Here is a 138725-nt window from a genome sequence, read left to right on the forward strand (position 1 = left end):
GGCTGGACCCACTGCAGGCCCCCCGCGGGAGGGAGGCAGGGAGGGCAGCCCGAGGGCCCTCCCTCCAGGCGAGGCGGGGACTCAACTTCTCTTTCGTGCCCTCACTTTCGACCTGATAGCAAATCCTGTCAGCTCTGCCCTTACCGCAATCCCTAAATGCAAGCTTGCACCCCTTGCCAGCTGCTTCCCTCTCGGCCACCGTCACCTGGTGCCAGGCTTATCACAACTGCTCCAGCCAGTCCTCTCCGCACAGCTTCACCTCCTGTTTTTTCCCAACAGTCACGTCTTCTTGTCAACAGCAGACCAGGCCCGTTCTGCACAAGGCTCTGAAGGGCCCCTCACATGGAGTGGCACCCTTCCCACTCCGTACCCCACCCGACCCCCTTACTCTACCCTGCTGTTTCCCACAGAACCCATCTCAGCAGACTACCTGGATCCTACTGGGAGGGGAGTTCCATGGGGGCGGGCGGCCTCTGCTGTGGCTCTCCCGTGTCTGGAACAGTAGGGCCCTTGGAAGACACAGCTATAGCGCATGTTGAGGAAGGGACGAAAGATGAGTTGGAGGACTGATGTGTGAACAGACTCACTGGGCACTTGCACCTCAGGAATCTGTGTCATAGCTGGATCAAAGGACATAAAATGAAGGGGTTAAGCACCGCACTGTGAAGCAATCCACAGCCTCTGCAGCCCAAGTTTGATCCCCACCCGGCCACAGAGGAACCCACATGGCACAGCAGACCTCTCCTGCCTCCCCGCTGCTCCCCTCAGCAGTGTTTGTCAGTCTGCCTGTTCTGCTTCCCACTGTCTCTGGTGGGTCCTCTCACCCACCCCCATCTCTGGCCTGTACCCTAGCTCTTGTGTGCATAAATAAATCTTAAAAAAATAATGTTAAGGGAAACTTCTTCAGCTAAAAACCATGCCTGGCACAATTAGGCTGGCCCCGTTAGGCTGCCCGCACTGGTTCCCTGGCATTCATAGCCTATTTGAGAGCTACCAGGACAGCCACAGTTGTTTTAATTTGGACTTGCAGATTGAGTTCTACTGAGTTTGTGAGCACCCAGGACTTCACAACGTGGCCTTATTTGAAAAGACGGTCTTTGCAGAGAGTCGACCAAGAGGCCATACTGGGTCAAGGTGGGTCCTGCATCCAGCGACTGGGGTCCTTGGAGGAGAGATGGCAGCAGAGGGAAGGGTGCCATGTGAAGGCGTGGGCCGAGACCCGAGCCAAGGAAGCAGGGTCGCTGGCAAACTCCGGAAGCTCAGAGAGAGGTCTGCAAGATTCTTAATCTCAGAAGGAACCGGGCCTGCCCTCATCTACAAATTTCCAATTTCTAGCCTCTGGAACTTGACAGAACACATTTGTTATCTTAAGTTACCGCATTTGTGGTAACTTGTTACAACAGTCCCTAAAACAAATACACTAGTTGGGAATTTCTTGCTTTCACTGACCTTTCGTGAAGTTGGGATGTCAGTCCATGTTCCCGAGGACAGCTCTGGTGATCTCTGCCCACCTCCCTCCCTTCCGGAGGCCCCACCTGTGACAGGACATAGGCTACCTCAAACCTGCTGGTCCTCAACTTCACCCGGGCAGGATGTGCATTCAAGAGGCCCCAGTTCTGAAGCCTCACCATCCAACCTTCTGTCTGGTCTTCCTGCCTCTCCCTGATCCAAGCCTCTGCCACCTCTCCAAACCCCTGCAGCTCCAACTCCACAGACTGTTTCTGCCCTCGCCTCCCCAAGTCACCCTTTCTCAGCACACAAGGGGCCTTTGCAAGCTACAGAGCTGTTCCTCCACTGCTTAAGGGCCTCTGCAGACTCCAGCATCTGAGTCCAGTCCAAACACGTCTGTCTGCCAGGGCAGACCACCCAGCAGGGTCACTGCTGCATACACAGCAAACCCTCTCCACTCTCCCCCTTTTCTCCCGTCTCCCCTCTTCCCCTGACAGTGAGCAGGGAGGCGCAAGGGAGCATCACGACAAAGGCCTTGCGGGAAGCATGTCTGCTCATGTTCTGGAAGGTGGCTGAGGTAAAAAAAAAATAAAAGAAAAGACAAAAGTCCTCCGTAAGAGGTCAGGGGACACAACGGGAGAAACCGAGAGCCAAGACTTGCTGAGTCAAATCTCAGCGGCCAGGCCCCACTGCTGGCTGCAGGGTAGGAGCTGGGGGGGTCTAAACACAGAACAGCACACGGTCACTGAAAAAGAGACAACTTTAATCATAACTGACCAAACTGTCCAGAAATATCTCCAAACAACCAGAACAAAAGAAACACGATAAAATTCTCCTATTGAAGAAACCAAGTTTTTACCAACCACAGTGCTGCTGAGTCAGGCCCCGAGGGGCCCACTCCCAAGGCGGGTTCTGTGCCCCACTCAAGTTTCTCATCATCCCAAGAGGAAGGCTGGGGACGGGGACTGGCCCCCTCCCCCATCACGCTGGGAATGCGTCATAAGTCACTGCTGGGGTGAGCTGCCTCTCCCATCTCATTCTCATCCTAAGGTGTGTGGAGAGCCCCTGGACATCACCCCAAAAGCCAGGGCACCAGGGGGGACAGCCCCGTGCCCTCCTGGACTTGCAGCCAAAGCTCCCTCCAGTCCGCTCAGCTGGTGCTCCCAGTGCGCAGCGTGGGGATTAAATAAAATGTGCACCAGGGAGAAGATGCAAATGCCCAGGCTCTCCACAACGTAAGTCACGTCGCAGAAGAAAAAAAATAAAACAGCCCTAATGGAAAGCGCGACAGTGGCCGGCCCTCAGAAGACGCGCTCGAACTCCGTCTGGTTGGTGGTGGCGGGGTTGCGACTCTGGTTGGTGGACTGCTGGGTGATCTGACTGCCCTTCCGGCGCGGCGGTGCCAGGTACTCGAACATGGATGTCAGGTGGGTGGAGAGCATGCCCTTGAGGTCCGAGGGCATGGGGTCGGACCAGAAGAAGTCGTGGTTGAGGGCATCGTCACTGTCGATGCGCTGCGAGGGGTCCAGCACCAGCAGCTTGTCGATGAGGTCCAGCGCATAGGGGTCACGCACATAGGCCTTCAGCCTGTCCTTCACCTTCCGCTTCTGGCCCTTGACCAGGTCCAGTTTCTCAAATAGCTCATACTTGTCCACATTGGGCCACACCTTGAGGGGGGCATGGAGAGGGGATGGCGTTAGCTCAGGGCACAAGGCTTGTCTGTTGGTCAAGCACCTTGATGCTTCCCGACCACCTTGTGGGATGAACTCGACCCCAGATGACAGCAGCAGAGGCCACATACTGGGCACGCCCAGAGCCAGGCCCACAACCTGGAAAAGGTGCACTGAGCCTGATACAAGAACACCTATCTCACAGACAAGGAACTCAGCGCTGAGGCGAGGGCTTCAAATGCTCTGCCAAGGCCCCAGAACCAAATGGCAAGGGAGCCAAGATCTGAACACAGCCTGTGCGGGTCTCAAGAGAGGCCCTCTGCCAGCCACCTCTGCAGAGAGGAGCTCTGCTTGCACTCAACTCCCCACTCTTCCCCTGCCACGAAGACTTCTAGATCTCTGCAGCCTGTGGGAACCAGGGGCCCAGAGTTTGGCCACGCACCTCGGGGGTGATGGAGCCACAGAGCTGGCTGATGAGGGCAAGCTGGTGCTGCTCCGTGTTGCCCTGCATGATAGGGCTGCGGGTCCACATCTCCGCCATGATGCACCCAGCACCCCACAGGTCAATGGGGGGGCCGTAGTCCCGCTCCCCTGGGAAGAAGAGCGCACCAGGAGGGCCCTTTGAGCCCGAGGGCCTTTTTAGAGACAATGCCCGGGGGCCGGCGGCTCAAGAAGCCCTGGCAGTGGGGGGCTGAGGCCAGGTAAGTGCCCAGCCCCTGCCCCCCTCTGCCCGCTCGGGAGTCCTCACCGAGCAACAGCTCCGGGGGCCGGTACCAAAGCGTCACCACACGGTTGGTATAGCGGTTGGGCTGGCTATTCTTGGCCAGGCTGAAGGCCCGGGCCAGCCCAAAGTCTGCCAGCTTCAGGACCCCATCTCGGGTGATGAGCACATTGGCGGCCTTCATGTCCCTGTGCAAGATCTGCAGGAAGGGCAAGGTAAGAGCTCAGTCAGGGTCCCCAGCATCCTTTGGTCACGTGTCTCCTCCCCCATCCAGCAGTGGCAGCAAAAGCCAGGCCAAGTCTCGCCTGCCCTACCTTGTTCCTGTGGATGTAGTAGAGACCATTGAGCAACATCTGCATGACCTTCTTGATCTCAGACAGTGTGAACTTGACTAAGACATTACTCAGCAACCCAGCCAGGTCGTGCTCGCAGAAGTCAAACACCAGGTAGATACTGCCTTTGCAGCGGTTATAGGGCGAAGCTGAGGCGGGAAGACGGGGGTAAGAAGAGGTCGGTAAACAATCTCACACATTTAATTTTCCCACAGCCGGCTCCTACCCCCTCCAACCCAGACACCCAGCATCCACATGTGTGTTCCTTCATTGGTCAAACAGTTCCTGAATGCCTCCTGTGGGCCCGGGGCTGTGGCAGGCCCGGGGGGGAGCACCAGCTACGATGAGAGGACCAGAGAAAGCAGTCACAGTTGGTGTTAAGGTCAAGGAGAGGCAATTTAATGTCCAGTTCCAGGTCTGCACTCGAAAGTCTTAGACTATAAGCCTTGTTTTATTTTCTCCATCTGAAAATGGAGACAAGATCCAAACAACTTACCTTTGGTTCGACAGATCTCAATCAAGTTGACCACATTTTCATGTTTCAGAAGCTGGAGAATTTTGATTTCCCGCAAGGCTGTAATAGGGAACTGTGTGGAAGAAAGAGAGAAGGGTCAAAGTGAGTGGGACCACTACAGTCCGAGGAGCTGGCCACCGGGTTGTCCTGAAGGGCACGGGCTGGGAGACAGTAAGATCACAGGCTCCGAAGTCCATTTTCTCAGATGAGTGATCTGTCAAGGCGCTGGCTTGAGACAAAAAATTTAAATAGCGACACTCAACAAAATGCTTCTTAGTCTCTAAATGCTCACAGTTTCTCCAACCTTTAAAGTTTAGATCTACCCCTGTGTTTACCACGCTGTATAGGACTAATAAAAGCAAAAGTATAAGCAAATTTCCATGCTAAGAAGTAGATCTTCACGAAGCTGAATTAAAGCTAAGATGTGGTGGAGACCAGATGCCCCCCTTTCAAAACACTCAAACACTATCCCCTTTGAAAAGTATTGCATGCATTCTTCTTTTACATTAAACCAAAGGAAAACTAAGGCGAAAGTGCTAGAAGGTTTCCTAACTTTAGGAATTAAGAGGCTCCCAGGGCAGGCACAGCCCAGCCTCCTGGCCGTGAACTTACTAACCTAAGAACGAAAAGGCAAGTGCTTGCAAACATTTGCATTAAAATTTGAAAGTCAAAGTCCCTGGAAGGCGGAAATTTCCGCACTTCTACCCAAAAATCGCGCCTCCACGCCAGACTCCTAGCAGGAGATGGGTAGACTCAACCCCGGCCAGGGGAACTGGCCAGCCCGGCCCCCCGACCCCACTCACCCCCTCCTTCTCGTTCTCCATCAGCACTTTCTTCAGAGCCACCTTTTTGCCGGTCTTGCGGTGCTTCGCTTTGAACACCTCCCTGCAGGCCGAGAGGGGACCCCAGGGGGCCGGTCAGGCGGTTTCCGCAGGGCTCGCCCCTCCCCCTCGAGGAGGGCGCCGGAGGGGCCCGGGCGGGGCTGAGGCGGGCGCCCCGGGCTGCCCCCGGCGGGTGTCTGCGCCCCCCGGGCCCCGTCCTCGCTCGCGCGCCGCTCGGAGAGATCCCGCTCCCCTGGGGGCGCCTCTCTGCAACCCCGCCCGCTCCCCGCCGCGCCTCAGGCTCCTCCCCGCCCGCGGGCTCCCTCGGGCCGGGCGGCGGCGGCGCGGCCCAGCGAGGCCAGGGGCGGCCCGGGCCCCGGCGGCCTCCCGGGCGCGCCCACGCCGGCCCCGGCGCGCAGGCCCGGGGCTCCCGGCCGCGGGGCCCGCCTTACCCGAAGGTGCCTTGGCCGATCTTGGCGAGCTTCTCGTACTTGGTCACCTCGTCGCAGAAGGGGCACTCCACCGAGTCGTACTGCTTCGCCATGGCCGCCTCCAGCGCGCCGCCGCCGCCCCCAGCCGCCGCCGCCGCCGCTCCCGCCCCGGGCCCCGCCGCCGCGCTCCAGGCCCCGCCGCGGCCGCGCCACTTCCGCCTCCACGGCCACTTCCGGCCGCGAGGCGCCGACCCCGCCTCTTCCGCCCGCCGCCCGCCGCCAGGCCCCCTGGGACTTGTAGTTCCCGGGAGGCCAGGAGGAGCCGGAGCTGCAGAGGCGCCGCCGCCGCCGCCGCTGCCCCCGCCGCCGCCGCCGCCGCCGCCAGCGGAGGCCCCGATCGGGGGCGCGGGGAGCCGGGGCGCCGGGGCTGGGGCTCGGGGCGCCGCGTCCCGCTGCATCAGCCCGGGCCGCCGCCGCCGCCGTAGCCGCTGCCGCTCTGGCGCCCGCTCCGGGGCCAGCCGCAGTGCCCCGCTCCTCCTCCTCCGGCGGCGCCGCCTCCGCGGGCTGCGCGGGCGCCGGGGGGGCGGCCCGAGCCGCGGCGGGGGCTCCCGGGCCGGGCCCGGGCCGGGCGGCCGGGCTGGGGGCGAGGCGGCGGGAGCCGACGAGGAGGCGGCCGGAGAGCCCGGGAGGGGGCGCGTTGCCCAGGGGGAGGCGCCGGCCTCGCCCTCCCCGCCCCCGCCCGCCCCGCCCCGCCCCGCCCCTCCGCGGCCGCACCTGCCGCGCCGCCCGCGCCCGCCCCGCCCCGGCGCCCGCCCCCGCGGCCCGCGGGCCCGGTGCCCCCCGCGCGGCCCCGCTCCCGCGGCCGAGCCGGGCGCCGTCGGCGGAGGCCGCGAGGAGGCGCCTCGCGGCGGAGAGGCCGCCCGGCCGCGCCGCCCGCCGCGTCACAGGCCGCCGCCCGCCGCCAGGGGGCGCGGCGACGCCGAGTCGGCGCGAGCGACGCCCCGGCCCGGCCCGGCCCGGCCCGGCCCGGCCCCCCCGCTCTGGCGCGGCGGCGAGGCCCGCGGAGCCCAGACCCGCCGGCCGGGGCGCCGCCCGCGGTGGCGCCGCGTCCAGCGACCCCGAGGCGGGGCGGCCCGCCGCGGCCCCCACCCCGGCGCGGAGCCCGGGCCCCCCGTGAGGCGCCCCATTTTACAGAAGAGGCCTCGAGGCCCGGGGACGCGAGGCGGTTCGCCCAAGGTCGCCCAGGGACGAGGCCGGGGCCCGAATCTGAAGAGGCGCTGCTGCCGCAGTCGGGGGCGGCGCTCCTGAGGCCCGTGCCCGCGCCCGGGGGCGCACCCGCCGGGGAAAGGGGTCCCCCCCCCCCGCCCCCGCCTCAGCCCTTCCCCAGCGTCTCCCTCATCCCCTCCTGGCCCCAGGAGCCTGCGGCCCTTCCATGGCTCTACGCACCAGCGGCCCCTGCAAAGCGTCCTTTCTGGCCTGCACCTGTTTTGTCCGCCCCGCCCCCGCCTCGTCCTCTGGGAACGGATCCTGAGGCCTGTCCTCCCCTCCCCGGGCTGCCCTTTCCTCTGCCCCCTCACAGCACCTGCCAGATCGTTCTGAAGTGGGGCCTGCATGTATTTCCCTCCCCGGTTGTGACATGGGAGGCTCTTTACAGCTTCTTCCTGTGGTTACACCAGTTTCCATCCTGTTTCCTAACTCCCTGGACCTCACACACACACACACACACACACACACACACACTCACCTGAGGCTGTGCACCTGGCCCACTCTATCGGTGGGAAGCCCCCCACTCTTTCTCATCTTGATCCTGACGTCCCAAGAGGCCCTATTCTGGGGGAGGGCTCTGCCAGGGGGGGCCTGGTGGGCCAGCCTGAGGATTGGGGGAGCCTCCCACCAGGGACAGTGATATTTCAGGGAGTGGTCCGGCCTCACAGGTCCATTCTTAGAAGCAGGGAGGCCACTGGCTACACTGGGGGTAGGGAGGGCCAGGAAGGAGAAAATAATGATGATTGTGGTTAATTACAGCTCATGGAAAGAAAGTACATGGCCCAAGCCCCACGCTTAGGAATGAGCTTGATTCTCACTCAGCCCTGTGAGGGGGGCACCATCATCCCCTCCACCGTCTGCAGCAGGACACCAGCACTCAGGGCCTAGCAACTGGCCAGTGTACACGGTGCTACTTGAGCCAGGTCGTCTGGCACAAACCCCAACTGTTTGCCCATGTCAGGACCTGCCCCTCTGAGCTGAAGGGGGCCTGCTGGCCTGGGGACCCTGGATGCCCATGGAAAGTGTGGGAGGGAATGGAGCACAGAGAGCTCTGCTGTGGCTTGAGGTGGCTTTCGTCATCCTGACGTTTCTCACGAGCCTTGCCCAAGTCATACCCTGTGGGTGGGTAGAGGCCTCGGCAGAAGTTCCGGTGGTGTCATCTCTTTCCCCACCACCTCTGCCCTGAACCACAACATCCGCCTGTCTCTTCCCCTGGGGGGCCTTGGACCTCCTGCTCTCCCTGGGGGAGGAAGGTGAGCAGGAGTGGTCAGGAGCCCTTCAGGACACTGGCTGGGTCTGGGAAGCCAAAGCATCCAAGTCCCAAAGGATTGCTCACTGACTTAGACGTGTGATTCCCTGTTGAGGGAAATGCTTCCTGCTTTCTCCATTTGGCTAAGCTGGCAGGGCCAGGCACGTGGCTGGTACTTGGTAAATGTTCACCGACTGACTGACCAGGCCCTGAGAAAGCCTCTGGTCCTGTAGCCATTTAATAGCAGGGAAACTGAGGCATGGAATGGAAAAGAGAACCACTGGTCAGCTGTTTGAGCCTGGCCTGGACCCTCTGTGTTCCTCCCGGAGCAGGGATCAGGTGAGAGGGGTATAGGGCAGGAAGAAGAAGATAGATTTGTGGGGGGGCTGCTCTTGGCTGCTGCATTGACCAGCAGATGGGGTCACTGGATAGGACGACATATCACAGTGATGCCCACACCAACCAGGACTGGCTCTGTGCCTGGCCCGGTGTTGACATGTCTGTCCCCCTGGAGCTTTACAGCACCCCTCTCCAGAGGTGGCTATTATCAGGCCCAAGTTGCAGAAGGGGAAACTGAGGTGCAGAGTGGTGAAGTAGGCTGCCCAAGGTGACACCATTAGGGAGCTAGAGCTGGATTTCAAAGCCAGGTCTCTGCTCTCAAAGTTCAGAGTCACTGGCCATCATCGTATACTGCCCCCCAAATCAGAGAATGGGGTCAAGCTGAGAAAAGCAGACATCAAGACCCCAGGACAGCAGGCAGGAGGCCACTATGGATGCAGAAGGCCCCCTCCCCCTTTAGGGAGCACAAGTGTGTGTGGAACATGCAAATAAAGGCACAAGCGGACATCATACGGATGAGCCTCTCGGTGTGTTTTATTGCATTGCCATGGGGCCACATGAGGCTTGATGGACTTGTCCTGTTAACTGATGGGAGAAACAAGGCTGAGAGGTGAGGGGATGTCCAAGGTCACGCATGTGGGGTCTGAACTCAGGTGGTTCTCACCGTGACGTGGAAGGCCTCAATCCCTAATGGTGCCTGGCCAAGCTGCAGGCCACTGGTGCACAGATTGGGTCAGAGGGGCAAGCGGGGAGGGGAGGAAATCAGGGCAGGACATGAGGCTCCATCTGGACCTGGGGGCCTCAGTGGAAGCAAGCAACGGAGCGAGAGGAAGGAAAAACGGCACCCGGAGTCTCCAGGTCCTGCAAAGGCCTGGAGCAGGAAAGCCCCCGTGTGTTCAGGGCTGTGGCAGGCGAGCTGGGCTGGCCTCCAGCACAGGCTAGGAGGGCCTGTGGGCCAGCCACCCGCCAGCAGGTCCCCAGCCACGCTCCCAACGGACACTCAAGGCAGCACAAAGGGGCTCTGAGTCCAGCGGAGCCGCCACACTGAGCCCTATTCATTCTCCCGGGGAGGCTGGCAACTGCCCTGGCGCCCCGGCCAACGGCTGCCCGCCAGCCCAGGGCCAACAAGGCGCCTCCACCGTGGCCACACAGCTTCCCCGTGGCCCCGACTCCCTGCTGCTGTTTTCTCTGCCTGTGCCCACCCCCCCTCAGCACCACCCCCCCGCCCCCCCCCCGCCGGATGAACTGCCCCCCCCAGCAGCAACCACCAGGGTCTGCTGAGACCACAGCACTTGGACCCGGGCCAACACTTGGCCTTTCCTTCCCACAGCCCCAGGAGTTAGGGGCTACCGGGACCCTATTTCACAGACAAGGGAAAGGACCAGAGAGGTCAAGTGCCTTAGAGGTGCCACACAGGAAAGCAGCACCCGCAGATGCCACAGTGTCAGCGCTGAGCCTGAGAAGTGGGGACCCGCCCTCTGCCTTCCAGTAGGGAGAGCCCCGGCTGCCTCCAGGCCACAGCCCCTCTCCCTCTTCTGGCAACACCCAGGAGACAGGGCGGGGCACCGGCCTGGGGGCTCTCAAAGGACTGGGGGTCTGTGTAGTCTCTGCTCCTCTTTATCCTCCGTTTCCTCCTCTGTGCCAGGCCCGGGCTCAGGATCCAGGGGCTGATCTGGAGACCCCAGCTCCCTGCCTGACTCACATCACGTGACATGTACCCTCTTCCTCCCGTGTCCGTGGCCCAGAAACCCTGCCTTTCATTGCCCTTTGGACGCCGGCCCATCCAGGCCTGCCCGCGCGCAGGAGCCTGCGGCCTCACGCCCGGTGCCCTCCCAAGCGCGCGCGTTCCCCTCAGCCTCCACCAAGGGGTCTGGTCAGACCCCACCTCCCTCCCCGGCCCACTGTCCACCTGCCAGGGGCCTGCAGGAGCCATGGACATGGATGTTTGGATGTTAGAACCCCAGGCTCCACGGCTGCTTAGGCTCCAATTCCGGGTAACCTGACACTTGGGGGGCCTCAGTTTTCATATCTGTTGAATGGAGATGAGAGAAAGAAGCGTTACCCCTTAGGGCGGAAGGACCCTGGCTGGACCGTACTAAGTGATCACAAGGTGTCTCTCATTATTTTTATAGAGGATGCAGGGAGGACCCCATTCTAATCTTGCGCCCCCTTTCTCGCAGCCCTGGTTGCCAGCCCCAGGGGCCAGGGAAATAATGTCTAGACTCGCTTTTTTGGCCCATCCTCGACATCAGGTGACAGGCTTCAGAAGCGGCAGTAACTTGTCCACCACACTGAGCTGGGATTGGAAGCACCTGGCCGTGCACCCCACCCCCACCCCAATCTCCGCAGGTGTCTACAAAAACCTGTGAGGGGAGGTTTCATTTCCCCATTTCTGTTCTGCTCATGTGCGACACACACACACACACACACACACACACACACAGGTTTTAGGTTGGAGAAGCATCGGGCTGGGGGCCCAGGGGTCTGGGAGGACACGCTGTGACCCAGGCTGTGCCTACCACCACTGCATGACCTCTGCCTGCCTGAGCCTCAGTTTCCCCATCCCTGAACAAGGGGTGTGGTGGACCAAATGACCGCCGTGTCCCTGCTGGCTTGCAGAGGGGTGACTGACCGGTGGTGGACACTGATTCTGTGCCGGGCCTGTCACAGTGCCCCTCCTGACAGAGCAGAAACAGGCCCAGGGAGGCAAGGCCCCGAGCCCACGATCACACGGGACACGGTAGTCATCCCCATCTGGAACTCGTGTCTGGTGGGTCCCAGGGCCCACAGGCCTAAATCACGGCGCTCTCCCGTCCACCCCTGCCTGCACCAGGCCAGCGCGGGCTGATGCCCCCGACTCAGCGATGAGCCGAGTCCCTGGGGCTGCCTCCTGGGGGAGGAGCGCCTTCCGCTGGGAAGATCCCAGCGACCGCCAGGCCACAGGCCCCTCTCCCTGCCGAGGAAGAGATAAACTGTCCTGCACACAGTGCTGACTCCACCGCACCCTCCCAGCCGTCTGGTCAGACCCCCTGACAGCTGCTGGCCAGTCCCCAGTGGCCCCCGGCCCAGTGGGCTCCGTTCCCAGAGCCTGTGGTTTGTTCCCCGGGCCTTCCAGGTCCCATGGGCTTCTGGTCTGCCCCCTGAAACGCTGCTGCTGCCGGGGCTAAGGAGGCCGGGGGAGGGGGGGGCGTGGGGGTGTGTGTGTGAAGATGCGGAGGAGGGCGGGGCTGTGGGAGTGACACTGGTTTAAAAAAAAACAGAGGAACCAAATGAGACAGAAAGGGGAAGGGGAGGCGAGGAAGGCACCTCAAATCTGATGTCCAGAGTCCAGCGGCCCCAGGCTTTGCATGTCACCCCAAGATGACAGAAGCACCCAAGAAGGCCGGCAAAAAGTTCAGTGAGTGCCAGCACCCTTGCGCTGTCCTCGCCGGCGCGGCCCGTCCTCCTCAGCCTCCACATCTGCCTCGTCGCCACCCCGCTCCTTTCTGTTTCTCTTTTTGTCTCTCTCCGGCTCGCCCGCAGGGCCTGCCGCTGGGCTCCCGGGCTGCTCTGCCCTCGGCCGGGGCCGGCTAGCTAGACGTTCCTCCGGTGTCTTCTCACCGCCCACCCCGCCCCTCTCGGCTGCGCTCTCTCCATTCTCTGGGGTGTCCATCGACGCGCTCTCTCCGCTCTCTCTGACCTCAGGGCCAGGCTGGGGAGACCTTCTCACGGCTCCCTGCCGCTGGCTGCTTCCCATGGGAGCTCAGGTGGAGAGGCCCCGGGGCTGGGGCAGAGGGGGCCCATTGGGTGCTGACCAGGACCCCACCGGCAGGGAGGCTGGGAGCCACACCAGGGGGGAGCGTGCACACAGCTGAAGAGGGGGTGACACACACCCACGCTGTTTTCCCGGGCTGGTCCCCACCACGGAGGCCCCCTCCTCTGCGCAGACAGTGCACGGCGGGTGGGGGGTGTGCACAGAGCAGGGTGACGGCTGCGTGCCACAGACAGCAGACCGAGGCCAGCTGGGGCGCAATCCCATGTCCATGGAGCTCCCCTCTCTGCCCCGTTATTGCTTTCGCTGCATCTCTGGTGCCAGGAGACAGACCGTGGTGTGAGAAAGGCGGCCGACCCGCTCTTCCCACAGCTTCTGCCCGAGGCGTGGCCATGGTTGGGGGGCAGAGGCTAACCCCAAGAGGGGGCTGGGCAGGGCTGGGAGGAACACCCCAGAGCTCCCACCCAGCAGGCAGTGCAGAACCCGGGGTCCTCACCCAGGCTCAGCCTCGCTGCATGACTCGGGCATGTTTCTACCCTCTCAGAGCCTCAGTTTCCTCTCAGCCTACATTCCGACCTGAGCGGGAGGGCCTGAGGAGGCAGAGGATGCTGCGGGTGTGGGAAATGGTTTTTTCCTTTCAGCCCATCGGTGACTATAAGGAAGTCACAGTCTTGGCTGCAAGGAGGGACAGCCCCATAAGTGGGGGCAGGGACGAGGGCGCTCACATGAGGCCCCGCGGAAGTGTGGAGATAGCATCACTGAGCACCGAAGCCTGGGTGAGGACTTGGGCTCAGCTGACAGGAAGGAGAGAACCGCAGGGAGCGGGACCCTCAGACTCCCCACAAGCTTCTTCTCTTTTCAGACGTGCGTGCGCGCACACACTCCCCTACCTGCTGTAGGTGCTGGCCACTGCTCTGAACCTCAGTTTCCGCATCCGGAAATTGGGGGCTTACACTAGTGTCATTGGCTGTGCTGAGAATTCGGCGAGGTGACACCCGTTTGCCCGACCAGGGGCTGCATTCTGCGCATCATGGCCGTCGTCACTTCTAATTAAGACCTTTTGGCGTCAGGCACCGGCTAACCCTGCTAGTTACACGCTTTCCAAGCCTCCCATTGTCCACAGGAGGTGGACGTCACCTCTATTTTATTCTATACTATAATCTCTATTTGATTGAGGTAGTGAATGAAGCTCAGCGAGGCCAAGTCACTTGCCTAAGATCACAAAGTGAGGATGTGTAAGACAGGGATTCACGCCCAGGGCTGCCGTGCTATACTTTAACATTTAGAAGGGGTGTCAGAGAAGCCCCCAGCTTTCCTTAGATCAACCTCAATAAGTGGAACTGCACAAACGTTGAGTTATTATTATTGCTGCTGGCACTGGCATTAACCCTTTCTCCCCTTTCTACACCAGAGTTCTTCAAATTCAAGGGCTTTGGAAGTCTCTCCAATCTCTCTCGGTCCTTCACTCTGAAACGGCCCTCAAATGCCATCAATATCCGGACCTATCTGGAGCCTGACAACTTTGACACCACACAGGATGACATGGTGACCGTCCCTAAGAGCCCCTCGGCCTATGCCCGCTCCAGCGACATGTACAGCCACATGGGCACCATGCCTCGCCCCAGCACCAAGAAGATTCGGGACCCACATGCCATTCAGGAAACTCAGAAGGTGGACCCCGGGTCCCACATGATGTCCCAAGGTCAGCCTGACCCCCCAGACTTGGAGGCAGCCAAGGAGGTGGCGGTAGAGGCCGATGCCCCCGTGGAGGACACCCCAGCAGTTGGACCCAACTCCTCAGCAGTAGTGGTGGCTCCAGTGAGAAAGCATGAGGACCCCAAGGCAGACACAGAAGAGGAGCGAGCCCCTGGGAATGTGCCCCCAGGAAGGTAGGTGACAGGGGCTGGGCGCGAGGATAGCAGTGTGAGGGCAGGACCTGCAGGAAGGTGTCTCCAGCCTCCTGCCAACGAAGTCCTGAGGGAACCCCCCAATGCTCACATCAGGGTAAGGAAAAAAAAACAACACATCTGTATATTAGATTCTAAATGCTTAGTTCCTCATTTGTAATGAATTAAAAAAAGACAGCTGGTGAGGAGAGACTGTTATTATTTCCAGTGACAGAAGAGACAGATTCAGAGAGGGAAAGTCATCTGTTCCAATCAGGGTGCACATGGAACAAATGGCAAAGTTGGGGTTTGAGCTGAAACTCACCAGACCCTAAAGTCCCAGGCAGCCTCCAGCTGCTTGCGGGGTCCGCAACCACCTTCACGACCACCTTCAGCGAGCTGGCCAGCGCCGCTGTGCTGACCCACCTGGTCTCACAAACTTTTTGTCAGCTAAGAAGCTGAAATCACGTGAGAACACAAATAGCGTTTATATCAACATGACCATAGCTCCCATTCACAAGCACCCGTTTCACTGAGTGTCAGAATAAATGTTGCTCGTTGAACACGCTGCGAAAGACTATTACTGGCCCCCAAAGGAGACTCAGCCAGGTCATACAGAGCTGGTATCTGAGGGAATTCAGTGTCCGCAACGTTCATCCAGCAAGTATTAAGTCCTGCTTGGAAGCCCCAAAGTAGCCTCTGGCTTGGCCAACCTCAGCACCTCTGTCTAAATTGTGGGGGTCACATGTGCCTACTGAAATAACGAGAACCCCAGGCGAGTAAAAGGAACCTAGCGGGGCTGGTTCTCTCGCGTGCCTGGCCCCGCGTCACCCCGCACGCGGGTGCACGGCTTGCGGGTGCTGAGGTCAGCGAGTCCAGACCCCTCGGGTGGGGAGCAGACCCCGGGAAGCTGCAGAACCCCGCGACCTCGGACATGCCTGTTCCCTTCCCTCCCTGCTTCCTCCCCTGATAAATGAGCACAGCGACAGCCACGCGCCCTCAGTAGCTGGGGGTGCTCACCTTATCACGACCAATAAAACGAGCGGTTTCCACCAGCCCCGGTGGCCCTCGACCGCCTTCTCCTGCCATTCTCCGCTAAAGTCGGCCTCATGCGGACGCCGAGCGGCAAGGACTGCACGCAGGGGAGAGGCCGGCTCGGTCGGGGCGCGGAGAGGCCCCCAGGTCCGAGCCGAGCGCGGGGAGCGGACCGGAGCCCGGCGGGGCGGGGCGGGGCGGGGCGGGGCGGGGGCGGGGCCTCCCGGGATGCGCCGCGCAAGCCCGGGAAGTGGGCGCTGGGGAGGGGCGGGGCGAAGCCGGGGGCGTGTCGGGGGCGTGGCCTTTCCGACGGCGAACACAGGCAGCTGCTGGCGGGCCGCGCAAGACAGGGGGCGGAGGGGCGTGTCCGAGGCGGGGCGTGTCTCTCCCGGTGGGAGGAGTAGGAGGTGGAGCATCACCCAGCGGGGGGGCGGGGCGTGTCGGGGCGTGGTCTTTATTTAGGCCACGCCCCCGAGTCCGGCTCCGAGCGCCGCAGCTCAGTGGCCTGAAAAAGGCAGGAGCGGTCTGGCTGCCCAGGCCCCCGACTTCAGGCGCGGCCGCGGCCGGGGAATGATGACTGCAGTGGGCCGGAGGTGCCCCGCGCTGGGACCCAGGGGGTGAGTAACCGAGCTGGGCCTAGGGAGGGACCGCGGGTTGGAGAGTGAAATCTGTGCACCGGGAAGGACTGACAAACTCCTGCAGGTTTAACCTCAGGACTTTTAAGCTTTCTTTGGTCTGACTGTCCCCGCTCTGTCGCCCAGAGGGTGGGCATGCATCCCTCAGGGCCGCAGGAGAGAGGGGCTATATCGTGACCCCCATTTGAAGATGAGGGAAGAGGTTGACTTGCACCGTTTGGCATGTTGGTGCAGTCAGAACCCAGGATTCCTGCACCTTGCTGACCCGGCTGCCCGTTCCTGCTCAGCATGGCTGGGGCTCTGGGGATGGTCGTGAGACATCTTGGGGCTATGGGGACCCCAAGCTTTCTGGCCCTGTGGACAGAAACCCCCACTGGTCCTGGTAGTGCTTTTGTTATTAGGGCTGGCCTGGAGTTGATGGATGAAACAGAAACTGCCCCATCCCCTAATCATCTGAGCATCAGGGTCCCCAGGGGGTGGGCTTATCAGGACAGACTGAGCCCCCTCCTGGTGCAACAATACCCAGTGCCCCACCTGACCTCCGGGCTGAGTGGGAGGCCAGGGATTATTGAACATGTTTTTAGGAGTCGCTGAATCTCAGCCCGGTGCCCCAGAGTCAGGAGGACGCTTTGCCGGCGTGATCCGAGGCTTGCCTGCCCTGCTCTGGGCCTTGCTCTCCCCGCAGCCCAGACGGGCCTGGGGTGGTCTCTGAGGATCATCCAGCCCGGGAAGGAGGGCCTCTGCGAATTGTCACGGGGCCCTATTCCTAGGGTCACTCCAGTGTCTGCTCAGGGAGCCACCTAAGTGGGGGGAGGCTGTTCCCCCCCCTCCCTCGGGAGGCAGCCTGCACCTGGACAGAAGGAAGGAAGGGGAAGAGGTGAGGCTGCAGGGGTTTCCTGGTGCCCTGTTCCCTGCTGAGATCATGGGGAAGAGGAGGAAGGAGGGAGGCGGGGCCGACAGCACAGGGAATGAGGAGCCTTTAGCTCCCATAGTTTCTCGCTCTGCCTAGCACCCGCGGCCTCCAGAAAGGAAGAGGCGTCTCAGGGCCTTAGCCTCCTGCCCCTCCGTCTATGTGACAGAGAAGGTGGTGGAGACAACCAGCCAGGCACAGCCTGGCACACCCTGTGGGTGCTTGATTTGCTGCCCTGTACCCCGAGGGGACAGGTTCAAAGAGGGAAAGGGGCCTTCCTGGGGTCACAGAGAGGTGAAAGGTCAAGCCTAGACGTGATCCCAGATCTGACCAACTCGAAGCCCCAGCTCTTCCCCACTAGCCAGGCTCCTCACCTCCTGCAGGCGCAAAGCTGCTTCTGCCAGTATTTCAGTGACTTCCTAGAGGGGGTGGTAGGAGCCCACTTTACAGAGGAAAATAAGGCCATTTTGTGAAGACCTTTGTGAGGCTAGTAACTTGTTCAGGACCACACAGTTAGTTGAGTTGGGGTTTTATTCATTTCAGTGTTTACTGTCTCTGCCCGAGACACTGTGCTAGGCCCTGGGAGGTGGCGGGGAGCACAGCACACAAAATCCTGCCTTCGCAGAGTCCCCATCCCAGCGTGGGCGAGACAGGAGGCTAGCAAGGTGCGTGGCTCATGCAGGGAGGAAACTACAGAGGAAATTTTAAATCAAGTGGGAGAAATGGTTTGGGGAAGGGTGGTGGCTGGTGGTGGCACCTTAGGGAGCTTAGCTGGGAAAAAAGAAAGTGATGTCCAAAGGCAGGAGGCGAGGAAGCAAAGCCACTTGCTCTCTGGGCAGAGGGTATCGGGCTGAGGGAATAGCAGGTCCACAGTCCCTGAGGTGGAGCCTCTTGGGCATGTTTGGGGAGCAGCAGGGACTGGAGGGGCCAAAGTGGAGCAAGATGGGGGTTGCAGGAAGGACAAGAGGGAGATGAGACCGGGAAGGAAATGGCCCCCGAGGAGGGAAGGGCTGGAAGGCGCGGCGGGCGAGGGCCTGGCTCTGGCTGTGAGGGGGAAGAGAGTGGCTGGCGAGCCTGTTCAGGGAGGCCCCTCTGGCTTACGTTTGAACGAGGACTTTCCGCTGAGGAGAATTTGAACGTAGTTCTCGTCCAAGGGTCTCATCCAGGAGACAGACCTGGGGCCTTGTCCCCACCGCACGGGGCTCTTGCGGACACTGAGACCCGGCGAGGCGGCCCCTGGAGGGGAGCCGGGGCTGCTCGCGCCCCTGCCAGGGGCCTGGAGCCGGGCACTGAGAACAGACCAAGACACCCGCCCCCCATTTCCTCTCGGAATGTTGATTTTGGTCCAAGAATTCCCAACACTCCCCAGAGTCCCACGACCCCCTCGGCCCTGCGGGGTGACGTCAGCCGCCGGGCATCTGGTAGCGATTACCCACCAGGGAGGGGGCCGCGGTGGGCTCGGCTGTCCAGCCTCTGCAGGCTCAGGGCGGCTGGGCCTTGTCTTCCAAAGGGGCCCAGCTGCTCCTGACGCTCATTTCCTGCGGAGACTTTCTCACAGTCCTCGAGACCCCCGGACGCCGCCGGCTGTGGGAACTTCTCTGGTTTGGGAGGGATGGGCCGCCCCCACCTCCTTGGCGCTGGCGTCAGCTCCCCCCAAACCCTCATGGGACCCCGTTTACAGATTGATGGTCGCATGAGGGGTGAAGTCCGGGGAGGTCCAAAGTGGATACATCACCAGCTCAGAGGTCCGCTGACTTGTGCCACCCTGAGCAACTCCCCTCCCCTCTCTGAGCCTCAGTTTCCCCATCCGTAAGCTGGAGACAACAGCAGCTCCTGTTTCGTTGGACAAGATGCAGCAGGTAGAGGGTTTATCCCGGGCCCGGGAGGGCCCAGCGGTGCGCAGGGGCTGCTCCCGTCACTGGCGCGTCTGTGTTCGGGAAGAAGGCATGCGGGGCACTTGCCCCGGGTCACGCAGCTTTCCCCTCCCAGACGAGAGCCCTCCCCAGAGCCCCGTGAGTCCTCTCTGCCCATCCCCACTCTGTTTCCTGGCCTCTCGCTCCTGCTGAAGAGGTGCTTCTCCCCCTGCTCGCCCAGCTCTCCCCTCCCCATCCCGGAGCAGGCCCCATTTTCCCAGGGAGCGCGGCTCATGTGAGGAGCCAGGAGGGACATCTGCCACCCGCCCCCCTGGATCTCTCCAGCAGCTGTGTTCCCGGGGTCAAGCCGTAGCTCCAGTGTTCGCCCCTGTGAAGCGGGGCTTCCAGATGACAGGCACTCAGCCACACTCCATAAATGCCTCCCGCTTGCGCCTCCCCCCACTGGTGTGGAGTCTCACTGAACAGCGCTCAGGACTCAGAATCCAGCTCTGCCCTGGGAAGAACAGCCCCAGTCTGCCTGTGCCCCACGGTTAGCACCATCCCCGAGCTCCTGGAGGGTGCAGGGTGGTGGAGAAGGAGCAGAACGTCTCCAGGACAGGCGAAGCCAAGAACCTTCCTGGCAGGGCATCCCAAAGGCCCTGTGGCGGGGTCCCGGGAGAGTCGGGGCTTTCCAACTCTCCCTGCCAGAGGCCTTTAAGGAGCGGGAAGCACAAGAGCTATAGATACGTGACCTCTGTGGAGAGGAGAGGCGGTCGGAGGGAAGGAAGGAGTCTTCAGGCCCCAAGAGGGGCAGGATGCACGATCCCAGGGGTGGGCCTGGGGCAGCAAGGAGCTCCTGGGAACCTGGCACCAGGGCCCTGGACAGGCGGTTATAACAGGCCCACTTCCCAGATGGGGACGTCCAAAGCTCAGGGGAAGGGGCGGGAGCTGAGCAGGAGGCAGAGCTGGGAAAGTTCCTGCTCAAGGCCAAATGACCGGCCCCGAGGCCCAAGGGAACAAAGTGGGAGTTGGCACGAGGGGCAGGGGCCAGGCTGCAGTGGGAGAGAGAGCCAGGGCAAACCAGGACAGCTGCTCCCCCCAGCCTGGCCTGCAGGATGCCTGGGGGAGACTCACTCTTTCCTCAGGGCCAGGTTGGAGGCCCTAAAGGTGAAGCTTAGACCTAACCCTGCTTTGGAGAAATAAAGGATAATAGGCTCTAATTACTGCTCATAATCCAATTAAATAAGCTAATGTATGCAACAAGTGGTATCACATTATCAGAACAAATCAGTTAATACAGTCAATTAAAGGGGTTGGTTATTTAAATAATTAATGTGGCTGATTAACGGGACAGATTTCACTCAATTGTCACTATTATTTATTAATTGATTTCATCAATAATATTAGAGGGGAGATGCTTTCCAAGGCCATAAAATAAGGAAGAAGTTAATTAATTAATGAAGTTGAGTGTTTAAAAATGGGAGCTTTAGTTCCTGGATTTGATCATTATAATGGGAGGTCGGGGAGGGACGATCCAGAAATCTCCAAGCAAACTGAGATCTAAAAGCTGAGTAGGAGCGACTCTGGTCCTAAAGTAGAAGGGACAGTCTAGACAAAGGGAATGTCCTGTGCAAAGGCCCTGAGGCTGGAAGGCGCAGAGCTCTTTGGAAGAAGCACGAGAAGGCCAGGGTACAAGGAGGAGCTAAGGCAGAGAGGAGAGACTGGCTCTGCCTGCAGGGCTTAGCCACGAGGGCTAGACTTGGTCCTCAGTTATGTAGAACATTCATATATTCAAAAGAAAAATGACCGCCTGGCACTCTTTAGGCAGATCCCAACCCCCGCCCTTGTGGACAGGATGGTCTAGTGAGAAGAGACAGCCAGTGCCTGGTTCAGCGATCAAGATGATGTGGTTCGCATACCCGGTGGAATACTACTCAGCCGTCAAAACGGCCACTGGCTGTCAGGGCTGGGAGGGATTATGCTAAGTGAAATAAGTCGGAAGGGGAAAGACAAATACATGGACGACAGTGAAACCTAACGAAGGAATAGATAAAGCTAAGCTTAAAAAATAACCCTGGGAAGTTGATTAGAGAACGGAGGCATCCAGAGATGGAGGGAGAGGAGAGGGCAGGGTGAGAACAAGGTGGGGAGGGGCACAATGGACTGGGGTGGCGGATCACAGGTGCTTGGGTGGCAGGTGCTTTGCAGGGGGGGCGTCCTCTATGCCAAAATACAAATAGCAATGTAAGCCAACACTGCCTCAATAAAAACATTTTTAAAAAGATGCAGAGTGAGTGGGGGGAAACTCAGCAGGAAGGAAGGTGGGGGCACTAGAAAGTTCTGCATTTAGATGCACCAATGGGGAATGTCTCACTGAGAAGGGGACCTGAAGGAGGGGAGGAGAGGGTATTCCAGCAGAGAGGACAGGAGGTGCGGAGGTCCTGAGGTAGAGACAAAATCCAGCCAGAAGCCGGGTGTGGCTGGAGCAGTGTGAGGAAGAAGTTGGTTCAGTGTGGTTTACAGAGGTCGTGAAGAGCTATTTAGGAAGGTTGTGATGAGGAAGTAAAACTGGGGCCCCCTGCAGGGGGTTAGAGCAGAGGAAAGAGATGATTTAACTTTCATTTTCATAAAATGACTGTCATTTTAACAGGACTGCTCTTCGGAGGCCTGTGACGAGGCGATGCAATGGTCTGGGCAAGGGATGGCAGGGAGCTGCCGTGGACAAGGGAACTGTCTTGGGAATCCTGGGGTGCTGTAGAAGGGCGGGGGAGCTGAGGGGGAGCCTGGGTCTCTGCCCTGAGCACCCCCCTTGGCTCTGGCCACCCACCCTACCTGGTCCCTGGTTGAGGCACCCCCTCCCCAAGGCTCTGCTCCAGCCCCGGAGCCGAGGGGAAGTGGACAGGAAGCGGGAGGAAATGTGGGGAGCAATCCCAATGTCCTGGCCAACCTGTTCCCAGCAGTGGGAGGATTTCCGGGCCTGAATGACCGGAAAGGCTGGGATGGGACACCTCACCCGGGAAGAGTGGGCAGGCGGAGGTGAGCGGGCTGTGCTCTCTACTCCTCACATCCGCCACCCTGGACGGAGAGCCCAGCGGCCTTAGAAGCCTGCCGTGCCACAGCCTGAGGGACTCTCGTCAGAGCAACAGGGCCTCTAGAGTGTCAGAACCAGGGGGCCGCCAGACAGCTTCTCGGTGAGGAGCTCCAGGCCACAGGGAGCCCAGGGTAGTTCTGCCCTGAAACACACCTCACCTCCCTGTTTACAGAAGGGGATGCTGAGGCCTGTCCTAGTCCAAGAACCAGGGCCAGCCTGACAGAATTAGGAGTGACATAGTGATTAACATTGGTTGGTCCTTCAGTCAATAAATGCATCCCGCTAATCAATAAATATTTCTTGAGCTCCTATTCTGCGCCAGGCTCTGTGCTGGGGCCCTGGGCTCAGTCATACCATGAGCCAAGTCCCCCTCAGGGAGGGGTCAGGTAAGTCACAGGCAACAGGTACATGCTGAGTGACCCTCTCAGGCATCACTTCCTCTTTTCCGGTGCTGTGAGGAAAAGAAGCAGGTTGGGGACAGAGAGTGAAGGACCAGGGAGAGACTCTTTTAGGTGGAGTGGCTTCTCTGAGGAGGTGTGTGTGGGGAGGGGCGAGCTTATGAAGACCTGAGGGAAGAACATTCCAAGCAGAGGGAACAGCCAGTGCAAAGGCCCTATGGCAAGAATGAGCTTGCTAAGGAGACCGGTGTGACTGGAGCAGAATAAGGGACAGAATGAGCGAGGGAGGCATGTTGGGGAGTCGCTAAACTGAGCAGTGTGGCATCAGGCCACATAGGGTCCTGTGGGGAACATAGGACCCAGTTTATCCCTCTTCTCTGGAGCAACATTGCATCTTCTTTATGCTCACAAGGGAAGAAGCATTCAGGTTTGGATGACAAGTTCCCCACCAGCCATTCACAAGCCATGGAGAGGGGTTTAGATTTTGTTTTTCCGAAGATAGGAGTGCCAGAGGGTTGGGGGGTGGTGTGCCCACCGAAATCCACTTAGAGCCCACCTTAGCGCCTCCTGGCGGCCAGCAGAGTGCCCTATGAGAGTGCCCAGGCCTATGAGAGTGCCCAGCACTCTGCACAGGACACAGGCTGGCAGGTTTGACGCATGGGAGAGAAGTGGTCACTTCTAATTTGAGTGTAACTGCAGGATTTCCTGCTTAGTCGGTTATGGGGGGGTGACGGGGTGACCACGGGTTGGGAGCCAAACAAAGCAACATGAAGGATGGAACTAGCATAGGCTGGGATGGGAAGCTGAGTGGGGAGCAGGGGCGGGTGGGAATCCACAGGCCTGCTTTGGATATGTCAAGCTCGAGATGACTTCGGAATCCAAGAGGCGAGGCCACGGGGGCAGCAGCGTTATGAGTCCCGCTTACATTCAAGTAGGGGTGTTGTTTAAGACCAAGACGGGGGAGGTGCCTCGAGGTGGCCTGCATGAGGGAAGATATTCATGGGGCACCCTGGAAAACAGTCACTTCTGGCTGCTGACCTCTCCGGGTTGCATCTGGGCAATGCCTCCTGGAGGCAGAGGGATTCATTCTGCAACTCAGCATCAGAGTCTCCGCGTGCTGGGTGGCCCCTGAGCAGGTCACTGTGTGTGTGTGTTGTGGGGGTATTAAAGGCAGGAGGAGAGGAGGCTGAGCAGGGAGCAGGCAGGGAACTGCTGGGAGAGTGCAGTGTCCTGGCGTGGGGGGCCGTGCTTCAGGAAGCAGCCTGAGCTAAGCCGCAGCAGAGGCTGTCACTGTCCCCAGCTACAGAGAGGAAACACGGCTCAGAGCAGGCAAGGGACGTGCCAGGGTCACACAGCGGAAGGTGCAGTCAGCTCAGCACAGATCCAGCGAGTCCTGACAGCTGCCTTCCTCCTGCCTTGGGGATAAGCCCTGCTGAGGCCCAGCTGCTGGCACTGGGGAGGGGGCCAAGGCTGGCTGCTGGCTGAGGACACTCACCTTTCTTCTGTCCTTCCAGGGCGGCTGGAGAGCCGGAGGCTGGCGGGGACTACGTGAAGGTAAGAGGGTCTGGGCAGGGGACACCAGAGGACTCAGGACTCGGAGTCTGTTCTGGGGAGCACAGAGTCCTTTTCTGGGACTCATTAGGCGCCAGACCTCACTGTCTATTCCCAGGAGGAGGGGGTCAGGGGGTCGGGTGATGCTTGGAGCCTGCTTCCACTCCCAGCACCTGGCGTGCCTGCCAACACTGCGTCCTGGCCCCAGACTCAGAAAGTCCCAGTGTTTGTTACCACCAGACCCCACCCACCTGCCCAGCGCAGAGGGCCCCCAGGGAGTCTCCACACAAAGACAGGGTCGCGCTCATCCTACCCGGTCTCTGAGCCCGCGCTGGTGCCAGGAGGTGGGAGCAGGAAGGGATGACTCAGTTCTTGGTCCCAGATAATGGGCACACTCAGATTTAGCACAAGCAGAATGTGTCCAGGCCCCTGGGAATGTTGAGCCTGCAGCTGTGAAAGATGAGGATAACATGCTACTACCATGACACACAACAACACAGTAACACATAGTAATATGGCAGGATGTGCTGAGCGCCCCCTGAGTGCAGATCCCCAGGCTGCTGCCGGCGCTGGAAGGGAGCAGTTTTGAGTGCTGTACAGGGACAAGGTCGGGAAGCCCTTTCGTGCCCGTGGGCAGATGGCAGCCTGGGGCCCGGGGAAGCGCTGTGACTTGCCTGCAGTCACCGCTGCTCCAGAGCAGAGCTGGGGTTACAGCCCGAGCTGGCTTTCTCTTGGCCTCCCACCTCCAGGAGAACCAGCGAGCTAGGCCCCTGCTGAGTGCAGAGCTTGGGCACAGGGCAGGAGCCCCATGTTCAGAGGACTCCCGGTCCTTTAGAGGACCAGAGCGGAAACACACAATGGTTGGGGCTTGTGTTCTGCCACCCGGCAGGCTCAAATTTTAGTTCCAAATCTACCACTGATGGCTACGTGATTTGGGGCATGTGTGTTATCTCTGAGTCTCAGGGTTCACCTATGTGAAATGGGGCAACAGGGGTGCCTCACAAGCATAGTTGCCCTGGGCTCAATGAGTGAGAAAGAAGCCAGTTGGCCTTGTTCCTCACCCCAGGGACACCCCACCCCCTGAGGTACTGCCTGTAAGATTCTGTGTTAATGTCTAGTAGTGAGGCAGCATGGAAAGTGCTCAGGATGCTGCCCCCCACCATCACTAGCAGGCTCAGATAAGAAGACACGGGACTCTAGAGGTAGGGGGTGAGTTTAACCTTGGGAGGGGGAGATCCTGGACGGCTTTCTGGAGGAGAAGGCATGGAAGCCACGTCATTGGAGATCACCAGGACTGTATCATCCAAATGATATCATCCTCACCCCAAATGAAAAGCTGGAAAGGAGACAAAGATAAGCAGAGATGGGAGGGAGAGCGGTCCAGCAGAGGCCAGAGTGTGGGCGAGACCAGAGTGCAAGCCGTGGGAGCGTGGAAGTACATTCTGGGTTGTGGGCAGTGGAGTGGGAGCTGCTCCTGGGACGTGGGCCCCGGCTGCTCACCCACAGCGCTGACGCTAAAGGAAGACCAAGGCCTCAGGGAGAACCAGCAAAACCACTGGTTGGAGCAGACAGGGGGCATAGTTTAGCACCCCAAAATCCTAGCTTCCTGGAGAGGTAGTAAAAGCCCCATCACTGATAGCAGTGAGGTCTCTGTGAGGATTATTAGCTTTGTATTTTTCCTTTCATTTATGGGGATAAAAAAATGTAATGAAATATGAAATAAATCATACCTGCTTGTGGAACTGATTAGACAATCCCCTGGAGGATGAAGTCAAAGGAATGTTGGGTTTAGCTTCACACCTCAGAGATAGTGAAATCAATAGTCAGCTTCCAAAATCCATTCCTCTCTGAGGTACTCGGCTTCTAGAACTGGACTGTCCTCAGACCAGGATGTGAATCGTTTGCTTCTGAGGCGAGGACTCTAGAGTTCCAGCCCATCGAGCGCTAAGCTCCATGCTCAGAGCCTCAGAGTTATTGACCAAAAACAACCAAACAGCTGAGGCCCAGAGAGGCAGACGCACTCGCCTAAGGCCACACAGCCTGTCTGAAGCCTCTGAGCGCGGGCTTGATGGATGCAGTCAGGGATGATGCACTTGGCACTGAAGGGCCTGCGGTTCTGGAACAGAAACTCCAATGCTAAGACACTAAGCTTGAGAACAACGGCGCGCTGCTGCCGAGCCCTTACTTGATGTTTGTCAACTTAGTCAGCCCAGCCAGTGCTCCGGAAGCTCGTGAGGGCAGCGCGCGTGTCTCCTAGAGGAGTGACCCGGGCTGGGAGAGCCGCTGAGAGCGTGGAGGTGCCGGGCTCAGCGCCTGGAAGCCGGTTGGCGCCCGCCCTGACCCCTGCGCCCTGCGGGCGCTCCCATCCCCCGAGTCAGCCAGCCCAGCACCCCGCAGTTCCCGGCTGAGTCCCCGATTCCACATCAGAGAGGAGACACCCTGGGCGACGGGCGATTGCCCGGGGCCACAAAGGATCGGTCACAGGCGCGCAGGGATTCCTCCGGCTTTGGATAGGATTCAACTCAAAATCCCTGCCGCGCCGCTCAGCCCGCCACCCTCGCGGCCCCGGGGTCCCCACCCCTGCCCGTGGCGCCCCCTTTAGCAGGCCCTCCGTGGGGCATCCCCCATCCAGCCCGACTCGCGGCGGCCGGGGCGCGCGGGGCTCCGGCGCGGCGGGCGGGGCGCGGGGCTGGGGGCGCGGGGCGGGGGCGCGCGGCGGGGGGCGAGGGGCGGGGAGTCGGGGGCGGGCGGAGGGAGGAACAATGGCCCCCTCCCCTCCCCGGGCCGGCGGGAGGGTGGGGTCTCCCCGCCCCGCCTCTCCGCTCCTCCCCCGGCCAGGCGATGAGGTAATCGCGCCGCCGAGAGGCACGCGCAGCCGGTGCCCAGCCCGGCCGGTCATCGCGCGCCCCTGCCCCGCCGGCCGCCGGCCCCCGCGCGGCCCCGGCCCGGCCGCCGGCCCCGCGATGACCGAGCGCTGCAGCCTGTGGAGCGCCCTGTCGGCCGCCGCCTGCTGCTTCTACCGCGGCTCCTTCGTGCAGGTGCAGGTGAGGGGGCGCCTCGGCCCCCGCCGGGCGCGCGGGTCCGGAACCGCCGGCCCCTGTCCCCGGGCTCGGGAGCCGGAGACCCGCCGCGCCCGGGGCCGGGCAGGGGCCGCGGGCTCGGGAGGGGGCGGGTCGCCGGCCTCCCCTCCGGGCGCCGGGCTCGCGGGGCGCGCGGGCGGCTGCGGCTCCGGGACTCGCGGCGGCGGGGCTGCGGCTCGGGCTGCCCTTCGCGCGGGAGCCGCCGGGCCGGGCCGCTCGGGGGGAGGCGGGTCTCCCGGGTCCGGCCGGTGCTCCCGCAGCCCGCGGGCCCCGCCGGCCGACCCGGGCAGCCCGGCTCCCCATTGTACCGCGCGCGCTGAGTTGGGGTGCGGGCGCCGAGTGAGGGGCGGGGAGCGGAGGGGGTGCTGCGGGGCTCGGCGCTGGGACCGGGGCGCCCGGTCCCTCCCGACGGCCAGGTGGACGCGGGCGCCCCGGGGCGCGGGGCTCCCCCCAGCTGGCCGGGCGGCGAGGGACGCCGTGGCGGCGGCGAGAGGGTTAAACGCCGGGGGTGGAGGGGCGGCCCCGGACCCCGCCTCTGCGGAGCCTCCTCGGGGCAAGGGTTTGCTGGGGCGTGCGGGGCTGCGGGGACCGAGGGGTCGCTGCGCGCCGGCTGGCGGGGAAGGGCCAAGACCTTGACCCGGGGTCTCCGCCGCTTTTGCCCCCCGCGCCCCCCGGGACTCCGGCCGCGTCGCCTCCGCGCGCCCCCGGCTCACACGCGCGCAGCCCGGGGGTGACAGCCCCGCCGCAGCCAATCGGGCCGGCGCGGGCCGCGCGGTGAGATCATCCCTGGCCAATGGCAGCGCGCGGAGCGCAGGGGTGCTGCATCTGCGCCTCCAGCCTCCCCCCTCTCGGGAACTGGGGACCCCTGGGTCGGGGTGAGGAGGAGGGCGCCTCGGGCCTGGGGCTCCCCACCTCAGGTGCGCGAGAGAACCAAGTGGTCCCCCTGATGCTCTGATCGGGGATGAGGCTTTGGGAAGTGGAGCCCCGTCTCCAGACCCTCCTTCCGGGCGGAGGAGCCCCGAGAGGGAAGCGACTGGCTCAAGGTCACACAGTGGCAGGCTCTTTGCCACGCAAACACCCCCCTTCTCTGTCCCTCTTGCCGCAGCTGCGGCTGTTTGTCCGCCACGCACGACTGGTCGAAGAGCAGGACCCCGAAGCGGGGGGCACTGGAATCCTCCCCCTGCGACCTCCCCGCTTCCCTCTCCGGGGCGCGATGCGGCATCAGGAGGGGGGCCGTGGCTGAGGGGGAGGCAGGCCGGGCACCCCGAGGCCTAGGAAACCCGTGGAGATGGGCAGGTCGTCTGGGAAGGTCTGAACCTCAGCCCAGCCCTAGACCTCCCCGCCCTTCCCAAGCATCAGTTTATCTGCCCAGAACCACCCCCCGCAGGCCCCACCTTCCCCGAGCACCTGTGCACACCCCCCACCCTCACCTCTGTCCAGCTCTCCACAGCCCAGATGCTCACAGACCGTCTCCAAGCCCATCCTGCGGGAGCCTCGCCCGCCTCAGGGAGCGCCGGGCTCCCACGATCTTAGCCTGGACTCCCCTGACACCTCCGCCTCCTCCCCCAAGCCTGACCTGCTCGAAACACCTTCCCCAGGTCCCATCCCCGTGCCCGCCCTGTCATGCCACTGCCACCAGGTCACCGACCAGTCGGCATCGGGTCCCAGCCTGCCCCCAGCACCTGGCAGCCCTCTGTGGCTCGACTATAGCCTCTGGGTAAAGCCCAACTCCCCAGGGCAGCCCCCCTTGCTGCCCCAACCCCTTCCCCCCCCCCCAGGGCCTTGACTCTGCCAGCAGGGTCTGGCTTTGTGACAAAGCCCACCTCCCCCCTCCTCCCGCCCTTCCATGCCCACCCAGCCCTTCTTCTGGCCTCGATGGAAACGTCAGCTTTTAGGGGCTCCACTCCCTGGCTAGATTAGGGGCTTTCTGTGCACTTTGAACATTCAGAAAACCTGGGGCTTCATGTCAGTGTCTTCGGGGCTCCCCCAGGGCAGAAGTCATCCGTTCTGAAGACCTCGGGGCCGCGGCCTCTGACAGAGCACCTGTCCAGAGTGAGGGCTTGGCGGGCTGCAGTCAGAGAGCTGAGAACTCTCAGAAGCTGGGAATTGGGGTGTCCTGAGTGCAGTGGCTCTGAGTCTGTGCAAAGTGTGAGGAGTTGAGGAGAGGACAGGAGGGACTGGCCTGAGCTGAGCCAGGCCCCGTAGCCCAGTAGTGCCCTTTCATCTGTCCCACCTTCTGGCAAGTTCTGGGATCTCTCTGTCCTAAGGCAGCCATCTTTGGGGCCTGGATTTCGGGGAAGGGAGGGGAAGCAATGTCACATGACCTCGTGGTCACAAGGACATCTGTGCGCTTGTCACGGTCTGGAGTGTTGCCCCCCTTCATGCTTCCAACGCGGAAGGCAGTTCTTACCCGCCACCATGCCCACTGACAGGAGCCCCCCGGGCAGAGGGACTCCCAAGGCACAGCTGGGATCGGGCTGGGCTCCAAGGTGGGACACCCCTGGCAGCAGCGCCCACCCTCCTATTGCCCTTAGGGCCCCTGGGGTTCTGTCAGCCTCGCGCCCCAGGCCACATTAACCAGGAAACCAGGATTCTCCCCTGGGTGGGGTGACCGAACACTCACTCCAGTGAGTGACCCTGGACTCCCCCGCTGGGCCACAGTCCCTAGTTGACAAGGACTGCTTGGGAGGGCGAGGGAGGAAGGGTCTTTGCAACTGAACAGGATGCGGCAGATGTCTTGTGGGGCCTCCGTGTCCCCGTTTATAGCTGCCTCCCCCACCCTTCCACTGTGTAATTCAGCCTCCCAGAACGTATCCTCCGGTCAGCCCCAGGTTCTGTGCACACCTTTGCGTGGATACCTGCAGCCTCACCTCCAGATCCACCTGTCGAATCCTTCCTCTGTCCCCTTCAAGCGCAGCGAAGCTGTTCCCGGGCTCAGTGTGCTGCTGCCGCCACCCCCTCGCTGCCAAAGCCGCCCTCCGCTCTGCCGCTGTCCAGGGCTGTGGTGCTGACCGCGGTCGGCGCAGATGCTTGCGTCCCTTTTGCCTCCCTTCTTGGACTAGGAGCTTCCTTGAGGACAGGCCTGGCTTGTTTATTGCCTCATTTACTGCTGGCTCATAGCACAGGGCCTGGAATGCAGTGGGCACTGTGTGATGGAACCAAGATTCCTATTTTCTTTCTAAAAAATTGTATTTTTTTAAATTGCAGTAACATTGGTTTATAACACTGTGTGATTTAGGGGTATAGGGTTGCACCTGTTCAGATGTATGCTACCTCACCACTCCCACCACCAAAACACCCGCAGCTCCCCAGCAGAGTTGAGGTTTCTTTACTCCTGCTGGGATAGGGACTCATGGGTGAGGACCTTCCCGGCACCTATGCCCAAATGTCCCCAGAGTCTGGGAATGGGGGATCCATCTGGGCTGGTGGAGGCTGGGAGGGAAGGAGGAACGGCTTTCAGACTGGATGCCAACTCTTGCTGTCTCCTTCCCAGTTCTCCAAGGAGAAGTACATCCTAGACTCCTCGCCTGAGAAACTGCACAAGGAGTTGGAGGAAGAACTCAAACTCAGCAGCACAGACCTGCGCAGCCATGCCTGGTACCATGGCCGCATCCCCCGCGAGGTGAGCCAGTCCTGCGCCGGGAACTCACTTCTGCCCACCACCGGGAGGGCTCTGACCTAGTGCTCGGTGCACCCAATCAGAGGCCAGGACTCTCCCCTTGGGTGGGGCTTCCAATCGGCATGGGCTGGGATGAGGTCTCACTCAGTCATTTACTGACTGCAGCCTCAAACAGCCACTTTGCCTACCTGAGCCTCAGTTTCCCCATCTGTAAAATGGGGGAGAAAAATAGTACCTACCTTGAAGTTTTATAGAGAGAATTAAATAATACATGTATAGTGTTTAATATGGTGTCTGGCATGCAGTGAGCTCGGTGATTATTGTCCTTAGTTATTGTTATTATTACTCTGATTGTCTTTTGTTACTGTTATTGGCACTGGTCTACACATCAGGTCCTGTGTGTTTGTCCAGTGAGTAGCAGTCCTTAGACCACTCTATTTTTGCAAAATTGAGTTTCTGGGGGGAGGCACACACTTGGGCTGATGGTCACCTGTTCCCTCTTTTGCTCATGCTGTATATCTTTGCCAAGCACCAACTCTGACAGGCTCTGTGCTAGGCAACAGGGATAAGAGATGGAGGAGTCGATGGTTTCCCTTGAAAGGTACTGGCCCAGGGCGAGGGCTACAGAGCCCAGTGGGGGACGGGCAAGCAAGGGGCACTGGGTAGAGAGGCCTTGGTGAAATGGACAGGAGCTCACTAGGTGGGTGGGGCATGAAGTATGATCCAGGCAGAGCAAGCAGCCTGCAGGTATCAAGGCCCAGGGATGCACTTGAACACTCCATATTTGGAAAAACAAGCACTGGGAATTCACACTGCCCAATGTAAGCCCTGAGAAGGAGGAACTCCGAGACCTGAGCCTCTAGTGGTGCCACCTCCAGGTGCCACATCCAGTGACTTCTACACCAGGGTCTTATATCCAACCACTCCTGAGCTTCTGTGCCCCAGACCCAGGCTCCCTGGCTGAGGTGCCCCCTCTGATGCTGGGCTCTATTTCCCCCCTAAGCTCGAGCTACCTCTGTCCCGTGTCCCCGACCCCGGGCCTGGCCTGCCTCCCTGGTCTGAGCATTGCCTCCTGCAGGTCTCCGAGACCCTGGTGCAGCGCAACGGCGACTTCCTCATCCGAGACTCGCTCACCAGCCTGGGTGACTACGTGCTCACGTGCCGCTGGCGCAACCAGGCCTTGCACTTCAAGATCAACAAGGTGGTGGTGAAGGCAGGCGAGAGCTATACCCACATCCAGTACCTGTTCGAGCAGGAGAGCTTCGACCACGTGCCTGCCCTGGTGCGGTACCATGTGGGCAGCCGCAAGGCCGTGTCGGAGCAGAGCGGCGCCATCATCTACTGCCCGGTCAACCGCACCTTCCCGCTGCGCTACCTGGAGGCCAGCTACGGCCTGAGCCAGGGCAGCGGCAAGGCTGCCAGCCCGGCCAGCCCCTCGGGTTCCAAGGGCAGCCACATGAAGCGGCGCAGCGTCACCATGACCGACGGGCTCACCGCTGACAAGGTCACCCGCAGCGACGGCTGCCCGACCAGGTAGGCGAGGACCCGCGCTTGGCCTCCTCTGGCCCACCTCCGGCAGGTCTCCTCAGAACATCAGTAATGACAGTGCTGGTGAGAAGAGGCCCAGTCACCCCAAACTGGGGCCAAGTGACTGTCAGAGCCTCAGCACACAGGGAGAACAGGAGGAAGGTCCGGTCGGGCGAACACAGTGCAGCCCCTGCTCTGCCAGGACCAGCTGGGCGCCCTTGGCCCTGCCACTTCTGCACATCCATGTTCCGCTGATAAAGGACCCTCATGCAAATGGCTCCCTCCAGCCTAGGGGGGGCCCTGGGTGTTATCCTGTCCCCAGGAGGGGGCCTGGCCCTGTGCCTTTTTATTTTTTTATGATTTATTTATTTATGCATACAGGAGCTGGGGTACAGGCCAGAGGTGTGGGGGGTGAGAGGACTCACCAGAGACAGAGTGGGGAGCAAAATAGGCAGATGGACTGAAACACACCGTTGAGGGGAGCAGCGGGGGAGGGGAGTCAGGGGAGGTCTGCTGCGCCATGTGGGTAGCTCCCTGGCCAATTAGGGGAATCGAACTTGTGCTGCGGAGGCTGCGGACAGCTTCATAGGTTGTGTCTTAACCCCTTGTGCCACCAGGGAGGCCCCCTGTGCCTTTTTAGATGGTGGAATAGGCTCAGAGGGGAAGAGACTTGTCAGAGAATGGTAGGACCAAGATTGAAATCCAGGCCCCTGATTCTGAAGTCTGAGCCCCTAATTCTATGACCTTCCTGTTTGCAAAAAGACCTGCCAGCCCCATCACCAGCACTTGGGTAGGCCCTCATGGTGCCACCTTTCTGTCTGGGCTGGGTGCCGTCAGCCAAGAGTGTGGGGCTGGATACCAGCCACTTGGCCTGTGGTTTGGAACCAGTGATTGGAACAGTGCCAGGATCCACAGGCCAGGGGTGCCCAGGCATCCTGAGCCCCCTGAGGAGGGGCAGGGCTGGTGGGCGTGGCTTCCTCTGACTCTCCATCCTTCCTGCTAGAGCCTCTCCCCACACCATTCCTGAGGCTGGGGCCAGGTTCCAGGAAAGAGAGCAGTTGGGCAGGTTGTGGACTGCACAAGCCCTTCCTCTTCTGGGGCTAGGTCTTCGCACTCGTCCATGGGGAGGTTGGGCTTGTGATCTCCATGCCTTTTCTGCCTCTGACGTTCAGGGCTCTAGAATGGAGGCAGAGGTGGGGGTCCTACGGCTGGCTGAGGACCCTGACCTCTGGGCTCTCTGCTGACGATGGCGTCTGCTCCACAGTGCATCGCTGCCCCACCACCGGGAACCCATTCGCAACTGTGCCCTCAGCATGGACCAGATCCCAGACCTGCACTCGCCCATGTCCCCCATCTCCGAGAGCCCCAGCTCCCCTGCCTACAGTACTGGTATGGGGCGAAGCTGGGGTGGGGACTATGGGGGGATCTGGGGGATGACCTTGTATATACATGTCTGTGCTGTCTGTCTTTGATGATGTCTGTTATGGCGTGTGATGGAGTGTGTTTCTGCCCCATTTCTGGGGGCAGTCCCGCCAAGAGCTGACACTAAAAATCTGCAGCTGAACGACTGATGTTGACATCCAGAGCATTTCCACACTTGTTCGTTCAGCAGCCATTTACTGAGGCCCTGGTAGGCACCAGGTGCTGTGCATGCAGGGGTTCCTAGTGCATTTTCCAGAACACAGGGAATCTGCGGGGGGGGGGGGGCGGGGGGGGGCTCACTGTGGTGGGGGCTGGGCTCAGCGCTGCGGAATGTGTTGATGCAGTGACTCTCAGCCCACCTCCCTCCCGGCCGGGTGCCGAGCTTGAGGAGGGTGCTTCAGCTGGGACTTAATGCACCCCCAATTCCAAATGGCCAGTCATGTCGTGCTTTTCCCCTTTTTTCTTTAGTCTATTTTTTAGAGCAGTTTTAGTTCACAACAAAACTGAGCAGAAAGTACGTAGCTCTCTGCTTCTCTTTTTTTAATACAAAGAAAATTTCTATTGCAGACACATGCCTCTCATTCATTTCTGGAAGAAAAGATGTTTTCAACAGGCCATATTGCACACTTCCACATGGCAGGCCAAGGGTGCTGAGAGAGGGGCTCCCTGGGGCGACCTTTTCTGGGCACCGCCCCTTGCTCTGTTGCTGTCTACACAGACTGTCACAAATCCTGCCCCCCCAACACAGGGCCCCCAACGTGTCATAACCATTAAGTTTGTCTTCAAAAACAATACCCAAGTATGAAAGTCACTCTCGGTTACACCAGAAATGATTTCTTGGTCAATTTTTAAGTCCATGGCGAGTAGAGCAGGTTTTCGTGCCTGATTTTAAATCCCACTTGCACCACTTGCTGGCTGGGTGACCTCGGGGAGGCCAGTTCATGTCTCTGAGCCTCTATTTTTCTCATCTGTAGAATGAGGGTCATAAAAATTCTCACTTCCCAGGATGTTGGGAGGGTTGCACAGACTAAAGCACAGAGAAGGCTCTCAGGCCGAAGAGCTCAATAAACATCAGCTTTGATTGTGGCTGATGGGCTCACTGCTGCTGACCGGTGTATCCCAGCCTGTCCCGGCTCCTGGCACGTGTGTGTGCTCAATAACTGGTTATTACTAATTCATGGCGAGGGAATTCCACGCGGCACAGTGAGCTCCAGCAGGTGCCCAGCTTCCCCGAATTGCTAATGGCTCCTCCTAGCAGCTCAGTGACCTCCCGAGAGGGCAGCGATGTGCAAATTCCAGGGGCCCGGGTGGTTTCAGAGGAGCACAGAGGGCTCGTTGGTTTCCCAGGGTCTGCTGGGCCTGGCCTGGGTGCAGGGAGGTGGGAGGGTGACCCTCTAGGGTGGCTGGAGCCTGGTCTTTGGGAAGAGGCTGGGGGAACCCCTCCAGGCGGGAGATGCAGTAACCTATCTTCTCCCTCTCTCCCTGCAGTGACCCGTGTCCACGCCGCCCCTGCCACCCCCTCTGCCACGGCGTTGCCTGCCTCCCCTGCTACCCGCCGCTCTAGTGAACCTCAGCTGTGTCCTGGTGGTGCCCCAAAGCCTCCTGGGGAGTCGGACAAGGGCCTTTACTCCAGTCCCTCCCACAGCCTCTCCAAGGCTTCCCCTTCACCATCACTCAGCAGCTACAGTGACCCGGACTCTGGCCATTACTGCCAGCTCCAGCCTCCTGTCCGTGGCAGCCATGAGTGGGCAGCATCTGAGGCCTCTAGCCGGCAGACTGGGAGCTACGGGGAGCGGCTAAAGGAACTGTCAGAAAATGGGACCCCCAAGGGGGACTGGGGCAGGTCTTTCACAGTCCCCATTGTGGAAGCCACCTCTTCCTTCAACCTAGCCACCTTCCAGTCCCTACTGATCCCCAAGGATAACCGGCCGCTGGAGGTGGGCCTCCTGCGCAAGGTCAAGGAGCTGCTGGCAGAGGTGGACGCCCGGACCCTGGCCCGGCACGTCACCAAGGTTGACTGCCTGGTAGGTGCTGGGTATACAAGGGGGCGGCAGAAGCACCTCTGTCCTCTGCTTTTGGGACAAGGGTCAGGGTGGTGAGGAGCTGACCCCTGAATTCCCCAAGAAGGGTGAGCTGGACGCTGGCTTCGAGGCGCTCATTCACTTGCTGTGTGACCTAAGCTGATCACTATGCCTCTCTGAGTCTCCATTTTCCCTTTTTAAAAAAGCAAAAATCAAGATAGTCTGGCTTCCATCTGATGTCGGTTTAGCACTAGAACCCAGCAGGACTGAAACCTAGCGGGGTGCCCGGATCACTGGGGCACTTTTGAACCTGGGGAAAGTCGGGGGAGCTGGTCCAGGGAATATAAATGACCCCACTCCTGGCCCACGCTCCCTGGTGGACAAGATCCGCAAAAATCGTAACCTCAGTCCCGGAATTGTCAAAAGTGGAGCCTCTCTTTGAATCTGACCCTCTAAGGACCCCAACTTTCGCTGTGCCTCAGTTTCTCGCTCTAAAGTTTGGTCTCCGAGCTCAGGAGGCAAAAACAAAGACAGTGCAGAGATGTGGCTCTGTGAGGGCACTAGGCGTGAAGGGAGCAGTCTGGGTTCCAGGCTGTGTGTGACCTTGGTCAAGGCCTTTTCCTCCCTGGTTCTTAGACTTGCCTTTTGGAACAAGGGTGTCCTGGTCCTTAACTTTCACAGCATGTTAACATGTCAGGCACCTCTGGGCACTTTCCCATTTATTCCCCATTTCACAGATGGAAGCCATGAGGCGCATCTGCTCCCCGTCAGAGGGCTAGCAGGAGAGCTGGCATTCAACCCGACCTCCGGGCCAGGCTGCCCTCCGAGATAAAGCTCTGACTCCCAGATGGCTTGGGCCGGCCGCGACAGGAAATTAATCAGCCTTCTGGGCGTCCTTGCAGGTTGCTAGGATACTGGGCGTTACCAAGGAGATGCAGACCCTAATGGGAGTCCGCTGGGGCATGGAGTTGCTCACCCTCCCCCATGGCCGGCAGCTACGTCTAGACCTGCTGGAAAGGTGAGGCGAGCCCCGCGCTCGGCGCCTGGCGGGGAACCCCCAGGGCTGCTTCGCGCCTCTTCCGCGGCGGCCGGCTGGCCAATCACGGCCTCTCAGCCGCTTCCCAGGGGTCTGGCCACGCCCCCACCCGCCGACCAATCACGACTTCTCAGCAGCCCACTAGGAACCGCGGCTTCGCCCGGACAGGCCCTTTATTTCCGCTCTTGCCCCGCCTCTTTTCCACATTGACCAATCAGAAGCCAGAGCCTTGCTTTCCCTCGCTGGCCGCGCCCCCTAATCTCCATCCTCTGCCGCCTCTCGCTGTGGCCCCGCCCTCCCGCTCCGCGCCCGCGGGTCCGGCCCCGCCCCTCTGACCTGCGGGCTCCGGCAGGTTCCGCACCATGTCCATCATGCTGGCCGTGGACATCCTGGGCTGCACCGGCTCCGCTGAGGAACGGGCGGCGCTGCTGCACAAGACCATCCAGCTGGCGGCCGAGCTTCGGGGCACCATGGGCAACATGTTCAGCTTCGCGGCGGTCATGGGCGCGTTGGACATGGCCCAGGTACGGCAGGGTCCAGTAGAGCCGGGCATCGGGTAATCGGGTAGCCTCCGGAGCAGCGCTGGGTGCATTCCCTCGGGATGGCTGTATGTAAAATTGGGAATCTGTGACTCTGGGGCGTTGGGGGAAAGGATGACTAGAACTGGGCTCGCTAAAGGCTGACCTGTTCTGAGGCCAAGCCCGACCCCTTCTCTAGGCCTCAGCCCCCCCCCCCCCCCCCCCGTGAATGTCGAGCATTATATGAGTTTAAGGAATAAATATCAAGTGGCTCTCGTTTATAGCCACCTAGCAAGTGCCACCTAGCAAGGGTTCTTTACAAGCCCTGACTCCTCCAAACAACCTTATGAAGTAGGTGCCTTAGTTGTCCCCACTTTACTTACGGAGAAATCGAGGTAGCACAGCTCTGGCCTAAGCTCACACAGCCGGGGCGGAAGGAGGTGGGCATGAAACCAGGTCTGCTCGCAGAGCCCGGGTCTCACCCATGCGCGCTTCCTCTCTGCTGCTTCGTCAGGGGAACCCCAGAATCCCAAAGGCAATGGTTCGACTCCCAGCCCTGCCACTTATTTCTGGAATGACCCTCTCTGAGCCTTAGTTCCCATCTGTAAAATGGGCCGTCGTGAGGGTCTGGGAGCTGGGATGAGTAAAACGCGTTGTCCCTGCTCCGCGAATGGTGGACATCGTGGTTATTAGCTCCTCCCTGGGTGTCCATGCAGCAGGGCGGCCTGGGGCCCTGTAGACCCCTTCCCTGGCTGCTCTCACAGTCTGGTCTCCCCAGATTGCCCGGCTGGAGCAGACGTGGATGACCCTGCGGCAGCGCCACACAGAGGGCGCCATCCTCTATGAGAAGAAGCTCAAGCCGTTCCTCAAGAGCCTCAATGAGGGCAAAGGTACCTCCCCACCTTGTTGTGTGACCAGAGCAGGTTCCAGTCCTCCCGGGGCAGGCAGAGTCGCTCTGTGTGTGGACGACGAGGATAGCTTGACAAGAGCTCGGGCCAGGCCCTTCACCTCCCGCTCACTTCCTGAACTGGGCCTGTGCCACATCCAGGCCCAGCCTCCGCCCTCGGGTTGGGCCAAGGCTGCAGGGGGCTCAGCAGGAGCAATCCCAAGGAAGGTTTTGTCCTGGGAGTCAGGAGCCCTGGGGGACCTCTGGGATCTCAGGCAGGCCCCCTTCCCTACCCACCCACCTTCAGTTTCTGGAGCTGCATGGACGGCAGGGCCTCCAGGATCTCTAAGTACCTGCTGTCTCCCTCCCCCCAGAAGGCCCGCCGCTGAGCAACACCACGTTCCCTCACGTGCTGCCGCTTATCACTCTGCTGGAGTGTGATTCAGCCCCAGCTGAGGGTCCGGAGCCCTGGGGCAGCACAGAACACGGGGTGGAGGTGGTGCTGGCCCACCTGGAGGCTGCCCGCACAGTGGCACACCATGGAGGCCTGTACCACACCAACGCCGAGGTCAAGCTGCAGGGTGAGTCGCCGATGGCATCTGAGCAATGAGCTGGTCTCTGGTCCTGCACGCCTGGGCCTCCTTCCACCTGACTTGCCCTCCCCTCTCTTCCAAGCACCCATTCACATTTCTCCATTCCTCTTCCCTGCCCCATCTCCCTGATTCTTTTTTCTCATCCCTTTGCTTCCTCGCTTATCAGTTCAACAAGCAACCGTGGCAGGCACCAGGTGTGTGTGGGGGGAACAGGCACAGATGATTCAAAGAGGACCATAGCTGAGTACCATAGCTTCTGGGAGCCTCAGTTTTCCCATCTGTAAAATGGGCGTTCTGCCAGGCCTACCTTACAGGGTAGTTTGCAATGCACTTGGCTTGTGGCCCTGGGGCTGAGACACACCTGGCTTGCCTTCAAGGGGCTTGCAGTCTAGTCAAAGGTAGAACTCCATTTTGTGAAAGCAGCAAAAGCAGCCAAGAGAAAATAGCTTCAAACAATCCATCTTTTACTGCTTTAGGCATCATTTGTCATAAAAGTTTGCCGTGGACAAATTGAAAATTACAGCTGAGTAAAACAAGATTAAAAAAAGAAAATCACCCACAAGCCCCAGCACTCAGTGCTGTGAGCATTCTCGTCATGTCTTTCCTGGGTTTCTTTTTCAGAAAGAAAGCAAACAAAATTTTTTGTCTTCTTCTTACAAAATGTATGTTTCTTAGGGGAAAAAAATAGGATAAAAATCACCCAAGATCTACCCCCCCCCAACTTAGCATGAATATTTTTACCTTCTAGTCATTTAAAAATGATATGTTGCAAATAGCAGGAAAGACCAGTTACTAACCTGCACGGTCACGTTTGTCAATAAATCTTGCTGGATCCCTGGCACAACTGGGTGGGGGAGGTCCCCCTCGGAGTGGGACCCTGAACATGTAGGTGCTCTGGGCAGGAGAACTGGCCTACCCCTCTCGAAGGGGGCCCCCTGACCTCTGTACCCCACCCTGCAGGGTTCCAGGCCCGACCAGAGCTCCTGGAGGTGTTCAGCACGGAGTTCCAGATGCGCCTTCTCTGGGGCAGCCAGGGTGCCAGCAGCAGCCAGGCCCGGCGCTACGAGAAGTTTGACAAGGTCCTCACTGCCTTGTCCCACAAATTGGAGCCTGCTGTCCGCTCCAGCGAGCTGTGACCTCCAGGGACCCTTCCCCTCTGTGGCTACCAGCTGCAACGGGGATAGAGGGTCACCGAGCTTTTCCCAGAGCACCCCAGGGACACTGTGATCAGCCCGAGAATGTTCTGGGTTCAACTCCAGGATCCCCCTCACACCTCCAGTGTCCTGCATGGACTCTGGGCTCTGAGCCACATGCTCACCAAGAATCCTTTCAGGAACAAGGGAACGACCATTCCTCTCTTCAGCTTCTGCTGCTCCCCACCCTGCTGAGGTGTCCTGTGTAGGCGCTGCGGGAGGTTCCTCACACCTCCTCACTCTCCTGCAGACGTCAGCTCCTCACCGACACCAAGGCTCCCCTCTGGCTGTAAATAAGTCTGTCCTGTAAATACATGTACAGAAGCCATGTTCTTTCTTTCATATAATAAACTTTTATGACTCTTTCTTCTGCCTCTCGGGGTCCTGAGGTGGATGGAAGCATCCTTGCTTGGTGAAAGCCCTTGGGACATTCCCAGATTGTACCAGGAATGAGCGTTACAGCCCATATTCCCTCAGGCCCTATCCTGGAGGAGCTGACATCTGTCAGTGGGGGAAAGACCGCCTTTCCGTATTCCTCCTCCATTCCTTGTCTCGGGAAGCCAAATCCAAGCTTCCCACAAATGCACATGGGGTAGGAGGGCTTTTAAAATCTAGGAATCCGGGCCTCCCCGGTGGCGCAGCGGTTGAGCGCTGGGTTGCGAAGCTGCCCGCAGCCTCTGCAGCGCCGGTCGGTTCGATCCCCACTGCTCCCCGGCCACCACAGGAGGGTCCCACATGGCGCGCAGACCTCTCCTGCCGCCCGCTGCTCCCCTCAGCAGTGTACTTCGGTCCTTCTGCCTGCTCTGCTCCCCGCTCTGGCTCTGGTGAATTCTCTCACCCTCCTGCGCTTCTGACTGTACCCATTGCTTGTATAAATAAATAAATAAATCTTTAAAAAATAAATAAATAAAATCTAGGAATCCAACTCTGCTGGGGAAAAGCTAAAGGGAGAAGGAGCCTTTCCTGGGTCACAGCAGCAGAAGGAAGAAGGCTATGTGTCCTGCGCATGTGTAGGATTTGAAATGTGACCCCAGAAGTCTGTGTGTGGTGGAGCAGAAAATTTTTGAGAGCCATGAAGACAGTTTTCTAGGTTTCACGGGGGGGGGGGGGGGGGAAGGTAGGCAATGTGATCCGGATTCCAGAACAGGCTGTTCACAGAATTTGAAACGTCTGGGATCCTCTGCCTTTGAACGCCTTTGACCAAGAGGGGTGCTGGGTAATTGTACATTAGATTCCGGGCAGCACAGACTTGGATGTAGTTCTATTATTCACTAACTGGGTGACCTTGGATAAGGGACTTAGCCTCTTGGGTCCCAATAAGCAAGAGAGATCTCTTGGATAGCTGTCAAACACCCAGCACATAGTAACTGCTGGATACGGGGCCCCCGTGCCCCACACATAATGGACGGTCAACGATCATTGATTATCTTCTGAAGCAAAACACTTTGTGTTTGTGCCTCATTGAAATATCACCATTTCCCTGTGTGACAGATGCTGTTACTATAAGATATGTCAGGCACCTAACACATAACTGGCGCTCACCAAAAGCTATTAGCGCTCTTTAGTCATGGAAAAGAAAAAAAAAGCACGGAAAAGGCGCATTGCAAGATGCAAGGTGCCAAACAAGTTTTTGTTTCATTTGTTACGTCACTCTTTGCGGTCATAAGCCTTCAGTATTCTTTCTGAGCTAGTCTACTAGGACGGTCCCCTGGTTACCGTGGCCATAGAAACGCGACCTACCATTCTGGGATGGGCGGCTCGCGGGCTCCCCCTGCAGGCACCTTCCGGTCCTGCGGGGGGACGACGGGCCGGGCCTTGAGCGGGAAGCGAGGGAAGCCGGGAGTTGTAGGCCGAGGGCGGAGGCAGCCGCGGAGCGATGCACTCCGGGAGTTGTAGTTCCCGGGAGAGGCTGTCGGCGGCCCCGGACCCAGCCCGCGCCTCACACGGATGGCGGCTGCGGCGCGCGGCTGCCCGCCCTGGGGCTCGCTCCTCGGGCTGCTCGGGCTGGTCTGCGCCGCAGCCACGGCTGCCTCGTGGGACCTGACTTCGCTGAGCTGCAGCTTCGGAACTTTCTGCGAATGTGACTTCCGGCCCGACTTGAAGGGTGAGGCGAGCCGCGGGTGCCCTCGGGCGCCGGGGTGCGCCGGGGCGGGACCCGGAGGGTAGAGCCGAGGGCCGGGACCCCAGACCTCGGGCCCGCGGGGCCGGCGGTGGCCTGGTGATGAGAGACCCTGAGGGCCTGGGGCGCGGAACTTGGCGCCAGGGTGGAGGCTGTCTGGGGCCAGGCAGAGAGCTGCCAGGGCGGAGGAGGGCCTGTGACAGCGGGGCCCTGGGGCGGGGCTGGGGGCGGCCGGGCCCTCCACAGCGGGCTGGCCGTCGGGGGAGAGGCCTGCCTTGGGAATGGGCGGCAGTCGGGATCCCGCGGACCGGTGACAGCGGGCGCTCACTGTGGGCCGGCGCAATACAAAGGGCTGCCTGGTGGGGGCGCTGCCGAGCTGAGTCACGTCGGAGGGTGGCCCAGGCAACCCAGACCCCGCGCCCTTTCGACGGCCGGCTTCTGAAATCGCCCGAACACAAGAATCCCTAAATCCTGACGTGACCTCCCGTGGACCTCTCCCGCTCTGACTCTGCACTTCTTGTGGTCCTAGGTCTGGAGTGTGACCTGGCCCAGCACCTGGCCGGCCAGCACTTGGCCAGGGCGCTGGTGGTGAAGGCACTGAAGGCCTTCGTGCAGGACCCCGCCCCCACCAAGCCGTTGGTCCTCTCCCTGCACGGCTGGAAAGGCACCGGCAAGTCCTACGTCAGCTCCCTGATGGCGCACTACCTCTTCCGGGGCGGCCTCCACAGCCCCCAGGTGCACCACTTTTCCCCCGTTGTCCACTTCCCCCACCCCGGCCACATGGAGCGCTACAAGGTAGGCTGCTTGTGTCCTGGATCTGGGGTGCGAGACCCTAGGGAGGGAGTCCTGAGCACAGAGAAAGGGAGTCACTTGCCTCAGGCTACACAGCCAGTGGGCACCTCAGCCCTCAGGACCCACCCCGCACAGAGCCATTCCACCTGGCAGAGAGTCTTCGCCTGAATTCCTGAGGGGCAGTAATGGTTTGGGACCTGCCAGGGTTGCTGTGAGGAATGGGCTTGTAGAAGTGTCTGTCGAGCCTGTGTGCATTAGCGACTCTCTGTAAAGAACTTAGTCCCGGTGTGGGACTCCAGAGTAAGCATCAATCGAAGCTCTCACTGGAACTGTTGTTGTTGATTGCAAGGTCTGTTCCAGGCTGGTAGGTTTCAGCTGTCAGCGCTGCTGAGAGCAGGCTCAGGGAGCAGGAAGCAGCCTCCCCCTGTGCAGAAAGCTGCGGGAGTCAGGGCAGGAGGCCTGGGGTTTGAGGCCCTCTTCTCTGACTGCTGTGTGAGCTCAAACAAGTTCTGCTCTTCTCAGGGCCACCACTAAGTGGCGCTCTTTGGGACCCCCATATCTTCCCTGGGAAGAAGTCTGGGCTTGGGGGCAAGCTCCAGGCCTCCTCGAACTCCTGCCTCTCCCCTGCAGAAGGATCTTAAGAGCTGGGTCCAGGGGAACCTCACTGCCTGCGGCCGCTCCCTCTTCCTCTTCGATGAGATGGACGAGCTGGCCCCAGGCCTGATGGAGGTCTTGCGACCTTTCCTGGGCCCCTCCTGGGTTGTGTACGGGACCAACTATCGCAAAGCCATCTTCATCTTCATCAGGTGGGCCCGGCTGTGCAGCGGCCATGGTGTGGGGACACTTGGCAGAGGTGTCAGTTCATGGCCTGGGGTCCTACAGCAGAATGTCATCCCCCCGAGTCCTCCGGTTTTCCCAGAGCCCTCCCGTGCTCACTGGTGACGCTGGCATTCCAAGTGGCTGACTTTCCCCGGGCAGTCTTAAAACTCCATCTTGTTGATCCTGACCATTTGCTTATGAAGGCCCTGCAGGGTCACAGTCTTTCCTCATCCGTGGCCCAGGTCACAGGCCTGGGAGAAGCCAGACCGGAGTGCTCGTCCCAGCTCCGAGTCCCACTTGGGTTTCCTCCAGCAAATCACCTCTGCACATGATTCTCCTCAACAGCAGGGCCCACTGTCCTAGCGGCTGGGCGAGGGAAAGTCAGTGAAGGGACCCAGGAGGGTTTTGTAAACTGTAAAGTGCATGGCACATCTAGGTGAAGATCCAGGGGTCGGGGTGGAGGGCACAGGCTCTGGAGCAGAGAAGTGTTTTCAGGGCATTTGGCCCTTCCACACTGAGCTGGGCCCCACGGCTCAGGTTGTGTCAGGTGGCATATGGGAAGTGAGGGCCAAATCCTGGCCCTGCTGTCTGAGTCTCGGCCCGGGACCCTGTGGTTTTAGCAACACTGGTGGTGAGCAGATCAACCGGGTGGTGCTGGAGGCGTGGCGCAGCCGCCGGGAGCGGGAGGACATCCGCCTGCAGGAGCTGGAGCCGCTCATCTCCCAAGCTGTGCTCGACAACCCGAACCGTGAGTTCGTGCTCAGGAGCACCCTGCACTCCCCAACGCACACACATGCGCGCCACCTTGCCCGGGCCTGGCTCCAGCAGGCTTGGGGCTTTGCTCCCAGGTGCCTTGGGCCAGGCTTCCTAAGGAGCTCCGGGTTCTCTGGCATCTGATGCTCTGCCCACTGACCCTACCTGCCCAGCCCAAGTTTGGGGGCTCCTGGCTGTCATACAGCTTCCCCAAGCCCCACGGCCAGAAGGTGGCTGAGGAGTCTGCCGTTTGGGGACAGGGCCCTGCTTCTCCGGGCTTACGAAGCAGCCTCTCTCCCCCCGCCCTCCCTGCAGATGGCTTTTGGCGCTCAGGTATCATGGAGGAGCAGCTTCTGGATGCGCTGGTGCCCTTCCTACCACTCCAGCGGCACCATGTCCGGCACTGCGTGCTCAATGAGCTGGCCCAGCTGGACCTAGAGCCCAGGGATGAGGTCATCCAGGCTGTGCTGGACAGCACCACCTTCTTCCCTGAGGAGGAGCAGCTCTTTTCCTCCAATGGCTGCAAGATGGTGGCTTCCCGAATCGCCTTCTTCCTCTGATGTCCCAGGTGGCATCCCTGCCCCTGGCCTGGCTGTCCTGAGGCTCTGCTAGAGGGACCCTTGTTCTGAGCCGCCTGAAAAGTGGGGCCCAGGACGCAAACGTGAAGACGAGGAGTATGCTGACCAGCCGCGGACAAAGCGCCAGTGCAGATCTTGGCTTCTTAACTGGCTTGAGGGCACCTCTTTTGGCCTTTGCGTCCTCTAAGGACGCTCCTGGCTCCCCCAGAACCTCTGTGAGCCTTAACCTTGCCCTGTGGCCTGAGCCTTCTTACAATGTGACTTGTAACTCAGGGACTGTGGCTCGTGGCTGCCCATCCCTCCTCAGTCTGTCACCCTTGGCACCTTACTCCTTCACCATCCCCCAGTTCTCCACCCCCCACCCCAAGTCCCAGCAATGCCAAGCCAGGCTGAGACTTCTCGGTCTCTGTGAAGAGAAGACCTGGTTTTTAAAGTTTTTAATTTTGTAAAAGAAGAGAAGAAACACAATAAACTTAGCCACGGGACCAGAAGGATATCGGCTGAGGTTTCTAATTGTTCCAGAGGCAACTGCTTTGCTGAGTGCCAGTGTTTGTGGGGGCAGAATCCCCAGAAAGAAGCAAGGGGGCTCAGTGGCGCCTTCAGACAGACGCTTAACTGCTCAAGCTGGAGTCCTGGTTAGCCTGCACGCTGCTGGGGTTTTGGCTCAGGTCCTGGGTGACTTCGCTATTGCTGGAATCTGGGCTTGAGCTCTGCGTCTGGGTCTGGGCGTCTGTGGTCTTGCTGGGGATCTGGCATTGGCCCTGGGCGAGTTCAGTGTTGCTGGGGCTCTGGCTTGAGTCATAAAAAACCTTGCTAGAACTTCGGATCAGTCCCCAACCTGAACCCCTTGTTCGGGCAACCTTGACCTTTCTGAACCTCTTCCTTGAGCACTGGGTCCCCTTGGTCTTGTGGAGCCTCCGAATTTTGCCCTGAATGGCCTGTGTCTGGCTGGGACTCTGGCCCTGGGCGGCCTCCGTCTGACTGGGACTCTGGCCCTGGGCGGCGTGTGTCTGGCTGGGACTCTGGCCCTGGACTGCCTCCGTCTTGCTGGGACGCTGGCCCTGGGCGGCGTGTGTCTGGCTGGGTCTCCGGCCCTGGGCAACCTGTGTCTTGCTGGGACTCCGGCCCTGGGCGGCCTCCGTCTTGCTGGGACTCCGGCCCTGGGCGGCCTCCGTCTTGCTGGGACTCCGGCCCTGGGCGGCCTCCGTCTTGCTGGGACTCCGGCCCTGGGCGGCCTCCGTCTTGCTGGGACTCCGGCCCTGGGCGGCCTCCGTCTTGCTGGGACTCCGGCCCTGGGCGACCTGTGTCTTGCTGGGACTCCGGCTCTGGGCGGCCTGTGTCTTGCTGGGACTCCGGCTCTGGGCGGCCTGTGTCTTGCTGGGACTCCGGCGGCCCTGGGCGACCTGTGTCTTGCTGGGACTCCGGCCCTGCGTGGCCTGTGTCTTGCTGGGACCCTCGCCCTGGGTGGCCTCCAACTTGCTGGGACTCTGGCCCTGGGTGACCTCTGATTTGCTGGGACTCCGGCTCTGGCCCTGGGAGGTCTCTGTCTTGCTGAGACTCCGGCTCTGGCCCTGGGAGGTCTCTGTCTTGCTGGGACTCCGGCTCTGGCCCTGGGAGGTCTCTATCTTGCTGGGACTCTGGCTCTGGTCCTGGGTGGCCTTGCTTTTTCTGGGGCTATCTATCAGGTATTGGTCTTCCCAGTTCCCCAAGTCTGAGGATCCAGACTTCAGCAGTGAGGAGTCGGAGAATGTCACAATGGTGGCTGAGGAGCTCCTGTATTCCTGGCAGATAGTGGACGTCTCCGTCTCTGAGATGGACACAGCCCTGCCTGGGAAGGATGTCCAAGAACACCCGTCAGGCTGCCTTCCTCGGACAGCTCCAGAGACAGGATGCCTCTAGGCCTCACCCTGGCCAAAGCGGAAGGCCATCCAGCTCCTCCAGCCCAGCCTCCCTAGGCCACCACACACAACAGGTGCGCCAGTGCTGTGAGATAAGGGCCCACTCACCTAGCCTGGTCTCCACTCTGCTGGCTGTCCCCTGCCCTCTGTCCCCTGCAGCTCTCTCCTGCAGCAGTCCCCCGGCTCTGTGTGCCCCCTCCCAAGGTACTGCCTTGGCAAGGTGGTTAACCCCTACTTTTCCTTCAGGTCCTGAAGTCCTCCCTGAGCCCCCAAAGGGGGCTAAATGCTCCTACCCTCCCCTGCTGCCCTGGCTGGCTGCCTGTCCTGGCTGGCTGGCTGTCCTGGCTGTCTGTCTACCTGCGTCTTCTTCTTTCAGGACCAAGCACCCCCCTGCAGACACTGGCGGTACCGCCAGCCCAGCAGTGGCACCCGCACAGACTCCTGGGACATGTTCTTGTGGCGCTGCAGTGACCGGCAGGAAGGAGGCTGGCACTGCTGTTTCTATGCTGTGACTGTTCATGGCCGCCCCTTCGACCTGCAGCCGCAGTCCTGGGTTTTCATTTTTGCCCCCTCCCAGCTAGCGTCCGGTGGATTTGGGGTAGAGGCCTGAGAGACACACTCAAGGTTTATGGGCTGATTTCAGGGAGAAGCCAAGGGGGTAGAGAAAGGAACAGGCCAGTCAGGAGATCAAGGGTGGAGTGGGCATCAACTGTGAATGGCTTGTCGTGAGACCCGGGGACCAGGCATCCCAGGCTCTGCGCTGAGCGTGGGCTCGCGCCACCCCTGCAAGGCTGGGTTTATTACCCCCACTTTAGAGTCACGCTGTCAGCAGCAGAGCCGATTTTGTTCCCAGACAAGGGGTTTCTGACCCCTGACTTTTCTCCACTCTGGTTTTGGCAGGGGCATCTGGGACTTACAGGCCAAGCTGGAGCCTGACGAGGTCTGGTAGCTGTCAGTCAGGGACATCACCTTGCTCGGGCCAGGTGTCGGCTTCTCCTAAGGCAGGAGACAGATGGGGCAGCTGTGGGCTGGGGCAGGCCCTGGGCTGTTGGCTGGGGCTCTGGAAAGCCAGCAGGCTCTGGGCCCCTGCGGTGGCAGTTGTCCCCAGCCTAGCGCTTCTCCAGGCTGCCAGGTTAGACTGGGTGGGGGACCTGGAGAGGCTGACTGTACTGGACGGAGAGTGGCCAGGCTAGACGGACAGTGCTGTGAGAAAGGCAGAGTCAAGAGATGACAAGAGCCTCAGTTTCCCCATCTTCAAAATGCAAATGAGTTCAAGGGCAGACAGGCTTCTGCAAGCTGTAAACCTTCATCTGCTTCATCCTCCCCGCAGGGGAGGGAACTGCTGCTATGACTACTTCTATGGGCCAGGAAACCAAGGCTCTGGGCACCTAAGTGCCCTGCCCAGGGGTTCGAAGTGGGTTTGAATCCAAGCCTATAGGACCCCACAGCCGGGCTCTTTGCTGCTCGCCTCTGGCCTGCTCACATCTCCTCACGCCTGCAGGGATGTGCGGGAGGGACGGTGGGGCGAGGGCCGAGGCAGCCAAGGTGCCAGCTCACTGTCTCCCACAGGGAGGGAGCCCCCATAACTTCCAGGGGTAGGCGATCAAAGTTTTGTCTTCTGTGTTCTAAGTGAGTTGTCATGCTCGCTGTTTTCCATTTACGGCAAGGGGCGCGGGATTCCTTTTGCTGCAGCTGCAGAGATTTGTCTGAAGACAATGACTCGATGCGTATCCGCAGCAGAGCAGACAGACCACCGGGGCACCCGCAGCACGGAACACCCGCGCAATGAGGGGGCAGACGGCCCGGACACTCGGCGCGCCGCAGGACAGGAGCCCGGGGCCCGTGGACACGCGTGTCTGTCCACCAGCCAGGACGCCCGTGAGCGGCGCTGGGCGGAGGGAGGGCGGGAGGGCTTCCAAGAGCAGGGAGGTGCTCTTGCTTGGTTCTTACGTAATGGTTTCATGCGTGTATCCATTTTGTGGAAACTTACCAAGAGTTTACTTATGATTTGTATACTTTTCTATATTTGTTACAGTCAATAAAATGTTTAGAAATTTAGAATTAAAGCTCTGACCAGTGTGCACAGAACTCAAGGCGAGCAAGTGCAGGCGTGGGACGGCGTCTGCGAGGGGCCACCCCCTCTTCACTCTCCCTCAGGGCTGCCCCTGCCAGGCCCCGGCCCAGCTCACAGCGCGCTGTCTCCCGCCCAAGACACACAGCTGGCTGGGAGCAGAGCGCCACCTGAGCAGCCTGCAGCCCTCAGCGCTGGCCTGGGATGCCCTCCGCCCAGGGCCTCGAGGACCCCAGGCCCGGCGTGTGGCCCACTCACCTCTTCCTCCTCCTCTGAGGCCGGGGTCTCTTCTTCAGGGTGTTCTGACTCTGTCTGCAGATTCTTATCTGTGGCTTCCAGCTCCTCGGAGGTTTCCTGGGAGGGCTCCTCCTGCTGCCACAGGGACCGGGCCTTCTGGCGCTCTAGCTCCCGTTCCCTGAGCTGCCTGTGGCCAAGGCCCCAGAGTGAGCCTCACTGAGGCTGCCTTCCTTCCTTTCTCCCTCCCTCCCTCCCCTCAGGCAGTGGCCTGAGGAGGCAGCTGGGCCCAGAGGAGCCTGGAGCCCCTGCCATGCCCTGCTCCTGGCTCGTGGCCCCTGCTCCAGGACTTACCCCACAATGCCTTGAGCAACGTCGGTCGTTAGGAAGTTCTCCATCACTCGATCCAGCTGCAACCTGGCCAGGTGGGCCACCTGGCTGCTGAGCACCTCCTTCATTGACATGCCTGGGAAGAGGCTCATCAGCATGGAGGGCAGCTGCCAGGAAAGGGGGTGAACAGCAAGGTGTGGGCCAGGCCAGGGGGCCAGGAGTGGTGCTAGCCTGCCCTGGCAGAGTCCTACTGGCCACCTCAAGGCTGAAGAGGGAAGGGTTTAGAAATTGTTTATAAAGGGCAAGATCCTTTTGTCCCAGAACTGTCAAGAGACCTTGCGAGAAGACTGATTCAGGAAAGGATTACTGATGCCTGGTCCAAGCAGGGGCTCTGGAGCCCACAGAGGAGGGTTTGACCCCTCAGCTGCGCACCTGGGGCAAGGGGACTGGCTGCTTTGAGCCTTACCCTCTTCATCTGTGGGATGGTGATAATATTATCTGTCTTGTAGGCTACTAGAGGTGGTTAAACAGTGATGCCAGGTCAGAACAGTGCCTGGCACAAGTGAATGCTCCAGCACCAGCAGCTCTTATTATTGGTACCAAACCAGATTTTTCAGGATAGGTAGTATTTTAGGTGGGGATGTGGGAGGTATAGTGCCCACCCTCCTGGCCCAGCAGGAACAAACCTTCGGGTGCTTGGGATCAAGAAGAAGGACTGTGACAACATCCTGGCGGGCCCCCAAAATGTTCTGCAGGAGATGCCGGACCTTGGCCCGGTAAAGGTAGTACTGGGGCTTCTGGGGGTTGTGCTGGATGGCCATTGAGAAGTGGTACTCTGCCTTATCGAACTTCCTGCAGGACACAGGGGCCCACAAGCTACCTTGAGCTGGACCCCCTGGAGGGACATGACGGCTTCAGGGCCTCTTAGGGAGTTTGGGTAAGACCAGGTTGGTCTCGCCACACACGCGTGTGCTCGCTTCCTGTCACTGTGTTCTTGATTCAGTCAATACTTAAATGCTAGTATACAATCCGAACATAAGTGAATATTTTTATGATCTTTGTATGGTCGAGGCCGGGGCAGAGATGGGGTTCAGAAGGGGGGAACTTGAAACTGCTGCCACCTGCATCCCGGGAGCCGGCTCTGCCCAGTTTGCACGGGCCCTGGTAAGGGCCCTGATAAGCAGCAGAACAACCAGTTCTGAGAGAAAATAACGTCTTTGAAAAGTAACTTCGACTCCGCATTCTCCACCTTCCTCCAAGGCCAGACCCCGTCCTGTAAAAGCTTGCCCTTAGCCCCCAACGGGTGCGACTTCTCTGACCCCCGTGGGGGTCGGTGAACCTCACCTGTGAGTGCAATAAATTTCTTGCCTGTAAGAAACTTAGCCTGGCTTTCCTTTTCTTTACCGTGCCAATCCTTTCAATCTTGAAGTATGGAAGGCCTTTCTGAAAATGTCATGAACTCAACAGAAATAAAAAAAATTAACTTGACTCTGATTAAATTTTTAATTCCTGAGCAGCAAAAAATACCACAAAGGAGAGCAATAATTAAAGGTAAATATATTTGGTCACACAAGGCAGAAAATAAGCTGGTTTTCCTAGCCTACAAAGAAGTCTTAAAACCAAAAATATGTTTAAAAAAAAAGAATTGTAAAAAAAAAATATTCTTAAAAAATATGTTTTTTAAAGGCGCAACTTAATGGCAAAACAGGCAAAATATTTGGGCAGGCAATAAGACTGATAAACACGAAAGATGCTGGACTGCACTTAGCAAAGCAAACATACAAAGTCAAAAAGAGCATCCCCGCCATGACATTAGCAGAGTTAAAAAAGGAGTTTTTAACACTTTGTCCTAGGGAGCTTTGGGAAAACCAAGACTCGCTTTTCCCCGGTGAAGTTTATATTGATTCACTGTTTCGGGAGAATAACTGGCTATTTTAAAATGTCAAATTTTCACACTCATTCACCCAAAAATTGAAGTTCAGCAACCTAACTACAGTCTTACTAGTATAATTGCCCCAAAACACATACCCTGGGTGCTCATTACAGAGTTATTTATAATAAAAACTGAAAGCAGCCCAAATAGTCATCAGCAGAGGATCCTCTAAAGAAACAAATTGTGGAGCCTCCCCGGTGGTGCAGCGGTTGAGCGCTGGGTTTGGAAGCTGCCCGCAGCCTCTGCAGCGCCAGTTCAATCCCTGGCTGCTCCCCGGCCACCGGAATAAACAAATAAATAAATAAATAAATCTTTAAAAAAAAAAAAGAAAGAAAGAAATTGTGGTCCCTCCTTAGAGCAGAGTACTACGCCAACAACAAAAGAAAATAAATGCCCTGGGAAGTAAAAAAGCCATTCCAAAAAAGCTTAGCATGCTCGCACTTTTGCAAAACGACAGTAATTGTCGAATCTGCAGAGGAGACAACCTGGAGGGATCTTAGAGCACAGGGGGGGCTGGGAGGGGGGGTGGGGGCGGGTGTTGGAGGGTGGGTATCAGAAGGAGCTTTCATGTCCTGAGTTCTACAGTGGTGAACACTTTTTTCAAAAAAGCTCCATTACCATAACGATCTTCACAAAAGTTAGGATTTTCAGTTAAAACTTAAAAAATAAAATCAACATTTAGGAGCCATACCTGGAAGAGCAGCAGCACCTTCAGCCTGGGATCCGGGCTCGCAGCCAGGTCTTAGCCCTCCCGGCCCCGCCCCGCCCCGCCCCGCCCACACCTGCCCCGCACCGCCCACACCTGCCCCGCACCGCCCACACCTGCCCCGCACCGCCCACCGCACCGCCCACCGCACCGGCTTCTCTGCTCGCAGAAGGCCCTCTTCTCCTGCAGCAGGCCCATCCGCAGGTTGGCGCCCTCGTCCTGCGGGCTCAAGGCCAGCGCCTGCTTGTAGTCCGCTTCAGCAAAAGCCAGGTTGCCCATCTGGAAGAAGCAATCTGGGGCCCGGGGCTGGAGTTGAGCGGTCCCCCAACTCCCAGGCCCCGGGAAACCCAGCCCGCCCTGACCCTCCGGGGGGCTGGGGCTGAACCGTGGCTGCTAACACCCACGGGCATTCGCAGGCGCTCAGGAAGCCTTTTCCCAGCCGCTTGATCCAGCATTTTGAAGAGACTGTATATGGCCAGTCTGTCGTCTCCCAAAGTGGGTGCTGGGACGCTACGACTGAAAGGTTTCACGTTTTCTCCCTCCCTTTGGGGGGACTCCATCTCGCAGCCCCAGCCTGGCTCCCTCCCTGCTCACCACCTCGGTTGATAAAGAGGCCTTTCTCCTGCTGCTCGTCCTTGATGGCCTTGTTGAGCAGCAGCACACTCTCCTGGTAGGCCCCCTGCCTGTAGCAGTGCACGGCGAAGTCATTGTAGGCCAGCAGCAGCTGGCGCTGTGCCTGCTGCACCGTGTCCCCTTCGCTCTCGCCGGCCATGTCCAGGGCTTTCAGGAAGTCCTCCACAGCCGTATCAAACTCCCCGAGCTGTCGGTAGATGGTGCCCCTAGGGAGGATGCACAAGAGGGCGTCCTCAGACCAGCTCTGCCCACCTAGGCCTGCAGACCTCTGGAGGGGGTGGGGACTCTCACCTCCTGCACTAGATTTGGCTCTGGGTTTGCATGACACAGGATGGCTACTCAGAAAACCTGCTACTTACTGGTAATTTAATTTTTGTCAAATTATAACACCTTTCTGTAGGGGGGATGCCTGTCTCCATGCTAATATGCTGCTGTAGGTGGGACAGGCCTTTGGCCCTTACAGTTTATTTGAGAAAACACTCCAGGCTTAAGGAGTTAAATGGCCATGAATCTTATGTGGTGAGTCCTTGGGGGCTGGGTGGCCAGATTGAAACCCAAGCCTCTTCCACTGATCTGGGCTGAGTCTCCTGTGAACTGTCACGGGCCTAGGGATCCAGGATTCCAAGGTTAACCGAGGCTGCTGCCTGCATCTCCTCCCCTGATCCCAGTGGGGAGCAGGGCAAGATTTTGAGAGGCTAGATGGGGCAACTAGGGCCTGCAGAGAGTCGAGGGCTCCCCCGAGACCACGCAGTAGGTCTGGGACAGGGCTGGGCCCAGGACCCAAGACCAGCACCACCACCCATTACCGGAAGAGGAAGAAACTGGGGTCCAGGGGGTTGTTCTCGATGGCACAGTTGATGCGTTTCAGCGCGTATCGCAGTTTGCCCTGAACAGCTAAGATCCCTGCCTCTTGCCGTGCCTCCTGGGCCTGGTCCACCATCTTCCTGAGCAGTGCCTTGGCCTTCGGGTGCGTGGGATCCAATAGCAGGGCTTTGTGCAGGTCTCGATAGCAGAGGCTGGGCTGCAGGGGCCCAGGGTGGCATTAGGGGCACAGGCCAAGTGAGGGAAGCCAGACCTCCAGGCCTGTAGGGGCCTATCTCTGTACAAACCAGCACCATGCCACCTATCCTCAGTGCCCCTGCCTTGTTCCATGTCTTGGAGGAGGCAGGGAGCATTGGGGGAAAATCCCATCACAGGCCCCATCCCTTCTTTCCAGATGTGACCTCAGGAGTCAGGTTAGCCTTGGTGGTGTCACCTGTCACATGGGGTTGCAGGCGGTGCCTCCTTGGAGGCCTCCTAACTATGACTGTCATGTCCTCCCTGATTCAGCATACCCTCCACACCCCCTGACCTCATTTAAGCCCAAGACAACTCTGACCCAGAACAGATTCATGAGCAGACAACATCCTCAGGCAAATACCTTCCACTGAGTGAGCAGGTCAGTCAGTCAGTCAACAAACAGTTTTAGCAAGCAGCCCATGTCCTGCAGAGTAATGGGTTGGAGGGTGAGCAGGGCAGACAGTGTGGATACCAGGTATGAAAAGAAGTTAGGAGAGGACCATAGTGGAGACTGGGGCAGGGCTTTGGAATGGGTGGACTTGAATTTAAGGCACTCCTGAGAACTGGCTGTGTGACCTTGGGCAAGTTCCCCTGTTTCCTCTGTGAGAAGAGGACCATGGATGGTGTCTACCTCCAAGGGTTACTGAGAGCCTTAAAGATAAACATGAGTGAAGTGGCTAGCAGGTGCCTGTGCTTGGCAGGGGCTGAGGTAATGATAATTGTCGATAATTACTAGTCTCCTACTTTTGAGTGAGACTCTCCCACTGAATCATATGTGGGACACAGAAAACCAACGCTAAGACAGGGCACGTACTCAGCTGAGGTAAACCCAGCCCAAGGCCACCCACCCAGTGCCACCCCCTCCAGTATGTCCCAGCTTCCTCACATCCAGGCCAAGATGGGGCTGAACCGCGGCCATTGCCCCGGCCTCCTGCCTCTCCCTCAGGCTCGCGCCCCATCTCTGGTCCTGACTTCCAAGGGGCTGTGGAATTTCCGGCTCCCAATCCTGTCACTCTTCCCACCCTCTCTCACCCCTCCCCAGTCTCTTCCTCAGCTCCCCACTGGCAGCCAGAAGGAACTTTCTAAAGCCCACTGCCCTGGGGCGCATCTTTTGAGGTTCCTGCTGCCCCCAGGAAGGAGTCAGAATCCTCTGGTGTCCATAGAACCCCGCCCGATGCCCACAGCCCCTTCTCGCTCGTGACCCCCAGTCTCTTTTGCCCCTGAGGTGCTTCCTGTACTGCCTCAGGCAGCGTCTACTGGGGGTTCTTAGTAGATGTGGCAAATAGGGAAAGAAGAAAGGAGGAGAAGAGGAGGAGGAGAGGCTGGAGGTAGGGCCTCCTGGGTTTGCCCAGATGGTGGCTCCCGGGCAGGCTCAGCCCTTGTGCATTACCTGCTTAGGGACAGCGCCCCTGGGCTTGAACCCTGGGGGGGCGGGAATGGCACAGGTCTCTCACCTTGTGCTTTCTGGGCAGTTGAATGGTCAGGGCCTGCCAGGGGCGCTCCGCAGACCCATGCTGGGTTGCGATTCCTGGGCAGGCTGACGCGGCCTATAGGCATCCTGTAATCTGGGGTGTGCTGGGGGCAGGCAGGCTGCGGAGGACCACACCCTGCCCCACCCTCCCTGATCTACCTTCTCGAAGTAGTTGTAGAGCCTGGCCCGCAGGATGTAGATGTCAGCATTGTTGGCGCTGCTCTTCACCTCCTTGTGGACGAGGACGAGGCACTCCTGGTGCCGGTTGAGGGCCAGCAGACAGGCCATGCTGAGGACAAGGGCAGAGGGCCTCCATCGGGCAGGGGACGGGGCGGGAGGGGTGCTGGGAGAGCCGGGACGGGCACCCACCATCGGTAGCGGAAGCAGGCTTTCTCGGGCTGGAGCTCAGAGGCCTGTGAGAAGACGCTGAGGGCGTCCACGAAGGCACACTGCTCGAACAGGCACTGGCCCTGGGGACAGAAGGGCAGTCACTTTGCGGGGTCCCACCCAGGAGCTCTTCCAGTGTGGGGGGCAACATTGAGACAGAAGGGGGAGGAGACAAGAGATGAGGCCAGAGACATTTAGATCTAGGAGGGGTTTTCAGAGAAGAGGCGGTTACCCAGGCGGCAGAACTGGGGAGAGACCCAGAAATTCTGGCTGCTGAGGCTGTGCTTGGAGCCTGAACCTATCTCCCTGCTACTAGCTATATCCGCCTTTTAGATGAAGGTACTGAGGCTCAGAGAAGTGAAGTAACTTCTCCAAGATCACACAGGAAGGGGCAGAACGGGACGCATGCACCCAGTGGATAGACTAAGCATATGTTTTGGATGCCCTAAATGTTTCTTTTTTTAAAAAAAATTAAATAATTATTGACACCAAGAGAAAAAAGACATTAAAGTTGTTCAAAATGGGAAAAAAAAATCAGAACTTTGTTGGTATTTTATGGTTTAATATTGTTTTGAAGTTAAATTGCAAATGGAGGACACGCTTACCTTGTTAGTGTTTAGATTCTAGACCTGCACTGCCTAGTACAATAGCTACCAGCTTCACGTAGCTATACAAATTTAATTAAAATGAAATAGAATTGAAAAATTAGTGTCTAGGTCACACTTGCCACATTTCAAGGGCTATATAACCGTGGTTATCAGATTGGACAGTGCAAAGTAGACCACAGTTGTGATTCTAGAAAGTTCTATTGGACAATACTGTAAAACTTTACCCAGCCTTGGCATTGAGCCAACTTGGGAGGTGGGAGAAGGGCAGCGGGTGTAGACACCGGCATTGTTGGCTCTGCTCTTCACCTCCTTGCTGACAAGGGTGAGGCACTCCTGGTGCCAGTTGAGGGCCAGCAGACAGGCCATGCTGAGGACAAGGTCAGAGGGACAGGTGGGGACACAAGGGGTCTCTAGGGAGACAGAGCTGATCCTAGGAGCAAAGACAGCCCCCTAAAGCTGGAGGGAGAGCCAGCAGGCCCAGGTATGAGGTGCGTGCCTTGTGTGGGCCCTGGGGCAGCCTAGTACCTGCAGGTAAAGCACCCAGGTGAGCCGCTCCAGGTATGCCGTGTTCTCTGGTTGGAAGGAGTGGGCCCTTCTCAGGTTCTGGGCGGCAGAGGAGAAGTCGCAGAGCTGGATGTAGGCTTCGGCTCGTAAGGCGTAGAAATCTATCTGAGAGTGAGAGGGTCCAGGCTGCTGTTTCCCCCCCACCTTCTGCCCCGAGGCTCGCCACTCAGTTACCAGCAGGAACTTGATGGCCCTGAGAGGAGGGGACTGGCAGGTGTGACAGTGAGGGGGACGTGTGTGCCAGCCATGTCAGCGCCCGCCCAGACTCTCCCTCTCACCAGCCGGGAGTCCAGCTGAAGGGCCCGGGAGAAGAACAACACAGCCATCTCCCAGTCGCTTTGCTCCAAGCACTGCTGGCCACGGTGGTAGCTGCGGGGGCAGGGCACAGACAGAGGGCATTGGCCCTGATGTAGGACCAGCTCAGGGCATACAGCTAGGACGGAGGAGTGGGTTGTGGGGAGGGGCACTTGGGTGGGGAGACAGAGATCCAGGGAGAGCAGGCTGGCATTCTTGGAGCTCATCCAAGCCAGCAGCTTTTTATCTGCAGAGGTGGGAGAGCCCTGTTATACAGTTGAGTCCACTGAAGTCCAGAGAGGGAGAGAAACGGGGTGAAGCTGCACGTCATGTCAACGGCCATGCAGGGGAGGAACCTGGGACACCGGGGTAAGGTAGCCACTCACTACTCCCTGACTTTGAGGGGCACTGTTAACCCCGTGATCTTTGGTTTTATAGTATCAAGGTTCTGGAACAGCTTGCTGGTCCCAAAGATGCACTCCAGGTTCCTCTCTGGCGCTGGAATTACCCATGGCTTTTTGATGTGGTGTGAGGGAGCCTGCTCAAGCTCCAGAGAATCCTAGAATGGAGGGACAGCGGGCTGGGGCAGGTCTCCGAGGTGACCCCCCACTCCACTTACACACTCACCTCATGTATTTTACAGGCAGAGAAGCCTGTGACACTCTCCTGCCCAGCAGGCCAAACTGACCATTCACCTGCCTCTGCCTAGGCTTCCCAGCGCCTCGAGTCCACCTTTCTGCCAGCCACCCACGCGAGACCTCGGTCCCCTCGGCCCTCCAGTCCTGTCTCTCAGACGCTCTCTCCTCCTCTCGTCCGGGCCCGCTCCAGCCGCCCCCCAGCCGTCCCACCGCCGCACGCCCCAAGCCCGCGGCTGTCTGAGCCGCAGCCGGGAATTCCCAGGATGGCCCCGGCGGTCCCGCCTCTCCGCGAGAAGCCAGCTTCGTGCCCCACCCCCGCGGCGCGAGGCCCTCGCCCGCACCTCTCCGGAGTCTGTCATGAGACCCCCTTCCGGGAGGATCTCCGGGTCGTCGACGGCTCCCTGGCGCCCCCCACCCCTCGGGAGCCCCCCGGCCCGGCGTTGCTAGGCACCCTCTCCAGGACGCTCGCAGGCCACGCCCCCGGCCACGCCCCCGGGTCGCGCTGCCGTCGGAGGAGGTTCGCCAACTTCTGTTAGCGGGGGACGCGCGCTCCGCCCCGGCGGACGGACTTTCCGGGGTCCGCCTCACAGGGAAGCCGGAACGAGGGCCCCTCCCCCAAGCCCGAGGTCAAGCGAGGGCGCCGCCCGCCTCACGGCAAACTGCCCCGGGACGGCGCGACTCGCTCGCGGAACGCGCGGGGGCGCCGGGCGCGGCCAATCCCCGCCACTTCCGCCCGCCCCGGATTGGACGCCGCCCGGGGGCCGGGCCGGGGGCGGCCGCGATTGGGCGACGCCTGGATGACGTCGGGGGCGGGGCCCGGACGGCGAACGGGGCGACATGCCGCCGCCGGGCCTCTCGGGCGCGGGGCTGCGCCTCGGTCGGGCCATGAGCCGCGGCGTCCTGGAGCCCCGCCCGCCGGGGAAGCGCTGGCTGGTGAGCGCGCGGGGCGGGCGGCGACGCAGGCCGGGGCTCAGCTCCGGCCCTGCCACCCCCCCGGGCGGCGCCCCCCGATCCCCGGCCCCCGATTCCTCATCTCGGAGACGGGCCGGAGGCCGGACGGCCCAGGCTCCCCGGCCTGCCCGCCGGCGCGTGCCCCTTCGGCCGGGCCCCTGCTCCGCGCCCCGCCCTCGCTCTTGCCCCGCGGGGCGCGCCCCCTCCTCGGCGCCGGGTCTCGGGGCGCTGCGGGGCGGAGGGTGACGGCGGCGGTCGCGCCTCAGCTGCCCTGGTGCCTCCGCAGGTGGCCGGCCTGGGGAACCCCGGCCTGCCCGGCACGCGGCACAGCGTGGGCCTGGCGGTGCTGGGGCAGCTGGCGCGGCGGCTGGGCGTGGCGGGAAGCTGGGCGCGCGACCGCCGCTGCGCCGCCGACCTCGCCCTGGCCGCGCTCGGGGACGCCCAGCTGGTCCTGCTCCGCCCGCGGCGCCTCATGAACGCCAACGGGCTCAGCGTGGCCCGGGCCGGTGAGTGGAGGCGCGGGGCGGCCCGGGGCGCGCAGAGGCCGGGGCGGGGGTCCTGGGCGGCGGTCACCGCCGGTGCCTGGCGAGTTCCAGCGGCTGCGTGGCCCTCGGCACTTGTGGCGCCTGTTTATTCGTGGAGCTGGGAGCTGCTGCCCTCCTCCCGGGGCCTCGCGGGGGGGCAGCCCCCTTTGGGCAGATGGACGGTAACCAGGGCCACCCTTCCCTGTGCCAAGCGGAGCTGTTCGGGCTGACTGCCGAGGAGGTCTACCTGGTGCACGACGAGCTCGACAAGCCCCTGGGGAGACTGGCTTTGAAGCTGGGAGGAAGCGCCCGGTGAGGCCCTGGACTGGGCAGGGTGGGCGAGGGCAGTGGCCTCCCGGCTGGAGCGCGGTAAGCGCGCTGGCCCTAGTCTTGGCAGGGGAGAGGGCACGGCCTGGGCGGGGAGGCTGGAAGGGCGCTGACCCCGGGAAGCGCTGACTTCTCGGCTTCCATGCAGAGGCCACAACGGAGTCCGCTCCTGCATCAGCTGCCTGAACTCCAGCGTGAGTCGCCCCTCTGTCCCGCAGTGGCCGGGGTGGGCCAGCAGGGGGCCCCCAACACCCCTCACCAAGCCTCCCTGGGCCCCTCCGGCTCTCCCACAGGCGATGCCCAGGCTCCGGGTGGGCATTGGGCGCCCGGCGTGCCCCGAGGCGGTGCAGGCCCACGTGCTGGGCCGCTTCTCCCCCGCGGAGCAGGAGCTGCTGCCAGCGCTGCTGGAGCGGGCCGCCGACCTGCTCCTGGACCACATCCGCGAGCGAAGCCAGAGTCCCGCCGCCGGCCCCTGACCCCCGAGCGCCCTGCGCACACACCCAGCCACGGCTCCACATCCGCAGAGGTGCCACGCCGACCTGTGGGATCCACTCTTTATATAACTCTACCTCCGGGCTGCCCCTGGCTGCCCACAGATTAAAGGGGGGCTGTGGCCAGAACTGGCCCATTTCCAAGATAGGGGGCTGGTCTTCTTTCTGTGTCCTACTTAGAAAGTAGGGAAACTGGAGGAAGGCTAAACTTCTTGAATTTTTTTGGAGCATCAGAGCTGTGCACCTGTAAGGTTAAAGATGCAAACTGGGAAGGGGAGGCCTTCTTGGGGGTTTGCACCCTCCCCAGCCTGTAGAGGGGGGTCATCGGAGCCCAGCAAGCCCATCCCAGGGGATGTGTGAGCTTGCCTTGACCCCCAGAGGCCTGTTCTTCCATCCATCTTGCAGATGGCAAAGGGGGGTTTCGAGAGGTCTAACCACACCCCCGGGGCCTCGCAGCTCCGTGGGGGCAGAGCCTTGCTATCCCCAGGGCTGACCGCTGTCTTGCTGTCCCTGGGGGCGCTGGCACCCTCACCGCGGGGCTGCTGTGCGTCCGGAATGTTCTCATGCGTGTGGTGTGTGAGAGCCGCCTGAGGTCCTCAGGGTTGGGTGAGATCGTGACCCGTCGAAGCGCCAGGTCCTTGGGCTTGTCGGGGGTGACCATGGACTGTTGCTGCGCCGGAGACCCCATCAAGGAGAACAGGGCTGCGGAGCTGCTGTGGGCAGGGGGCTGATCTCACCACCTCCACCGCCTGGAGGTGGAGGCTGAGGTTCAGAGAGGCCGGGGGGCCCTGACTTCTGACTCGGCTCAGCTGAGGGCAGCCCTGGGGCCAGTCCTGTAGCTGCCCCCTCTGAGGTCACGCAGGGCCACTCACCTCTCCTGGCACGGGTCACAGTACTGACTCTCCTCGCTGGGCGCCAGAGCCATCGAGGGGCTCAAGGCGGTGGCCGAGCGGAGCATGGCCAGCAGCTGCTGCAGCATCTCCTTGCACTGCAGCTGGAACACCAGGCCCACGTCGTCGTCGTCCTCGTCACTGGGCTGCATCTGCCAGTAGGGGCGGGGTGGGCCCGGTGTGGGGATCAGGCCCCTCTGGGAAACTGTGCCCGGTACTGTCTCTTTGTAGTGCTGCCTGGCTGTGGTGGGATACCCAGTCTCCAAATGTGGAGGTGAAGGCTTGAGGCCTTCTGGGGCCCAGAGAAGGAGTCCAGTTCCTCCGAGGCCTTGAAGAGATCTCGGATGTCCAGAGCCAGAAAAGGACAGACTTAACAGGAGTCTCTCAGGGGAGAGCCGGGGCCTCTGGCCCTGGCCTGGCCTTGCCAGGTGGCCTGGTTATCTCCAAGCGGCGTCTGACTCGGCCTGTCCCCTGCTCTCCCCCCCCTTCCAGTTCACCTGTAGAATGTGATGAAGGAAGGCGGTGCCGTGGACCAGGGCCGTCTCCAGGCCTGCCCGTGCCTTCTGCTCTCTGGTCAGCTTGTGCTGTAGCCGCTGCGCCTTGGTCTGCTGCCGCTTCAGCAGCAGGTTCAGCTGGTCTTTCTGGCTCCTGAGCTCAGGAGCAGGAGGAGTCAGCCCACGGCCTCCATATGACAATAGTGCCTCAGCCCCTCTGGAGGGGTTGGTAGCTGAGGTGGCCAGAAAGGGCTGGTCTCCAACTTGCCCCTGCCTCTCCCCCAACCCCCCGGGGCCGCACCTCAGCTCCTGGTTGTCCTTCTGTAGCTGCTGGAGGCGCTGCTCTTGCTGGCTCAGCAGGAGGCACAGGCGCTGGGCCTCTGCTGTGTTTACCTGCTGCTCTTTGCACTTCTCAGTCAGCATGAGGATGATCTGCAGGTGTGGGGAGGTGTGACCTGGACCCACCATGGGCCCTTGACTAGCCTTGCCACCCCAGCTCCAGACCCAGTCAGGGCTCACCCCATTACACCCCATTCTATAGAGAAGCCCACCAGGCCCAGGAGAGGGGGCAGCACTCCAACAACTTATGGGGCTTTAACTCAAGTATGGCAGAACCAGAGCTGGGGTCAGCACCCTGCAGTCCCCACCAGGAGGGCCTTGCCCCCTATTCCACCTCTCTCCCCCCACTGGGCTCCAGCCCTGCGTCACCCCAGCCAGGGTGTCTGCCCCGGGCGCAGGGTCCCTAAGGTTTCCGGGCCTGGTGGTCACACCTTCTGGTGGCCTCTGAGGTGCCTGGCCATGGCCTTCTCGGAGCTCTCCAGTAGCTCCAGCTGTTTGCACAGCTGGTCCTGGCTACCCTTAAGACTCTCGTTCTCCTGCAGCAGCTGCACGCCGTGCTGCGAGATCTTGGACAGCTGCAGGGTCATGGTGTTGTTCTCCGTGATGGCCCGCTTGGTTGTCTCCCACATCTGGCTCGTAGCCACCTTGCGGAACTCGGTGGCCACCAGGTTCACACGCTGGATGATCTCCTTCCTCAGTCTGGGTGGGGGCAAGGGAAGGTCCAGCAGAGTGGGCGCAGGCCTCCACCAGCCCTCACCTACGTGAGGGTCCCCCAAGGGTCACCCCCAGGAGGGGTGGGGCTACTGGCAGGAGGCTTTTTATTGTACACTCTACCTTTGGGATTTTGAGCCATACCAATGTATTCTTGCAAATAAATCTAATTTATATCACCAAAAGTGGCTAGAGGAATTCCAGGGATTCTCCAGCTCCTGCAAGAGGACTGGCGTTGGGAGCTTAGTTATTCCCTCCCGCCCACCATCACCTGCCAGGATTCTGCCAAGCAGTGGCTGGGGGGATCCGTGACCTAGTGTGGTTGCCCTGATGAGGAGCCGAGGCCAGCAAAGGCCTGAGGCCTGGACTGTGCCCAGCTCTGTGGGTAAAGGCCCCAAAGGCCCCAGCCCGGCTCGCCCACCTGTCCTTGTCCAGCACCGACTTCTTCTCCAGGTTGTATATATAGTCCTTGTGTTCGGTCTCCTGCTTACGCAGGTGCTCCTCCAGGGTCGTGAACTTGTCGGACAGCTCCTCTTTCTGCAGCCGGAACTCCTCCAGGGCGGCCAGCTTCCCACCTGCCCCACCGCAGGACACAGGCCTGGTGAGCGGCCACCTCAGGAGCTGCTGGCTCTTCCACTGAGGGCCTTGAATGATGTCCCTCCCTCCCCACTTCCTCCACCTCTGTCTCAGCCTCTCAGTTGGGCCGGACCCTTCCTGACACTTCCATACCCGGTCCTGCCTGCCTTCACTGCCTTAGCTAGGAACACGCTCCTCCTCCACCAGTCTACAAAGCCTTGTTCAGGTACCACCTCCTCCAAGAAGCCTCCCTGTCATGGAAATGATTGCCACTGGAGTTGAACACCCCAGGGCCAGGCACTCTCGCTGTCACGGGGCCTCACAACAACCCCTCCCGGCTGGGTTGACCCTGGGCAAGGCACTTCCATCGACAGACGGGGGCGACAGTATCTCCTGCCTAGTGGGCTTGTGGGAGCAATTATGGAACAAATGGTGTGGGATGCAACGTGGAGCGGTTGTCACTCCCCATTTCCCAGGTGAGAAAACTGAAGGTCAGAGAGAAGTGCCGGCTCAGGGTCGCAAAGAGTCAGGGGTGAGGAAGGACTTGAACCTGGAGAGCCTTGGCCTCCCGGCCCCGTGGCGCACGCCCCGCTCTCGTCTGCCATTTCCTCACCCAGGACGATGTTCTCCGCGGTGAGCTGGTCCTTGGTCTCCTGGAACTCGTGGCGCACCTGGGCCAGCTGTGCCTCGAAGGCGTCTTTCTCCAGCTCCTTGGCCAGCTGCAGGTTTTGGAGCTGCTCGTTGAGGTCGGTGATCTCGTCCACCCGCTGGTTGAGCGTGCGCTTGAGGAAGGCCACGATCTCCTTCTTGTTGGTGGCCAGCTGCTCAAACTCCTGGCGGAAGAGCTTCTCCTGCACGGCCAGTTCGTCCCACTTCAGCTGGTACCTGAGGCAGGGGCGGGGCGAGGCCCACAGGCCCCAGGAGAGGGGCTGAGCAAGCCAAAGCTCCCTGCACCATGAGGCCAGCTCTCCTGGACCCCCACCTTGGCCAGTCAAGGGCCCTCCCAGTGGAATCCAACCTCATCTCCACTGTGCCCTCCTCATGCTCACGACCTCGGGCCAGTGCCCGAGCTTCGCATCCCCACCTCACTAGAATGCCAGCTCCCGAGGCGTCCACAGCCATGTCCCCAGTACCTAGTACCGTGAGTCCTTGCAGGAACCTCACAGCTTGTAAGGAGTCGGGGCTATGACGGCTATACCCATTTTACAGATGACAAAAGAGCTCGAGGATAAAGAAACTTGTAAGTGGCCAAACCAGAACTTGAACCCAAGTCAGTGTGACCCCCAAAGTCTAGGCGCCTCCTGGCGCCCTTATTCCTGCCCTGTGCCCTCCCTGATGCTCTGTGCAGGGGAATTCCAAGCCTTTGCCCCGCCACCTTCTGTCCCCTGGTGCGCTCTCAGGGGGCCCAAGCCACCCCCCTCCCTGCCCTCCTGTGGCTGCCCCTCGTCCCACTGCACAGTTGGCTCCTAATGTCCTTCTGCTTCGCTTGGTGAGTCCTTGACCTCCCCCACCTCTGTGTTTTTGGGGCCTCGCACAGGGACTTGACAAAGAGTCACCCCAGTAATTGTCCCAAATTCACGCCATGCGGTGTCCCAACTTGAGGGAAGTCTGAGTTTTAAGAGCAGCACATGACAATGCACTGGCCACGGCCTCTGGACCGCTCGCGCCACGCTGTGGGGAGCGGAGATGAGGGACCCGCTCAGTGGGGCAGGAAGCAGCCTGGAGGAGGGGAGCAGGGGCCAGGGCTCCATCCTGGCGCCTCTTCTTGCTGAGGGTGACCTCCCCTCCCTGTGCCTCATTCACCCTCTTGCACACTGGGGGCCTCTGGGACTAGTTCAGGACACAGTGAGCCCTGCACAGGGCCCCCGGCAACGCAGCAACTCAACATGGCCGTGACTGCACCACCATCTGGGGAGGAACTGCTTGGACTCAGCACCAAAGGGGTTCTTTTAAGGGGCCAGTCATCCCCCCAGAGACGGGGCTGGGGTATCACAACCGGAAGGAAACTACTTTTAAAATAAGAAAAATGACAAGTGAATGTTTCTGAAGAGTTACACCCCCCTCTCCTCCTCCCACACCCTGTGCATCCCACATGGCCATGGAGGGGGAAATCCTCACTTAATTTGGAGAAACTGAGGCTCAGCATGGGCAGCCAGGCTCCGGGTCAAGTCAGGAGGGGGTACAGCACAGGGAATCGGGCACGGTGGTCCAGGGTAGGGTGGGTGGAAGGAGGGAGACATGTGGACCCCCTGCCTGCTGGGGCTGCCACGTCTAATGCATCCCACTGAAATCTGCCCTTTTATAAAACATGATGCCGTGGAGCAGGAGTGGGGGGGGAGGGACATTAGTTAGCACTGCACCCCAGGACCTGGAGGGCCAAGTTGGGGTGGGAAATCTATTTTCCCTCCAAATCTCTAAACTTCCCAATATTATCTATAGGGAAACCGAGGCTTGGTGGGGTGGGATGGGGTCTGGACATTCCAGGGGAGGTCCTCCGCCTAGGACCTGGCTGAGTCTGCATAGCGAGTGGCCAACTCTGTGCTCCTGACCCAGCAGAAGCAGCCTCCCTACCCACCCACCCACCCACCCACCGGGCCAGCCTGTCCTCCAGGTCTCGGATCTGGATGTGGTAGAACTCCCGCGTCTCCTTGCTTAAGGGCATTTCCATGGGCGTGATGGAATCCTTCTTGCCCCCTTTCTTCTTCCTGACCTCACGATCCTTAGCCCCCTTGTTTGCCTTCTTTTTAGGAGCCATGGCTGCTGGCAGCCTCAGCTCAGGCCCCTTTAAGAGGCCAGGTGGTTGCTAAGGAGGTTGATCCCATACATAGCAACAAACTAGGGAGTGAGGCCCGGCTTAAAGGGCCCTGACCACTGCCTGGCCAGGCTGGGCATCCTGACCCGCGGCCTCGCCCTTCAGGACTGATAGCTCCAGAGGCCCCAGGCTCAGACACCACTGACCGTGGCCCCGCAGAGACCTGACACCAGGCTCTCAGTGCACTCTGGTCTTTGCAGAGACCCCTCCTTCCTCAAAATAAGTGATATGGGAATATGAGTGGGTCGGAGCCTGCAATCACCATCAGTAGGGGGACTTCCCAAGTGGGACCCCAACTCCAGGAGACCAGAGGCAGCCTGTCAGTCACCTGCCCTGACGGCCCTCCCTCCCCCAAGGAGCCCCTCTCTGGAGGTTCTGAGACCACCTTGTTAATTCTTTGGTGATGCAGCTGCACAGCTGTCACTCCTAGGCTCACTGGACACAAGTGACAGCAAGGGAGACATGGCGCTTTCCACCCACCACATTTACCTATTTTATGTTAATCACTGACATCCTTTTCAGCCACTGAATCATTCATTTTTGTGACTGGGGAGATGAAGCGACAGAATAACAACATCCTTTCCTCAAGGGCAGTTACTATGCCGGCCTTAGTATCTGCCTTTCTCATGTTCATTTTGAACACATTTACAACCTTAAGTAGCCACGGAATTAGGGCCGTTAAGAAATTTTAAAACTGCATAAATGCATCCTTCTGTACAGTGCCATCACGTGCTCTTTCCCGTGCTGTCTGAGAGTTAGCTGCTGATACAGATATATAACGTGTAGGTCACGCCTTTTAAACTCGTCACTGGTGACTGTACAGCAGTTCACCCATTCTCCAATTGCTGGACACTGGGGTTTTAGGGTACATGGACATGCTTTTTCACGCCCCAGACTTGGTGGTGGGCCATCTCCTCACCATCAATGTGGCGCTCAGTGCTTATCCGGGGCCGGCTCAGCACTGCTCCCCCTCGGGCGTCACAGGAGGGGACGAAGGCCCTGGTCAAGGACATGTGGATTCACGGTTCATCTGAGGCTGCTGATGCTGACATCTGGGCTCCTGCTCTGCCTCCTAGGAGCAAATGCCCAAGGTGGGTGGACAGTCCCCTCAGAGGGGTCTGGCTGAGTACCCTGCCCTGGACCGGGGTCCCTGGAAAGGCAGTAAGTGACCAGCTGCAGCCCACAGATCTAAGTTGGGCTTAAGGATTGCTCTCCCCCTGATTCAGCGTGACCTGCTTTGATTGGCTCAGCACCTCCACCCCTGCAAGAATATCGAACCAGGACATCAGCCACTTCTTGAGGAACCGTCTACAGGCTCTCTCTGTGCTGAGTAAGAGAGGACGGGAACTTCGGACAGGGGCACAGCAGGGCCAGGCTTCTTGTCACTGCTGGTGGCGGGGGGTGGAATAGAGAGAAGCGCTGGAGACCCTGGATCAAAGGATCCAGAAACCACCAGGTGCGGGCCAGTGAGTCACCTCTGCCAGCCCAGGGAGGAGGAGCACATCCACGCTAATGCAAACTCAGCTCAGAACTGAGAATTGAAGAACTTTGACCTTGGATCTCGTTTCAAGGCCTTCTGGTCACTGGTGGGGCCATCGCTGATGAAAGACAGTGTCTGGTGCTCCCCAGTAGGGGCGCTTCATGAGTGACCACACCTCTCTGAGCCTCATCCATAAAATGGCGAGACCAGGTATGTGGGACTGAGCGGGGCCCAATAAACAGTCCACTGTCATCATTACCCCCATGAGGGAAGACTCATCCGACAACAGCTGGGTGGTGGGGGTACAGCCCTCTGAGTTGTCACCAACGGGCCCTGAGTTGTCAGCTTCTGGCCAGAACGGATGGGGATTTGAACGTGAGCTTGTCAGGGACAAGAGTAGAAGCCGAGGCTCATACAAAGAACCCCACTCCCCTCTGTGCAGCCTTCAAGGGCGTTTCGAGGGTGACCCCAGCCCTAACTTAAGCCCAACCTGGACCAATTCATTGTGGTCCCCCCGGGTCAGCAGCAGGTGTTACCAGGAGCAGGACACAGGACCTCATCATGCCCTGAATACACTGGAGTGGGAGCATCTGCACGGACAGCCCTGCCCTGAGACAGATGCTGGAGGGCAGAGAAGGGCAGTGGGAGAACTCAGGCAGGCGCTGTTGCCGCGAGGTGGCCCAGACCAGCACCGCGGACGGGCCCCGGGCTCGAGGCAACACAGGTCCTCGCGCAGGTAACCGAGACCTGGGCACGGACGACGCTGACCGCAGCCAGCCAGGCCCCCTGCAGGCCCGGCGCCGCAGAGCGGGAGTCACCCCGACACCGAGTCGGCGCGGATTGACTTATTTATTAGACTCGAGTGCTTTAGTACAGAACGGTACAGATGATACATGTTTGTGCTTCAATACTTCCAAACACGGAGATTCTGATCATTTCAAGGTAAACAAGTTTCAAGACAGACTAGCTTTTTTAAAATATCCTTTTGATAAATTATCTTTATATAAATAACAGAGAAAGGAAAACCGACATGTCCGACAAACACGGAAGGCCCTGAAGCGTGAGCATCGAGGGACAAAAGCAGCGTCGACAGTGAGGGGCGGACGGATGCAGGGACCTACGGTGCTGTCCTAAGGAATGAGATCTGGGGGCGGGGGCAGGAGGGGGACAGGAGAGACCTGGAAACTCATCTGAGTGCAAAGGGGAGGAGTCAAAGCCTGGAGGAGAGAAACCGCGTGTGCCGGCCGGGGCGGGCGCGGGGCGGGTCTGCAAGGAAAGCGGGCGCTGAACTAGCACACACCACGTTTGCCACGACGTCACGAGACAGAATATAGAGGGCGGTGGGGGGGGGGGCTGGGGACATTTTTGTGACTTCCACTGTCATTATATTTCACGACAACAGCAGCAGAACAGATGGCGCGCGCGCAGCCGGAGAACGAGGAGCCGCTGAGTCTGGAGGGTGGCGAGACGTCCTTCCTGCGCTTGCTTTGTAATGTTGGCTTTAGAGCTAAGAATTTATACAGCTAAGTCTTTATACAGAGAAGAAAAGGCTGGTTTTCTCTTACAAGCACGACACATGACCCCACACGAAAGAAAGGAGAATGAAGCATCTTAAACGGAGGACCATCCCGGCGGGTGCAGGGGTGAGCCCGGCGGGCTGCTCGCGGGGGGTGCCGAGGTCCAGGGACGAAGAGCCTCCGAGCCCAGCATGTTCCAGCCCAAGCCTGACCGCTGAGCTCGCCCCAAGCTGACCCCCCCCCCAAGAAAAGGAGCTTGGCTGGTGGCGAGGCCCAGGGCTTCTCTCACTGCACCCCCAGGAGACAGTGGTGCCCCTGTGGCGCCTGCTCTTCGCTGTCTGGGTGCGGTGATGTGGCCGGACGACAGCTCGTGCCCACAGCCGGGCGGGGGAGAGGCGGTGCCAGGAGAGGATGCAGCCGGCACCCAGCCACCTTCCTGTGGGCCCCCCGGCCCCCACCCCCAGCCTGGCTCAGGCACAGGCGCCACTGCAGAAAGCCAAGAGGTCGGGCCCAGCTCACACCTCACGAGATGTCGCCTGGTCTCACTGCCAAGTTTACCCGGGGGCGTCAGGCACGCGGGGTGGGAGCTGGAGCGGAGGGGAGGGATCGGTCCTCAGTTTGAAATGCTCCCAGAACGAACACCTGCCCCTGACAGAACGGGGACAGCCTAAACAGGTACTAGAGACACGCAAACGTCTACCTTCCCACACTCAAGCAACGTGCGCGTGGCACCGGGCTATGTACAAGGTCGCGGCTGACGGAGGAGAGGCCGTTCACACAGCAGTTCCAGACCCTCCCCAGCAGCCGTCACGGACACAGGGACGTCTCCTCTTAGGATACATACAGAAGATGCTCTTTAAAAAAAACACAATGCATTATTTTCTTTTGCTTCAAACGAGAAGAGGGCATCACTGAACACGGGAAGGCGGCGGTGCCGGTGCCGGCCAGGGCGTGCAGAGCGGGGACGGGTCGGCAAAGTAACCGAGGTGGCAGAGGGGGCCGCAGAGCACTGTGGGGGAGGGCGTGGGGTTCGGAGGGGTGGCTTATTTGTTTTAACTGCTTATTTCTTCATCTGTTTTATTCAGTTTCTTCAGCGTGTCCAGCAGTTTCTGTGGGGTGAGAATGTGCGTGGATCCTGGGGGAGGCAGAAAAGGCAGTGAGTTTGCTGGTTCTGGTTTCAAGCACTTTTTCCTTTCCTGCTTCTGGATTCCCAGGCCTGCATCTGTTCCCCACCCCCACCCCAGGCTTGGTCAGTGGGACCAGGGAGGGGCTTGGGGTTGGGATTTGAGGCCGTGTGACAATAGGCCTGGGAGACACTTGGGGTCTGTGGGCAAAGAGACGTGTGATGGGCTCGGGCAGGGACGCAGGATGAACCAAGGATGAGGCCGCCTCTCCATCGGGGCTCAGTGCCACCTGCTAGGGGACAGGGCGGCTGCGTTTCTAATTTTCTCTTGAAGTCAGGGTGAAGCCAGGGAGAGAAACTCCATTAACATGGCGGGGGGAGTCGGGGATGGGACAGGGGTTTGCTGGCAGACCACGCGTGGGAAGAACGAGCCTGCAGGGAGGAAGGTGACAGGCCGAGCACAGGGCGGGGAGCCACTGACCTCTGGGAGCCAGCTGGCGGGTGCTGCTGTGGTGGGCGGGACCTCAGGCGTGAGGGGGAGAGGGCCGGGGGACCTGAGGCCTTACCTTGCAGAGCGCGCGCATTTGTAAGAGATTAGAAATGCTTGCCAGAATTTAAGCTAATGGAATTAGATACACTTCTACTGCAAAAATAAAAAAATAAAAAAATAAAAGTAAATGAAGTCCTTTTTCGTAAGGAGAGAGAGAGAGCTAACAAGTGCAGTGACAAAAGATGCATGGATCGTGGGGCCGGGACATGGACATGGACTGACTCCAACACAAGAGCGAGGTGGGCAGGAGCCCCGCGCGCATGCAGCGGTGCGGGCAAAGAAAGAAGGGGCCTGGTGGGAGAACGGAACAAAAGGTCCGGACTTGAAAATGTGCCTCCCTGGAAGTGTGGGCAAGGCAGGGGCCTGGGGGCAGCAGAGCAGGGGGAGCCCCGGGCCAGATTTCCACCCCGAGGGCAAGTGAAGGCCTTGGCCGTGATTCCGAACACCGGGGTCCCTGTGCTGCTGACCGCTACTGGCTCAGCGACCTCTGACCGCCGGAGCTACGGGCCTCGTGATGGGGCTTTCACGTTGGCCTTCTCGGCTGGTCAGTGCAGACCAGCAGAAAATGCATAGGGTCTTCTCCAGAGGGAGGGGCTCCCGGTTCTGCCCCGGCCACCAGCTCGCTGCTCTGAGGAACCCGTCCTTGGCTACTTCCCATCCGGACTTCCCAGAGGCACCGAGCGCAGCCTGCACCTGTCCTGCATGCTGAAGCTGACTCATTATTCCACAGACCCGGGGTTCCTCCAGCAAATGCAACAGCGGTTTCAGCAGCGCGCCCGTCCTAGTTTTTATAGCACCCTCTTCCTGGGAGCACACTGGTCTCTGTGGCCTTACCGATCGCCTACTAGGCCTAGAGCTCTTTACAGATGGGCAGGCAGGACACGGACATCGCCAAATCCCCAACAGTGAGCCACTCCTGGAGCAGGAGCCTTCCTTCCAGACTCAGCGGGACAGTGTGTGCAACCCCGAAGGCAGCCTTGGGCTCTCCGTGCAGGGTTAGCCTCCTAGGTGATGGTGGCAGCAGGGGCACGGGCCAGGGGACCCTGCCCTCCTCCCGCCATCCACCGGTTACAGGGAAGAGGAGGGCAGACTCGATTTAGAGGAGACATCAAGGGTGTTCACTGGTCACCTGAATTTGGAAATCAGGAGAGTTCTTAGGGACTGGCTGGCCTAGTCCCTCCTGGATTTGGCTGAAATGCACCTACTGACTGAGACGATCTGGGGTGGCCCCGGGGCACGTGTGTGTTTAACGGGAGAGACTGATGAGCAGCCAGGTCTGTACAACAGGCTTGGCCCAGCCCTCAGGCTGCAGATGGGCGATGAGGCCGGCATGGAGTGCACCCTCCCAGGGGGTGCCAGCTGCCAGAAACCCGGGCCTCAGTTTCTCTAGGCACCCTAGTGGCCTCCAGGCTACTGGGTTGGCCCTGAATTCAGATTCAAATCTGAGTCCCGCTGAAACAGGAAACTTGTCCAGCCCCCATGCAGAATAAAGCAAAATATCAAAAATAAAAAGCCCCCAATTATCTCCCTTGTGCTAAGTACTGTGAAGTCCAGCCTGTAAACCCTTTTTCATTAGCTTCTACTGGCCTCTTGGAGATTCCCTAATGATTAGGAATCTTAACATAAACCTCCCAGAGCACTGAGGTGAAAATCTAACCAGAAGATTCCATTTCCTAGACGATTTCGAGATGAGGCTGATGAGAGGGTCTGCGAGAAGGCCTGGTGGTATCGTGCACCTCAGCTATCCACGCCCACCCCCTTTAACCTGGGCCAGGAGCTGCTGCAGCCAAGAGGGCAAGAGGCCAAGAGGGTGGAGGAGCGAGGCCTGGCACCGCGCGGGGCCTGCTGGGGGCACGCACTGCAGAGTGGGAAAGCCTCACTTCTCTAAGAAGCCAAGTTAGAGCAAATCTGGGCATGGGGGGGGGGCAGGGGGAGATCCTGGCTCCGATGTCCAGTCTCTGTCACCTGGATGATCATGACAGAGGGGCCGAGTCAGGTTAGCCTGCTTTCAGCATCCCGGTGTACGAGGTGCTGCACTTTCCCTCACCTGACCTGTGGAACCCCACTCTGCCCTACCAGTCATCTCAGAGCTCAGAAAGTGCACCCCGAGTCTAGCTGAGCTCCCAGCTCTGAGGGCAGCTGAGATCCTCTCAGCTGATTGAGTATAAAGCAAAGGTAAACCATCCGAGGAGGAGGAGCGAGGAGCTGATTCTGAAGTGGGGAACCCCAGGACGCATCCTAGCAGGAGCCCCTGGAGCCTGGGTTTGTGGATTCTTTTAGACCCTGCAAGGGGCCTGCCATTGCCACAGCCTCACCTAACATGTGTCCTTCTAGAAGTCTTAAAAATACATCTTATAGAAAATGCTGTCCACCCGCACAAGACCAGAGGTCTCTGATCACCAGCCTTCCGGGGTGCTGGGAAACAATGATTGCTTTTCAACAACACTTTCATCCACCACCACTGGCTGTCGAGGGGCCAGCGCCACCTTCCTGCATCACTTGCTGCTTCTTGCCCTGAAAGGGGAAGGCAGTGCCCCTGCCAGGGGAGTGAGGAGGCAAACAGCTGGGTCCTCCTGGGATGGAGCACCTGCCCTTTGTACAAACTAGCTTGCCTCTCCGCCTCTGGCCAGGTGCCCAGGAGGTGGCGGCGCAGGTGGGACGGCAGGGTCTGCATCGCCTGTCTGAGTTACTGAGTGACAGACTGTCAGAATGCAGGGGGCCAAGGGGCCCTGCGGTCTTTTCTGCATTTTGTGGCCCCCGTAAGTGAATGACCTCTGAAAGCCACTCAGGCGCCCAAGGCAGAGCTGGGGCTGGAGTCCAGGTCTCGCTCCTGCTCACAGGTGACTCACAATCCATGATGCATGGGGCCACGTCAACCCCCGGGAGGGAAGGTGCATTTTCAGGGCCCATCATCAGTGGAATGCAGGACGTCAGGTGCAAGTAACTCAGCCTCGTCACAGAATGCCTGACGAAGATGCGGGGTGACTAATGCCACATTGGGGCTCTTCAGGGCCAGCCAGCCATACAAACATGTTGCAGGAGGCTCCCGGCACAGGTGAAGGATGGAGAGAGGGAGGGGGAACGAGGACAACAGTGCGTCGCTCACTAGGTAAAGGCACGGCCTGGTGGAGGCAGACACTCCTACAGCGCAGCGCACAGTGGGTCTCACCGGGAGACCTGGGCGGGCGCCCGGGGAACTCAGCCCTTGAAAGAATCCCCGGGACCATGAAAACGAGAGCAAACACTCCTAAGTGCCGTCCTCCCAGGAGGAAGGTGAGGCTTCTGACCCTGCCACCCCCCAGAAGTCATTCCTCGGACAGCGTCTGTCAGAGAGAGAGGCCTTTCACGTCCCGCTGCCATGGACTCGGCGTCTGCCCTCTGCTCCCTGCCCCCTTCCTCACCACCAGGCCAAATGGGCCTCTCCCTGGAGTCCAGCCTCCCTGGCGTGATGGCCCCTGCACGTGCTGGCCTCCCTGCCAAGCTCCCACACCAGGCCACCACCAGGACTCAGACCACACCACTGCTGCCGGCCAGTAGGCTGGGGCGCCGGGCCTTGGCCCCCCTCAACTCCCAGCTCCCCGGGGACTGCTCATAGCAGGTATCGTTTTCAGCCTGAAACACAGGGGTGCAGCTGTCTGCCAGGGCTTGGGGGGGCGGCCAGCGGCCCAGGCCCTCACGGCAGGTTGGTGAAGGTGGCAGTGGACACATTTTCAATCGGTGTTAAGAACTGCAAGCATTTTCTCATTAAAAGAAAATCAAATAAATAATAAACTAAAAAGGGAAAAAGAAAGAAAAAGAGTGACGGAATAATCAAAGAAAACCCTTCAGAGTGGAAGAGTTTCTTTTCTGTAATAAGCTGCTTTTACTTTGTTTCTTTGGCTCTCACTCCATTGTTGGAGCCTGATCCTCAAAAGATACCCTAGAGGACTCCCTGAAGTCGGGGTGTCTCAGGTCCATGAGAAATTTGGTGGGAGTAAGAATATGAGTAGAACCTGCGGGAGAACAGAGGCCAGCTGACTGCTTGAACAAAGGAACGTCACGGAACATGCCAACTTAGGTCTACATGTCACGCAGCCACGACACGAGGGAGCAGAGGCCACACGCTGGCCCGGCAGCAGCATGCAGGATGCGGTGGAGCCACCCAGCGGACGGCGGCTGTCTGCGCCAGGCCTCTCAGGGATCCCTGTGGGCAACCCCCTGACTCCCCCAGGTTCCCACCTTCCAGGCGAAGGTGAAGGGGCATGGACACCGGGCCTGGCTGGGACAGCTGCTGTCCAGCTGCTGTGCGTGAGCTGACAATCACCCAACACACTCATGCAACACACAGCAAGCAGGGAACAGAGAGCTCTGTCACGGGGCCTCCACAAAGGGGAAATACACCAGGGGGACATGGTGACCCGGCAGGGGAGGCTGTCCAGGACTAACCCCGCTGTATAGCAGGATCTGGTAGCAGGGCTGACAGTGCCAGGCCCATCTTGGCCCACCCAGCAATGGCCACATGGACTGGTGTGCAGAACCTGCCCACTCTGAGAGCTTGGGGAGGGTCACCCCAAATGAGAGTAAAAGTGACATCTCACTGAGAGAAGGGGAAGGGCAGGGCCGTGTATACTGACAGCCTCTGGCCAATCAATGTCAAGGAACACCAGGCAGGTGCAAGTCCGCTTTGTTGGTGGCAAGAGGGGACGAGAGAGAAGGCATCGGAGAACATAAGCTTTTCTCAGCTCGCTCCCCCACCTCAGCCCGGAACACCGGGGACACTCCTGCGGGCATGTAAATGAGAAAAATCTGCTGCTGCATTAAGTCAGCGCTTACGAGCTGCGTCCTTTCTTCTGGAAAAATCAACACGAGAACCAGAAAGGACGGGTCTAAGAAGTGGCTGGGGGACTCTTGTCCCCGCCCCGGGCCCCCTCGTGGGGTCCAGCAATTTCTGCTTGCATGCCACGTGCGTCCCTCTCCTTGGCAGTCAAGAAGGGGTAGACACCTGTCTTCCACACACTGACCAGTTCCACCCCAGGCCAGCTCAAGGCTGCTTGGGGTGTTAACCCCCCCTCTGAGTGGGAGGAAAGGCTCTTGCTCCAGTGACTGTGGGCAGTGGCGGGGTGGGGACGTGAGCCTGCGCTGGCGGACACTGTGGTGAGCAGCTGCCTCCTGCAGGAGACACAGCAGACAGACATGCGAAGGAGACCTTCGCCCCTTGGCTCTGCCACCCACTGAGTCTTGCAGGAGCGATGCCAAGTTGAAGACAGACGGCAACACCAAAGCGTGGGATGGAGTCAAAGCGCCTGGAAGCAGCCCCACCCGCAGCGAACACGCCCCACTCACCTATGAGCACTTCCCACTTCCCGTTGGCCTGGGTCACCTCGTAGGCACACCGCATCTCGTTCAGGCTCACGCCCCCCAGGATGAATATAATGAGGCGGGGGCCACTGCGGTACTCCCCAGGGGCCTTATTCTTATGCCAGTGCCCGTAGCGGGCGCTGGGAGGGGGAGAGAGAGAGATTAATTATGTTCATCTGCACGGACAGGAGTTACACTTCATACCCAATGCCTGGTTTACACGCTAGTTCTGTACACAAGGCAACAGGCGCTTTGTAAGCTGAACTGGGCCTCAGTGTAAAACTAACAAGGGGTTTGGTTGCGGGGAGAAGCATCACCCCAAGTGCCCTTGCTGTGACCTTGCTGCTCTCCAGAGAGGTGGGCGACACACAGGGTCAGGTCAGCTTTAAAGTTCCTCTTGTTCAGGTCAACAGCATAAACCTTCTGATGTCCACCCAGGCACCCACCCGGGTTCTGTGCTTTTCTGGGCTTGTCAGGGACACTCTGCTGGCAGTGACCATGGGGGCTGATGCCTGCCTGCCCTCAGGCTGTCACATGGGTCCTCTGGGCAATTGTGCACCCAGGGCCTCTTATGCTAGGCCTCCCCAGCAGCAAGGAGCCACCAAGTGAGATGCAGCCCTGGCCTACGCTTGAACTGGCTGGGGAGGAGGGGCTGGCCTGTGCCTATGATGGCTGGTGGACAGGTGCTCGGGCCGTGGGCCCAGCACAGGGCCGTGCAGGCGTGCTGAGGGAGGCAGCACCCCGAGCGTGGCCCTGCGTTCGGTGGTGGCCCAAAGGTGCCTCCCTGAGTGACGCTAAGAAGGTCTATACCTTGTTCTCAAAAACAATGAAAAATGGGTGAAATCAACCAAAAATCAAAACAAAAGAGCAAGTCTCCTCTACAGAGTGAAATCTTCCTTCTTCCCAGCCTATGAAAGTGTTAAAGACTTCCGGAAGCTGGAGGGCACTGGGGGGCCGCATGAGCCCACAGAACTCCGGAGCCTGCCTTTGCCTGATGAGGCTGGGCTCTGCCAGCTCCGGCCAGCCCAGGCAGCTCTGCTTGGGATTCTGTGTTTTATTCTGATGTTGGCACAAACACCTGGTCACCTCCACCACGAGAGGGAAGCACAAAGCTCCGGCTGCCTTGCAGGCCTCCAGCCAGGCCCAGGGGAAGGCCTGGAGGCCAGAAGGCAGGGGTGAGAGGACTTGCACAGAGAAAGCAGGAGGGACAGGCAGGCACCGCACAGCTGGGCCGAAGGTCGCCCTCTGGGAGCTGGTGACGCTTCTGGACCAAGCGTGAGTGTTCAGCCTGGACTGTCCTCAGGAGCCAACGAGCTCTTGCTGTTGGTGAAAAACAGCAGCACCAGGCTCTGAGGTGGCCTGGACCACACAGTCAGGGAAGAACAGAATCTGGAGGGGAAACACTCACAGGTGTGGGTCCCAGGGAGATGCCATCAGCAGAGGGGCCCCAGAAGAGCAGGGCAAACAGGAGAACCAGTGGAAGAGCTTCCACAATCATCTCCCAAGGCACCATGGGGACCAAGAAAGCAGCGCTGGAGCGTGGCCCAGGCCAGAGGTGGGGCTCCCAGACATCTTGTGCGTGAGACACGCAGACGCCCGCCAAACCTTACGCTTCACCGCCATCCAGGGTGGATCTGGGAAATGAGGCTTGTGCAGGCAGCACACCACTCCCCTCCCTCCAGTGATGAGTAAAATTAATTGATCAAAAGTGAAGACAGAACACACCAAGCACCTACTGTGTGCCAGGCTTGGTCCCGGGCTCCCGGGATACAGCAGAGAACAAAACACACAAATTTCTGCCCTCATGAGGCTGATGCTCTAGTCGGGAGCCTGGCACAACCCAGACAGGTGCAAACTGCTTTCTAAGTGGTGGTGTCAGCCTGTTGTGAAGGGGGGTGGGGGCGGGGGCGGGGGCGGGGAGGGAGGCTGCAATTGTTTTTCTTTATTTTCTGTAATACCTTCACTGAGAGAATTCTCAGCAGCACTCAATTCTCTCAGCTCACGTGTACAACTCGGTGGTTTCTAGCATCGTCACAGAACTGTGAGCCGTCACCACTATCAATTTTAGACCATTTTTGTCACTCCCTCCCCCCGCCCTCAGCCGCTAGCAATGGCTGATCTGGTTTGTCTTGTCTTTGCCTGCACTGGACGTTTCACAGAGAAGCGACGGGCTTCTTTCACTTAGTGAACTGTTTTCAAGGTTCTGCCACGTTGTATAGAGATCAGCACTCCATTCCCTCTTTTTGGTTAAATAATATCCCATTGTATGAATCTACGACGTTTTGTTTAACCATTCGTCAGCTGATGGCCATCTTGGTCATTTCTACTTTTGAGCTATTTTGGATAATGCTGCTTAAACAGCGTGGTTAGAGAAGACGGGAGCGCTAAGGGGTGAGCTGTGCAGATAGAACTGGGGACAGAGCATTACTGGCAGAGGGGAGAGACAGTGCTAAGGTCCTGGGGCAGAAGTCTGGCATGTTGAAGGAAGAGCAAGGAGGCTGGGCGCTCACGTGGGGCGAGATGGGAAGACAAGACGTGTGGGTGAAGGGCCACAGGGCAGAGCTCTTGGGGAGGCTGGGGGGATGGTGCTGAGTCATCACAGGACTAGGTAGCCAATGTCCCAGGTGACGCTCACTCAGGGATCCTCACTCACCTGACCGCAGTGGTGCTGAAAGAGGCAGAGGAGCGGGTGGAGATGTACGGGTAGTGCTTGGTGTCAAGTTTGTCTTCAATAGTGTCCTGGAAAGAAGCAGCAGATGTCAGGCCTGCCGACTGTGGAAAGGGCAGCCAGGAGCCAAGGGGGGAAGAGCCAAAGAAGCAGCCACACAGTGAAAACTCCACACAGCAGAAGAGTCACAGCCAGAGCCCCCCCCCCCGCCCCCCCCCTGCCTTGCTACAGAGCAGAGTCCTGCAGGTCTATAACCAAAGTTAAAAATAGCAACTACATTGATTTTCCCTGCTTCATTTCCGAAGTTTTTTCTTCTCTTTCACCTCTGTAAGGTTACAAACATTGCATTCTGACCAATAAATTCCTGACACCTGTTAACAGCTTTATAGAAACCAGGTACAGGCAGTCTCAGCCAGAGCAAGCCTGACACCCTCGGTTTTCCAAGGGTGTAATTATGTGGTGGGTGGATTCCAATGATCTGCCTCCTGTTGCCTGGAAATCTACACTCCTCCTGACACCTACCCCAGAGGCCTGCACATCTCTTTCGGGGGTTGGGGAGGAGAGGCAGAAAGGGGAGTTGAGAACAATGGCTAGAGTGAGACAGAGGGGCTGGCTTCATCCCCCAAGCAAGAAGGCATCCTTGTTTCTAGCTGTCTCACGTTCACCATCCTTTTCGCATGCGCGTTTAAAAATAAGAAGCCGACTTGCTACACACTTATATATTTAAAGGCCGTTTATCTCCACATCCAATCCAGCAGTGCACCTAGAATGCCCTGCGTTACAGGGTCCTGGGTCAGCCCCCTTGTCTCTGGACGCATCTTCCGGTTGGTGCAGGAGCTGGACAGGTCATCTCCACGTTCCACCCAAAGGTCAAGTGCACAGAATCTACGCAGCCTTTCCTGGAGCTACTTGAGGGGCAGGGACACCACAGGGCCTCTGGTGCCCACCCCCTCGGTTCACAAACATGGACACCTACCCTGTGCAGGGCACGGTGCCAGAGCACACGAGGAGCAAGGGCCACAGACCAGGGTATAAAACGGCCCTGGACACACGCTGTAGGAGCCCAAGGGATGCCCTGTGGGGCCGTGTACGTGCCTGGTGAGACTGACTGGGACTTTGACGGAAGCCAGGAGGCAGGAGGCGAAAAGGAAAGAGAACATTCAGGTGGCAGAGTAGGGGCAGAGACACATCTGGCAGGATCTCCGGTGGACAGTTTAGGGGACAGGAACAACAGTAGAGGAGGCAGGAGCCGTCAGACACCCGCCAAAGGGGCTTCCAGGCACAGCCTTGTCCTGGACATGAACATGTCACTCATCTGACAGGTGCTGGGAGGGGCTTGGCTCCTCTGGGCATGGGGTTAAATCACATGGCTCTCTGAACCTGACCTGGCAGTCTCTCGCGACTGCTCTTCAGAAGCCTCAGGACTGGGTTTGCTGTGCGGGCTGGAAGAGCTCCAGACTCGGATGCGAATCAAGCAGAGAAAACCCCAGGTGCTGGCCGCCCAACAGCAGGCAAGGCTGGAGGCATCTGTGCCTTAAGCGCAGAGCCCTGGGCCAGACTGTGCCTCCCCCTGAGCGCCATCACTCACCTCCATGATGTCCTTGATAATCGGGGTCCACCGGGACAGCTGGTACGTCTGCTCGCTGATGCGCTCCTTCCGCTCGGGCTTGCTCCTGCGGCGCAAAGTGGACTGGACACACACACGCGGGGTCAGGTGGGGCTGGGCCCTCGGGACAAGCATGCACACACACATGCACACGCAGACACACAGGGTTTGCGAGGGCCGGGCCCTCGGGCCCCAGGTGCCTCTGCTGGGCCCTGGAATCCCTTCCCAAGGGCTCCCTTCAGCATCTACGCCCACAAAGACTAACAAATGGGGGAGGTTTTCTTTGAAAAGCCAAAAATATGCTCCTTTTAGAGACCTGGAGCAAACTTAGCACTTTAAAGTGATGAAAAGTGGCAAATGTAGGTGAAATACATGTGCCATTTAAAAAAATCCCAGGGAGTTATAAAAAAGTTTGCTGTCAACGACAGGAGAAAACACTGCTGCTTTAGTTATGACTTATTCTTCGACTTTGCCTCAGTGACGGGCAGCGCTGGATGAGTCGTCTCCATCCTCATTTTGGTCCCTCTGGGGAATAAGGGGCTGAGTCCCAGCCAGCACCCCTGAGGGGGCAAATCTGCCAGCTTGCGGGAGAGGCTGGGTCTCCGTGTGCGGAGCCGGAGCCAGACGGACCTTGGGAGTGAGGGAGATGCTGGCGTGGCCCCCACTCCAGTCAGGACAGATGCAGATGTGACCCCCAGGAGCCGCCTGGGTTGCTGGGCTCCACCCCACCTAGCATGCACCCCTGGGCGTCACTCCTGATTCTGCCTGCTCTTTCCCCGTGTGGAGGTGTGCATCAGAGCTGCTGGGGATCCAGCTGCCAGCCTCCCTGCCCCGAAAGCATGGCTGGGCCCTTACGTCCGTGACGATGGGCACCCCGAGGTGCGCCATGTTGGTGATGATCTCGCTGTCCTCCGGGGGGATCTGGGCGTGCTGGATCAACTTGTTCAGGTTTTCCTCAGTGATGCCTGTGGGAGCAAAGCCCCGTCACCACACCCAAACCTGCGTATCACATGTGGGGGCTGGGGCCCTTCTCCTCAGGACTGGAAGCCCATCCAGTAAGACAAGGAGAAGCAGAGGACTCTGACTCCACTGCGGCTATCCTGCCCTGGCTGCGACCATCGGCAGCTGCCCAGGGGTCTCAGGTTCTGCCTGTGTCTGCTTCTCCACCCTCCCGGCTCAGCCCAAAGTCAACTTGGACAGGCAGTCTCCGTGCCCATCTTTCTGCAGGACAGGCACTGAGGGTGGCTGTGGGGCGGGACACTCAGTTACTTTCAGGTACAGACTGCAAAGATGTTGCAGGTTAGAAGAACCTGGCACAGGCAGGCTAATAAACTGCCCACACGCTGGGCTCTGCTGCTCTCTCCGGCCTGGCCTCTTACAGCCCTAACCCTGACCCCTCAACTCTCCAATTACGGGGGACACTCAGCCCCCAGTTGCAGCCTATTGGCCCGCATTACATTCCCCCATGTGTAGAGTCCCTAAGTCTTACTGAATATCCTCTGCCTCCTGCTTTCCTTCTCTCTTCCCTCTGCTTTCGTCTCCCAGCTGCCCCTGCCCTCCTCTGGGTCCCAGCATTCCTACCATTCTTCAGAAAGATGTAGAGAAGGATGATGCGGATTTTGTCGTAAGTGCTGACATTTGCGTCCAGGAGGATGGGGACAATGGCTCTCATGGGGTCCTTGATCTTCTCCCCTTCAGCATCCGTGCCCATGGCCAGGTCCTGCAGAAAACACGTCACACCGGCCCCATTTCTGATGACAGCTTGGATAGACCGTAACTAGCAGAGACTGGTGGCCCACAGCATCTGGGGTGTGTCTTGGTTGGGTACATTCCTCTCCCCACACTTCCACCCTCGGGCACTGTAACCTGCACAGGTGTCACCAGCAGTGTCCCCACAGCACTGGGAGACGTGATGAGGGCCCTAGGTTGCGCTTCCCAAAAACGGAAGTCACAGTGAGCTGACGCCTGGTTCCCTCCAGGTGCGAGCGAGTGCACCTGTGCAGAGTCCCAGGTGAGCCTCCGTCTGGTGGGATCTAGAGCTACCACCCTGCCAAGGGGCCAGGGATGCGCTTCCTACACATGAAAGCTTTGTGTCCAAGGGGCCTCTGCCTGCTAGACTCTCCCCGCTCTGCCTCCTCCGGCACGGAAGGTGTGCAGTTTGAGTTTTAACTACTCCAGTTTTTTAGCCTCTATGTTTTGTTTTTTCTTTTTAAAGATTTATTTATTTATGCATACAAGAGCTGGGGTACAGACCAGAGATGCAGGGGGTGAGAGGATTCACCAGAGACAGAGTGGGGAACAGAACAGGCAGATTGACCGAAATACACTGCTGAGGGGAGCAGTGGGCGAGTCAGGAGAGGTCTGCTGCGCCATGTGGGTTGCTCCCTGGCCGGCTGGGGATCTAACTCATGCTGCAGAGACTGCAGATTGCTTCACAGTGCGGTGCTTCACCCCTTGTGCCACCAGGGAGGCCCGAGCCTCTGTTTTCAGTCTTGCAACTACTTCTAGGGTGAGGAGGAAAAAAATGAGCTCCCAAACCTTCACATCTGAGCCAGGGAGATGGAGGAGGCGAGAAGGGCTGACACAAGAACCGAAGAGTGAGTGAGCACAAGCTACCGGCTCCATGTGACAACTCAAGCGAGAGTCAGGCCCTTCTTGGCAGGCAGAGAGAGCAGCTCAGCCTTTCAGCAAAGCAAGGACCTCTGTAGCTGCAACTTCCTCTGAGCTCTTGGGAGGCTGCTGGGGTCCCCACTTCTCCCTCTAGATCCCAGGGGTCTGTACAACTATGATGCTGAGTGGGTGGCTTGTCTGAGTCTGCATCAGAGGAAGCGGGGGCCTGTTCTGAGCCCCTTCGACTCCCATCCCCTCCCCAGCTCAACAGAAGTCTGTTCAGCAGGACCTGACTCTTAATTCTCTCTAATGTCAAATCTAATGTAACCCGTAACTGAGGACTAGGGAGTGCTTCTGAAAAGATTTAAGCTTCAAGGACTAACCACATCTTTAGTGGTGCAGTATAACCTCCGCTCTGGATGGTCAAGTTCTTCCTGTGAGGACACGTCGTATTTGACTAGGTCGCCTGTGACATGGAGAGGTGTGAGCAGGGCTATTTCCCCTGAAAAAAGGGTCAGTGAATCTGGACACGTCTTACAAGGCTCAACTGAGCCCGTGAGTCTCAGCTCACACCTCACAGAACTTGGGCTGGTTTCTCTGTGAGAAGGGCCTTCCACTGAGGTATCAGAATCATTTCATGCTCTTTTTCCTCAGAAGTCAGACTTGCAGAATGGGGTGCTGGGACTAGTGACTCTACATAACACCCTGGAAAACCTGGGCATCTTTGTTACTGTCCTATGCAGGACAGTGAGGAAAATGGAGAGAAACAGACACTAAACAAGCCAAGGCAGAGAGAGAACTCAAACCCAGAATTCTCAGAGGACCGTCCTACAGGGGTCGGTGGAGTGATAGCAACTGCACTGTCCTCAGCCCGAGTGTCCGGAGCAGGTCTGGCCACGGCAGCAGGACACACATCAGAACGGGAAACCCAGCCAACCCTGTCTGCGGAGGCTGGGCTCCAGCCTCCTGCATCTTTGGAAAGGCAGGCATGCAGGACCCAAGAGCACGGGAGCGAGCTGACCCCTCCTGTCCCTACCATTGGCGCCAGACTCGAGACAACACATTCTCGCAACGTTTCCAGCTCTATTCCTATGACTCTGCAGGGTGTTCAAGGCCAGATATTAACACTCAGCTGGGATAGCGGGCCTGGCAGAGAGAGAAGGGAGAGCGCCCACCTGCTCTACGCGGCAGAGTTTGTCCACGGTACCCTGGTAGTGCTTCATGCAGTCCTCCGCGAGGTGCAGATGGGTTGAGTACTAGGAAGAAGCAGAGTGTGAGACCAAAGTATCCGTGGTTGATTCAGCCCAGGTCCACAAGCACCTGCTGTGTGTCAACAGCGTGCTGGGCACCAGGGAGTCCACAGCCTCACAGAGGAGACCACACTTTCAAGCAGGTGTCAGGGGAGAGGGGACGCCCTCTGGGGGCAGGTGATCCCTCCCTCCAGAAGGTGGAGCCTAATCCCCACACTGGAGTGTGAGCTGGACTTAGTGTCTCTTCTAATGAACAGTGTGGAGGAAGTGACACCCAAAATTAGGTGGCCCTAGCTCTCTGTGCTGGGTTACCCACTCTGGAGAAGCCAACTGCCAGGGGGTGAGGAATAGGATCAAGAAAGGAAAAAAACGAAGAGACTAGAAGGTGATGGGAAACAGATTGCCCATTCCAGCCTTTCATTTTTTACTCATAAAAAAAAAAAAAAAATGAAGATGACTAAAGTGAATTAGTAGCAGAGGGGGCTTTGAGCAGTCTTGGCAGCGGTGTGCTCCCAAGGATGGCATCCACCAATTTGGATGGCCCTACCTTGCTGAGTTCTTTCTGGTACTGGGGCATCTTCTTCAGCATCTGGGACAGGTCCCGCATGGTGGTCTGTAAGGAAACAAAGGCACAGCCTCACTCCAGTGTGAGGCCCTGATCTAGAGGCCAGGTGGGGTGGTGAATTCTAATTCTGCCACGAGCGAAAAAAGGTTTCCTCTGGCTTAACATGAATCAGAACCCAAGACAGTAAATATTAAGCCACAGAAAGCAGCTCTCTGGTGTCAAAAGACAGGACTCTCCAGGTCTTCATCCTGAATACAAAAATAAGAACCCACCTCATGGGTCTTAGGGCGAGGAGGCCCCTCCCTGCTCCCAGTGGGAAGCGGGGCGGGGCGGGGGTAATCTAAAGGGCGTTGGCAAGTTAGTCAGGTTTACCTTCTCTCCAGTGTTCATTCTCTTGCTAGAAGAAAAGTCTTTCAGAGATCTGGTGACTTCCCTGGAAGACAGAGGAGGCAGCTAAGGTTCAACGCAGCACCAAGTGCCTCTATTAGACGCTACAGAAGTAATGCAAGATTCCTGCTTTGGGACTGCGTGGTTAATTTCCCGCCAGTAAGGGATGCATTTCAAGTGATTTTCTAGAAGAAGAAAGATCGTTTTCCTTACTATCAATACTATTCCAAACCAGTGGTTGCAAGGTGGGGATTTATGAGATGATCCAAGGAGAGGAAAATATTAGAACAGCTATTGTTTCCTTTACTTCATTCATCCTTTTCAAATTTTTGTCAGCAGCTGCCCTGGGGAGGGGCACGTGTTGGGGAGGGGAGGCATGCACCGGGGGCGGGAGGGGGCGCTTACTGGGACACCTCTGCGATGTGCTTGTGGCGCAGGGCGATCCACAGGTCATCGTCCTCGTCCAGGAGCACCTCCTTCACCCGCGCCTCTCCGATGCCGCTGGTCTCGTACCTGCAGAGGAGACACCCCCTGGTTATCAGACAAGGGCTCCCCATCCTCGGCCACCTGACGGGCGCTGGCTCCAGCAGTCCGCAGCATCTGCACAGACACACCGCGGCTTCCGGGCAGAGAGGGATGTGTCTGCCAACCCGCTTGCAGTTCTCTCAAAATGCCCAGGTCAGCCGATCTGAGCTCCCGCGTCAGCTGGCTCAGGTGAGAGGGTGGTTACAGGTGGGTACAGAGCGCCCTAGAAGGAAAGACCACATTTGTTCCCTTCTGGGGAAGGACCGGGGATGTGTGGCACCTAGACTGCGCTCAGAGGCCCCTGCTGCAGGCTCAGCTCCATGTGGAACCACCGACACGCGAGGGAAAGCAAGAGGGACCCTTGTCAGAGGGAAGCAGCGGAGATTCACCTGGGGCTCAGAACCTCCCCTTGCACACCATTATCTTTATGATCAATGGTATAAAATAAATAACATGAGAGCAATACACCCTGTTTCCATGAAAAGGAAAGTCAGGTTTTAGAAACTGAGTTTTTGATGGCTACCAAGAACAAAGTCGCTTATAAAAAGAAAAAGGAGAACAGGATCCTCTGAAGATAAAGTTCAATAACAAGCTCCTGTTGATATATTTTTATCCTATTTCATGCTCTGTAACTAAGAAGCTGCAACTCTGAATAAGACACACTCACACACTTGGATTTGAGTCAACAAATCCAAGCAGCCCAGTGGGGTGACTGGGCCCGAGCAGCAGCTGTCATATTCCAGTACACCCGCGTAGCCAAGGGGCTTCCTGCATACCTCAGTTTTACAGTGGTTCATGTCAAATTTACGCAATGAAAATGGGAAACATTAAATAATGTTCTGGTCCTCCCCAAAAGGGGGCGTGGGTCCTGGCAGCATCACCCCGGGGGCTGCATGTGCACCGGGGAGATGGCAGCGGTGCACCTGCTTTCTCCAAGGTTGACCACGGCCCCTTTCTTAAGCCACAGGAGCCTCAGCTGTCCACAAAGATGCGCCGCTCCGCCCTGACACTGCACTTACTTGTACACGTCGTTTTCAATAGGCAGCAGGTCGTAGCTCATAGCCTGGAAAGTCAGCTCGTGAAGGACGGGGGAACTGGGGTCAAAGCCTCGGTCCAGGATCAAGAGCTGGGAGCGCGCCTTGTCGGGGCCCTGGAAGGAAGCACAGGGGCAGCATTTCTAAGGTCCCGCAGAGCCCCAGCTTGTCACTCCCTCAGCCTGCACGGCCCTCTCTTCAAAGGGGCACAGCAAGGGAACGTGGAGGCAAGACCTTCAGATGACACAGAACAGCTGACTCACTGCTTGATGAGGACCCCAGAAACCATCACCTGGAGCCCACGCACTTTATTGACCTCACAGACAGGGCGCTTCTCACAATCTTCTCTATCAGTAAAACAAGAAGGGTTCTCTGAGCACAGTATTTTTAAATGAAGGTGTTTGCGTGGCTTTTTTAGACATAATGCCACCACACACTGCACGGTGCAGCATAAACCTGTGATATGTACTGGGAGACCAAACACTCCTACAAACTGTATACACACACACACACACACACACACACACACACACTACTATACAAACTCATGAAATCTGAATAAGGTCAGCAATTGTACCACTGTCAATTTTCCAATTCTGACACTGTTCTACTGAGGGGGCATGCAGGATATTCAGAGTTGAAAGGAGGGAAGTCTCAGAAAACACACACATTGGTCAGCCCATCTACACCAACCAGGCTGGGGATCCTGGGAGGCCAGAGCACAGGACAGTGACGCTCACAAACACGGGGGGCAAGAGAAGCCAGCTGTCCCAGGACTGCACGCGGCCAGCACATGTGAGGGCCTCGTGGCCCAGCCTAGGCTTACCTCCCCCATCGTGGGATCATCCGCTTTGTAGGCATCGAGCTTGTCCTGGATTAGCTGAGCCAGCAGAGCATTGTCCTTGTACTCCCTGTCAAGGAGGGGAACACAGGGTGAGGTGGTGCACCCCAACAGTGGCGTTGACTGCTCTTGGGGAGGACGGCAGGACAGAGGGAGACATGGGTTCCCTCTGGCTGGTTCTTTGAAAAACATAATGTATTGCATATATGCACATTATCTGCATAATTTAATAAAACACTTAGCTCAGTATCTGGAACCTAAGTAATTGTCTGGTTTTTTCCCTTTTTTAAACTACCTAAATGGAAACAGAGGCATCTTTCCAAGCAGCTCCAGACAGACAGCCATGAGGGTCCATCCTTGTCCAGAAGCAGGCTCTGAGCCTGAGTCTCACTTCCCATAAGCCATATTCCCTCAGGCCTTGGTTTTCTTTGGTTGGCAAGAGACACTTCTGCTGCAGAGCCAGAAAGGTATGAGGGAAAAGCCCTGAAATGCTTCCCTTGGAGCACTGCTGGGGCTCCTCCCAGCTAGACTCAGGCTCAGTGCTAACGCAGTTATTTCCAGCCCCCTCACTTCCACAGAGGAACTCCAAGCTCCCATTCTGTCGGGAGATAGGGCTGAGGTCCCCACTTATAAACGCCCCCCCCCCCCCAGGGTTTTGTCAGTGCTGATAACAGAGGGATGCCTTCTTCCACAGCTACACGTTCCAGCAGACAGTGTGGCATAGGGACAGGTGACGATGATCCCTGGCACACACGTCCAGGCCCTCAGCTCCTTGCCTGACTCCTGCTCGTACCCCCACCTTCATGCTCCCACAGGCCTGCAGGCACCCCCAATCCAGGGCAGCCACCACAGGGCACAACCCCAAACTGGGCACACCTCATCCAGCTCTATTCTCACTGTGCTAGACAACCAGTCTCCCCCGCTCGCCCATGTCTTCCCAGTTCCACACTCTGCTCCCAGCAAGAGCCGGGTGTTCGTACACAATGCCCTGTGCAGCTCATGGGTCATCAAAGCCAGAACCTGTCCTTCAGACCCAGCCCCATTGTCAGCCTTGTCTGAAGCCATTCTCCACCCTCTTAGCTCAAAGGGCCATGCAGGCGTGCACAGCGTCCTGCCTACCCCCAAATCAGGGGCTTCTACTGGCAGAGGCTGTGTCTTCAGGCTAAGTCTCCCCAGCACTCAGGGCCTAATGGACTGAATGACTTTGTAAAACCTGAGGGCCTTTGGAGACTCGGTCTCTGCATTTTATCTTACTCTGAAATATCTTCTAAAAAGATGGCATGTTTCTTAAAGGCTACAAGAGATGGAAGCTGTGGGAAACCTAGGATGTGGGTGCAAAGGGCTCACACACTTTTGTTATTCAATAAATGAGTATGTGTATTTCCTGCCCTTCCCTGTATGAACTACATCACACAATGAAATTTAGAAAGTATCAAAAACATTGGAAGGATAGTTGCAAATGAGAGACGCTCAAATCTCAGCCCTCTTGAGACAACCGTCAGGAGTCTGCAGGCCAGAGGGAGAGCAGAGGCAGCACCTCGTGCAGGAACGTGGGCCAGAACAAGTGCAGCCCCTTACCCCCGGTACCGCACAGCCGGGTATTCCTTCAGCGTGGCGCACAGAGTGGCGATCTGCTCTGCCAGGCGCTCCAGGATGGGGTTCTTCATCTGGGCCTTGTGGGGACTGTAGAAGCTCTGGAAGGAGTCAGCAGAGTCCAAGGAATACACCTGAGCATGGAGATGAAGAGACACATGTGGCATTTGCATCCAGGACCAGGAACTGTGGAGGCTGACTCAAGGGATTGAGTCTACAGAACACGGTTTCTCTTATTCTCCCACAGGTGCTGGGTGTCGCCTGCATGCCGGGCACTTGGGAGGTGTAAGTGACCAAAATGTGACTGCCTGAGATTCGACTGGGGAAAGCAAACCAGAAACAGTGCGCGGGTGTCATCTGGGAGCTGCTGGCAAGTGTATGAGAAAGTGCCTGAGGGCCTGCAGGGAAGACAGTCCTCCCTGAGGGCCTGCAGGGGACACTGTCCTCCTTGAGGAGAGGAAGCACCAGCCGGCCAGGCAGAACTGAGGAGTCGGAGGCCAGAGTGTCTGAGGGACAAGGATGCTGGCAGAGGGGAGGTTAGTGTGAAACCTCACAGGCCACTAGCAATTTAGTTTTAATAAACAAGGAACAAGCTAGAAATTATGCTGTGACAAATAAAAGGACTTTCCATGGATTTAATAATCATTTCAGTTCCTCAGTAGTATGTTCTAAGTATTTTTTTTCTTTTTCCTTTTTTTTTAATCTTGGATGGCTCTGGAAATTTACATTTTCTCTTAAACTACCTACTCTGCCACCAGCTACCAGCATTCTCTCAAAACCTCATTTCTGTAAAATCTACAAAACTTGAGGTTTTTTAAAAAAGGCTTATTACCCTTCGAAAATAAGTGAAGTATAATATGGTCGAATGTGCTAGCAGTGGGTTTTATTCAGTCCAGGTGGTGACTGCTCATGCAGGAGGGAAGTGGCCTGCCTTCAAGCTGGGAGCGGGCTTTAGGCCAAGAGGACAGGAAGACGTTGCCTTTGAATGTTCACACTATATTTTCCACTCCTCCTCTAAGAACAGGTCACCCTCTAGTGTCTGGAAGCTCATCTATGAAGATGAAATATGCCACCATCATCTTTTATCTCTACAAAATGCATAAAAGTCTTGTTATTTTTGTTTCTTAGCTAGAAAAACATATTTTAACAAATCTTAAAATACTTAGATAAAAATGCATATTCTCTCACAAGGTTTCGCCTTTTCTGGTTTAACAATTTGGTTTTCCCCCAAAGGGAGAGGCCTGCTGCCTGACGCCTGGCGTGTGAAGTGTTAATGGCTAATGACGAAGGAGCCATCTGGTCTCCCCGCGTGACTGGCTGAGGTTATCTCTACAGGAAAACAAGTCTCCCTCCAGCAGCAGATGGGCGCGGTCTGCTCCTTCCCGGCCTCTCTTCCAGCCTTTTTGAACTGGTCATTTTTTGGTTCTTTAGGGATTTAGCCAGAAGGACTGAACACAGTAAGCAAGGCTGACACAGGCACACCGAGGCAGGCACACTGGCGGAAAGAATCAAGATAACTGGAGGAGGGACAAACCCCAGAGAAATCCTGTTTCCACCCCATGAATATCCACTTCCAACACGATATTCAGAACCCAGAATCTGAGCCCTCCCTTCCTGCTCTTCCTGCACTCCCGCCCCACCCTCAGAGTGTGCCCGAGCCCTGCTCCAGCGGCGAGGATGCGGGGATGCGGCTTCCTGGCACTCCTTCCTCAGCCTCACCTGCGATTCATATGGGAGAAAAGCGATGTTGATTTCCGTCAGAGTTTTGATGACTTTGGCTGCTCGAGATTTTACCAGCTCATTGAACAGAGCGTCGGGACAGGCTGTAAGAGGACAAGAGAGAAGGGTGTCTGGATGTCTGCGGAAGCACTTCCACTGCTGCACACAGGTGGTGCATTCCTTGACTGGGATTCTAAAAAGGCAACTAGAATGCTCATCCCACCCTAAAACATCCACTGCTTCTAGGGAATAAAAGTAGTGAAAACACTTACAAGTCCTCCAACTTATAGGAAACACAGGGCAATAGAGACTGAAATGTTGAGTGCTAATAATAACCATTTTCTGATCTCAAGGGAGGAACAAAGGAAGAGATTAAGCAGGGATTAGGAAAAGCCCTGTCCGGACACAGACATCATACACTGCATGTGTATGAAAATTAAGTAAACAAAAATCAAACCACCGGGAAATGGAGTGCAGGCCATTTGCCAGGAGCGCCAAGGACTCGCTCAGCTTCACGGGAGCCATGTGGGGAGGGAACCGCGGCTTCTAGTGACTCCTCTGGGGCAAGGAAACGGCTTCAGGCTCCCAGAAATGTGTTACTGGGTTATTATTACTCGTGCTGTCCACCCACTACCTGTCAGCCGGGCTCAAATGATACAGTGTTTTTTGCAAGAACTTTTCCCCATTTTCTCAGCAGAATCTTGGGGGTTTTCCCGAGCAGAACACGGGGTAAACCATCACTGAACACTCTCTGGCTATTCGGTTCTCCCCAGCTCTCTTGCTGTTAACTGAGATCCACCAAGATGCTCCCGCATGGGTCCCCTGCACAGACCCTCCAAAGACACGCGAACAGGCATGGGAAAAAGGCGCAGGCGCCACCTGACGTGGAGATCACCGATGATGGAGGGATCTATGAGGTTGGAAGCTGATGGAAATACATGGCGCTACACTGCTCTCTGGAAGGCTACGCAGTGCAACACTGAGGCAGCGGGGAACCCAGCACTCACCCCCAGCCCTCAGGAGAGGTGCTCCTGGAGACAGGAAGGGCTGCCTGACCCAATAGTGTGTGTGTGTGTGTGTGTGTGTGTGTGTATTTTTGTCTCTGCTGCAACTCATCTTCTGAGGAGAAAATACAAGAACATGACCAACTTGGCAACAACCCTTTACCCCCTGGGGGCAGGAAAGCCACTGGGGGCAGGGGCTGGGCGAGGCTGTCAGCAGGGAACTCACAATCGGTGAAAAAGACGTGGGCAGCCCGGTACTTGGCGGTTGGCGGGTCCTTGAAGTCACTGATGAGCGAGTGCACGGACTGCGGGAGGAAGAGGGAGTGAGTCCAGGGCAGCACGGGCAGGCCTGCCTTTGAGTGCGGGAGCGCAGGCTGCCTTCACACCGTGCACGCAAAATAGCAGGGGCTTCAATGTGCCACAAGCGGCTGCTGAGAACTTAAAATCAGGATTACTTCAGAATTTAGATGAACAAAAGCCTTCTTGGCTCACTGCAGGAGGACAGAGCCCGCTCTGGAGTCCCGTAACTGGGATCCCTGGGAGCCACAAACAAGGATGCTAGCCAGAAACCCCCAGAGCCCGTACCCATGAAGTTCTGGCCACTTAGTTGCATCTGCTGAAGCTCACACATAAGCCAGCTTTCAAAAGTGAAAAGAGAGCATTTAACTAGAGGAACTGACACAGATGAAGTGTCAGAAAACCATCGACCAGAAAGCAAGGGGGTGGCCCAGGTCTGGATGCTGATTTGAACCCACCCTCCCGTCCCCCACCCGCACGCTAAGAGATAAATTTGAACACTAACTGGATGTCAAGGAAATAAACCTGAAAACATAAAATACCAAAGTTCAGGAGGTTGGATCACTAAGCGCACAGGGAGGATCTCCCACTCCAGAGGGCATGCGAGGGGGACAAGACCCACCAGCCCTGGTTTCTGGACAGCACCTGCGTTTCAGAAAGCTTCAATTCTCCCTCCTTCCCCATTTATGGGCTTGATGCTTAATCCGAGCAGCGTATCAAGAGCATGCTTAGCCACGCGCCCTTGTCCAAAGCCCCGGAGAGGAGGTACCTTCTCTGACGGAGTGATGAGATACACGGCCTCCAGGCTGGGGAGCGGCTCCCTGCGCTTGTTGATGTCTTCCACAACTAGACAGAGACAGCAGCCACAGAGAAGAAGAAGACACGATGGGGGTCATAAGCTAGAAGCTTAACTGTCCTTTTGACCCCGTTAGCAGGTATCTAACAGCCTCTAGCACCGCATTAGGTGTTAGGGATTTGGTGGTCAAGAAGCGTGGGTCTGGGTCTCTAGAAACTTAATGTCCCACCACCCAGGGTGTTGGAAGGCTCTAGGTCAAGGGAGATGACAGGGATGGGGAGGAAGAGCGGCGTGGCCCAGGGTGGGGCGGGGGGCACTCACTTGTGATCCCCTCCGTCATGATGTCCGTCATCTTGCAGCAGGACGAGAGCATCCTCATGCTCAGCTGGTCCACCACCAGCACCTGAAGCAAGGACAGCTCAGCTGCACGGTGTCCACAGCAACCCAACCACTCACTGCCCAACTACACAGAGGGCCCCGAATCCTGGGCTACTGACATTTCTATGGGCCAGAGGTTTCCCGAGGGACACGCTCACCGCTATCCCCCGCCCAGCCCTACCCTTCTGGGAGCAAAGTTTGTGCTCACTGACCTAAATTAGAGACTTAAAGAAATAAAAGCTTTTATTTTTCATGATAAAGAGAGAGAGAGAGAGAGAGAAAGAAAGAGAGAGAGAGAGAGAGAGAGAGAGAGAGAGAGGGAGAGAGAAAAGAACAATCTCCAGCACCAACACCCTCAGAGAAAACCAGAGGGGAGAGCGCTTGTTCAGGACACAGATTTCTCTCCAGGGAGAATGACCCTGGTGTTCACGCGGGGCAGAGAACGGGCGGCAGCGTCACCGGGAAGGGCCAGCACCAGCACCAGTCATCGGAACCTGCTCTGCCCAGCGCAGAGGGGACAAGTGAGGACCCGCCCAGTCTGGCCTAAAAGCTTCGTTCCTGCCGTCCCTCAGCTCACCTCTTCCATTTCCAAGCAGCCCGCCGTGGAGAGGAAGCGGCGGTTAAAACAAGACTCTTTCTCTGTTCTTCTATCACTGACCTAGCCCGAGGTGACAGGAACTAGACACAACCGGACAGAAGTGTCCTGCAGGGCCCCCTGGCTTCTCTCGAGGCAGCCTCCTTAACACGTGTGTGAAACCCACACACTGTGGGCCCATCGCTGATGGCACAGGGGAGCGAGACTCCGGCGGTGGGGACGCGGGTGCTGGCTACACAGACGCTCCCCAGGCCGGGGCCAGACCGCAGGCCTCCTGCTCTGCCAGCTCTGCTGTTCTCAGGCCCAGACAACTGGAAGACGTGTGGGCTCCCGACTGCAGGAGGACTCGGGGTCAAGAGCAGCCGGCATCAGTCTTTCAACAACACGCCGGGAAGTTCAAGGGAGACCGTGGTGTCGCCGCCAGCCCGGGAGCCCCCACTGCCCTCCCGCCCTGCCGGGCACGGCCAGCACCTGGGCTAAATACCAGCTCCACGCACAGCGCATGCCCAGCATTGCCCTCATGGGGGAGCAAGCTTAGCTGTTGTGTCTTATTTGGTTACAGAGAGGGGGTACCCCAGACAGGCCCCCCTTTCTTTCCCATGACGTGTGGAATAATTTCACCTTCTTCTAGTTTCTGTAACGGGTTGCTGGGAGCATTTTACTCAAATTAGAGCTGTGATGCTGAGATGGCCCCGGGGGCTCTTCAAGGGCCCTTAACTGGGGGTCACAGAGGCCGCACAGCGGCCTTTCTCGCGCTCTGTGGACTCCGCAGGCCTGTGCTACTGCCCTGTGCGTGCCCGCCCCGCCCCATGGGCACTCGCCTTTAAGGGCCACCAGGTGTGCTCTCACTCACCTTCCACTCTCCCTTCTTCTTCACCTTCTTGATCACGTCATGCATGATCTCTGAGGAAGGGGGGAGGGGGAGGGAGGGAAGGGGGAGGAGGAAAAGGAGGGAGGAGGGAGGGAAAGAAGAGAAAGAAGGGTTAACGCCCAGGGCTGCTCCTGCCCCACAACCCTCCCAGCTGCACACTCGTCCAGCTGCACACTCGTCACCGTCCGCCGCAGAGTTACTCTCCCCAGCTCCTTCACGTGGTGGGTCTCCACCTTCTTGCCCACAGAACTTCTTCACACTCTTAAAAACGAAGGACCCCCAAGAATGTGTGTGCATGGGGGTACATATCTATTCATATTTATCGTATTAGCAATTAAACTGAAAATGTTTAAAAATATGCTTCACTAAGAGCAACAATAAACCCACGGCAGGGCAACACGAACAGCGCTTTAACGAGCGGTGACTGTATTTTCCACAAGACACTTGAGTGAGAACACCGCGTTGGTTTACACTTTCGCGACTTCTGGGGCCGGGCCCCACCCGCAGCAGCTGGGCTCCCCCAGGCACACTTCTGCCGGGACCCCTCCAGCGGCTGGGAAACTGAGAGAATGTGAGGGAAAAAGGCAGCAGCATCTTAGTCAAGGTATGAAGACAGCTAGGACTTCATGGACTCCCTGGAGGGTCCCGGTGGGAGAACCGCCACCTCAAGTTAAGTGAGTAAAACGCTGTGAAGGTCCCCCAAGTCACATGAGCCCCCCGCAAACTCAATAACGGATGTGAAGAGCAGTTGTGATGTACTTCCGATCCCAAGCACAGCTGTGGGTGCTCTCACCCCCAAGCCACCAGGCAGGGAAAGTGGCTGGATCTGAGGTCTATCTTTGAGGTAAAACCAACAGGGCGAGCTGATGAACTGGGCGCCAAGGACGAGAGGAGATGGAGCCGACTCCCAGGTTTCTAGCGTAGGCAAAGACAGCACGAGAGGGCGAGAGCTGAAATGGGGGGGGGGGGGGCGAGGCAGGAGAGACCTGGCCCAGGTAGGAGGCAGGAGGGCAGAAGGAAGGCAGAGCGCCGTGGGCCCAGGCGCGGCTACCGAGAGCAGGTTAGCGGCGCGGAGGGAGAGAGAGGTGTGTATGTGTCCAGAAGGCAGGTGCATATCTTCCCAAATACGGGGAAAAATAAATTACTAAGGAGATTTAGCATTTCTGGGCTCCACTAAAAGCTAATCCAAGGTTCATGGGCGTGAATTTAAAGTGGAAGCAGTGTGGCCCCCCACCCCCAACAACGGGTGGCTGCCCAGAACAGGCCAGAAAGGGAAGAGCAGCTGGTTTCAACCAGAGTTAGAATTTCCCCAGGTGTTGGGCCTCCTCTGGTGGCACAGGCAGTTGGCTCAGGGCTATAAAGCTGTCCCAGCCTCTGTAGAGCGGGTTCGATGCCGGCCGGCGAGGGTCCCACATGGCGCAGCAGACCTCTCCTGTCTCCCCGCTGCTCCCCTCAGCGGTGTACTTCAGTCCATCTGCCTGTTCCGTTCCCCGCTCTGTCTCTGGTGAATCCTCTCACCCTCCCGCGCATCTGGCCTGTACCCCGGTTCTTGTATAAATAAATAAAATCTTGGGGGAAAAAATAGAATTTCTCCAGGTGAGCACAAAAGAGGGACACAATATTCAATATACATGAGTGAGTGGGGAAAGGCGTGATGCAACAATTTTTAAAAATCACACAAAGGCAAAATTAGGAAGACTTACACAAAAAGGTTATTTTTGTACAGTGAAGTTAAGATCAATCTTGAACTGCCAGTTTGAGCCTCCCCATGTTCTCCCAAGCTCTCCACACTGAGCATGTGTCACTTTTTGTTACAGGAAAAATCCTCTAAGATGACATTTTTGTGCCTGGGGCCTTGCTTTGCACAAACCCCTCTTCAGGAGCACATTCTGGGTATGGAATGAATGGGCAGGGTGTAATGCTCTGGGTGCTTGATAAATTCTGCAGCATTATTTTTCAAAAGCATAATTTTTACTGCTGCATGACTCTCCAGGTTACATGCTAACTGGTTCAGTAATACCTTGAGGTTTGTTTTTTTAATGTCTGCTAATGTGACAGCAGAAAATGGTAACATTTTGCTTTCTTTATTTGAATTGATTATATTACAGAGGATGGATATTTTCCTTTTTTTTTTCTTTCTTTTTTTTGGCCACTACACACAATTAAATTAAAACACTGACTTTAAATTCAAGCCACCTTTTGATAGGGGAAGGCAGAGATATAATTAGAAAATCAAACAAGTAATGAAGGCTGGAGTAACTGCTGCAGCATAAACACTTCCCACCGAGTTATTCCTGTGCTGAAATTCTCAGGACCTGTGTTCACGGTGGGTAGTGCTAACAGCCAATTCCAATCCTGCTCTGCATTTTTCTAATCCAATACCAAAAAGGAAACAAGGATTATAGCCCATGTTAGCATTAAGAGTCAAGCTGCTTGGGCTACTCCCTCACAAATAATCCCTGGCTGCCACACTTCATCTCCCTCGGAAGTCCTCTTCATGTGGAGGGAAATAATAAAGGCTCCCGAGGCTGGTGCAGCCAGCAGGTTGTGTATTTACAGTCATAAAGTCTGCTCTGCCACCTAGGCAGCCTGCACAGGCAGGGCGGAGGAGACGGGACCTTCAATATCTCCATAATCACCAGGACCTTGATCCTGGCGGATCTGCTTCATCACAGCCAGAGTGAGGAAGTGGGTTCCTTCTCAACCTGGGTGACTCCCAAGGTCCAACCTGTGACTCCCAAGGAGCCAACCGATCCCTCTCGAGTCCTGAGAACAGCAGATGGTCTGGGACACCTTCAGACGCGCCCCCTACACTGACTGGAGTCCCCAAGTGCATGCTCACAGGATGGCTGGGGTCTGGCTCCAGGAGAATCCCTGCCCTTACTGTCATGGGACTTGAGACTGCCCTTCACAGTCAACGTGTTGGGGCACCAGAGCCATGGCACCCCAAAACATCTGAAATAGCGTAACTAATAATAGATGGGCTGGAAGCCTAGGAGAAATGTTGACATCACTCAAGTCTTTAAAACCACGGGGAGTCAAATATTCCACACTGCAGCTTGAGCTCCAGGCAGCCAGCACAGGTGCCCAGGGGCTGGTTTCCCGGGACTTGCCTCTTTGCTAGGGGAATTCAGGGAATCTCAATTCAAGTGCCCTCCTCTTTAACCAATGCAAAGTGCACGGAATATTCAGTTACTGGGGTTCAATTGTGGTAGCTCTAAAAAGAACCTCTTGAATAAACCCCAGTGGCAGAGGGTGTAACACTACTTTGCTGGCAGAGATCACACCACATTTCTTGTAATTAAGAAAAACAATGCCAAGTTACACCAGGTGAAGGTCCAGACTCTGGCATGTGCGGGCAATATGGCCGTAGGCAAGTTTAAAGTGTTTTAGGCTTCCGTTCTCTCATTAGCAAAATTAAAATTGTGATTTTATTTTATGGCCCATTAAGAAGATTAATGAGATCAAATGCCTAAGTCTGGTGGCTGGTAATTGTGAGGCATTCAACAAAAGGCACTTCTGTGATGTCAGAGTCGAGGTCTCTTGTTTCATATTGAGACACTCCCTGCGAAACAATAAAATGCAAAATACAGCCTCCAGGAGAGGCCAGAAAGGGCTGGGCCCCTGGAGCAGAACAGTCTTTGAACCCCCAGCCAAGCGCTCTTCCCTGTCACACAATGCTCGTGGGGCTGGCCTGGACGAGGTGCTGAAGTTGAAGCAGGTGTCCTTTCTCCCTTACCTGGAAAACAATCACCTTGACACACTAAGCAAAGTGATTCAGATGGGCTGGGGGACAAGCAGCTAAAACTCCACCCCCTGCTCCTCCACTCACTGGCTGCAACTTTGGGCAAGTTATTGCATCTCCGTGTCAGCTTCCCTCTGCACAACAGGAAAGATACGTCTGCCTCAAAGCTACCGGGAGGTGGGTCTCCCGGGTGGCGCAGCGGTTGAGCGCTGGGCTGCGAAGCTGCCCCGCAGCCTCTGCAGCGCCGGTTCGATCCCCGGCTGCTCCCCGGCGGGTCCCACATGGCGCACAGACCTCTCCTGTCGCCCACTGCTCCTTCTGCCTGCTCTGAATTCTCTCACCCTCCCACGCTTCTGACTATACCCAGTGCTTGTATAAATAAATAAATAAATAGATAGATAAATAAATAAATCTTTAAAAAAAAAAAAAAAAAGCTACCGGGAGGAGCAAATGAGTTAACATGTGTAAAGCAGCGACAGAACGGTCCTCATCACCGCTGGCTTTCACCGGCACCACCATCACCAATTTTCAATGCTATTTGACCTTCCTAATACGGAAGAATTCAATCATTTCCAGCAGGTTTCTTACTGCCTCTCATGGAGTTGGTGATATGTGTGGACTGACTTCCAGTTTACATATCTGTATTCAACCCCTTTGGCCATTCAACAATGGTGCTTTACTGAGCACCTGCTAAGTGCCAGACATGGTCCCAGGCATCGGGATAAAGACCACAGCAAACAGCAGTTCTCCATAGATGCTCCATAGATGCCTATGCCCGGCTCCCTGCTTGCACTGCCAGGCGCTTACCGGGGAACAGGGAGGCAGCCAACAAACGCGAGGACATCATCGGTCATTCTAGAGACTGGCAAGTGCTCAAGGAAATTAAAAAGGAGGGTGAACTAGAGTGTGAGGAGGGCTTGGAGGAAGGCCCTCTGGGGGGGAACAGGATGTGCAGTCTCCAGGTCTGTCTGGATCAAGGGTGGGACAGCCTGGGGATAGAGAGAAGGGAAGGATGGGGAGACACCGCATGCGCCTTGAAGGAAAGAATGCTCAGGGCATACTTGAAAGGTCACCCCATGCTCCCTGAGGACTCCACAGTCACTCGGTGTGTTCTGCTCCTGAACACTAAGCCCCATTCAGTCACCTTCAGACATGACAACTCCCTCTCCTTCCTGCACCCTCACTCCCGCCTGGCTCTGGAATCTGGCATAAAATAGTGAGTTAGCAAATGCCTGCAGAATGAACGAGCCCTGTGAGTGCACAGCAGAGTGGAGCCTGCCAGAGTGAAGTGACAGTTCTCTGTGCAGCACACCCCATGGCTGAAGGTGCTTCCCTCATGGGTCTTCACAACCCCCTATACCACCCCTCCAGCCAGCACTGTCCTCATACCCCCAAGATTCACAAGTTCCAGTCCAGAGATCACTGCTTGGGAAAGAGGTCTTGGAGGCTCTTTCCTGGGGACTGTTGGGGAGATAGGTCTCTTTCATCCTGAGGAGTAAGACAGGTAAACTATGGCTATTCTGGGCTGTCCAAGTTCAGAAGCCAGAGGATCTGGAAATGTTCTCTAACTCCCCTCACCCAGAATCACTGAGGAGCTCAGTGTGGGGTGAGTGTGGCCACAGTGCTCGGATCCGAAATCTCCAGCACCTAAGCACTCACCTGTGTACTCATTTCTTAACCAGTGTCTGAGATGTCACAACTTATAAATACTTATCAAAGCTCATAGTAAAGAAAATAATAAAAAAAAAAATCGCCCACCACAGTAGTAGCATGTAAGGTCTATAGGAGACTGGCTAAATGGACGGCACTGTCCCGCATCTCATTTGAAGATCACGGTGACCCTCAGAGACTAGTGAAATCACAGCCATTTTACATAGGAGGAAACTGCGGCTCAGAGAAGTGAAGAGTAGCAATTGCACAATAAAATGCACATAACCACATGTAGCTTACGGAAGGTACAAAAGTATAAACCAATTTCTTGACCCCAAGGAACTGACAAACTGGTTGGCAAGATAAAACATTCTACACTTGATCTTAGCCAAAAGGCCGAGAAGCGATAAGATAAAACATTCTAACTGAAGCATAAGAATGAAAAAACCCACAGAAGCCTCATGGACTGCAAACGGTACAACCTGTTCGGAAAAGAGTGTGGCAATTTCTCAAATGACTAAACACAGAGTTACTATGATCCAGCAATCCCACGTCAAGGGGTATATTCAAGAGAAGTGAAAAGAAGCCACCCAAAAACCTGTACACACATGTTCACAGCAGCATTAGCACAACAACCAAAAAAGTAGAAACAATCCACTGTCCATCAACTGACTGGATAAATAATGAAGCCTGCCCAGACCATGGAATATTATTCAGCCACAAAAAAGGATGATGCACTCCACCAGGTATGGTGTGCAACAGGACGAACATGGATAAATCTTGAAAACATGCTACATCAAAGAAGCCAGTCACAGAGGGCCGTGTGTTGTGTGATTCCGTGTACATGAAGTGTCCAGAACAGGACGATCCACTGAGACAAAAAGTAGATTAGTAGTTGCCTAGGGCAGAGGGGAGGTAGTATCGGGGATTGATGTCTAAGGGGCACAGTTTCTTTTTGGGGTAGTGAAAGAGTTCTAACCTTGACTGTGATGATGGTTGCATGACCCCATGAATGTACTAAAAGACATGGTTTATCTGAAATGGGAGTTGACAAGAGATGTGAACTCCGTATGAGAAAGCTGTTTTAAAAGTCAGACAGTTTGAGATGAAACTATCAAACTCAAAAACCAAATTCAGGGCCTCCCTGGTGGCGCAGCGGTTGAGCGCTGGGTTGCGAAGCTGCCTGCAGCCTCTGCAGTGCCGGTTCGATCCCCGGCTGCTCCCCGGCCACCGGAGGAGGGTCACACACGGCGCACAGACCTCTCCTGCCGCCTGCTGCTCCCCTCAGCAGTGTGCTTCGGTCCTTCTGCCTGCTCTGCTCCCCGCTCTGGCTCAATGAATTCTCTCACCCTCCCGCGCTTCTGACTGTAGCCAGTGCATGTATAAACAAAACAAACAAATAAATAAAACATGCCTCTATTAAAAAAAAAAACAACAAATTCAGGGCCTCCCCAGTGGCGCAGCGGGTTGAACGCTGCGCTGTGAAGCTGTCCGCAGCCTCTGCAGTGCAGGTTCTATTCCCGGCTGGCCAGAGAGATACCCACATGACGCAGCAAACCTCTCCTGTCTCATCCGCTGCTCTCTCGCAGTGTCTTCGGTCCATCTGCCTGTTCTGCTCCCCGCTCTCTGAGGAATTCTCTCACCCTCCTGCACCTCTGACCTGTACTCCAGTTCTTGTATAAATAAATAAATCTTTAAAAAAAAAAAAAAGAATCCAGTTTTGCTTAATTTGAACCTGCCCCACCTTGACTTTCTGTGAAGACAAGTATCCCAGTTGAACCTGATAAAAAGTATCTAAAGCTGTAATTTACTGGGCCTCCCTGGTGGCGCAGCGGCTGAGCGCTGGGTTGCGAAGCTGCCCGCGGCCTCTGCGGCGCCGGTTCGATCCCCGGCTGCTCCCCGGCCACCGGAGGAGGGTCCCACATGGTGCGCAGACCTCTCCTGCCGCCCGCTGCTCCCCTCAGCAGTGTGCTTCGGTCCTTCTGCCTGCTCTGCTCCCCGCTCTGGCTCTGGTGAATTCTCTCACCCTCCCGCGCTTCTGACTGTACCCAGTGCTTGTATAAACAAAACAAACAAATATAATAAATAAATAAATAAACATGCCTCTATTAAAAAAATAAATAAATAAAGCTGTAATTTACTATCATTTTGTATCTAAATTGTACTTTGCAGAAGCAAGAGAGGCCAAAATTGAGACCATAAATGATCAGTCACCAGGCAAGAACAGGTGCACCCTGTGACTGCTGAAAGACAATTGCTTAGCCCAGGTATAATTTGAGAACGTTTCTATTTACAGTTGGTTTGGGGTGATGGGGTGTGGGAGAGAAAGGAGGACAGAGGTGTTTTGAGGTGTTCAAAAGCTTTATAATGGGCAGCCATAGGTGAACAATGAGCTGATTACATTGCCCTTGTAAGCATACCCTGAAGCCGATAAGACTCAATGTCCAACATTATGACACCCCAAAACTTGGGCTGCTGCCAGCATCTGCAAGGAGGCATGATGATAAATAAAAGCCTGCTATCAGATGACCCAAACCCTCACCTCAGACCCATAAAGGTGCTGGGTAGGGTTACAAAAATGACAATCCACTTTCTCTTTCACAGGAAATCCTCATTTTAAAATCTATTTTCCCCACTGTTTTATAAGGCTGAGAGCCAAAAGCTTAAGGAACTAGAGTCTCTCAAGCAAAGTTTTACAGACCTTGCAACTTTGATTTGTAGAAAGAATCTCACAGGAGACAAAGAAAAAAGAGACAGTAGCTCCTGGTTGTGCTTTAAGGTGCACCCTCACCTCACTTCACTTCCCAAGGAAGTGCACGATGCTCCTTGGATGGAAGATGCTGGGAAGTTACCAAATATACACAAATGGGAAAACCAATAAGGAAAATGGAAACCCCAATTTAAATCTTTGTAATAGCAAGAGCAGCAAATACCACTTAGCTATATTAATATTTTGAAACAAGAAGTCCAAGTACAGGCAAAAAAAAAAAAAAAAAAGGAAAAAAAAAAGGCAGAATGGCAAAGAATCTTCCAGGGCCAAAAGCAGCTGGCTATCTCATCTGCACTGCCAAATCTGACACGTCCTTGCCAAGACCAGCAGCCGCCACAGGTACGCAGGCCCACTGGTGCACAGTCTGAGCCTGCTTCTCTGCAGCCAGCTCACCCTCTCAGTGGACGCCGGCACTCCCGTGACTGCAGTAATGCCTCCCTGAAGGGCAGGGCCCAGAATAAGCATTCAGCTTATTCAGCTTGATCTTGGTGGGAACCCAAGAGGTGGCGGGTATCTTAAATTGGTAGATGCAGCATTTAATATCTACTAATCACATTTTTTGTGAACTTAGGCAGTCCCCTTAAGGGCTAGCAGATTAGAGAACATAAACTTTGGAAAGAGGGGGAAGAATAATATTTCCTATAATCCCAGAAACCCAGAGCAGTCAGGGAACACAGTGGTTCTCAAAGGGGTGATTCTGCACTCCCCTCCACACCCAGGGGATACTGAGCCAAGTCTGGAGACATCTTTGTGGCCATGATGGTCATCAAGCAGGTACACACCAGGAATGTTGCTACACACCCTACAAAGGACAGACTCACATGGCCCAGAGTGTCAAGAATACGAGGGTGAGCAGCCCCTCTTAGTCCATTGTTCAAGGAAACTGAAGCTGAGGGAGATCATGTGACTTGTCCATGACAGCGTCTATAGAGATCCTCTTATTTTCAAGTTCAAGACTGACCAGCCCAATCTGTTCAGGGGTGACATGTGAACCTACTTCGGTGATGGCATGTTAAAACATGTTTGTCCCCACACAACATGACAAAGTCAAGCCCCTCTGGAACCTTCAGTATGGTCACTCTGGACGTATCAAACTGACATCAAACAGAAGCCACGGGGAAGTTTCCAGAAGGAGGGGAACCGCCCCCCCCCACACACACACACAGGTCTCTTTTCAGGATGGTTTCCCTTCCCCAAATCCCTGAACTGTTTGCTCTAAGGTACCAGGAAAGAGAACATCCTGTTGTGTTTGGGTCCAAGACCAAGCACAGGAAGAAGGTGGGGCGCTGAGGAGAGAAGACATTGAAAATGCAAACGTGCTCACTTCGCAGAACCTGCAGACCGGCTGGCTTTCTGTCAGGCATCCACGTCCCGCGGAAAAGGTCCCACACACATGCTAAGGCGGGTCCTCAGGTCTGCGGTGCTGCTTCTTCCCCGTGCCCCTGCGCAGCCACCCACATTCTGTTTCTTTCTGGTATTTCGCAGCACCTCACATTCAGCTCTTGGTTTATCACGTTTATATTTGAGTGATTTAAATTCTTTTCTCTGTACCGGTCTTCTTCCAGAATAGATTCTTTATCGAAGGTTTTATGTCATGCTTCTGTCATTTTTCCTGATCAGACTTACAAAATTTCCATGAAGATCATTTTTCTTATCTGCTAAAATTGCCTAGGCCAGAGGCCATTCTGGGCGCCAGGTATCTGTATCAAAAAGTGTCTCTGGCCCCTCCCTGTTGATGGAGGCAGCATTTGGGCACCACCCTGGAATATGAATATGTGTGGATGGTAGTGCTCTCTGCCCAGCCTTCAGTGAGGGGCTGGGTGGGCGGCAGAGAATTGGATGGTAAATCCTGTCACTCCTAATTGTATAAATTTTTTTTTTTTTTTTTGGTGGGACCCTCGCCAGAGGCCAGGGACCGAACCGGCGCTGCAGAGGCTGCGGGCAGCCCAGCGCTCAACTGCTGCGCCACCAGGGGAGGCCCTCCTAACTGTATAATTTAGTTAAAATTCTATGCTAAAGACCATGGCTGAGAATGTATCCTGGGGTCCTCCAGGGGAGATCCAGTATCGAAGAAAAGACCTTAGGCTTCACTTGATTTCCAGCTTCAGAGTGGGTTAATTAGCTAATTCAGAAGGAAATTCCTGCATTTAGGACTTCTGAAATATTTTGCTAAACCTCCTGTCTTATTTAGTCAGGTTTTTGTTGTGCAATTAATCCTAGAACGCCAGGAGAATGCCTCCATTCCCCGCTCATCAAGAGAGAAGGAAAAGTAGCAAAGTAGCAAGGAGCCAGTCACTCTGCACTTAGGAAACTAGGGTGTGATGGTCCCCGGCCTCTGACCACTCCCCTCCTTCCTTCCTGGGACACACTTCTTGTAAGTGATAAAGTCTTATTTTTGAATTCTGAGTCTGTGGACTTACTTGCTGTAACAGATGTGTGCTGACTGACTAGAGCAGAATCTCTCTGAGGTGGAATCCTAAGCCGGCAGCAGGGATGTTCATAGACAAAGCTCCAGCAGTTACAGGAAGTGGCAGCACAGAGACCTCTGGAACTTCAAGTTATGGGGGAGCAGGGGGGACATAAGGCACGTGGGAAGCAGACCTTTGAGAAGTAGTTATATGCCAGATCCTTTCACCACTTATCACTGGGTGACTGGGTGTTCTGCCATGTTGAGATGGCAAAGTTTCTTCTTCAGAGGGAGCAAGATAGGGGGGAGGGCAAGATGAATGGGGGTGGGGGGAGCAACCCAAGACTCAGAAGAAAGGTTAAGGCTCACGCTGGAAACAAAGGGACTAAAGGATACCTTCATCCGCTCAGCTCCCAGAATTCTGGCAGCCAGCCTCTATCTCCCAGACAGGAGGCACAAGACTTCTCTGGGGAACTGAAGCCCAAGAAGAAAAATCTAAAGATACTGATTCTGGGGATTCCCTAGTGGACAGCCCACCCAGATCAGGACCAGCCTCAGCTCAGAGCAGCACCTGCTCCTGGTTCCGCATCACAAGCTGCCAGCCGCAGTTCACTGCACCTCTGAGGAAACTCCCTCAGAGAACATGGAAAGCAGTCAACACAATAACAACAAAACCCAAAGAAACAATATAGATATTTAAAAATACATATTTTTAAAAGAGACATGAAAGATACCGCATCCATAAAACCAGCATGGGGGAGTGATTAGAAAGAAAATTTAAAAGACCTAAGGGTATTTTAAATGAAATAAAAGTACTAGAGGAAAAAGCTGAGGAAATCTCCCCCAAAGCACAGCAAAAACTCAAAGGGATAAATACTTGAATAGATTAAGAAAACTAGAGGACCAAGTCAAGAGGTTCAACTTCTGAATAGGAGGGGTTCCATCAATGGGGAACTGAGAGGAACTCATGAATGAAATCATGAAACTTCCCAGAGGACAGGGAATAAGCTACCAGACTGGAAGGGCCACTTACCGTCTAGCACCAGGCTCAGTAAGCTATGGGGGGGGGGGGCAAATTCAACCTGTCGCCTGCTTTGGTGCAGTCCTTAAGCTAAGAAAGGCTTTTAAATTTTTATTTTTTTAAAGATTTATTCATTTATTTATACAAGGCACTGGGTACAGCCAGAAATGCAGGAGGGTGAGATAATTCACCAGAGCCAGAGCGGGGAGCAGAGCAGGCAGACACTGCAGAGGGGAGCAGCGGGCGGCAGAAGAGGTCTGCGCGCCATGTGGGACCCTCGACCGGCAGTCGGGGATAGAACCGGCGCTGCAGAGGCTGCGCGCAGCTTCGCAGCCCAGTGCTCAACCGCTGCGCCACCCGGGAGGCCAGCTTTTACATTTTTAAAAGAGGGCAGGGAAAAGAGGAGAAGATGCAACACAGACCACATGCACACAAAACTTCTCGGCTTCCCAAACTTCCAGCACAACAAACGGGTAGAACAAATGCAGCGCAATGACCATGGCAGTCCAGAACCCTGGGACAGAGGGGAAGCTCAGAGGGGAAGACGCGGGCCATAGTCAGGAATCAGGTAGCTTCAAACTTCTCAGACGCAACAGTGAAAACAAGAGGATAGTGGAGCGAAGCCTACAATTCTGAAGGAAAATCATTTCTAGCACAGAATTCTGTGCCCCCCAAACCAGAAATCAAGTGTGGGTCAAATAAAGACATTTTCAAACATGCAAGGTCTCCAAAAATTGACTTCCCCTTTCCAGAAGCTCTGAGAGCAGCACTTCACCAGAACAGGAGAGAGTCAGCGAGAACAGAAGACATGAATCCCAGGAGAAGGGACGGCTCAAAACAAGAGTGGTGGACGGGGCCCAGGGAGGCTGGGAAATGGAAGCCGAGAACTGCACCGTAGGGAAGAGGCGTCTGGGGGTGCTCCCTCGCTCACACACGAGCCTCCCTCCCTCCCTGCGCTCCACTGAGCTGTGTGGATCCTCCCCTGTGGAGTCATTTCCTGTGGTACAGGATGAATTCTTTCAACTTTTTTTTTTTTTTTTTTTATGTCTGAGGTGTTTATTTTGTTTTATTCCTGAAGAGTGTAGTCTCTGGGTACAGAGTTCTAGATTGATATTTTGTATCTTTCAGTCCTTCAAAGACAGAGATGGACTGTGGTCTAACACATCATTTCCAAAGAAACAATGTCATCCCTGTCCTGTTCACAATGTGTCTTTTCACTCTGGCTAATTACTACCTTTCTCTTTTTATCAGGCTTCTAAGCTAATAGGTTGTAACCTGGCGTGAAATAGATTCCTTCATCCTTCTTAAGCTTGGAGTTCATTAAACTTCTTGGACCTGTTGTTTCCTCCCACGATGTCTAACCCCTAACCCTTTAGAAGAAAGTCCTTGCACAGTGAGACAAAAGCAAGTATGTCAGGAGGTTAACAATTGTGAAATCTAGGAGAAGGAAGGTGCATCATCCTTACGCTGGAAATTCTTCTTCTTTTTTTTTTTTTTTTAATAGAGGCATGTTTTTTTTTATTTATTTATTTGTTTGTTTTGTTTATACATGCACTGGGTACGGTCAGAAGCATGGGAGGGCGAGAGAATTCACCAGAGCCAGATCGGGGAGCAGAGCAGGCAGAAGGACCCAAGTACACTGCTGAGGGGAGCAGTGGGTGGCAGGAGAGGTCTGCACGCCATGTGGGACCCTCCTCCGGTGGCTGGGGAGCAGCCAGGGATTGAACCGGCACCACAGAGGCTGCGGGCAGCTTCGCAACCCAGCGCTCAACCGCTGCACCACCGGGGAGGCCCTGGAAATTCTTCTTTATAAGAGCCTGGGGGCAGAAAAGAAGGAGCATTACTACTGTAGGAGAGACGACCAGATCCTTCAGCCTCAGAGAAAGCCTGAAAGAGCGTGTTACTCTAATTCAATTTCAAAGTTCCTTACAGAGTAACTAGGAGAGGGACCCCACCACACAGGCAGTAAAGTCCAGGTCAACCCATGTAAGGTTATCTGGGGGAAAGCAAACCGGAAAACTCTCAGTAGCCGACCCGACGGTCTCATCTGAAAATCCTGACACAGTCTGTTACCCAAACATGATGAGGTTCACAGACTGAGCCATTTTAAGGGGCTGCCGCGCTACACATCTATAGTTGGAGGAGGCGCTCGCTCAGCTTCAGCGTTTTATTTCCCTCAAATCCCTAAGCAACCAGCACCAGCTATATGGCACGTCAAGACCCGTGGGAGGGCCTCTCTCCTCCCTCCCGGCCGCCAAGTGCCCAGAAGAGGGTGAAGCACCATGAGTACGGATGACCCACGGGCTTGCGCCCCTGTCACTCCCATGTGGGGCCGTGAGAACCATCTCAGCCTAAATGGCTTCCTTCTCCCCTCAGCTGCCAAGCAGAAGTGGCTCTGTCCCCACTGCCATCCAAGGAGGTTCTCGAGGATCCTCTGCAGCTGGATGAGGTGCCACTGAAGGTCCTGAGCGACATCTGAGCGCTACACTGGCTGCCTCTGGAACAGCCCTGCAAGTTGCACTTGTAATCGCGAGTCTCCGCTGGCGTGGGAAACTGTCTGTCCCCAGCATTCATAGAAAGGACAAAAACTGCAAAGGGATTACCCAAGGGCTGACCTCCCACTCTGGGTGAGAGTCTAGACTAGAGGCTTCCACCATCCCTCCCCCGAGCCGGGATTTGACAACCGGATGGCATCTTGACACAGCACAAAACTGAATCCTCTTTTTTGCACTTTGACTGACTACAACCATTTCCTTCTCAGCACCCCGAACAATGACATTCACACAGGCCAGGGCTGACTGTAAGACACAGGGGAAGCACCACAGAGAGAAAAGCCTCCCAGCCAAGAGAGTGAAGGCTCATCCCTAAACGAAGACCCCTACTTGCTGGCTCAAGTTCGCTCTCAGTCAATTGAAGGTTGGGCCCAGGGAGTCACGGGTCCCAGACCTACCTGGCTCCTCTGCCCTCCTGTCTCTGACCTTCAAGCCTGCTGGCTGCTCTTCCTGTGCCCTGCCTGTAAATGCCAGCATCCCTCGGGTGTTGACCCCAGGCCCTCTCCTCACCCCGCACCCTATTTTGTGTGATCTGACCAGTTCCCACAGCTTCAGTCTCCTGGTGATACCCCAGCATGAATTTCCGGCCCAGACCTTCATCACATCTGCCCGCTGCCTAGTAGCCACCTCCCCTGAGAGTCCACAGGCACCCAAGACACCACGCCTTCAAGAGCAAATCTCCCCCAGAAGACCTTTGTCTCTTCCTTCTTTCACAGCCCATAGGCTAGCAGGACTTTCAACTGGCTGCCCAGGTGAGAAAATGAGACTTCACAACTCCCCCATAGCCTATCCCTCACCAGGACCTACACTGGTGCCTCCAAGATGCTTCGAGGGAACCAGCTTCTCTCCACCCACTGCTGCCTCTCCCTGCCTGGGGGAGATTGCCATCCTCGCCCCCTCCTCTCCTGCCTGGACCACTAGGGTGGCTCCTTACCAAACCCTCCACCCCGACTCAGCAACCAGAGGGCTTTCTAAATCAGACAATAGTCTCATGATGGGGTGATAAGTATTTAAACTTCCAGAAGAGGTGGTGTGGGACTCCGGTGTCACCAAGTGCTACCCACAAATGGAAGAACATTTATTTGCCACCAGATCCAAAAAGGCTTATCGGATGTGCACCAGACACTCTCCCTTCTGGTTTATTTTGGAACTCAGAGCTTCTGACAAACAGGTGTTTGGCAGCTAAGGAAGTGTCTTTTCTTCACTTCCTATCATCCACCTTATTTTACAAGTTGAGAAAGCTGAGGCCCAAATAGTCTAGGAAAATTACAAGTTGGGTGTTTTAATGAGTTTAACAACATCTATAGAGTATCTACCATGAGCCACGTGGTGCTGGGCGCTCTGTCAGAGAGAGATGATCACCTGCACATTACAGGTGAGCACACAGGGATGAGGGCGCAACAGGCCCCGGGTGCCACCCATGATGAGTGTTAGAGGCAGGATTCACCCTGGGTTCTGGCTAGGGTCGCTTCTTAACTAAGATTAAGCACCCCTCTGTTCTCAGATTCAGGTCTGGCTCATAAGCCTTTAACCTCTGTCCCTTGGTTTATAATAACGGAAGTTTTCCCCAACATTATTCCAAGACTTTGCTGGGTCCGTATGGCAGACAGGCAGGCCCTCTGGGTTGTATTCCTGACTCTGCCCCTGACTCGTGGGTGACAGTGCCTAAGTTAAAGCTCTGCTAACAAAACCCAATAAAACTTGCACTTTCCTACCAGCTAAGAACTTAATATACTGCAATCCTGCTGGACCCTAAACCAGGGCAAAATCTGACTTTTAGAAAGGTAGCTTTACTTTGGCAGTGGATTGAAAGGCTAAAAAGAGAATTAGCATAGGACCCAGTAGTCCTACTTCTGATACACATACAAGAGAAATGACAACATACAGCCACACAAAAACTCTTCACAAACTCTCCTAGCAGCATTACTCATGATAGCGCCAAAGTGAAAACAAGCCAAATGTCCAGCTACCCACCAAGGTATAAGTGAAACGTGCCACATTCATGTCATCAGCTGTTGCGCAGCAGTGACGGGGAAGGAAGGATGGAAGCATGTGACAAACAGCGATCCTTTAAAGATGATGCTGAGTGAAAGAAGCCAGCTACAAAAGCCACATGTTGCATGACCCCACAAATACGAAACATTCACAACAGGCAAATCCGTCGAGACAGAAAGTTGATGAGAGGTGGCGGGCGCTGGCGGGAGGACAGAACGTGGGAACGCTAACAGGTAGGGGTTTCTTGTTGAGGTGCTGGAGATGATCGAAGTGTGACATAAACAGTGGGCCATGCAACAGTGTGAACATATTACAAATGACTGAATTTTGCCCTTTAAGGAATGAAATGTTAGCTATGAGAATTATATCTGAATAACAAATTTCTAAAACATTTTTAAAAAAGAGCTAACTTTAAAATCAAGTTGTTCAGGGCCTCCCCGGTGGCGCAGCGGTTGAGCACTGGGTTGCAAAGCTGCCATCGGCATCTGCAGCGCCAGTTCAATCCTCGGCTGCTCCCCGGCCACCGGAGGAGGGTCCCACAAAGCGTGCAGACCTCTTCTGCCACCCGCTGCTCCCCTCAGCAGTGTACTTCGGTCCTTCTGCCTGCTCTGCTCCCCGCTCTGGCTCTGGTGAATTCTCTCGCCCTCCCGCGCTTCTGACTGTACCCAGTATTTGTATAAATAAATAAATAAATAAATAAATAAATAAATAAATCTTAAAAAAAAGAAAAAAAGAAACCCTTCTTTAAAAATAAATAAATTAATAAATAAATAGATAGATAAATAAATAAATAAAAGTAAGGTGTTCATCTGGTAGTACACAAGTTCAAGTGAGCTTTCCCTGGGATGTCATTTATTTATTTATTTATTTTTTAGAGGCATGTTTATTTTTATTTATTTATTTATTTGTTTGTTTGTTTATACATGCACTGGTTACAGTCAGAAGTGCGGGAGGGTGAGAGAATTCACCAGAGCCAGAGCGGGGAGCAGAGCAGGCAGAAGGACCGAAGTACACTGCTGAGGGGAGCAGTGGGCGGCAGGAGAGGTCTGCGCGCCATGTGGGACCCTCCTCCAGTGGCCGGGGAGCAGCCGGGGATCGAACCGGCGCCGCAGAGACCGCGGGCAGCTTCGCAACCCAGCGCTCAACCGCTGCGCCACCGGGGAGGCCCTGGGATGTCATTTAAAATACGTATCATAAAGCAATACATCCCATCAAATCATTCACCAGTCTAAATCATTTACTCTGAGAAAGGGACCTCAACATTTAATTGCAGAGTCTGTCTCCAGGGAGGACAGTACTTAAGTGTGAAGGCTGGTTTTACTTCGATTAAATACCGATATGTGGGTGACCTGTTCAGGTCACACTTTCTTTATGCAGCCATAAGTTTAGGGAAATAAATCATCTATCCTCTCCTCAGCAGTGTATTTCAGTAAATTTGCCTGTTCTGCTCCCCACTCTGTTTCTGGTGAATCCTCTCACCCCCCACACCTCTGTCCAATACCCCAGTTCTTGTATGCATAAATAAAAATAAATCTTTAAAAATATATAAAATAAAATTACATTAATTCTGATATCAGATTATCAGGTGAGTAGCTCCCTGGCCTGCTGCAGTGGCGGGCGATAGTTTGATAGTGCTGAGACTTAACCCCTTGTGCCACCAAAGAGACCCTACTGGAATTTTAATCTAGACTTTTTTTTTTTTTTAAGGTTTTGTATCTACCTCTTTGGCACATAAAATGGGGTATCTAAGTTCAAAATAAGACAGGATGGGGTTTTCATTACATATTACAAACACTGAAACCTAACCTACCTTTTAAAGTAGGAATGCGTTTTTAAAGCAGGCTAGAAATGAGAACTGCTCTGTCACAGCTGTGGGGAAGCACTTGTGTTGTGGTGGTTTCTGTATCTGTCATTATGGGGACTGGGTCTTCATGGTCCCACAGCTCCCAGCCCAGTGCCTGGCCCAAGCCGGGAAATTAATTTTTCATTTAACACAAGTTAAATGAAAATCAACAGATGTTTTCAAAACAGGATGAGAAGGGCCTCCCCGGTGGCGCAGCGGTTGAGCGCTGGGTTGCGAAACTGCGCGCGGCCTCTGCGGCGCCGGTTCGATCCCCGGCTGCTCCCCGGCCACCGGAGGAGGGTCCCACATGGCGCGCAGACCTCTCCTGCCGCCCGCTGCTCCCCTCAGCAGTGTACTTCGGTCCTTCTGCCTGCTCTGCTCCCCGCTCTGGCTCTGGTGAATTCTCTCACCCTCCCGCACTTCTGACTGTACCCAGTGCATGTATAAACAACAAAAACAAACAAACAAACCAGCAAACAAATAAATAAAGCATGCCTCTATTAAAAAAAAAAAAAACAGGATGAGAAATAACAAGTATTAAATACATTTCTTTTTAAGTTTGAAATCAGAAGCGACTAAGAATTAAAAAATAATTTAGCTCTGTCTGTCCCATGTGAAGTCATAGTATGTTGTATTAACATTTAAGAGAAAAAAGAAATACAGAAAGTAACAGGATATTAAAAAACATAAATTAGGAAATAAATTAAGGAAAGCAATCATGAACGTCAAAAAACTTTGTGCAGCTACTATAGTAACAGAAATGGTGTATTCATAAAACCCAAATAAAAGAATATAGAAATTATAATAATAGCCACCATTTTCAATCATTACCTACTATAGATTGATGCTACTATGCTACCAATCTATATACACTGTCTCTAACGTTTACAGCAATCCTGCCAAATTATTATAATCTTACAAAGGAATGAATTTAGTTAACTCATTCAAAATTGATAGTGACCAGTCCCAAGTTAAAATTCATGTCTGTCTGATTACAAACTCCATATTATCACACACATCAAAATAAATGTTTAAAGGAAATTTAGGAATGCAATACCATACTTATCTCAGAAAATCACCCCAAATATGGTTTTAGAGAAACAATTCCCCTAGAAACTATATAGGAGGTATAAGAAAAGGTGATATTTATAATGCTTAACTAATTAGCACAGGTACGATCCCACCTAAGTGGATGCTGCTGTTACACAAAGGCAAGATTCTGGAGACTATTTTAGGCACCCTGGGGAATGCCCAAAGGAACACGACATAGCCCCTGCCTTCAAGGAGCTTATTTAGGGCCTCCCTGGTGGCCTACGGGTTAAGTCTCGATATCACTGCTGTGACCTGAGTTCTATCCCTGGCCACAGAGCTCTCGACCCACATGGCGCAGCAGACCTTTCTTGTCTCGCCCGCTGCTCCCCTTAGCAGTGAATTTTAGTAGATCTGCTTGTTCTGCTCCCCACTGTGTCTTTGGTGAATCCTCTCACCCCTGAACCTCTGGCCTGTACCCCAGTTCTTGTATGCATAAATAAATAAATCTTAAAAAAAAAAACAAACACTTCAAATGAAAATAATAAAGGGCCTCCATGGTTGAGCAGGGGGTTGAGCGCAGCGCTGTGAGGCTGTCCGCAGCCTCTGCGGCACAGATTTGATTCCCAGCCAGCCAGGGAGATTCCCACATGGCGAGGCAGACCTCTCCTGCCTCGCCCACTGATCTCCTCAGCAGTGTCTTGGATCCGTCCGCCTGTTCTGCTCCCCACTGTCTCTGGTGAATCCTCTTGCCCTCTGGCACCTCTGGCCTACACCCCATTTCTTGTATAAATAAAAATAAATCTGAAATTTTTTTTTTAAATGGGGAAATGAAAATAATATAGATTAAAACGTAAATTGAATAATTTAAAAATGGGCAAAGGTTCATATAGACATTTCTCCAAAGCAGATGAAAAAGTGTTCATCATCATTAGTCATTAGGAAAATGCAAATCAAAACCACGGTGAGATATCACTTCGTACCCACTAGGAAGACTGTAGTAAAGAAGACAGATAATAACAAATATGGTTAAGAATGTTATGAAGTTGGAACCTTCATACATTGCTGGTGGGTAAAATGGTGCAACCACTTTGAAAAACAGACTGGTGACTCCTAAAAAAATAAATGTAGAATTATCATAGGACCTAGCAATTCTATCTAGCAATTCAATTAGGTATCTATCCAAGAGATCTAAAAATACATGTTGGAAAAATTAAATTCTTCCACTCTATGAACATGCTAGACCTCTCCATTGACTTAAGTCATCTTTAATTTCTCTCACCAGTGTTTTATAGCTTTCTGCATACAAATCTGGAGCATATTCTGTTAGATGTATACCAAAGTGTTTCATTTTGTTGTTGCTGCTGTATTACAATTGGAACTATTTGAAATTTCAGTTTTTAATTGTTCATTGCTACCATACAGAAACACAATAGATTTTTATAAACTGACTTTGATCCTGCAACCTGGCTAAACTATGTGAAATTCTCCTTGTCATAGAGTTGCTTCTTTATTTGTGACAATAAGAATTATGAGTTTCACACTGCAATACAACAAAAAACCTAAAATATTGAAAGTAAATTTGCTGGAATGTCCATTCTCACAAACTGATTTTCAGATTCAACACAATTCCAATCAAAATCCCAGAGTGTTGAAATAGAACTGAACAAGCTGATTCTAAAATTTACATGGAGAGCCTCCCAGGTGGCGCAAGAGGTTAAGACACAACCTATGAGGCTAGCCGCAACCACTGCAGCACGAGTTCGATCCCCTGCCAGGGAGAAACCACATGGCACAGCAGACCTCTCCTCCTTTAGCAGTGTATTTCCATTGATCTGCCTGTTCTGTTCCCCATTCCTGGTGAATCTTCTCATCTCCCGCACCTCTGGCCTGTACCGCAGTTCTCACATGCATAAATAAATAAATCTTTAAAATTTACATGGAAAAGCAAATGAACCAAGATCTTGAAAAAGAAGAAAGTTTGGAGGCCTCACAATACCTGATTTCCAGTCTGACTTTAAAGCTACAGTCACGGAGACAACATTGTCTATTGTTGAGAGCATACAGATATATCAGTGAGCCCAAACGGGGTCCTGAGCAGGCCTGCCTGTATGGGTGGCCAACTGATCTTCACAGAGACAATTCAATGGGAGAAAGGACAAAAACTGAACCTTGACCATAACTCAGATAATACACAAAAATTAACTCAAAATGTATCAAAATTTGAATGCAAAGCCTAGAACTATAAAACTTCTGGAAGAAAACAGGGAAAACAGAAAACATTAAAATTCTTTGTGAACTTGGGGTAGGCAAAGAATGAAATAGAATGCAAAGACAAACCACAAACTGAGAAATTTTTATTTATGCATAGGAGAACTGGAGTACAGGCCAGAGGTGTGGGGGGTTAGAATATTTGTAATATTTGTAAATCATATGTTTGATAAAGGACTTATACCCAGAATATATAAAGATCTTTCAAAACTCAATACTAAGAAAACAAACAACCCAGTAAAAATATGTGCAAAAGATTTGGACACATCACCACAGAAGATATGCAGATAGGCAAAAGAAAAGAAAAAAGAAAAAAATCCATAAATAACAAAAAGCAAAACCAAAAATGGAACAAGATCATTTGAGATAACTATAAGTGTTATAAAGAAAATGAATGAGGAAATATGGTCAAGAGTGCCCAGGGGTGTCATTCAGATTAGGAGGAACAAGCTATGAAGAGGATCTTTCAAATGGTGCATGTTGGTTAAAAAATCTTTAATTTTAGAGAAAAAGAGGCAAAGTTAGAGACCCCATCCAAAGTGAGGCACCAGAATTAACGGGTGTCACTGACAAAGGACTGCAAATGTTTTTCCCCCCAAATTTACACATAACTCAATTGTTGTGGGAATAGAATGCAGTTCCCCACATTCACCAGTGTTATGTAAAGTTGGTTTGGTTTTGGGGGGGCTGCAATTGTATGGGGAATATAACAATAAAATTCATTATTAAAAAAAAAAGAAAAAAAAATAAATAAAGTTGGTTTGGTTTTATTTTTGTAAACAGTGGCATTTGGCCATATTACATATTGATTTTTTTTTTTTAACCTTTATGCTTGTATCTAAAAAAAGGCAGGTGAGTGAGGGTAGGGGAGGAGTAAGGAGTCACCTGTATGAACAAGGGTTCTGGCAAAAGGCTGTAAACACTTAGGCATTTTATTTTAAAAGCACAGCATGCAAATATAACACTTGAAAGACTATAAACTGGGAGAAATGAAACAGCAGATAGAATAATGAAGTTATTCAAATTTTTGGACAAATGTTACAAGGTAATAGAATGAGGTTTTAAAAAATTAATTAATACTGATTTTGGCAAGTCATGTATCTGCTCTGAGCCTCCATTTCTGTCCCATGGGTAAAATGAGGGTGTTAACATTGGAGGGTGTTTGTGGGACCTTCCAACCCTAAACTTCCGAGTATCCTTAGAAAATAGGAGGGGCCTCAAGGCTTGGGGAAGCCACTTAGACACTTTTTAAAAACTCACTCATTTGGAGTTCGGTTTTTAAAACAATTTCCTTCTGGTGCAATAAGCCAGGTAAGGATGAATAAGTGAGAATATTTCCCAAGGCTCGATGAAAAGAGGAGGGAAGAAAAAACAGCTATGAAAACAGCTGTGATGCTCAAAAGGAACACTACGCTGTCGACAACATGGGGGGGAGGAAAATGAATGAATATAGATGAGAATTACTGGGAAGGAAACTGTCAGTTCCACCATTTTTACTCTATTTCCTTTCTTTACAGAGAAAAGCCCAGTTTTAATTTCCTCTCAACTGCAAAGGCGGTAGCAGAGGCCACAGCAACGCTTACCCATTTTTTGTACATGAAACAAGCACAACCCCCAGAGGCACCCTTTGTCTGCACCGTCCGGGTCTGATCTCGCCCCAGGGGGCCATTCCCCAAAATCACGAGCCACCGGCCGGCCCTGCTCCGTCGCAGCTCGGGCACCTCCATCCACTTTTTAGGTCCATTTGCCTGGGCCTCCCATCCAAGCCCGCAAACACCCTCTCCTCCCGCAGCAGCGGCTGGGGCGGCCCCGGGAGGCCGCGGGCCGGGCCGCCCCCCACACCCCCGCCGCACGCTGGGGCTCCTCGCCTCCCGGGACCTGGGGGGGTCTAGGGGCCTGGGGGGGTCCGGGGACCTGGGGGGGGTCCGGGGACCTGGGGGGGGTCCAGGGGCCTGAGGGGGTCCGGGGACCTGGGGGGGGGTCCGGGGACCTGGGGGGGTCCGGGGGCCTGAGGGGGTCCGGGGACCTGGGGTGGGGGGTCCGGGGGCCTGAGGGGGCCCGGGGACCTGGGGGTTCCGGGGGCCTGAGGGGTCCGGGGACCTGGGGTGGGGGGTCCGGGGGCCTGGGGGTTCCGGGGGCCTAGGGGGGTCCGGGGACCTGGGGGGGCCCGGGGACCAGGCGCGACCCCGCCCGGGAAGTCAAGACCGGGGCGCGACGGGCGGGGGGCGGCCTCCGCCCGCAGAGCGCGCCCCGGGAGCCGCCTCTCCCCGCCGGCCGCGCGGGGCTCCCAGGGGGCTCCGGGGACCGCGGCCGCCCAGCGGGGGCGGGGGTGGGGGCGGGGGCGGGGGCGGGGGCGGGGGTGGGGGCGGGGGCGGGGAACGGGGGGGCCGCGGCCGGGCTCGCGCCCGTCACGACTCGCGAGGAGGGTGGGCGAGGAGGGGCGGGCGGGCGGGAGCGGACCGGGGTCTCCGGGGAGAAGGGCGCGGGGAGGGGCGCGCGGACGCGGGAGCCGGGCGGCGGGTGCAGGCGCGGCGAGCGCACGGGAGAGGCGGCGGGGAGGGGAGAGCAACGGGGTGCGGAGGCGAGGGGTGCGGGGGTGAGGGTGGGGGGTGAGGGTGGGGGGTGAGGGTGGGGGGCGGGGGCGGAGACGCGGCGCGGGCGCTGCGGCGCGGGGGGCGGGGGGGAGGGGCGGGGGGCGCGAGGGGCGCGGGGGGCGGGGGGCGCGAGGGGCGCGGGGGGCGCGAGGGGCGCGGGGGGCGCGAGGCGGCGGCGCGGGGCCGCGGGGCCGCGGGGCTCCCGGGCGGGCGGGCGGGCGCGGCTCCCGGCCGGGGGACCCGCCGCACTTACTCTCTCCGACCACGGCCTTGAGGCCGATGGGGGCCATCGCGCCGCGCGTGTCTCCGGCTCCGAGCCTGCTCCCGCGACGCCCGCGGCCTCCGCCGCCTCCGCGCTCCGCGCTCCGCCCGCCGCCGCCCGCCGCCCGCCGCCGCCGGCACCGACTGACGCGCGGACCCGGCGCGGGGCGCGGCGCGGGCCAGAGCGAGGCTGCCGACCCGCCGGCGCGCGCGGGGGCGGGGCCGCGGGGGCGGGGCCTCGCGCTGCCGTCAGCGGCCCCGCACGCCTCCGCCAATCGCACGGCGGCCCGGGCCTCGGCCCCGCCCCCCGGGATGCGGCTGGGCGCGCGGCGGCCCGGGGCGGGGGCGGGAGCCGCGCCCTCCTCCTCGGCGCGCGCGCCCCGACTCCCGCGCGCTCCCGGGGCGCTGGGGCCCCAAGTCTCCTTGCCGCCTCCGCGTCAGAATCCCGGCCGCAGGCTGCGGGCTGGCTCCGTCTCCCCGACACCCGGCCAAGGGCCTTTCTGGGCGCCTTCCATGCCCCCCCGGACACCTGCCCTCCTCGGGCAGTACCCGCTCGTCCCCCCGGAGCGCAGCGTGCGGCACCGGCACCGTCTCTGTCTCGGGGGTACCGACGTCGCGGAACCCACCACTCGCTGAGCTCTTGCGTGTCAGGCTGGGGCTAAGGGTCCTACATGCATCATCTCATTAAATCTTCACAATACTAGGCCATTGTTTAAAATTCCATTTCCAGATAATAATAATAAAGATTCTGAGATAATAATGAGGTTCAGAGATACGGAGGACTAGTTTTGCTGTCAGGCTGTGTATCACTTATAGCAAATATTTATTGGGCTTCCACTGCAGTGTGTAAGCCACTCTTCTGGGGTGGAACTACAGCCATGTGCGAGGCCCACTGGATCTCTGTCTCTGGGCAAAGCCTAGAAAGTCCCAAGTCCCAAATCAGGAAAGCGCTGTGGGACAACCCGGTTCTCAGTATCTCCTTCCCTGAGTCCATGTTTACTGGCCCCTGGTCAGTTTTTATTGGACCTTCTTTGTTGATAGGAGAGATTACTTTTTGAAATATGAGACGGGACTCACCTCTGACTTCCAAGAGAAACAAATGAGTTAAGCCAATTAAAAATCAAAAAGGATGGAGGGCTAGTAGTAGTATAATCAATGCATACTCATTAAATTTCAGGAACACCTCTGAGAGCTAGGTCCTTTTCTTCACGTAAAGAAATGAAATGGGCCTCCCTGGTGGCGCAGGGGTTATAGTTTCAGCGCAACCAAGCTATCACCAGCCACTGCAGCTCAAGTTCGATCCCTGGCCAGGGAGCTGACCCAGATGGCCCAGCCGACCTCTCCTGTCTCCTGGGCTGCTCCCTGCAGCAGTGGGCTAGACAATCAATCCGCCTGTTCTATTCCCCACTCTGTCTCTGGTGAATCCTCTCACCCTCACACCTTTGGCCTGTACCCCAGTTCTTGTATGCATAAATAAATAAAAATCTTTTTTAAATTTATTAAAAGAAAAAAGAAATGAAATGTTACAGTGACAAAGGAAAGATCTAATTCTATGCTCTGAGTTGTAAATCATTATTCTATACTGAGCAATCACTAAGGAAGCTGGAGGAGGACCTCCCAAGGTCATGGGGTGACTAATGGTCATCCAGGTTGAGGTCATGTCCTTGTTCAGACACCAGCCCTGATGCATGAAGATTTGACCATTTTCTCATCCCCATCCCAATCTACCCAATAGAACTTTCATGTGACCTCCTATTTATCTGTCGCCTCCTTGTCTCTGCTCTGCCTGTAGCCAACAAGGTGTTGATAGTCTCTGGGTGCCTCTGGAGCAGGGACAGATAGTTTGCCCATGTGGGGGAACTGGGATGCAATTGTGATGACACCTGCTCCCTCCTCGGCCAGCTGGCACTTGCCAGCAGCGACAGTCCTCCATGGAGCATCCAGTATCCTAGCCAAGGAGACAGACTGGCATCAAAGGGTCACACCAGCACTGGATTTCTGTTCTAATAAGTGCGGAAGCAGGACAGGGACAGTGAGAGTGAGTCACAGGGCACCTGACTGAGCAGATGGGGTGAGATGCAGTCAGGGCGGGCTTCCTGAGATGACAAGGTAGCCAGAGGGGACTTGAGAGTGTCCTTGGCGTACAGCACTAGGCACAGAGACCCAGCACCAGCAAAGAGTGTGGCTTTTCCAGGAACAGGGAGGGAAGAGAGTCTGAGTGCAAGGTAGGGGGAGCCCAGGATAGGTCTGGACGCAGGGATCCAGGACTATTTGGAGACTTGACATCTGTATGGGGACCTCCTCAAAGGTCACAGCAAATAAAATATAGCAGCTCCTTATTTTCTGAAGGAAGGACAAAAAAAGAAATTGTCTCCTGCGGATGTGTACCTGAGATGTGCACTAGGAAGGGTAAAAATCAGAACGGGCGTTGTTTTAAATAGGATAGCTGCAAGGGCAAGCGGCTGACACTGTGAACTCACTCAGGAATCGCTGACTCTGGAGCGCCAGATTGGAGCCTCTCTGGAGACCTGGTTTGAGTTCTCTTGACATGCCGGGACCTTGGTTTCTCCATCTGCGAAACAGGGACAATAAAAATTCCAGGCTCCTCTGAGGAGCCAGTGAGATGACCTGCACAAAATGGAAAAATCCTCAGCCATCTCGAAACTCTTTGCTTTGTGTTCTGTATTAGCATAGCCCGAGAGTCTGCCACACGGCAGGCACCACCCAAGGACCCTCATGAATTCTCACTCCAGCCTCAGGAGGTAGGTAGCTATTATTTTTCCATTGTCCTGGGGCACGGGCACGTCAAGTCATTTGCTCAAGGTCGCAGGTGTCCTAGCTAGCGCAGACCTGGGACTTGGGCTCTGGCATCCCCATGCCCAGGGGAGAACGTGCAGCGCCCAGGGCGCAGCCTTGGTGCCCTGACCTAAGGAGAGGCTTGGCCGCGTGGGCACTTGCTGGGAGCGCAGCGGCAAGGAGAGCCTGAGGCCCGTGGGCGTCTGGACTGGGGGGGGGGGGGGCGCAGCGGCCGGCGCCCCTCGCGGGCGGATGCGCGGGGCGCCCCGCAGCCCCGCCCCGGCGCGCAGGTGCGCCCTCGACTGCGCGTGCGCGGCCCGCAGCCTCTGCAGTGCGGGGGGCGAGCCCGCGGCCCGGGTGGGGAGAGTCGCGCCTTTCCGCGCGGGTCACGTGGCGGCGGGGAGCCGGCTCGCCAAGTGGCCTCTGCGCCGCGAGCGGGGCAGGTGGGGAGACAGATGCGGAGCGGAGCGGGGTGTGGCTGGGGTCAGGGGAGAGAGGGAGAGGCGTGGAGGCACCGAATAGGGCGTGTCAGGGAAGTTCCGGGGTGCACTTGCCTCCACCAGACCCGCGGTTGTCCAGGAGCCACTGGCGTGGGCCCTGGCCCCTGACCACCACGCCAGCGGCGGCTCGGGAGTCCCGGGTCCAGAACCCGGGCTGGGCTGCACCTCCCTCCCTTCTGCATGGAAGCTGCGTCACCAGCTGCATTTCCCTGTGTTCGCCTCCACCCCTTCTTTCTGGTGTCTGGGCCTCCAGATTCTGCTGCGTTCTTGTGGAATTAGTGTCTGTCTAAGGAATTCATGGAGGCGCTGTTTATAAGGTTCCCCGGGAAGGCCCCAATAAATGTTAGCCGTTAATAGCGTTAAAACGTGACATAACATGGAGCTGGATCAGTCGGTGAGAAATAGTATGGAGAATTCAGTCAGTGTCCTGCCTTTTTTGCTGCTGTAGATTCATTGGCAGAGAATGAAAAAGTAATTGTCTCCAATGCAGGCACTCCCCCAAATCCCCAGCACCCCGAGCCCTCCAACCTCCAGCAGCTGGGCCTGGACTTCGGTAAAATCCTTGAGACCAGGGATGAATTAACTGTGTGTGTGTGTGTGTGTGTGTGTGCGCGCGCGCGCGCGCGCGCCAGTATGTGGTGTCAAGAGGCTTTGTTTCAAAAACCTGAGCGTGGGTCTCAATCTCAAAAACCTAAGCCAGGGCTGCAGGGGCAGGTAGAGGGACACTCCAGATGTGGCCAGCTGCCTCGAACATGTGTCCCTTACTCAGCTCCATCCAGTGTATTCCAAGCAGTGACCTTAGGTCTTGATTGTGAAAATTACATCTGACATTTTCCATTGCCTAAATGTTGCAATAGATTTTTCAAAAAATGTTAATAAACCACATCGGGGCCTCCCAGGTGGCGCAGGCGGTTGAGCGCTGCACTGTGAAGGTGTCCGCAGCCTCTGCAGTGCAGGTTTGATCCTGGCCAGGCGCGAGATACCCACATGGCGAAGCAGACCTCTCCTGTCTCACCTGCTGCTCCCCTCAGCAGTGTATTTCAGTCAGTCTGCCTGTTCTGTTCCCTGCTCTGTCTCCAGTGAAACCTCTCACCCTCCTGCATATAAATAAATATATAAATTTATAAATGCATAAATAAATAAATCTTTAAAAATAAATAAATAAACTACATTGGCCAAACCAGCACATGTGAGGGCCAGGCTACCTGTAAGTGGGGAACTAATAATACCTCTTTCCAGAAGGAGAGGTTGAGAGGCACTGGCTCCTACCCACCCGCACAGCGCCCTCTAGTCGGCAGGGTGGGACGGGGCGGTGAGGGCTTGAATGTCTGGGCACCAAGGGTCAGGCCCTCTGCTCAGGGGCTCTGAGTGAGCAGGATGGGGGCAGCCACCTCTGAGTGGACCGGCAAGCTCTGTAGTGCTCTGAGAACAACTGATGTGGACAACTCAGTTTTGCCTGGACTGTGAAAGCCCCACAGCCCTGGCACATGGCTAGCAAAATGGGGAGAGCCACCCAAAAATGCCAGTGAGGCAGACAGTGAGGGCTAAAAGCTGATTCTATATGATTTAGAAAAATAAAGACATATGGTATTTTTTTACATCTTGGGCATCAGAGACCAAGTCATGCCTTTTACACATGAAGTTGCTGTGGGATCCCAGAAGGAGTTTTCACTCCAACTAGGGAAACCATTTTGTTTAGGTATGTTCGTTTTCTGGCTGGTTTGACCAGAAAACTTCATGTAACGGGTGGCATTTAAGCTGACACCAGAGACAGGAGAGAGAGAGAAGATTAAATCCAACCAAAAAGGGGATATGAGCACATGGTTCCCAAACTGTGTGCCAAGGCATCCTGACCCCCATCCCCCAGTAAAGACAAGCACAGCAGAATAATTTAAAGGCTGTTTATCATCTGTTGGACACCAAAAACCACCATCTGGAAATAGTTCATGGTTTCACATTTGATTCTACTATATTCCTTTTTATGACATTTCATTTTTTTTTGTAAAGTTGAATTTTTGGTTATTGGTGTCATAACAACCCATCAGCAGGAAATGAGTGTTGGCATGGGATGTGAAAAGAAACTACAATATCCCATAGTAAGTAAGAGTGGTAATAGTGTTAAAATCTGTTTTTTTGTTTTTTTTTTAATTTTCTAGAGGCATGTCTTATTTATTTATCTATTTGTTTGTTTGTTTGTTTGGTCTGTACATGCACTGGGTACAGTCAGAAGCCGGGAGGGTGAGAGAATTCACCAGAGCCAGAGCAGGGAGCAGAACAGGCAGAAGGACCGAAGTACACTGCTGAAGGGAGCAGCGGGCGGCAGGAGAGGTCTGCACACCATGTGGGACCCTCCTCCGGTGGCCGGGGAGCAGCCGGGGATCGAACCGGCGTCGCGGAGGCTGCGGGCAGCCTCGCAACCCAGCGCTCAACCGCTGCGCCACCTGGGAGGCCCTAAAATATGTTTTGATAGGGCCTCCCTGGTGGCGCAGGTGGTGGAGTGCTGCACTGTGAAGCTGTCCACAGCTTCTGCAGCGTGGGTTCGATCCTGGCCAACCGGCGAGAATCCCACATGGCGAAGCAGACTTCTCCTGCCTCTCCCGCTGCTCCCCTCAGCAGTGTATTTCATCAGTCTGCCTGTTGTGTTGTCCTCTCTGTCTCTGGTGAATCCTCTCACACATCTGGCCTGTACCCTAGTTCTTGTATAAATAAATAAATCTTTAAAATATATATATGTTTCGATAGGTGGTTATTCTTTTTTCAAGTGGCTACTGAATTGCTAGGCTATCACATACATTGCTTTGGCACAACTGCTTAATAAACAGAGATGTTTCATAGACCCTTTGGTCTAGAACACAGTGAGAAAGTTGCTGAGGCTGCCGTGTTGCGGAGCCTGATGCAGGCAGACTGTCATGGTGCTCATTAATTTAGCAATATTTATCGTGCTACTAGGGTCAGACACTGGAGATACAGCAATGAAAAAAAGAGAAAATTCCCGGAGGATATGAAACTGATATTCTAGAAGGGAAAACACAAGAAATAAGTACAATTCAGTCCTCACTTAACATTGTTGATAATTCTTGGAAACCACAACTTGAAGTGAAATGAGTATCATGAAACAGTTTTACCAGAGGCTTAATTGCTATACATCAGAGTTCACTTCCTAGGGCATCTTCCTGGCCATAGGAACATTACCTAACGTCTAGATAAAGAGCACAAACCCTTCTGATATTAAACAACCACTTGTTTACATTCATTTTCCAAATCCTATTCCAGTTCCAGTTTGGGGTGGCTGGCCTTGTAGCCAGCAGCTCAGGCTACCAGGCAGGACCCCAGGCCTGGACAGGACAGCCTTCCATGACAGGTCGAACTCACCCCCCCCCCCACTAAGCCAGGAATGACTGAGTCACAGCAATGAGCCCGAGGTGCTCGTCTTCAGACTGTGGGAGAAAACAGACACCCCAGGGAAAACCCACACAGACTTGGGGCACATTCCACCTCCATGCAGATAATGGCCCTGGTCAGGATAAATTATTTATTTCTTATCAAGTTTTGGGGCTTGCTGGAAATAATAAATTACATAGCGTGTTAGGTGATAAGTCTTATGATAAAAATGTAGTAGGTGATGGGGTGGCTGGGGAGGGGCATCAGATAGTTTGCATTTAATTTAATTTAATTTTTGTATTCACAAGGGCAGGTTTATTAGGAAAAGAGAAAGGAGAAGAAGGCGCCTGTCTAGACACGGGCTGGCTGAGCGCTGCTAGTTTTGCATGTTAAAAGCAAGAAGTCACGGGCTGTGAGTTCAAAGTCAGGAGTCAGATCTGGGCCTTGGGGCCAGCACACAGCTGGTGGGTGATGACAGGCTGGATGACTCAGGGTTAGGGAGTGGTCACGTGTAGGACACTGGGGAACACCCTGGTGGCGTCTGAGCAAAGGGAGCAAATATAAGAAGGCAGGAGGGAAATGGCCAGAGAGGCACAGGAGGAGCAGAGCCAGGAGGGCAACAGACAGGTGACTAGCCCCTCCGCTCTGCCCGGGGCTCTGAGGATTGAGAAAGCAACAGTGATATGGCAGTGGCCACTGGTGACCCAGGAGTGGACAGGTGAGGGCTGACTGAAAGGTGAGAGGCCACCATATTCCAAACTTCCCTTTGAAAGAATGGACTGGGCCTCCTTGGTGGAGCAAGGGGTTAAGCACAGCACTGTGAAGCTGTCCTCAGCGTCCGTCCTCAGCGTCTGCAGCACGAGATCGATCCCCGGCCGGCCAAGGAGCTGCCCACACGACGGGGCAGACCTCTCCTGCCTCGCGCGCTGCTCCCCTCAGCAGTGTATTTCAGTTGATCTGCCTGTTCTGTTCCCCACTCTGTCTCTAGTGAATCTACTCACCCCCCACACCTCTGGCCTGTACCCCAGCTCTTGTATGCATAAATAAATAAATCTTTAAAAAATAAAATAAAATGAGGCCCTCCCTGGTGGTGCAGCAGTTGAGCACTGGGTTGTGAGGATGCCCACAGCCTCTGTAGCTCCAGTTCGATCCCCGGCCACTGGCGAGGGTCCCACAAAATAAATAAATAAATAAATAAATAAATAAATAAATAAATAAATGAAATGAAATGAAATGAAATGAAACACTAGCCATTAAGTTGTGTGTAATTTACAGTTCTGTTTTTTATCCTAATTTGACTGCACTTGTGTTCATAGTAGTAAAATGCTTTGTGCTTTGAAAGAGAGCAAGAAAAGGAAAATGGATCTGGTCTTTTTTTTTTTTTTATAGAGGCATGCTTTTATTTATTTGTTTGCTGGTTTTTGTTTTGTTTGTTTTTTGTTTATACAAGCACTGGGTACAGTCAGAAGTGCGGGAGGGAGGGTGAGAGAATTCACCAGAGCCAGAGCGGGGAGCAAAGCGGATCTGGTCTTATAAGGTGGATTCCTCTTCCGCCTGAATCCCACTCAAGTACTAGCAGGGAGAATGCCAAAGTTTAAATTGAGGAGGACACAAAGCACGAAAAGGAGGCGCTGGGAGACGAGACGCAGCGGAGACCCTGGACGATGACAGCCCTTAGGTGAGGGCAAATGACAGAGCAGGGAGGCGGAATGGAAATGAATCTCCAGAACAAGACGAGACAACTTGGTGGCAGAGCCTTGGGAAAGCCCAGGGGTGGCAGGTACAGGTGCTTCTGAGGGAGGGCGTGAAGGGTGAGGAGCCCCTCCCAGGTCATCAACTCCCCCCCCACCCCGAGCCTGCACAGCCACGTGACTACCCCTTACAGCAGGTGAGTGGTGACAGGATCACGACGGTGGACATCCCCAGCAGGCACATCTGGGGTACACTACCTGCCAAGCACCATTGCCAAGCTCTTTGCACCTGTCAATTCATTTAACCCTAACAGTCACCTGTGGGCAGTCGTCTTCATTAGCCCCGTGGCACAGATGAGAACATGGAGCCGTTTGCCCACAGTCACACGGGGCTAGGATCCACACCCTGGCAGGTGGGGTAAAGATGGACTAGAGAAAGCAGTGCTGGGGGTTTGGACATCATTTATCTCTCCCTGAGAAGCCATATCTTCTCCCCGAGAAGGTATTCAAACATGGGAGTGACATTTATTTCTTTATCCACTTAATAGTCCATAAGTGCTCACCTGCGCCGGGCACTCTGCCAGTGCACAGGGGTGAGCACAGACACACAGTCGCTGCCCTCAGGGGATCCCAGCATGGCAGGGCCGAGCGGTCTGCCAGCCAGGAACAGGGAACCAGGCCGGCCAGAGGGGCACCCGGTCCAGTCAGGGTCTGGAAAGGGCTCTCGGGAAAGGCGAATCTGAGACCGCGAGGCTGGGCGGGTCTGCCAGGGAGGAGGGCCAGGGGTGTCGGGCACATGTGGAACAGAGGCGACAGCATGGGCGAAACCTGGGGACCCATCTAAGCACAGCGGGGACGCCACCCCCCCAACTCCACAGTAAACACAGGCTGTCTTTCTGGCCCCTCCAGCCTCCTCCCCTGAACACGCCTCCTCCCTCTCCTCTTGCCTCCTGTCTCCCCGCCTCCCCCCTCTCTCCCCTCTCCCTGACATCAGCCGCCTTCCCACCATACCCCAAGCTCAGGGCCCAGCCTTCCCCTCCCTGTGTGGACAAGCGTGACTCTGAGCTTTGGGGGATCCTGGAGTCCAGGGCGGGACTCTGGTCCGGCCTCTCTGGTGACCCCAGGCTCGCTCCCTTGACATGCGTGTCCCCATTTTCCCATAACCTTTGCCTGGGCTTGGTCTTGAATTACACGACATGCCCCCAGCTGCCTCCTAAGTCAGGACGCAGGAGACGAGGGTCCATCTTGGGGGCTGGGGCCTCAGGACCCGCCCACCTGGAGGAGCTGGGGAGGCTGCTCCTGGGGACCGAGGCTTTGAGTCCAGGGTGTGATTGCCCGCAAGCTCAAGGCCCACCTTCGGGGCATCCCCCTGTAGGGTCCCATGCGGCCCTCCTTCCCCTTCTTCAGGGACACTCTCCCCAAGCACCCCCTTCCTTCCCTGCTGTGACCTGTCCCCCTACTCCTGGCAAGCCCCCCGGTGGCACATCACAGCCATGCCCTGTGTACACAGCGGAGCTGTTGGCGCAGATGTTTAATAGACAAAACAAAAATAGTTATTTTGTTGAATGGAGCCTCAAAAATCTGGAACCATCTGTTTGCCACATCCCACCCTGCGGCCTAAATTTGCCTGCCGCCTTCTGCGGCAAGAGCACAGCTACCCAGGAGCTGTTCAAGTGTATTTATAAGCTGCGCTCTGCCCTGTTTCACGGGAAGGCTACATGCCACCCTCACGCCCCCAGCCTTCCCACTGACGCCTCTCGGAGGAGAAGACAGCTTTGAGGCCTAAATTCTGGGTACAGCTGGTAGTTTCTTCAACTGCTTTTTATATACAAAGACCTCCTTTACCCTGAAGACAAATCACCTGCCGTGTGATTTGGAGCACGCCACCCCACTACCTCCTGCCCACCCAAGTGTTTGAAAACTCCATAATGCTCAGCCCTCTGCCCACCTGTGATGAGGCAGGTACCTCTCTTTCTTTCTTCTGATAAACCTTCCTGGGGGCCTCCCTGGTGGCACAGGGATTAAAGACAATGCTATCAAGCTGTCGCCAGCCACTGCAGTATGGCTTCAATTCCCCGGTTGGCCAGGGAGCTACCCACATGGCTCAGCAGACCTCTCCTGACTCATCTGCTGCTCCCCTCAGCATTGGATTTCAGTGGATCTGCCTGTTCTGCTCCCCACTCTGTCTCTGGTGAATCTTCTCACCCCCCGACACATCTAGCCTGTACCCTAGCTCTTGTATACATAAATAACTCTTTTTAAAAAACCCAAAACCGGGCCTCCCCGGTGGCGCAGCGGTTGAGTGCTGGGTTGCGAAGCTGCCCGCAGCCTCTGCAGTGCCGGTTTGATCCCCGGCTGCTCCCCGGCCACAGGAGGAGGGTCCCACATGGCGCGCAGACCTCTCCTGCCGCCCGCTGCTCCCCTCAGCAGTGTACTTCGGTCCTTCTGCCTGCTCTGCTCCCCGCTCTGGCTCTGGTGAATTCTCTCACCCTCCCGCGCTTCTGACTGTACCCAGTGCATGTATAAACAAAAACAGCATGTATAAACAAAAACAAACAAACAAATAAGCATGCCTCTATTAAAAAAATAATTAATAAATAAATAAATAAATAAATAAAACCCAAAACCCAGAAAGTAAATGGGGATGGGGTGCTGATGCTGAACTGTTCTAGAAGAAAAGATTAGGGAGCCATAACCACAAAGGCACAAGAGGATTCTTGATTAGATCATGAATCTAATGCTCAAGAAGGTTACTCTGGGGCGGCTAGAGAGATCTGAATATAGAAGGGGCTGAATATAGATCACATTGTATCTATTCCTGTTGGGTGGAAGAGGAAATTTTCCTGGTTGGGGTAACAGACTTTTGGTTTTGTAGGAGAGTTACAGAGCAACCCCGATACCGATACAAAATGGGTTGCCTGACTGTGGGTCCTCACCTGTGTGCTTAAAGGGGACTTGTTAATGCTAAACTGCAGACGCACACAAAAGGTGCATAAAGGGTTTATTTACAAGGGAAGGGTGAATGGGGAAATGAATAACTCAGGGAGAAAAGAGGGACATAAGTGCGCAAATGCATCCTACCAGGTCCGCTGATCTGGAATCCCGATGACCCGCCGAGCTGGCGAAAAACCGAGCACGCTGCATGGCCAGGAGAGAGACCCCACCATATGGCCAGTTAAATACTCAAACAGAGAACACAGCTGCTTAACTCCGCCCTCAGGTCCTTGCAAGTCTCCCTTTGGTGATCATGGGAGTTGTAGTTCCCAGTGTCTTGATGGAGTGGGGGTGGAGTCCACAAAGCCTGCATGGACTTTGCTCAGGACATCCTTTCCCCTAACAGAAGACTGTCCAGAATCTTAGGAGATACACTTTTAGAACCTGTAGTTAGGAATGAAGTGTGATGTTTGCATTTCACCTGTCAAAATCATTGGTCAAAAGATTTTCAAATGTGTGCACGTGTTTGATGCAGAGAAACAGGCAGCTGTGGTGGCAGAGAGGGACTGGTAGCAGAATAAGGGGCTGGCGGACCTCGTGGCCGCGGGTACTGGCAGGAGCTGCCGGGCAGAAGGAAAGGAGAGGTAGCCATGAGGTGGGGGAGAGCAAGACAAACAGGGGCCTGACTCTGCCTTCCCCTCTCCAGCCTCGGCGATGCTGGTGACCGCAGGAGAGCGGCTGTCCTTTGTCACCGGGCTGCCCCTGGCCCCAGCTGCTGAGAAGCTACAGCAGGAGACGTGGCGGGAGCTAGAGAAGTTCCTCGCCCAGGTGCTGCCCCCAACCCGGAAGGCTAGTTAGTAGGTCAGTAACAATCACGCTGCAACAAGCAGGGCCTGTGGCCTGCAGAGCAGCGACAGGGCCGCCCCTGCAGGATCTGGAGCAGGTTTATTTTGTAGTCAACCCAGCTCAGAAGCACTCAGGGAAACTTGGTTCCAGCGAAGCTAAGTTGAACAGTACACAGTTGAGCATAAGTGTGTGTGTGTGTGTGTGAGAGAGAGAGAGACAGAAACAGAGACAGAGACAGAGGTAAGAGGGTGTGCAGATGTGAGAAAATATTGACAATGAACCACCGAGTCAAGCATGTTCCACATTTCTGTAGGTTTGATTTTTTTTAAGATTTATTTATTCATGCATACAAGAACCAGGGTACAGGCCAGATGTGTGGGAGAGTAAGAGGATTCACCAGAGACAGAGCGGGGAACAGAACGGGCAGACAGACCGAAGACACTGCTGAGGGGAGCAGCAGGCGAGGCAGGAGAGGTCTGCAGCGCCATGTGGGTAGCTCCCTGGCTGGCTGGGATGGAACCCGCGCTGCAGAGGCTGCAGACAGCTTCACAGTGCTGCGCTCAACCGCCTGCGCCACCAGGAGGCCCAGGTTTGAAATTTTTAATGCATATTGGAGACAGGAATAGGCGCCAGGTCCAAACAGTTTTACAGCTGAGTCTACCAGCCTTCAGGATCAGTTTATCCCTGTGCTATGCAAACTATTCTAGGCTGTAGGAAAATCTAAAAAATTCCCAATCCATTTAACTAACATTAACTTAGTTGCAAAACACCATTTCTAAGGGAAACTGTGACCATTTTCACGTTTGGGTCCCCGCCCTCACCTTCAGAAATAAGAGCTTTCAGCGCCGGGAGCACACGCACGTCATTACACAGGCAGGTTACCCGAAACACACAAACACGGTTTTTTGGTTGATAAAAACATGGCCCACTTCACCGTTTGAGAGTCCTCCTGGCAGGGGTCACGCGCCCTCCTCTGTATCATTCCAGTTCCAGCGTGGGAGCTGCCGAGGCCAGCACTGAGCAACTTGTTAACCAGGAAAACAACAACAACAGCAACAACAACAACAAAACTGACTAATCAGGAAGGAGCCTGAGGCTGCTGTCCACAAGGGACCACGATCACGCTGGCGCTGCAGAGCCTCTGCCTCCAGAAACACAGATTCCTTGTCACTGTGTTCAGCGGCTCAGAGGATAGTCTCAGAGCCCAAAACTAGGTGCTGATTTGAAATCAGCTCCATTACAAATGGTGTGATGTGGAGGGGGCGGGGGAGCTCAGAGCAAGAAGTGAACCGGGAGCTCCCAGTCTCCCCTGGGCCGTGTCCACTCACACCCTCTGCCTCTTCTGTCTCAGTGAGACCTGGGGGGCAGGGACTTGCCCAGGATCCCAGAAGGCCCTTCCCGGCCAGGTCAGCGCCCACTGTCATGCCACCGCCTGGAACGCAAAGGCTGAGGGTAAACCATCTTCCAAAACCAGGCTGACCTCGCCCCCTGCTGGTGGACGGGGGGACAGCAGGACGCTGAGGGCCGGCAGATGCGCCCTTTGCCCCAGGCGCCAACTTGGCACAGCACTGTTAAGAATCCTGATTTATAAAACAAAGGTGATACTTTTTCATCAGGTGCTTGGGGGCATTGATTTTTATTAAAAGTATTGCATGGGGGGCCTCCCTGGTGGCGCAAGGGGTTAAGCGTCAGCACTGTGAGGTGATCTGCAGCTACTGCAGGACGAGTTCTATCCCCGGCCAGGGAGCAACCCACATGACGCAGCAGACCTCTCCTGTCTCCTGGCTGCTCCCCTCAGCAGTGTATTTCAGTGGATCTGCCTGTTCTGCTCCCTGCTCTGTCTCTGGTGGGTCCTCTCACCCCCCACACCTCTGGCCTGTACCCCAGTGTAAGGTCAGGAATGGACCACAGAGCAAGTTTTCTGATCCCATGCAGACTGGGTAAAGGAGGAGTCAGAGTCCTCAGTGGCTTTTGCAGGTCTTTTATTGGGGTTTACCAGGCACATAGCAGGCAGAGGTGCTGGGGCCTCCCGGCCCCCAGCAAGTCTTCACTCTTTCTGGGCTCTCCGGCCTTCTCTACTTCTCTCTCGGCTTCTGCTACTTCTTTCTTGGCTTCTCTTTCAGCTTCTGCTCGGCTTCTACTGGCGTCCCTGTGACGCCGCCCTTAAAAAGCACAGTCTCAGCCCAGGTGAATCCCATCTACCTATGCCCACACCCTACTCCAGGTGCCGCCATCAGGCATGCATTCAGGACTGCAGGGTTCCGTCATCTATCCTGATGGCGGGAGGGCAGAAAAGCCTGACATTTTTCCTTACCCTACACCCAGTTTCATCTTATCACAGGAGCGTGCTTCTGTAAGACCACAAGTAAGAAGCTCTCCTGCATCCTTTCCTCCCTCTCTCCCTTCCATCCACCCCAGTTCCTCTGTGCCAAGTAGGCTAGTGGTTGTCAAGTAAAGAAGCATCCAGAAAGTGCAATAAAGCATTACAAGAGCTTTAACTCATCCACAGAAGGATTTTGTCTGGATTCCTAGGAGAACAGAGATCCTGTGCCATTTCCATTCACACCTGTTGCCTCTTTTGTGACTGAACCACACATTGTCAGTTACCAAGCATGTACCATGTACTCAGGTCAGGGGACACCTGTGGCAGAGCCCCCCACTTTTACCTTCATGTGCAAATGAGGCTGAGAGTCATAAAATCAGTTACTCAAAATTCCACTGCTGGCAAGTGCAGAGCAAGGTTTCAAGCTCAAAGCCCAATCTTGTCATCATTAGGCTTATTTATAGACTCAACAGAGAGTTTGTTTGCCTACTAGGTAGCAGGACCTGTTTTCAGGACCAGGGATACAGCAGTGAAGAATACGGTTAAAAATTCCTCCTCACATACAGAGTTCAGCGTGGTGAGGGAGGGCCGGGATAAGCATGTAATTAAACACATACAAGATAATTCCAGATGATAAAAACGTCATGAAAAAAGGAAAGCAGGGTAATGGGAGACTGACGCTCGGTTGTCAGGAAGCCTCTCGGAAGGGGGACATTTAATACGAGAATACCCAGGAATCTACCAAGCCGATGGATATGGGGAGATAACCGCTCCAGGAAGAGCAGGGGTCCAAGGCCTGGGGCAGGAGGAGTCGGGCACTTGCGTGAAGAGACAGAGTGGCAGCGCGGGGCACAGTGAGCAGGATGAGGGAAGTTCTGAGGACAGGTCACGCGGGGCTTAGGCTTAATTAGGAGCTTGGATTTTATTTCAATAGCCGTAGAAAGTCACCAGAGGAATTTAAGCAGGAAGGGGATGCGTTGTCATTGTAACTCACATTTTAAAAAGCTGGTCTTGGCTATGATTTCTCCACCTTTGTACTCTTTAAAAAAAAAAAAAAGATTATGCATACAAGAGCTGGGGTACAGGCCAGAGGTACAGGGGTGAGATGATTCACCAGAGACAGAGTGGGCAGCAGAACAGGCAGATCTACTGAAATACACTGCTGAGGGGAGCAGCGGGCGAGACACCTCCCCTTGCGACACCAGGGAGGCCCTCCACCTTTGTACTCTTGACACATGGGGCCAAAAAATTCTTTGTTAGGGGAGGACACTGACCTGTGCATTATAAGCTGTTTATCACTTTCCTGACTCCTGCCCACTAGCAGCCAGTTGCAGCTCCCAGCTGTGACACACTTCTCCAGACACGGTCAAGTGTCCCCTGGGCCACTGTGCAGTAGCTGATCTTGGACACGATCCCATCCTGCAGTGGGAAGAATGTAATGCAATGTGCTGTCAGGTCAATTCATAAAATAAGAATGTGAATGGTAGATGAAATTCAAGCATTGCATCATTAATTCTACCGAAGCAGGGCCTCCCTGGTGGTGCAAAGTGTTAAGCACAGCACTTGAAGCTGTCCATAGCCACTGCAGCATGAGTTCGATCCCTGGCCAGGTTGCTGATCCACATGATGCAGCAGATCTCTCCTGACTCACCCGCTGCTCCCCTCAGCAGTGTATTTCACTCAGCCTGCCTGTTCTGTTCCCCACTCTATCTCTGGTGAAACTTCTCACCCCCCCCACACACACACCTCTGACCTGTATCTCTAAATGCCCATGATATAAAATAATGATTTAATTTGAGTAAAGAGGAGATAAATGTGCTCTTTGTACTAATTTTATTCTTGCAGTTTTGGATAAGTTTGACATTATTTCCAAATAAGAAGTTTAAAGATGTTACCAGTCTGATTGATGAGCTGGCTGGATCGAGGCCAGGACCTGGACTTGACCTGAACTTGGATACAGCCTGCAGGCGTGCAAGCGCCAGGGGCAAGCAGGCAGCCAGCAGAATGCGGGCCTCAGCCCTTGAAGTTCCTGTCTGTGGTCAACCAGCCAGCAAGACCTGGCCTGCAGGCTCATGGGTGCCAGTGGTATGCTGTCTGCCGTGGGACTCAGGCCTCAGGAGCTGGGCCTCTTGGCTCCAAGTCCAAGGTCAACCAATTGGCCAGACCTGGAACCCAGGAACTGAACATAGGCCATATGCCTCACATTTCCAAACCAAGGTCAAACAGGTTGTCAGACCAGGACCCAGGACCCAGGCCTTGTGCCTCATGGCCCCAAGTCCAAGGTGACCAGCTGGCCAGACCTGCCATGCAGGATAGCGGAAGCCAACAGCAAGCACCCAGCCAGTGGTCCAAGATCGACCAGCTGACCCGACACAGCCTGCAGGCTCTGGGGGGCAGTGGCAAGCAGTCAGCCAAGGGCTTCAGACCTTGGGCCTCACAGCTCAGGGTCTAAGGTTGACCAGCAGGCTGGACCAGGCCTGAAATCTTCTTGGGGCCAGGGGCAAGAAGTCAGCCAGCAGGATTAGGGATTCAGGATGGGGGTGGGGGCTCACAGCTCCAGGTTTGAGGCCAACCAGCCAGCTAAAGCCGGCCTGCAGTTTCAGGGGATCTATGGGCAAGCAGTCACCTAGTGGGTTTTGGGTTTCACAGGCCCGGGTCTGAGGTTGATCAGCCAGCAGTTATCGCATGCAGGTTTGAGAGAGCCCGAGGTAAGCAGTCATCCAGTGGGTTTGGGACTTGGGCCTTGAGGCTTCAATTCTGAGGCAAAACATTCGCCCTGACTCAGGACCTGAGAACCAGACTCAGGCCTCATGCCTCACGGCTCCCAGTCCAAGGTCTACCAGAGGCCAGACCTGAAAACTGGGCCTCGGGGCTCAGGGCTCCAAGTTCAAGGCTGACCAGTTATTGAACAGCTGGCTGGACCCAGGACCTGGCCCTGGCCCCCTCAGCGCCAAGTCCTAGGTTGACCAGTTGGCCGGACCTGGACTTGGACTCACTGTAGAGGCTCTTAAGGTTGACCAGGTGCTTGGCTTGGGCTCAGGGATTAGTCATGGGGCCAGTTGGGCCAATTGGGCTTTGCCTCCAAGTGTAACAGGTTCAAGCCAGCCAGAACCAGATCCAGTCAGAACTGGAAATATCCGGAACTGACTTGAATCGGTTCCAACTGGAAATAGTATCTCCTGAGCCTTTGGCTGTGTGCACACAGGAGGGTAGCACCATGTGGCAAGAAAGATCGATGCCCTCCCTGGCCTGGTGGGATGGCATCTCTGGCCTGTGCTCCAGCTCTTGTATGCATGAATAAATATATCTTTAAAAAAAGGGGGGGGGGCTCCCCGGTGGCGCAGCGGTTGAACGCTAGGCTGAGAAACTGCCTGCAGCCTCTGCAGCACCGGTTCAATCCCCAGCCGCTGGGCAAGGGTCCCACATGGCACACAGACCTCTCCTGCCACGCCCGCTGCTCCCCTCAGCAGTGTACTTCGTCAGTCTGCCTGCTCTGCTCTCCCCTCTGGCTCTGGTGAATTCTCTCACCCTCCTGTGCTTCTGACTGTACCCAGTGCTTGTATAAATAAATAAATAAATAAATCTTCAAAAAAAAAAAAAAAGGAAAGGACACCTCATTCTTAGAAGTGCTGACAATTGGCTGGGAAATGCTTTTCATTTGTTATTTATTCAATATCTTCCTTCCTCCTGCCCTTCCTCCTGCCCTTCTCCCCTTACCACCCACCCACACATCCCTCCGCCTATCCATTCTGCTGAAAATAGAAAAGTGATTATCCTGGGGTAGGGAGGGGATGAAGTTAAGAATTTCAAAAAAAAACAAAACAAAAACCAACCAAATGAAAAAATTGTATCCCTCCACTCTCATACATCTCAGACTAAGGCGTGTGCCCTTTGGGAGACTCCCAGGCGGTGCCTGCTGAAACTAAACATCTGCCTGGAGCCGCTCCCCTTCTGGGTATGTGCATAGGAACAACGAGGGTTGAGGGTTCGAGTCCACAGAAAGACCTAGGCGGCAGGCGCTTAGCCCTTTCTTCTTAATAGCCACAGACTGGAAGCAACTCAAATGTCAACAGCAGGAAGATGGGTGCATGAGCTGTGGACACTGCCAGCAGTAAAAAGGACAGGACGTGAGCACATGGTGAATACAAGGCAACCACACACGCTGACAGGGATGAACGAGACCCAGAACAGCACGTTTTATAAACCCCTTTTCTTGTCATTTAATGCCAGCCCAGACTCATCTGTGGGGCTAGAAACGAGAGTGCGCTTAGCTTTGGGGGATGGGCGAGCTGGGGGTTTCTGGGGTTGTATCTTGATCTGGGTGGGTGTGGCTCGGGTGATTACATGTATGCAAATACATCAAGCCGCACACTTAAGATGTGTGTGATTCACTGAGTATAACTTAAATAAATAATCAAAGAGCTCAGCCCAGCGTCTTTGTAGAGACCAGAGGAGCCACCCAGACAGACCGCAGAGCAGTGCCTTGGCAGGCTGTGGGAAAGATGGGGTGAAGGGGGTGGATCAGCCTGGAGGGGCCGGTTGTGAGCAGAGGGAGAGAAATGAAATGAGAAGAGAGGGGCCCCAGGGTCAGCCTGGTTGAACGGGGTAGGGGGCAGTGCTGTGACCAGGTGGAGGTCTGGGGCAGGAGCACGACTTCTAGTCTGGCCTCCCCTCCATTGCCTGGGGGGGCCCTATGAGAGAGCCCGCAACTGCCGTGTCAACCACCAGGGGGCAGTAGCTCCCTTCCTGACTCGGAGCGGGTCTGCCTGTCCAGCACCAGCATCTGCCCTTGGGGCTACTGTGGAGTTTGATACCTGGTGGCCTCCCAGCCTCGAGGACACTGTGTTCCTTGCACAGCAATCTTGTGAAATGCTATTAAATCCTAAAACCCTGGAAACTGAAAAGTGTGACGCCAGCCTTGCCAGGGTTTCCCTTGATGATCAGAAGGGAGCCAGCCTCCTTAAGGAGGTCATCCGCCTGGGCTCCTACCTCCACTTGAGCCCCATACCCCCGGGAGGAGACGGGCGCGTGCAAGCCCGCCCTCTCACACACTTGCTCTCTCCACAGTCTGGCCTTCTCTCCTCTGTGCATCCCATACTCCCTTCCCTGCAGCACCCCTTCCTCCAGGACCTTTCTTGACCCAAAATCTGGGTCAGGCTGTCCCTTCTTCTCCCATCATATCTTTTTCCCTAAATTAAAAAAAAAAGATTTATTTATGCATAGAAGAACTGGGGTGTAGGCCAGAGGTGTGGGGCGGCGGGGGGAGTGTGAGAGGATTCACCAGAGACAGAGTGGGGAGCAGAACTGGTGTATCTACTGAAATACACTGCTGAGGGGAGGCGCAGGGAGACAGGAGAGGTCTGCGAGAGTCTGCTGCGCTATGTGGGTCAGCTCCCTGGCTGGGTATCAAACTCAGGCTGCAGCTGTGATAACGTGATAGCACAGACCACCAGGGAGGCCCCTCTCCCTAAATTTTATTAGTCACTCTACCTTGGTGACTCCCCAGCTCATCTGTAGCTCTGAAAGGCAGGGCAGGACCTGGCATGGGATCAAGAATATTTGTTGAATGAA

General features: G+C 56.0%; 7 protein-coding genes across 18 annotated transcripts; 3 read left to right on the top strand and 4 right to left on the bottom strand.

Annotated features, from left to right (window-relative positions):
• Positions 1-2750: 2750 nt before the first annotated feature.
• Positions 2751-6051, bottom strand: CDK9 (cyclin dependent kinase 9; the record flags this gene model as incomplete). The annotated part of the gene is made up of 7 exons (XM_084236110.1): positions 2751-3116; positions 3562-3710; positions 3868-4039; positions 4155-4321; positions 4669-4759; positions 5490-5571; positions 5960-6051. The coding sequence occupies 7 exons, from the start codon at positions 6049-6051 to the stop codon at positions 2751-2753; spliced, it is 1119 nt and encodes a 372-aa protein (XP_084092236.1).
• A 6101-nt stretch (positions 6052-12152) lies between these two features.
• Positions 12153-39740, top strand: SH2D3C (SH2 domain containing 3C; the record flags this gene model as incomplete). 5 transcript variants are annotated; one of them, XM_084238575.1, is made up of 12 exons in its annotated part: positions 12153-12189; positions 13955-14432; positions 23866-23905; positions 30476-30604; positions 31680-32134; positions 33393-33517; positions 35039-35574; positions 36474-36589; positions 36960-37131; positions 37904-38015; positions 38386-38592; positions 39565-39740. In XM_084238575.1, the coding sequence occupies 12 exons, from the start codon at positions 12153-12155 to the stop codon at positions 39738-39740; spliced, it is 2583 nt and encodes an 860-aa protein (XP_084094701.1). The 5 variants fall into 5 exon arrangements, with proteins under 5 accessions (XP_084094701.1, XP_084094705.1, XP_084094702.1 ...); XM_084238579.1 differs by lacking the exons at positions 12153-12189; positions 13955-14432 and adding an exon at positions 16038-16081; XM_084238576.1 differs by lacking the exons at positions 12153-12189; positions 13955-14432; positions 23866-23905 and adding an exon at positions 26866-26946.
• Positions 39741-41744: 2004 nt separating this feature from the next.
• On the top strand, positions 41745-44840 carry TOR2A (torsin family 2 member A; the record flags this gene model as incomplete). Of its 5 annotated transcripts, none has more annotated exons than XM_084236112.1 (5): positions 41745-41901; positions 42446-42711; positions 43339-43514; positions 44148-44283; positions 44541-44840. In XM_084236112.1, 5 exons carry the CDS (start codon positions 41745-41747, stop codon positions 44838-44840), a joined length of 1035 nt encoding a protein of 344 aa, XP_084092238.1. The 5 variants fall into 5 exon arrangements, with proteins under 5 accessions (XP_084092238.1, XP_084092239.1, XP_084092240.1 ...); XM_084236113.1 differs by having other exon boundaries at positions 44148-44275; positions 44596-44840; XM_084236114.1 differs by having other exon boundaries at positions 43342-43514; positions 44148-44275; positions 44596-44840.
• A 629-nt stretch (positions 44841-45469) lies between these two features.
• Positions 45470-58523, bottom strand: TTC16 (tetratricopeptide repeat domain 16; the record flags this gene model as incomplete). The annotated part of the gene is made up of 14 exons (XM_084236309.1): positions 45470-46686; positions 47674-47752; positions 49086-49251; positions 49416-49558; positions 50078-50243; positions 52182-52323; positions 52625-52869; positions 53470-53699; positions 55353-55482; positions 55563-55663; positions 56714-56857; positions 57031-57121; positions 57433-57605; positions 58338-58523. The coding sequence occupies 14 exons, from the start codon at positions 58521-58523 to the stop codon at positions 45470-45472; spliced, it is 3213 nt and encodes a 1070-aa protein (XP_084092435.1).
• PTRH1 (peptidyl-tRNA hydrolase 1 homolog) lies at positions 58522-59962 on the top strand (the record flags this gene model as incomplete). Of its 2 annotated transcripts, none has more annotated exons than XM_084236373.1 (5): positions 58522-58617; positions 58922-59141; positions 59372-59471; positions 59635-59680; positions 59780-59962. In XM_084236373.1, the coding sequence occupies 5 exons, from the start codon at positions 58522-58524 to the stop codon at positions 59960-59962; spliced, it is 645 nt and encodes a 214-aa protein (XP_084092499.1). The 2 variants fall into 2 exon arrangements, with proteins under 2 accessions (XP_084092499.1, XP_084092500.1); XM_084236374.1 differs by having other exon boundaries at positions 59873-59962.
• An 89-nt stretch (positions 59963-60051) lies between these two features.
• On the bottom strand, positions 60052-65742 carry CFAP157 (cilia and flagella associated protein 157; the record flags this gene model as incomplete). Its single annotated transcript, XM_084236310.1, has 9 exons — positions 60052-60072; positions 60510-60690; positions 60850-61019; positions 61365-61515; positions 61663-61793; positions 62132-62399; positions 62833-62986; positions 63601-63872; positions 65579-65742. The coding sequence occupies 9 exons, from the start codon at positions 65740-65742 to the stop codon at positions 60052-60054; spliced, it is 1512 nt and encodes a 503-aa protein (XP_084092436.1).
• Positions 65743-69848: 4106 nt separating this feature from the next.
• On the bottom strand, positions 69849-118712 carry STXBP1 (syntaxin binding protein 1; the record flags this gene model as incomplete). Of its 3 annotated transcripts, none has more annotated exons than XM_084239158.1 (19): positions 69849-69931; positions 75792-75946; positions 78460-78545; positions 80063-80164; positions 80936-81045; positions 81662-81800; positions 83866-83946; positions 84488-84553; positions 84878-84938; positions 85298-85405; positions 86437-86567; positions 87278-87362; positions 88871-89019; positions 90605-90708; positions 91835-91913; positions 92675-92751; positions 93023-93104; positions 94528-94577; positions 118676-118712. In XM_084239158.1, the coding sequence occupies 19 exons, from the start codon at positions 118710-118712 to the stop codon at positions 69849-69851; spliced, it is 1785 nt and encodes a 594-aa protein (XP_084095284.1). The 3 variants fall into 3 exon arrangements, with proteins under 3 accessions (XP_084095284.1, XP_084095283.1, XP_084095285.1); XM_084239157.1 differs by lacking the exon at positions 69849-69931 and adding an exon at positions 74197-74461; XM_084239159.1 differs by lacking the exons at positions 69849-69931; positions 85298-85405 and adding an exon at positions 74197-74461.
• Between the last annotated feature and the right edge of the window lie 20013 nt (positions 118713-138725).

This window comes from Talpa europaea (genome assembly GCF_964194135.1).
Source record: "Talpa europaea genome assembly, chromosome: 7".
In the NCBI taxonomy this organism is placed as follows: Eukaryota; Metazoa; Chordata; class Mammalia; order Eulipotyphla; family Talpidae; genus Talpa; species Talpa europaea.